The sequence below is a fragment of the Diplotaxodon limnothrissa genome, linkage group LG23 (assembly GCF_057381915.1).
Source record: "Diplotaxodon limnothrissa isolate DT_005_m linkage group LG23, D_limnothrissa_male_GT1.1, whole genome shotgun sequence".
Lineage (NCBI taxonomy): Eukaryota > Metazoa > Chordata > Actinopteri > Cichliformes > Cichlidae > Diplotaxodon > Diplotaxodon limnothrissa.
Window position 1 is genome coordinate 48567564 of NC_140617.1, and position 142082 is coordinate 48709645.

At 44.7% G+C, this 142082-nt stretch overlaps 7 protein-coding genes and 2 long non-coding RNA genes across 11 annotated transcripts; 6 read left to right on the top strand and 3 right to left on the bottom strand.

Annotated features, from left to right (window-relative positions):
• The first annotated feature begins 10372 nt into the window (after positions 1-10372).
• ddrgk1 (DDRGK domain containing 1) lies at positions 10373-14039 on the top strand. The gene is made up of 8 exons (XM_085347597.1): positions 10373-10539; positions 11081-11230; positions 11570-11688; positions 11799-11900; positions 11981-12103; positions 12174-12212; positions 12288-12393; positions 13618-14039. Exons 1-8 carry the CDS (start codon positions 10452-10454, stop codon positions 13776-13778), a joined length of 888 nt encoding a protein of 295 aa, XP_085203723.1. The 5' UTR covers positions 10373-10451; the 3' UTR covers positions 13779-14039.
• A 542-nt stretch (positions 14040-14581) lies between these two features.
• cars2 (cysteinyl-tRNA synthetase 2, mitochondrial) lies at positions 14582-19807 on the bottom strand. Of its 2 annotated transcripts, none has more exons than XM_085347424.1 (15): positions 19480-19807; positions 19354-19404; positions 19146-19263; positions 18998-19069; positions 18725-18830; positions 18547-18639; positions 18326-18455; positions 17386-17519; positions 17170-17237; positions 16997-17063; positions 16748-16886; positions 16404-16527; positions 15726-15821; positions 15389-15604; positions 14582-15313 (listed from the first exon to the last, which is right to left on the bottom strand). In XM_085347424.1, exons 1-15 carry the CDS (start codon positions 19692-19694, stop codon positions 15227-15229), a joined length of 1716 nt encoding a protein of 571 aa, XP_085203550.1. In that variant the 5' UTR covers positions 19695-19807; the 3' UTR covers positions 14582-15226. The 2 variants fall into 2 exon arrangements, with proteins under 2 accessions (XP_085203550.1, XP_085203551.1); XM_085347425.1 differs by having other exon boundaries at positions 14583-15313; positions 18559-18639.
• An 83-nt stretch (positions 19808-19890) lies between these two features.
• atg3 (autophagy related 3) lies at positions 19891-26128 on the top strand. Its single transcript, XM_085347394.1, has 12 exons — positions 19891-20046; positions 20194-20235; positions 20321-20370; positions 22032-22102; positions 22293-22400; positions 22601-22653; positions 22913-22991; positions 23062-23096; positions 23171-23323; positions 23461-23588; positions 24085-24153; positions 24624-26128. Exons 1-12 carry the CDS (start codon positions 19975-19977, stop codon positions 24703-24705), a joined length of 942 nt encoding a protein of 313 aa, XP_085203520.1. The 5' UTR covers positions 19891-19974; the 3' UTR covers positions 24706-26128.
• Positions 26129-27284: 1156 nt separating this feature from the next.
• Positions 27285-33278, top strand: slc19a2 (solute carrier family 19 member 2). Its single transcript, XM_085347710.1, has 6 exons — positions 27285-27444; positions 31214-31780; positions 31878-32124; positions 32235-32424; positions 32830-32971; positions 33061-33278. The coding sequence occupies exons 1-6, from the start codon at positions 27322-27324 to the stop codon at positions 33262-33264; spliced, it is 1473 nt and encodes a 490-aa protein (XP_085203836.1). The 5' UTR covers positions 27285-27321; the 3' UTR covers positions 33265-33278.
• A 13199-nt stretch (positions 33279-46477) lies between these two features.
• Positions 46478-49646, bottom strand: LOC146608996 (ADP-ribosylation factor-like protein 6-interacting protein 6). Its single transcript, XM_085348372.1, has 5 exons — positions 49608-49646; positions 49347-49494; positions 48748-48801; positions 48102-48234; positions 46478-47008 (listed from the first exon to the last, which is right to left on the bottom strand). The coding sequence occupies exons 1-5, from the start codon at positions 49614-49616 to the stop codon at positions 46915-46917; spliced, it is 438 nt and encodes a 145-aa protein (XP_085204498.1). The 5' UTR covers positions 49617-49646; the 3' UTR covers positions 46478-46914.
• A 1613-nt stretch (positions 49647-51259) lies between these two features.
• arhgap1 (Rho GTPase activating protein 1) lies at positions 51260-67045 on the top strand. Of its 2 annotated transcripts, none has more exons than XM_085347745.1 (13): positions 51260-51329; positions 56509-56712; positions 56894-56992; positions 57096-57183; positions 58066-58197; positions 59143-59229; positions 61010-61108; positions 61882-61989; positions 62098-62174; positions 62416-62493; positions 62740-62868; positions 62994-63097; positions 63182-67045. In XM_085347745.1, exons 2-13 carry the CDS (start codon positions 56589-56591, stop codon positions 63347-63349), a joined length of 1293 nt encoding a protein of 430 aa, XP_085203871.1. In that variant the 5' UTR covers positions 51260-51329; positions 56509-56588; the 3' UTR covers positions 63350-67045. The 2 variants fall into 2 exon arrangements, with proteins under 2 accessions (XP_085203871.1, XP_085203872.1); XM_085347746.1 differs by having other exon boundaries at positions 56900-56992.
• A 2076-nt stretch (positions 67046-69121) lies between these two features.
• Positions 69122-70421, top strand: LOC146608998 (uncharacterized). The gene is made up of 4 exons (XR_014905127.1): positions 69122-69219; positions 69541-69619; positions 69937-70053; positions 70190-70421. It is a non-coding gene; the product is annotated as an uncharacterized LOC146608998 (long non-coding RNA).
• A 4037-nt stretch (positions 70422-74458) lies between these two features.
• LOC146608999 (uncharacterized) lies at positions 74459-76196 on the top strand. The gene is made up of 4 exons (XR_014905114.1): positions 74459-74488; positions 74835-74886; positions 75237-75359; positions 75971-76196. It is a non-coding gene; the product is annotated as an uncharacterized LOC146608999 (long non-coding RNA).
• Positions 76197-125852: 49656 nt separating this feature from the next.
• On the bottom strand, positions 125853-127001 carry LOC146609000 (uncharacterized). The gene is made up of 2 exons (XM_085347803.1): positions 126824-127001; positions 125853-126367 (listed from the first exon to the last, which is right to left on the bottom strand). The coding sequence occupies exons 1-2, from the start codon at positions 126999-127001 to the stop codon at positions 125853-125855; spliced, it is 693 nt and encodes a 230-aa protein (XP_085203929.1).
• Positions 127002-142082: the final 15081 nt, after the last annotated feature.

A 142082-nucleotide genomic window follows, 5' to 3' on the forward strand; every position in this document is an offset into this window, starting at 1 on the left:
CAAAATTCGATAGAACAGTAAAGTTAATGATCCAGCGGAGCTCCGCCCATCAGCGGATGCTCTGACGTCCTCCCTGTAAGGTGCAGGACTGAAACGCTGCTGCACTCATTGCTGCACAAGGGTTCAAACACTCTCCTGCTTCAATGTTCATCTCTAAACGATGGATCGATATCAGTATAATTTACTACGTCGGCTTTAAATCCCAGAAGGCTGATTCTGTTCATCAGGACGTTTTCAGTGGGAGAAACGTTTCGTCATCATCAGGTGACGTCTTCAGCCTCAGCTGACTGCAGCTTTCCAACCTCATAAACATGACTGACACCAGCCCACTGAAGGAACACTGGGCTGGGAGGTCTCTTTCTTGATCGTTAATATCCAGTTTGTCATGAGCACTGATCAATGCCTTAAATGCTCTGTAGTGTTCAGGTGCAGTTTGCTCCAGTGCAGACATCTTGGCTGCGTTTGCACTAGAGCAGGCAGCAGCAGCCACTTACATGCTGTCCTGTTCAGGTCCGATAATGATTGTGGGACTTTAATAGGCTGTGCTGCATGAGGACAAGATGCTATTTAGGGATTTAAATAGAAACCAATAAAAGACGTCGCAGAGGCTGCGATGTCATAACGTCTGTTACCTGGCGTGAGGTCAAAAAGCACGAATTTATCATCTCCCATAATGCAACTGGATGCTGTCTTCAGTTAGAGCATCCATCAGCATGTGGAACACGTGCAGTCCACAGCACACTGCTAGGCTGTAAACAAATACGCAACATGAGGCTGGACGACCCGTTAGTTACAGCACGCCAACACAACAATGTGCTGCAGCAGTCGGCAGAATACTGACACACATCAGAGGGTCAGCCGTCTCTGCAAAACCTTGCAGAGTGCGACCGACGGAGATGTTTGCGTTAGTCTACACATGCACCACACATACATAACAGTCTTCATACTGTGTGCAGATTTCTCCATCACACTGCAGCAACCTTCAGCCTCGAGCCTGTGCTCGAGAGGCAGCGTGACACTGAGTGATACGACACAGCAGAAACAGACACAGGACTGTCTGCCTCCAAGTTTGGACCTACCAGCTTGAAATGAGCAAAATGCACAGAGCATATATATCAGAGGTCTGTTGGAGAGGCAGGAGTTTAAAGTTTAGTCTGTGCTTCCACTGAGTGAAGCTCATAAAGAGCCTTTACTGCTCAGCTTTTTATTGATGCTTTTATTTGTCATTTTCACTGCTCGTGCTTCACCTCGCAGTGAGAACTGTGTTTGGCAGGTTGTGTTACTGCTTTCCAGCTGACTGCTCTGGTTAGCGAGTCAGTGACCCCAGCTGTGGCCGCCTGCTCATGCATAAGTCTGTGCCATTGCATTTAAAAGGAAAACTACAGCAGGCGGTTCAGCAGCTCTCTGCAGCGCTAACAGTAAGTGAGACTGCAGGCCTACACAAATGTGTCATCACAGCTGTGTGTTATCTGAGCAACTTGTGTTGCTTCGGTTTGTAACACCTGTCAGTGACAGGACACGCAGCTGCATCCACATCACAGCAGGTGATCCTCCGTTCAGTGCTAAAGCATCACATCAGCGCCTCTGGACTCTTTCCTTTAGCTGCCCACAGCTCTGTTATTCATGGGAGACATGAGAAATGCAAAGTGTGTTTTTGAGTGAATGCAAATAGTCCCATTCAATTCGATTCGCACTACAACCTGCTTTGCCTCTTATCTGTAGCTATTTCTATGTAATTGAATAACTGTACAGTACTCTCTGTATATAGTAGCCACTGTCCTTGATGTAAATATGTAAGAAAGGTTGTGTATGTTTCTGTCCTGTGTCCTGTTTGTTGTATATGTGTCTTTCTGGCTGCTGTTACAACCAAATTTCCCCTTGTGGGACAATTAAAGGATTCTTCTTCTTCTATTATTTGTTTCTGTCTGCTCAGTCAGAAGTGGAAGTCATGAATGTGCATCAAGCCAGTGAGTGTCTGCTTAGCCCAGCTGTGCGAGGCTGCTGGGCTCTGTGTGTGTCCAGAATTCAGAAACACCACAAAGGCTCCGCGTACACTTAATCACAGCGTGTTAATCAGCAAACTTCTTTAGGTTCACTTTTGAACTTTGGACCCGCTCAGTCTCCTTGGTCTTTATGCTAAACTGTGCTAACTTTGCCCTTGAATCCAAAGGTAATGACATCCTTGGTGGATTTCTGACCTTCCCGGCCTGTCTGTAACTCCGCTCATTCCCACTGTGTAAGCACGGGATTAATCTGATTTGGTGCTCTGCAGTGTTTTCTCACAGCTAAATAAAGCGTAGTGTGAGCACGCCCTCTGACTGAGGTGGTGTTTCCTCATAGTAACCCGTGCTGCACAGGAGTCACCTTGGGCCTGCAGGACATTGCATCTCTTCCTGTCTTCCTCTTCCTGTCTCTCTCTGTCCGGCCCCTTCTTACTACTACCTCCTTGTTACATCACGCACACACAGAGCTGCTACACCTGCACCGTCTGCTGACTGGCTCAACTCCTCTTGGCTCAGCACTTTCCATGTAGGTTGCACTGACCTCTGGAGGTTAGACGTACCGTGGAACATCAGCCACGAGCCACTTTTCCCTGCCGGTCTTACCAGAAGTGGAGCTGCAGTAAACCCCGCCCCCTCAGATCACCTGAGCAGTGAAACAGGAAATAAAGACTGCAGCAAGTCAAGTGTCCTTCCATCACCTTCAACTTTAGATCGTCTCAGCTCTGTGACACGACATTCTTTGCAGATCACAGGAGAGCGTCTGATAGGTCGATTCTCTGCCAAACGCAGTGTTGTTTGTGTGCGAGCAGACGCACAACTGAGAGAGAGCACAGAGCACAACGCAGTGGAGTGAAATTCATCATCTGCTGTGGCATTAAGTCTGAGTACAGTGTGTACTATCAGTGTAATCACTGTAGTAAAGACACACACGGGCCATTTTTTACCAGCATCAGCAGTGTTGTTAGTAGCAACAAAACATTTCCGTGTACAGATGGAGCACACACAGTGCTAAGGCAGGTAAGAGACACAATATCACATTGCAGTGGGCGTTCAAGAAAGAGGATGTGCCCTCCAGATGTCACCGGCGATGGAAAAGTAGAGTCGCGCCCGGCCGAGCCTCACATCCTTCTGCGGGAGAAGGGATTAAACGATGAACCTGTCCTCATTTCACTTTGCTATCTGCTCTCCTGTTCTCTGCTCTCTCTGCCCAGAGGAAAAAGTGCTGACAGTGTTTCAGCTGCTGTGTACCCGGCGCTGTTTGCAGGCTTGTTCCTTCAGTCACGCTGGCTGCCAGAGACGCCGTCTCATCAAACGCACCAGGACCATTTGTCTCTCCTGAGACATCGCTTTAATTAAACTGCAAGCACTGTGATTCAGACATCCTCCACGATGCTACAGCTCTCATCATGCAGCTCACACCGGCCAAGTCTTTCTGTTGTCACGTCCACACAGACTGTGTGTTGTGGTCTGAAGCAGAGCTGAGCTGCTAACATCACAGTGACATTGTCAGGGTTGTTTAGCAGAGCTTCCCTGGAGAAGAACCAAAACTGCTCATGTCAAACTGGTTCAGTCTAAAGTGAACATCTGAAGAGTCCATACTCAGCACCCACACCTCTCAGTTTGTGCTGGTTAACCAGGGTTTTGGTCCCATCAGATAGAGCTGAACTCTCACAGGGGAATGTCAAGAATCCAGAGGCTCAGAAACCTCCCATTTACACAACTGTTCATCAGTGCAGTGTATGACTGCTTCTTGATAACAGTGGGTAAAATATTTCTTTATTGAATTGTGACAGCTCTCTGCACCAAATACTAGAGACACAGTCCAGTATCAGCTGTCAGGGAGGGATTCACAGAGACCTATCAGCACTCGAGTCTCCTCCGTCTGCAACCTTCACTCATCATAAAAGCTGAAGGCTTCTTCATTTCAAGGTCTACAACAGAGCCTGTGGACTGATTGTGTAACACAATCAAAGGCCACAATGTTTCCACAATCTCAGTTTCCAGGTGTGACTCGAGCAACCAGTCCAATAGTAGATGATGATGCTTTCAGGTGCACTTTATTACCGACAGTTCATCAGATAAGCAAGGGCTGCTTGTGTGCATGTGTGTGTGCATGTGTGTGTGCATGTGTGCGTGCATGTGTGCCTTCAAAGTGATCTAGTCCGCAGTGTTTCTGCCACCTAGTGGTGATCAGCAGGCTCTGCATGTTACACCTGTACAGCTGCTGCCGAGGTGCTGCAGGCTGGTTTAATCCGACCACAGCGCAGTTTTCAGTACCAGGAGCTTCATATAAATGCTTGTGTAGAACCAAAATGCACTTCCTATGTTTTTGCACCCATGCTTGTATGTAAAACGCTTCCTCACTGTACTCTAAAACATCATGTAGGCATGAATGTGTGTGTGTGTGTGTGTGTGTGTGTGTGTGTGTGTGTGTGTGTGTATTTCAGTCCGGCTGAGAAGTATTGAAGTTTTTGAAGTTTTGCTCTAAGCACTGAAGAATAAACACACAAGTCACCCAGCTTTTTAATTGGCTGTCTTCTAACATGTGACTTTTGCTAACCTTCTGCTGTGACAGATCAACAAATGCAGGAATGGATTCACCATCCACTGACCAATCAAGTCTTCAGAATCAGCCTCGTCTCTGAGCTCTGTGTGTAGACAGGAAGATGAGCATCAGGAAGAAATGCAGGTTCCTAAACACGCTTTTTAGCAGCAAAACATTTTATAGCAGTTTCGTTTTCAAGCATTAATATATAAATTAGAAGAGCTATTTGTGGACAATCAGTGGCAGGTTGATTACACCATGAAACAGTATCCTGTGACACCAGGTGCTGACAGTCAGGTACCTGATCAGCATCATCTGTGAGCATGGACCCTGCTGCAGCAGTCAGTAGTGTGTAGTATGTGTCTGACACATGCTTGGGGCACGTACCACAGGACAACTTCAGTGTGGTGTTCTGTGACACATATAACAGAGGACGTCAGAGACAGGCCATGAGGTGGGCTTCAAGGAGATGATGCCACAAGGAGACCGTCCCCTCACCTCAGCACTGAGTATGTCTGTGAAGGTTCACAGTCATCCAGGTCATCGTAGTCAAAGGAGCTTGCAAAGAAAAGCGTCTGGACTTCTTTAAGTTGCTTGAAGACGTTTCACCTCTCATCAGAGAAGCACTGAGTACACAAGTCACAAGTAAACAGAGACCACACACGTTTAAACAAGAAAGGTTTGTTCATCGAAATTATTTACCATTCACCCCTAAAACACACACAAGTCACATGTTTATTAAAATAATCAAATTACAGCATTTATGTTAGACGACTTTTAATTAACTGCTTTAGCCCACTTACAATGAATATTTAAAAGAATCTTGTTCCTGACCTGTAGCATGTTAACACTGTTGGAAGGAAAAATAACTTCAACTCCAATTTTGAAAACACAACTTTCTTTATTTTTTAATAAAGCTCTGACTGTATGATGAGTCTGTGGTCTGGGAGAGAGTCTGTAACTCTGTCTGCAAATACAGTAAATAATGACCAATGTTGGGTAATTAATTATATAGTTACTTCTTCAAAAAAGTAACTGAGTTTTGCAAACAACAAAGTTTTGCAGCTGTTTACCTAAAAATGCAGCCAAGGTGTTTTTAAATAAACATTTCAAACTATTTACAGAACAATCAGCTGTTCTGCATCAACTCTGATGCCACACAAATTATTTGTTTCACTCCAAAAATAATTTGTGTCCACTATGAGATGAAGGAGAACAACAGCCTGATACCTGCAGGCCTGACAGCAGCAGATGTGTCACTGCTGTAACACCTGTAACACTCAGCAGGCGCCTCATTGTTCTGACACACAACAACACTACTGACTACACTACACACTAACTACACGCTAACTACACACTAACTACACACTAACTACACGCTAACTACACGCTCACTACACGCTCACTACACACTAACCAGGGCCGTGCAGAGAGGTTTAAAGGGGCGGGTGCTCAAAGTTAAAAAGGGGCACATTGAACCAGGTTGAATAACAACAACACACATTCATCAAGAATCTAATATGGGAAGGGCAGGGCTGTGTTGATCTGAGACTGTAGACATTAAAAAGTCCACAGGAGAGGTGGTAGCTGATTAAACAAGTGTCATGAGATAATAACAAAGTGCAAAGATTGGTGACAGCGCTTGGAACCATAAGGCAACGAAAAACTGTGAGAAATAAATTAGGCTCTGCCTGTGAATCACTCTTTGCTTCTCTTCTTCCTTCCTTCCATCATTTCATATATCACTCTCCACTTGCTGTCTATCTGAGAACAAGGCACAACTTGCTATTGCAATAAACTATAATCTAATTATCCACACCTAACAACTCCTGCACTTAATCTAAAATAAAATGATGACAGAAAAATGTTATAGCCCTGCCTTTAGTAGCCTCACACAGCTCCTGCTGTTTCCTCCTCATGTCCTTACCAGGCATGTCTGCACAATGTTATATCATGAGTAATATTTTTTTTAAAAATCCATCTAAATAAAACACACACATGCACACACAGTGACATGTTAGAGAAGGAAGACAGGATAAAGACATGCTGTGGAAGAGAGACAGAGGTTAATAACAGATATGATTCAATGCAGAGAGGTCTGTTAACACATAGTGAGTGAAGTAGAAACTCCCAGAGCATCATGGGAATCCCCTGGCAGCCTACGTCTATTGCAGCATAACTAAGGGAGGATTCAGGGTCACCTGCTCCAGCCCTAACTATATGCTTTAGCATATAGTTGTCATGGGTCTGTAGCTCTGTCACCGTTTCAGGGAACATATTTAGTTTTAAAGGAAGTTTCCGGGCTTTTCCTGCCTTTCTGGAGGGATTATATTTCACTAAAAACGATCTAATATGCATGTCCACATAATTATGCATTATTATAATTATAATATATTAAAAACACACGCTGTATTTTAAAGAACATACATTAAGAAGCAGATTATATTAGATTTATATTTTAAATAAGACAAAAGTTGGATTTTACAGCAGTAAAATGATTGTATCTCTACAGTTTAAACATGTAATAAGCTTTGCCCTGCACAGAGTGGATAGTGAAACAAATGGAATCATCATAAATACATTATTTCATATTTATTACTTCCCCCTCCTCATTGCTTTATTATTGTAGCTCTAGTAATAAATAATAATGTAAGGATTCTGGATCAGCACCGTGATGCCCATAGTATATACAGTATTCTGAAGAAGGTCTAACATGTCACTGTGTGTGCATGTGTGTGTTTTATTTAGATGGATTTTAAAAAAAAATATTACTCATGATATAACATTGTGCAGACATGGCTGGTAAGGACATGAGGAGGAAACAGCAGGAGCTGTGTGAGGCTACTAAAGGCAGGGCTATAACATTTTTCTGTCATCATTTTATTATAGATTAAGTGCAAGAGTTGTTAGGTGTGGATAATTAGATTATAGTTTATTGCAATAGCAAGTTGTGCCTTGTTCTCACATAGCAAGTGGAGAGTGATATATGAAATGATGGAAGGAAGGAAGAAGAGAAGCAAAGAGTGATTCACAGGCAGAGCCTAATTTATTTCTCACAGTTTTTCGTTGCCTTATGGTTCCAAGCGCTGTCACCAATCTTTGCATTTTGTTATTATCTCATGACACTTGTTTAATCTGCTACCACCTCTCCTGTGGACTTTTTAATGTCTACAGTCTCAGATCAGCACAGCCCTGCCCTTCCCATATTAGATTCTTGATGAATGTGTGTTGTTGTTATTCAGCCTGGTTCAATGTGCCCCTTTTTAACTTTGAGCACCCGCCCCTTTAAACCTCTCTGCACGGCCCTGCCAATCACAGCAGATGGCCCCGCCCCTCCCTGAGCCTGGTTCTGCCGGAGGTTTCTTCCTGTTAAAAGGGAGTTTTTCCTTCCCACTGTCGCCAAAGTGCTGCTCATAGGGGCTCATATGATTGTTGGGTTTTTCTCTGTACCAATGAAGCGCCTTGAGGCGACTTTTGTTGTGATTTGGCGCTATATAAATAAAAGTGAATTGAATTGAAAGCCAGGTAGCCAGCAGCTATGACCAGCACTACCTGTGCAGTTAATAAAAGGACAGGTAATGTGTGTCGTGCTGTTGCACACACAGCACGCTCGTTTGTTTCAGTTCGTCAGCTGCAACAAGACAGCTTACCAACGTGTACGTAATAAGCTAACACTCCTGTGTGCTACACACTACAGTGTGCGCTGTACACCTACTTACTGGTTGTGTCGCATCAGTCTGTGTCTCTGAGTTAACTTGTGTTTCTCCTACAGCTCCGGACCGCTAAAAATGCGCGTGCTCTTTGTGAGCTCGTTCTCGGCTCGTAACTAGTGATGTGCGGATCGATCCTGAAAAATCGATTCCTCCGATACCAGTCATTTATGTTTTAGAATCGATTCTCACATTAAAATATCGATATTTTAGTAATTTAGGGTAAATTTGTAGTTTACCATTAACATGAACACAGTGGAAAGTAACCATATCATTCAGATTGTCTACATTCGAAGGAACTACTTCCTCTTCCGCCTTTCATAGTAATGTGCGAAATACGGCTGCATAAATGTCTGCAGCCCCTTGGCATGCGCACTCACAACAATGGCTGAGCGTAATTGGAGTCATGTATTTTACCTCCACAAACAGCTGAGCTGGTTTGCGATACATGTGGCAAAAAAGTGAGGTGTTGTGGCAACACCACTAACCTTGTCAAACACCTTAGAGTCAATCATATCACAGAATACGAAAAGCCTATGTTGAGGCGAACTGAAGAGGAGGAGAGGGACAGGTGCTGCTAGGGCGAGACAGACGTCTCTCATGGAGTCCTTTAGTGCTGCAGGCAAGCAAGGTGTTCAAATAGCCACAACTTCAGTTTTTTTATTTCTATATGATGAACTCTGCATTATTAAGTGATAAGAACAAGTAATCTGTTGTCCTTTAATCATTATGGCACTTAAATTTGAGATACAGTAAATAAAATAAGTTTTTGTACAAAGTATCGGTATCGGATCAGTATCGTTGATACCACCCTGAATTTTACTTGGTATTGGATCGGAAAGGAAATCAGTGGTATCGCACATCACTACTCGTAACCAGCGCGTTCTGCCGTCAAGGGCGATCATTGGTTAAATGTGATCATGTGACTGATGCAAGCCAGATCCTTTTATTTAGCAAAACTGTGATTAATAGTTAAATATTATTGTTGAGGGGCACAGACAGGACTCCGCACACACACATTAAAAAATAAATAAATTTTTTTTTTTTAAAAGTTGCCTCAACAAAAGGGCACTTTGGGCACCCATCAGGAAAGGGGCGGGTGCTCAAGCCCCTCTAGCCCCCCCCCCTCTGCACGTGCCTGACACTAACTACACAAGATTTGTGCTAAACGTCGCAAATCTGTCACATCTCAAACACGCCGTCACTCCTAAAACTTTTAAACTCTAATTTAAAAACTGGTATAAAGTCCACACTTTGTCCGTCAGTTGTTCGTCTGTCCTGCTCACGTCTCCAATGGTTGTACACGTTGTCATTAACGTGGCTTCACTCCACATCAGCCGCTTTGCTAAAACACCGGTGTCGGCACATAAGGACGCTGTCAGAGCCTGTCAGCGACGCTGATCAGCTGCGTATATACGAATGTGAATCGCATCATTGGCTGGACTGTGGGATAAGGTGGCATCGTTCTGATCCCATACGGGAGCAGCCAGTCACTGACTCACACTGCAGAACAGGATTGTTGAAGTTTTAATTTTAATTTCAATTCAGGTGAGATTTGTTTTGTGGGCAACGCAGATTTTCTGTGCGCAGAGACGTGCCAGCAGTGCGCAATTGCGCACGCGCGCAGCTTGGAGCGAACATTGGTGGGCAATCATAATGACCAGTTTATCTCAACCCTGAGGATAAGCGGAGCATGGACGCGTGGATTTAAGCTGCTCTTCATATGTCGCTACCAAAGAGGACAGTGTTGAAAACCTCTTTTCAATACAAGCTTCAGTGCGCTTCATGTATCCATCACTAACTTGTGGGATCGGCTCGGGTGTGCTGTTCATGCCAGAGTGACCAGTACGACCAGTGCCATCCCTTTCGTGTGAACACAGTTCAGATCTGATCTCCGGTGTTCAGGTTGGTGGATACCGGATAAAGAGGACGACAGCAGAGGCTGCAAACAGATTTCCAGAAAACCAAATTAATGAATTGACTTCATTGTTTTCTGTGGTCATCATACAGCAGCTGTACTGAGAACTCCAACACAGCAGGTGGCGCTATGTCCCTTTTCTATCGGTTCACCCAAACACGCGAAGAAGAAGCAGAAGAAGGAAGAAGAAGAAGAAGAAGAAGGAGCGTTAGTACTGAGCTGTCACAGTTGAATAGACGGGATAAAGGAACAGATTCCGTATTTCCCGGGCAGCTATGGATGTAGCGCTGTATGTGATAGCTGCCGCTGTCCTCGTCGTTCTCATACTGTTTGCCGTGAAGGTGCGGAGGCAGACACGGGCAGGTAGGACCGCCTCACTGCGCTCGGCTGCAGCGGTGGGCCGCTGCCTGGATGCCGACATGCCGCAGTCCAGGCTGCTCGTTTCAGACGCTGTTTGGTAGATGAGCAGCTCGCACACGCTGAGCAGCACCTGTAGCTCTGACTGCTCGGATCTGTGCCGTGTTTTGGTGAAGCCCTAAACGTGTCGATCCGGCTCATAGCGCGCTGACAGCCGGTTGTAAATAATGAGTTCATCAGATGTTGGTGTTAAAGCTCGTCGGGCAGTGGGAATGGAAACGTCACGCGTGGTAACGACGTGCTGTCAGCGTGCAGCTGTGCAGAGCTGATGTGGGCCTGAACGTGTCATCAGCCCGTGGCTGAAGCCAGGACATGAGGACACGGCAGACTTACACCAGCTTTGGCCTGAATCTGTTTCTGATGGCGTTTAAACTCACCGAAACAGACACAAAACCCCAGCTTTATGTGGTCACCCCCCCAGTTTAAATATTTACTTAATTGACAAAGTGTGTGCATGGCTCATAGTTTCCTTGTGCTGTGTGCTCAGCCGACGAGGACCAGCGCAGGGATGTTGTGCGTGCAGCGGGGCCCCCTCAGCGAGCAGCAGAGGAGCGAGGAGCCGGCATGCCTCGCAGGAGAAGGAACCTGGCCAGTGTGATGGCAAACAGACGACCTCAGAGAGAAGCTGTGGAACGCGGTAAAGCCCCTGAAACAAACACGTTAGTGTGCTGGAAGAGTCTGCTCGGCTCGTGGTTGAGCTCTCGGAGCGTATGTTTCATGAGGGCCTCTCCGAGCAGAAGCACAGGCTTCCTGTGGGACAAATGTCCCTCATAATGTCCCTGCATGTTCATCACACAAAGATGAATTTCAACATTAAACTTTGGCTTTTCCCACAGTTTTTGCTGAGCATTTATAACGTGTCACATTATTTGATTTCACCCCCCTTTTTTCTGTTTCCACTTCTGCTGATCAAATGCAAAACACACAGTAAAGGTGCTGTTTATACATGAGAATGAGTGTGTCCTGCTGCTTTCAGAGGAGGAGCCTGTGGAGGAAGACGAGGCGGAGCAGCAGAGCTTCCAGCCGACTGCAAAGGTCGGAGCCAAGAAGCAGCGGAAGTTGGAGGAGAAACAAGCCAAGAAAGCCCAGAGGGAGGTGAGACACGCTCCACTGTCCACTCAGGGCTCGTTTCGATCTACTGGTTTTTAATGAACTCTGTTCTACTGCAGTGTCTTCAAAGTCACTTTACAGTTTACTATTTTCAGGCTGAGATGGAAGAAAGGGAGGAAAGGAGGAGGATGCAGGAGCTCAGAGAACAGGAGAGGCAGCAGGCAGAGGAGAAGGAGCGGCTGCTGGAACAGAAACAGGTCTCACCGAGTCTCCTCGGCAGCTTTCCTCGGGTGCTCACGTGATCAGATGCTGATGCTCTGTGCTGCTCTCCACTCAGGAGGAGCAGGAGCGCCGAGCTAAAGAGGAGCAGGAAAAGCGCGAGGAGGAAGAGTACCTGAGACTCAAGGCTTCCTTTATCGTAGAAGAGCAGGGAGAGGAGGAGCAGCTCTCTGAGGACCAGGTCAGACCGGAGACATTATGGTAAACATTCCTGTTTTATTTGGAGTAAACCTCTGCTTGTGTATTCTCAGTCACGCAACCTGCTGCAAGAATTCATCCAGTACATCGAGGTAAGGCCGCCCACTCCGCCGCTGCTCCCCTGCTGACATCAGTCGGCGTCTTTCTAACTGTCTCCTCTGCTGCAGACCTCTAAGGTGGTTCTCCTGGAGGATCTGGCTTCTCATTTTGGGATGAGGACACAAGATGCCATCAGCAGACTGCAGGACCTGCTGGCTGAAGGCTCCCTCACAGGTTAGTGCGTCAAGACCGTTCAAATACACTGAACATGTCAGATCCAATATGCCAGGAGGCCAGAAGATGAATTAATTACATAATTAATGAGGAAAATCAGGCTGACAGTTGCTGTTGTGAAGGATCATTCGTCCTGAGTGAGCCCGACTGCACATCCTCCCACATGTTCATGGACGACTTCAGCTCGTTCCTGGCAGTAAGCACAGAGCTTCTGTGCTCGATGCTGCCACCAGATGTCCACGTAACTGTCTGAGCATTGGTTCTGGTTGCTATTATGAAGTGCTGATGCAGTATCTAGGAGGCAGATCCTACGGTGACCTGTGGGGTGGTTTTAGCTCAGGTGGTAGAGCAGGTCACCTAACCAGAAGGTTGGTGGTTCATTCCCAGTCTGCTGAGTGAACGTGAAGCTACGTTCACTCTGCAGGTCGTAATGCTCGATTCTGAGTTTTTGATCAAATCCGATTTTTTTTGTCTGCTCGTTCACACTACAAATAAAATGCGACAGCAAAGGCGCTCTAGTGTGAACGCTCAAAGCAGCTGCATGCGCAAAAGAAGACGTCACGCACGACGCGCTCTGTTTAGACCCAGAGCAACAGTGTTGTTTGACTGATGGCCTTAATATAAAGACTTCGGACTTCACGTTTCCCAATTTTTGCTTCAAGTTATTTTGTTATTCACATAATAATGTAATTAACCTAATAATGATCCTTATTGCTGTTTTAGAGCAGCGCTGCTTCAAAGGATAGCTGCAGGTTTCTGTCAGATAAAATGTTCACGTTTCTCCAACGTTGTCTTCCCAGCAGTTTCACGGGATGACCAGGAAGCGTTCGATGTCTTCTCCGGCGCTGATAATGGCGTCTGTCTTGTGTCAGTGACGTAAAAGACGGATTTAATGCAACATGACCATCAAACAGCAGTCGCTTTCTGAAACATCAGATATGTGTCGGATTCAGTGCCACATACGAAAGTGACCCAGATCGGATTTGAAAATATCGGATTTGTGCCGTTCACACTGTCACACCATGATGGGATAGATGGTCGCAGAGGGTCAGAAAAGTCTGATTTGATGCGCTTTCGCCTGCAGTGTGAATGTAGCCATAAATGGGAAGTGCTTAGAAAAAAGCCCTTGAATGTGTGAATGTGCAGAGCGCTTTGAGTGCTCAGACTGAGGAGAACGGTGCTGTATAAGAAACGGTGCATTCACTGTTTACTTGTTGTCTGCAGGTGTGATTGATGACAGAGGGAAGTTTATCTCCATCACTCCAGGAGAGCTGGACTCTGTGGCTCAGTTCATCAGGCAGCGAGGCCGAGTGTCCATCACAGAGCTGGCTCAGGCCAGCAACTCTCTGATCAACCTGATGCCTGAGAGTCGCAGTGCTGCCTGACACTCTGTGGACACATCCTTGAGTGGCTGTTGACACACAGCTGGACTCTTCACTGCCATCCTGTGTGGCTCAGTACTCTTAATCACAGCAGACGTCAGGTTACAGTTGACCTCCCAGTATGAGGATTTCAGCCAAACTGGAATAAACAAATCCTGAGTTTTATCAATGACTTGTGTATTTTTGCATTTGCACAACGGCGTTTCTTCTTTACTGGAGTCGTGAAGCAACTCAGTGGCTCAAAGTAACACCCCACACTCATGTCTGTGAAGGTTCTCAGTCATCCAGGTCATCGTAGTCTAAGGAGCTTGCAAAGAAAAGCGTCTGGACTTCTTTAAGTTGCTTGAAGACGTTTCACCTCTCATCCGAGAAGCTTCTTCAGTTCTGAGGTCAAATGGTGGAGAGTCCCAGATTTAAGCCTGGTGGGAGTTTCCCCCACAGAGGGACAAAAGGACCCCCTGATGATCGATCCTCCATCTAATCACATGAGCCGAGGTGTGAAAACAGGTGTGGGTCACAATCAGCCAGGGTTTCAGGTGAGCTCATTGTGAAACCTGGCCCCACCCTGTCATGTGATGTCCTGAGGTCAGATGGCCCAGGATGTGAGTGGGCGTTAAGGCGTCTGGGAAGGAACTCAGAACTGGATTATAGATGGCAGACAGTTGTTGTGTTAAGCCCCGCCCTCTGTTCAAAGATGGTCGCTCACAGTGGACATAGATGCTTCTTTTACTCCTCTTTGACCTTAGAACTGAAGGAGCTTCTCTGATGAGAGGTGAAACGTCTTCAAGCAACTCAAAGAGGTCCAGACGCTTTTCTTTGCAAGCTCCTTAGACCCACACTTGGGTATATTTATGGTGGGCTTTCTACGTGTGCTGCATTCAGTTTGTTCCACACATTTGTGTCAGCTCTGATTGGTAATGGTTAAACTACCCAGAAGCTTCGTGTGCTACTCATGAAGGAAGTTCTCGTTATTCTCAGACCTTGTACTCAGAGATGAATCCATAAAGAGACTGCGCAGTTTAAGGACCAATGCAGTACTTTCAGCAAAACTTTAATGTATCAATGCCAAATACAGTGGTGGTGGGGTATGCTGCCAGACCTCTGCAGCTCCTGGTGCTGTAGGATGGTGAGCATCAGCCTTGTGGGGTGAATAAGGTGAGGTGGGTATCAAACATTGATGATACTGCAGGTACAGCCAACTGTGAGCATTACAGCAGCTCAGACTTAGTCCAGTACTGGATAACCACCGGGTTTTAAAAATAAAGGAGGCCTGTAACATGACTGAGAGGTGGAGCCACAGTGACAGGCAGGTACAGCACGTGGCTCAGGAAACAAACTAAGAGTCCAGCACCCTGAGCTTCTGTTTTATGGCATCGTGCTGTTTTCTTGTTATTCCAAGTCTTTCCGTCGAGTCCACAAAGCTCAAATCATTGTTAGAAATGAAAAAACCTTCAGCTGGACGTCTCCTCGCCTTTGTCCTCCGGTCCTTGTCCTCTCGCGCTCATTTTGATCTCCCACGTGGAGGTGGCTCCTCTATCCTGAAAACACAAGACAATCCCACCAGTGTAGCCCGAAACAGGAAATGCACTGAGCTAACCTTCTGTGCGTCGTACCTTTATCAGCACACCCAGGGGCGCCAGGTCCTCTCTGAGGGCATCGCAGGCTTTAAGCAGAGGGAGTCTGTCAGGGTGCAGTCCAGCTCTGCTCGGGGATCCTGTGGATGAACCGTCCCGCCGAGCGAGCGCGAACTCTCGAACTTTGCTCCTGAACTGAGTCAGCTGTTCCACAACCGGCTGCAGACTGCCTCGGCTGCTCAGCACCTCAGCCTCCTTCAGAGGACAGAGACACACGGGAGACCTCTTCAATCAAGGATTATTATCATGATTCACTGACAGACGCCTCAGTGTCATGCTGCCCGCTGAAGGGACATCACAGTGAAAAAGTGCTGACCTTAGTGTGCAGGTCGATGCCAAACACATCCAAGACATCTCTGACGTAGGTGACCATTGCTCCGAACACGGCGGGGCTGCGGGCCGCCCCAGCAGGCTGAACAGAAACAGGCTCGTGTCTGAATGTGCAATACGCTTAGAACAAGTATCGCTGCTGCTCACTGACCACACTGTTGTCATAGCTCCTGTTCCTGATCTCTAGTGCAGGGGTGGGCCACTCCAGGCCTCCAGGGCCGCTGTCCTGCAGGTTTTAGATCTCACCCTGGATCAACACAGCTGAATCACATGACCAGTTCATTACCAGGCCTCTGGAGAACTTAAAGACATGTTGAGGAGGATTTATCCATTTAAATCAGCTGTGCTGGATCAAGGACACGTCTAAAACCTGCAGGAGCCCAGCCTTCAAGGCCCGGAGCTCCCCACCCCTGACCTAACCCGACGTCTGCTGGCAGAAGTTCAGATTTCACAACAGTGGGACTGTCCAGCTGTTGTGACAGAGGTGGAACTGAAGCTTGTCTATTCTGACCACTCAAAGCTCTTCAGACCAACATGTAACCCAACATACGACAGCATGATCCCAGAGCGCCAATACTGCCAGACCTGGTGGAGACCCAGCTGCTAACTGGGACTTTCCACCAACATCACTGACACACTGACATCAAACCTGTCAGACAGTTACCGTAGAAACAGGCTGAAGCTGGCAGTTTCCGTGATAAACCAGATTCATCAGAGCACTTATGGCTCTCGGTGTATCAAAGTCATCTGCTAGAGTGGACATCACAGTGGATTTAGTCTCAGCCAGCCTGAAAAGTACAAAAACACAGGAAGACAGTTTGTAGACGGAGCAGAACCTCTCAGGCATCAGCTGAATGTAGCAGGCAAGCGTCTCAGAATGCATGACTGCTGCCGGCACTAGCATCTGTCCTGTCCTCACTGCTTCAGCTAATTACAGCTGTGCGAGGAACAGGAGAGACAGAAATATGAGGAGGACACTCGGCCATGGGCGGAGGAGAAAGTGGGCACCTGCTCCAGAGCAAATCCTCCTGCACGTGTGAACACTGCAGCTGACCCTTCATGTAGGCCTGAGCATCGTGGCAGAAGGTGGAGATGGTGTCCAGAGTGCTGCGAGCCTCCAGCACGCTGCTGTCGCTGTAGTCGATAGCTGTGGAGACATTACAGGAAGTGCAGTTTAACATCGCAGCTATGCGACTCGAACTCCAATAACGAATGCATTCATGTATCAGACTGGGAAAACCTAATCGTGTGCCTCACCTGATCTGTATTTGCTCAAAAGACAAAACATCCGGAATTCATTGGCAGAATAAGACCGCAGAAAATCCTGACGAGGACGAAGACGTGATCATTTTCACCCACTCCACACAGCATAGCGCATTCAGGTATTAATGCAATAACACAAATAAGACAAGGAGTCAGCAGGACTGTACCTTGATGCTGATGTAGTTCTTTAAAGATTTAGACATTTTCTCTGGACTGCCCTTCAGGTGTAAGTGCCCTAAAAACAGCAACAACACGCTGAACAGAGCACGACACACAGCTGCTCCCAAACTCAGCTCTGCAACACGAATGACCCCCAAACACTTTCAGACAGCGTCTGCTTTCCAGAGAGCGTGCACGAGGCACGAGCCACGTCTGGCTTTTACCTGAGTGCAGGAAGTAGTTTGCCCATTGTCCACACTGGTGATACGCCTCACTCTGAGCGATCTCATTCTCGTGGTGAGGAAAAGCCAGGTCAATCCCTCCAGAGTGGACATCCAACTGTCCCCCAAACATGGAGCTGAAAGCACACGAACAGGAAACTCATCAGCGCTCAAACTCAGGCTAATTAAATCCTGCATTCAACTGTTCGACTGAAGAAACAAACATCACTGCTGGACTAACATGAAGTCAGTGTTGCTAACAGTTGCTAACACTGGGGTCTATTTTTTCACAGTATAACCTTTCATTTCACTTTTGCAGGTTTGCCTTTTAAAGCAGGCGCAGACTCATCTCAGCTGTTAGTACATCCCCTGAGGACAGCAGATATCCTTACAGTTGTAAGGATTTAAATTTGCTGTGGGTCCTTTATCCTGACATTGTAAGACAAGTGTTAAAACCTTGTTGTGTACCTTATTCTGTCCTTTACACTGTAGGCAGGTGAGCACACAAGTTCAATCTGACTTGTTCCATCTGAGACAGCTGGCCGAGGGAAAGCCAAACCTTCCAGCTAAAGTCTGAACGTGTTGTTCATCTGTTCAGTACTTGCAGACGGGACTGCTGCAGTTCTTTGGTTTGGACCAGGCCTCTCTTTACTGCAGCTGCTCGTCTGCTGGCCGGTACGAAACAGAAGGAGCACACGTCCCTGCTGTTGGCCGCTCTACACTGGCTTCCAATTTAGAATTGTAATCAACCCACAACAAGAAAACGTGTCTACAAACTGAGGAAATGCAGAAACCACAGGTTGTTCAGTCGCCCACTTCACGATGCCACGGAGGAAACAAATCACCGCAGTAAAAGTCGCCTCATTTACTGAGGTCTGTCTGTAACTGGGCAAAGATAAGAATTCCCAAGCGTTAATGGGATTCATGACCAAACAGAACAAACCTAGCAATGGTAGAACATTCAATATGCCAGCCCGGTCTTCCTCTGCCCCACGGGGACTCCCAGTATGGTTCTCGAGGTTTCGACGGTTTCCACAGAGCAAAGTCCCTCGGGTCCCGTTTGTTTGAGGAGCCTGCAGAGCCGTAGAGTTTGCGGTCAGTAAACTCGGGCGTCTCACTAACATCGACATGGAAACAGAAATAATTAAGAAAGGATTAACTCACACCAACACTCACCGGGCTCTCCCTGAGGATCCACAGCTCCCACAAACCTGCCGTACCTGCCACCAATGGACTGAATGTCAAAATACACATCGCCTGCAACCAAAGCAGTGCACAAGTGACACCTCCAGCATTTCAGACGACCAAAAACACCAAACAAAACAAGCTCCTCGATATTTACCTTCTTTCGTGGCATAAGCGTGTCCATTTCTGATGATCTTCTCAATAAAGGCAACGATATGATGCACATTCTCTGTGACCCTTAAATACACTGCAGGAGGAACCACCTCAACACAACAACATGAAGACGTGTTTATACATGAACAGGATGGTTTTACAAACGCTGAAACTCAGAGTGGAGGTAAAATTGTGCAGTGCTTCATGAAATAGATCTATCCTTTTATCCTGTGCATGCTGTAACGCAGGCTGATCTGCTGCAGGTCTAAGCTCACACCTTAAGCGACAGCATGTCCCTCTTGAACTCGTCCTCGTACACTGCGCTGACGGCGGCTGGGGAAACGTTTTCCTGTTGGACCACATGAAACACATGACGTCAGCAGGTGAGAACAGAGCAGCAGCCAGCAGGTGCAGGACGGCCTCACCTCCCAGCTTCTTCTGATGATCTTGTCATCGATGTCAGTGATGACCATGGCATGGATCACGGTGATCCCAAACAGTCTGCTGAGGATCCTCTGCAGGATGTCAAACCTCACGTATGAGCTGTGACGGAACAAACCCACAGAGCTCACACACACACACACACACCGTTTACCTGCACGCCATAGCCTCACCTACTGTTGCCATAGTTACCTTGCATGACCCAGGTGAGCGTGATCGTACACGGTGGGTCCACAGCTGTACCTGAGATGTAACACATAAGTGGGTTATTAGGCCGCCGTGTGCCGGCATGAGCAGCACAGTGGTCAGAGTCCGTACCAGGTCGCGACCCCCTCTCTTGTCAGGATCAGGGGCTCCTTCTGTTTGCTCAGGCTGTTAAAAGTCTTCAAGCCCGTATCAAAGCCGCTAGGCCTCACCCACTCCCTCCCGGACACACTGCAGCTGGGTCCGTGGGACGTGGATCGGACCGTGACCGCCGGTGAAAGTCCGGGGACCGGTGCCCTCCACAGCAGCGAGCTCACCTGTTTCCACATAGCGCGAGCCGCCGTGGTTTGAAGGCGAAGTCTGCGGTGTGACCGCACCGGAGCTCACGCACAGCTCACCGCAGCGGTTCCGACGCTGAAACAAACCGATCTAAACGCGGTTGTTTCGCTCTTCACGCACGTTTAAGCCACTCCTACACTTCTCGCGAGAGTTGTATAGCGGAAGTTTATAGGCGAATCATGTGACTCGGTGTAGCTGGCAGTGTGAACAGCTATGCCAAAATAGTCGGAGCTCTGACAGGAAGGTTCAGATCCCAGAGGATTCTCCGATATGCAGAACGTGATCAACACGGTGAAGGGCACGGCCCTCGGGGTGGCCGAGTTATTCACCCCGGTATTAAAGGTAAGCGCGGCAGCTAGCTGCTGGTAGCTGTAGCCGCTCGGACGTCGGGGCTTCATTTGTGCTCTCGGTGTGAAATGTTTGACACGCAGCTGCTTCACCGGAAGTGAAGCGGAGCACTAACAGCTTTCGCTTTGTTGTTAATGACAGGAATCGAGATTCAAAGAGACGGGAGTCCTCACGCCGGAGGAGGTGAGACCGACACAGCCCCGCATACACTGTTCCTCCGCGGCTCTGCTCAGGGCCTCACCTGTCCGCTCCTCTGTCTGTCTTTCAGTTTGTAGCAGCTGGAGATCACCTGGTTCATCACTGCCCCACATGGAAATGGTGAGAGGCTTAATTCATGTCAAACACGACGAGTCCGTGTCATTAAAAAAGAAACGCACGAAAGACGAAACTAGACGCTTGGTGCCGTGTTTCTGGAAGCGCGTGTCTCCGTGTGCTCCGACGGTCAAAGCTCAGTTTCTCCACTCATTCAGACGCCACATTTATACACGTCGTTCCTGTGACAAACGTTTGACCTGCAGATGGAAAATGTAAAAAAACCTGCACTTTTTTTTACTGTAGTAACACCACAAATGAGCCGTTTATACAAAGAGCTTGAAAAGGGGCCGCTTTCCCATCATCTGTGCTCATGCTTACATGCTTCACATCATCATCACCACAAAGGGTTAAAGGAAATATACTGGGCACCATAACTAACTCAAACTCCAAGTAACTGCTGCAAACCAGCACTGTAGGGGGACAGAATGACCAAACCATCAGCGTACGTTAAAAAAGGAAAGATCATACAAAGAACACGTATGTGCGATATCCTTACATGTGCGGGCTCGATTGTTAGAGCTCCTGGAAACTGTGGTACACGGTCCCATTCAGTCCATCGAGCAGTTGTCCAAGAGCGCAGAGTTGGCAGTCTTTATCAATCTGTCCAAACAAGTTTTCGATGCACAGAGTGGAGCTGAAACTGTGAGATTGCACCACACAGTGCAACGTCACCCCCACCCTCCACTAAGACAATGAAACCCAGGTGCTGCTGTGATGGGGGGCGCTGTCATAACCTTGTTTACAGCTGTGCAGCTTGGCTGCAGTCCTCGTCTTCAGTAGTAATGACAGAGCTTTCTGCCCCTTTGCTTTAGTCACAAAGTGTTGATCATCTGTGGACTTGCTCTGCTGATGAAATGTTGCTCCGCCTCTCTGACTCAGTCTTTATTAGCCACCAGCTGGCAGGTTCAAACCCAGAGCTTCTTGATGGGAGGCAGCAGTGTTACCGCTGCACCAGTGTGTCGCCAACATTGTCCGTCCTGCTGCAGTGTGGTGACGATTAATGTTGCCTGTGCTGACAGCTTTCACAGGAACGTTTGTGTGGAAAATGAGGATGCGGCCTCAGAGCTTGCATGAGTGTTGAATGTGTCCGAGCGATTTCACAGCATAATGGAAGAAGCTGTTGTGATGCAACACGGAGAAACCCAGCTTGTGTCATTATGGCACATCATCACACACTGAAACCTGCTGCCACAGAACAGAGGTCGTTTTTTATGTTTTGCATGTCAAATGCAGGACAAATGTAAAAGCTGGATGTAGTTACTGTGACCTCCCCTGTTGGAGGCTTGATTTGAAGCCATGAAGTTGATATCGGTTAACGGTCAGTGATAATGGCTTGTGATTGACAGCTTGTTAGTTAATGTGAGTTCATGCCACAAATAATCTTCCATTGTGAAATGCAGCATCGCCACGAGCTAGACCCAAACTGAGGACACAAAGCCGTTTCACTCAAGAGCCAAAGCCACAGCTGTCCACATCTAGTGCTCTTTAGACTGAAGGACCTCGTTAGACTTCATGTTTCCAAACCAGAAGCTCAGTCCATGTTCTTCACTGTCAGAAAGATGAGAACAACTGTAATAAACTGTGGTTTGTAACCAGGGTGGAGGTCTCAGGACCTGAGCCGGGCTAAAACGGCAGCAAATGATCTGTTTTTTCTCTCCCGTCAGGGCCACTGGAGAAGAAGCAAAGGTGAAGCCATATCTGCCACAGGACAAACAGTTTCTCCTGACACGCAATGGTGAGAGGCAGACTTCAGGAATTTCAGTCAGCAAGTCTGACTCACTGCTTCAGTGTTTAGTGACACAAGACTGAACCTCAAGTGCCTTAAAGTTCAGGACAGGACTGAAGTTTTTAAAGATGATATTGTGAACAAATAATTTTGTGTGTTTCAAAGTGTCATTGCTGTGTGTGTGTGTGTGCGTGCGCAGTGCCCTGTTACAAGCGCTGTAAGCAGATGGAGTATTCAGATGAGCTGGAGGCCATCATCGAGGAGGACGATGGAGACGGGGGCTGGGTGGACACCTACCACAACACAGGTGTGATGCTGGTGGTACCCGCGCACAGCTAACTGTTCATCGTGGTTCACTGTCACATACTGGAGTGGGCTACATGCTTCACATACGATCACACTGATCAATCTCATTCTGATGATGTGGCCGTGATATCAGACGTGTGCTGAGTATTTCCTGATGACTGTGCAGGTGTCAGTAAAGATCCCCTGAATGTGTCTGTGCAGGTGTGTTAGGAGTCACAGATGCTGTGCAGGAAATCTCACTGGACAACAACAAGGTTTGATTTCTAATTAATATGAATGTAAAATCCTCCACCGCTCTAATAGTTCCATCCCTCGGCTGAAGGACCGAGGGCGTGCGTGACGGAGGGATGTTTCCTCCCAGATTACTGCTCAGATGTGAATGAAACGGTTCGTTTGCTCAGTTTCGCTCCTTGCGATTGGTGGACCATCATAAAAGCCTCGATGCCATCGATTGCGTCTCCGGTGTCTGATTGTGCGGTTACATATCTGTGCTCTTAATCTGAACTCTTCTAGGATAAGAACATGAATGCCCCGTCTGCAGCATGCTGTGATGATGAGGATGATGAAGACGGAGAAGCGGCAGATATGGAAGGTATTGATCGTGTCTTTCTGTGGTTTGGATGTGCTCCCAGATCGGCCCTCACACTCCGCTGTCTTTTCAGAATATGAAGAAAGCGGGCTGTTGGAAACAGACGAGGTACGCTCGCAGCGCTGTCTGACCTCGGCCATCATCCGCCCGACTCCGGCCTGACTCTTGTTTTCTGTCTCTAGGCAACCCTGGACACCAGCAAAATAGCAGAAACTAAAACCAAAGCAGAACCTGGCAGCGAAGACGCCATTCTTCAGACGAGAACATATGACCTGTACATCACATACGATAAATACTACCAGACCCCTCGACTCTGGCTCTTTGGATATGATGAAGTATGAACTTTATTCTTCGTGGTATAGAGATGATAAGCAGTCGATAGACTCCGAGCGTGAACATCTGCAGTCTGCTGCTTCTTGTTGAGAAGGAGCGCAACCAAAACTGAGACCAGCTTTGTTGCTTTGTCTCCCAGGACAGGCAGCCGCTCACTGTAGAGCAGATGTACGAGGACATCAGTCAGGACCACGTGAAGAAGACGGTCACCATCGAGAACCACCCCCACCTTCCTCCACCTGCCATGTGCTCGGTTCACCCCTGCAGGTGAGAGTTTCGTTTGTCGCGTTGAAAGATGCAGACCCACCACACAGCTGCACCTGTGATGGTGTCGAGGCTTATTGTGCTGAATGAATGAATCGGGAAAAGATGGATGACACTGTGGTGGGTTCGGTGATGCTGATTTGCACTGTGACTTCTTCACTGCGCTCTAAGAAGCCAAACGTTGTCACACACTAACTTCCTGTTTTCACTAGAAGCTGCTGCTCCAGCCCAAAACCTGTTTCACACGTTCAACTCACTTCTGTGTTCAGTTCAACTTGATTTCTATACCGACCGCAGATGTTATTGTAAGGCAGAGCCCCTGCAACAGTACTGAGTGATCACATGACCATTAATAGCGAGTCAGCTGGTGCTGGTATCGAGTCGCATTCTTCTGCGTCTCCGCTGAGATAAAGGAACCGTGGTCGTGTTTAAGGATGTCTGTGTCGCAAACCTTTTGACAAGAACCTTTAACCTTTGAACTCGTGACCTTTGCTTTCAGGCATGCTGAAGTGATGAAAAAGATCATTGAGACTGTGGCAGAAGGAGGAGGAGAGCTGGGAGTGCATATGTATCCTTTGATGATGTCACGCGTCACCACAGCGACGCAATGAAAGGAAAGTGGCTCCGTTGAGAAGCTTAACTTTGTGCATGTTGTGTATTTTCGGCTATTTGCAAAAGGAAAGTGTCAGAGCTGTTGGAGGTGTGGGCGCTGCAGCAGCACCCAGCAGGGGAAGCTCCGGTCAGCAGCAGAGCCAAAGAGAGCCTGTGTCGCTCTGCTGGCTCCTAACAGCATCTCTCCAGACCAGCCAAGAAGCTGCCTGAGGAGGTGCCAGGCTTACCAGGATAAGCAGCAGGGATGGATGTTTTCACCTCTGTACACCAGCAGTTCATTGACGTATCAGCACTTCGATGTTTTATAGGAGCCGGCTGCAGCCAGGCAGGAAGAGCAGCACTCGGCGGCTGGCCTGCAGCGAGTGTTCGTGGTCAGGCAGGTGGTCGCTCTACCCCCACCTCTGTTTCCTTAACTGATGCTTTCAGGTATCTTCTGATTTTCCTCAAGTTTGTGCAGGCCGTCATTCCCACGATAGAATACGACTACACGAGACATTTTACCATGTAGGTGCCTCTGCTGCAACACCACGTGCACACGGGAAATACCAGAGATGGTCTCCGCTCTCAATACAACTGGTCTGCTGAATGTTTGTGCTACTCTAAGATGCTTTGTGTGGAAGTGTCAAGGATATGAAACGCTGTCTCTTAAAAGAACGGGCTGACGTATTAGGACACGTGCTTGTTTTCTGCTGAACCCAGAGAAACCCGATCAGCATCAGTTTGATCTGTGTGTATGCAGCACAGAGTAGGATGCTGTCATGCAAACGGCACAGCTACCCTGCTCTGTTGCATAAATTCAGATGCGTTGTGTGTAGTTCTGTCTCTGTGATAAGCTGGCTAAACACATCAGAGGTGAGGTCTAACCCTCGGTAACCAAGGTCCTCATCACCCAAGAGCTCGACTGCACCTGCAATGTCTCTGCGGGACAGTGAAGCTTATTGATGGTTAGTGTGATTAGGAGTGTTTAAACAGAAGCTAAGCAATGTCCTGCTGCAGGGAAGGATTGATGTGTGCTGCTTTAGTTCCCAGTCTGACACTCATTCATGTGTTGGTGTAAGATCAGGTTTGCTCCTCCCACAGCGCTGCGCTGCTTAGCCCCGACCTTAGAGAAACTAAACGAATCCTCCTCTTCATCATGGAGGCGATCCTGCAGTTAGGAACTTAAAACTGTCACATTCAAGCTTGAAATCACTGCTGCTTGGTGCGAGTTTGTGGTAGACGATTCCATCAGTCCAGCACTCACTCTGCTCTCTGGCTGCACCAGCCTGTGGAAACAACTCTGTGTTTAGCAGCTTCGGCTGCATCCACTCGTGCTCATGTCTGCCCACTTGTGTCTCAGCTCAGTGGATGCTGAGACACAGGAAAACTGAAGCAGGAGCCCAACAACTTCTGGATGGCTACAAATAATAAAGCAGCCTTGTCTCGACGGCGGCGTCGAGGGAAGCTCGTGGAGCACGGATGTTTCCCGTCAGCTGTCCTCGCTTCCATCCCAACGCTCTCTGCGGGAATCGAGGCTGAACCTCAGTTTGTTGAGAATGTGCTGATCCCGTTTCTGTGTCGGTCTTCAGTTGTGAGCAGGTTTCTAATTGATGCTTCAGAGGATTTGTTGTCAGATGTAACTCTGTGTCTAATGTATTACTGACCTTTGAAGAGGTTTGCTGTGACCTCTGCAGAGCAGCCTCACTGATGCAGTTTAACTACACGTCCATGTTTCCTGTAACCTGTCATGTTTGGCTCATTACAGTGGCAGCACTCATCCATACAAAGCATCTGCTTCAGTAATCCACAGCTTGCTTCCTCGTGTGTTGGTTGATCAAATATTCTTTGTATCTGTGCCTGTTGGTCCAGTCTTCTAATTTAAGTTGCTTGGTGGTGAGGCTTCACCGTTTCAGAAAGATGTACATTTATCAATAAAGAGTTTCCCAAATATTGCAAGAAAAATGCTGTTTATGGATGTATTTATTGGTGCTGGGGAGGGGCGGTGGTAAGTAAAACATCTCAAACCTAAAAATGTTCCTTCATGATACACGTTATGCTGCAGGTGGCAAGGTTACAGGTGAAGGAAAAGCCAGCACAAAGTGTCCTGGTCGTAGTTCTGAGGCCTAACAGCTGATGGCGTTCCCTCCCTACAGCTTGTACGTTTGCTCTCTGCATGACCTCAACGTGCTTAAGCCACTCCTTTGTTGCCATAGCAGCATCTGACTGATAACGGTCTCCAGCCTCCTGGCTGAGGGAGAAAGATTAGCATCTAAGATTTTCCATCACTGGCCCGTCTGCGCCTCACTGTGGTGAAGTCAGTCAGAATATTACATGAGATCAATAAAACAAGGATTTTAAATAGAGAAATGTCAGACTTCTGGAAAGTCTAATCCTGCATGTGTACTCAGTACTGCCTCAGTGCAGCGTGGCATGGATGCTGTCAGCCTGGGGCACTGCTGAGGTGTTGTTTTGTTCCGTCTCATGTCGCTCATCTTTCTCTTTTCAGTGGAAGTTTTTCTTCCACAAGCTTTCTATTAGTGTTCTTTGTACAGCGCTTTGGGGACACCAATGATGGTTTTCTGCGGAACTGTCATGTCAGCAGTCAGGATTGTGATTCCTACTGAACCAGACTGAGAGACCATTTAAAGGCTCAGCAACTCTTTGCAGGTGTTATGGATTAATTGGCTGATTAAAGAATGACCCTTTAAGCCTACAATATTGAACCTTTTCACCATATTCTAATTTTCTGAGCTCTTGAATTTGGGCTTTTCATAATCTTTAAGCCACAATCATCAAAATGATAACAAATAAAGGCTTGAAATATCTCACTTTGCATGTAACGAGTCTCATATCATATATAAGTTTGGCCTTTTAAGTTGGATTACTGAAATAAATGAAAGTTTGCGCGATATTCTGATTTTCTGAGTTTCACCTGCATCTTTAGCGTTCGTCACACAACTGTGTGAAAAGCCTGTTTCAGGCCGGCAGGGGGCAGTAGCTGTCCATATAAACGCGGCGTTGCGATTCACACTCCAGTCCAGAAGGTGGCGGTAATGTACCTGAAGTTGTTTGGCACCGCCATAAAAAGATAGAAGAAGAAGAAAGAAGTAGAAGAAGGACCGGCGTAGGTCATGCTGCTTCAGACATGTCGGTGTTTTGCCCCACTGTGCTGCTCTGTGTCTACGGCTTCTTCACCAGCCTGCGGCCATGCGAGCCCTTCATCACCGCCTACCTGATGGGACCAGACAAGAACCTGACGGAGACTCAGGTGAGCTAGCTCGCTGTTAGCAACAGCGACTCTGAGGCGCGTCTTAGTTGTGTCGTCACGCTCTGTAGCATCAGCGTGCGTTTACACTCTGTTAATGTTCACGTGAAGTAAGTTGGAGCTAAGCTGTGGACAGGCGGTGCCGGGCACGCGCAGAGGACCCCCAAAACTAGTGATGTGTGATACCACTGATTTTCTTTCCGATCCGATACCAAGTAATATTCAGGGTGGTATCGACGATACTGATCCGATACCGATACTTTGTACAAAAACGTATTTTATTTATTGTATCTCAAATTATAGCATCATAATGATTACAGGACATCAGATTACTTGTTCTTATCACTTAATAATGTAAGGTTCATTATATAGAAATAAAAAAACTGAAGTTGTGCTATTTGAACACCTTGCCTGCCTGCAGCACTAAAGGACTCCGTGAGAGAGGTCTGTCTTGCCCTAGCAGCACCTGTCCTTCTCTTCAGTTCGTCTCAACATAAGCTCGTCATATTCTGTGATATGATTTACTCTGACGTGTTTGACAAGGTTAGTGATGTTGCCACAACCATACATAGCAACCCTCCCGATTTTTCCAGGAGAATACCGAATTTCAGTGCCCTCCCGAAAATCTCCCGGAGCCACCATTCTCCTGAATATCTCCCGATTTTCCAGGACAACAAAATTGAAAAACCATATCGCAGAATTCATAGCGCGGCCAGCCAATTCCAGTTTCCAACAATGGTGGCAGCGATTTAGTTTTAATATCACTCTTATTTCTCTTTCTGGGTCGCAAAAAAACTTTTAACATATTTTCAGGTGAGAATGTAGCTGTGTAAACTTCAAATATCTGAGCCGACCGACACATCGTCTTCAAACCCCCGTGGTCTTTCCCTATTCGGGTTAAACATGAGATATAAGTCACTTTGATAACTTAAAAATGTTATTGTTTGGCTTTTTCAGTGTTTTATTTGTTCGTGAGTAAATCGGTTTGGCTGAGATTGAAGTTATTAGATTAGATTAGATTAAATTAAATTGAAATTTATTAATCCCTCAGGAGGGTTCCTCCGGGGTTTTCATACAGCTGAATAAACGTCAAACAAAAAATGATTAAACAGAAGTGTGAGACGGTCAAGAGATTACATCAGTGCCCGGTTATATGTTAGATAACAAGGAGCAGACAGCAGAGTTTCACTCCACCGAGGGAGCCTGTGACGTACTACCCGGCTTTCTTTAGACCGCGAAGGCCGGGTCCTCAGGTGGAAGCAGCCTCTGAATTTGGACACCCCCGCTGTTTCCGGACCGGCCAATAATAACGGTGACATTTAACGTATTTTATCCGATAAATAAACCCTGTAAAATGTATTTAGCCCCCCCAACAGCCCTTTTCCCTAATATGGCCACAACACCTCACTCTTGGAGCACTTTTTTGCCACATGTATCGCAAACCACGTCTCAGCTGTTTGTGTAGGTAAAATACGTCCGCACATGACGCTCAGCCATTGTTGTGAGTGCGCACGCCCAGTGTTGCCAACTCCTCAGTAAGGAAAATCGCCATTGGTTGTCCTAAAAGTCGCTAAATTACGCCATCGCCTAATTTGCATAATTGGTCATGCTAATGTAACTGTAACCTACGCTGTTGGAGAGAGAAATAACATCGTGGAAGAAACATAAAGTGAGCAAAAAACGTCCGAAATGCATTTAGAATTTATTTAGAACTACAAATTAAATTTCTTTTAGCAATTATTGTTTTTTAATGTCACAATTCCAACCCTGCTCCTTTATCCGGGCTTGGACCGGCAAAAGTGACCCGAAATAGGCGCTCTGGTGGAGTTACTGTGTGTGTGTGTGTGTGTGTGTGTGTGTGTGTATAAGTAGTTTTAAATCTTGTGATCCACAAAACAACATAACAGTAAAAGAAGAACTGACTGCATTACAGTCAGTGCGGGAGCAGCGGCTTCGCTCATGCGCGGTTCATTTGCAGTTTGGACGCACAGGTGTGAACGTCTCCTGCAGCTGGGGGAGGACTATCCTCCGCCCGTGAGCGCTTTAGCACGGGTGAGGTGCCCACGGCCGCACCGCTGCTTGTTGAGAGTAAGAGCAACACGCCCTTTCACGTCAAAAAGTCGTCATAAATAAGTCTCCAATAACACCAGAAAAAGTCGCCAGATTTGTCGCTAGTTGCTTTTTAGAAAAAAAAAGTCGCTAAGGGGTCTGAAAACTCGCTAAATATAGCGACAAAGTCGCTAAGTTGGCAACACTGCGCACGCCAAGGACATTTATACAGCCGTATTTTGCACATGACTATGAAAGGCGGAAGAGGAAGTAGTTCCTTTGAATGTAGACAATCCGAATGTTATAGTTTCTTTCCACTGTGTTCCTGTTAATGATAAACTACAAATTTACTCTAAATTACTAAAATATCGATATTTAATGTGAGAATCGATTCTAGAACATAAATGGCTGGTATCGGAGGAATCGATATTTCAGGATCGATCCGCACATCACTACCCAAAACCTCCTCACTCAGCAACCCGCTTAATCAGGATTCCGTCATTTAGTGTCATTTGGCTGATAAACAGCAAAGATCAGCAAAGCAGAAACTAAAGTTTATGAAAGCAGCAGAGATACAAAGGGCGTCCCGGACCAGCTCACCCCAGTCTGCGGGCGGGGGCTGCTGGCGTGGGGCTCAAGACATGTGATGTAACATGCTTTTAATCAGCTGCTCAGCCTGCCTGTGTGTCTCTGTCTGAAGGATGGAGTCACGTAGCTGCTTCATCCCGCTGTTAGACACACTCTGACTCCCTCATCAAATATCAGGATCACATCAAATGTCCTGGAGAGCAGAACAAAGACCACTGGCTCCTCCTAGATGGTGGAGCTGGGGTCAGCCCAGCAGGAGAGAGCCTGGGCTGGTTGTTGGCAGCAACTGGACCTTTAAATAATAAGAAACGACTTACTTTTAGCATTGTTTTGAAGGTTTTTTGAGACTGATTCTGAAAGTTTACCGTGTCCTGGTGTCATATCAAAGTGAAAATACTTTGTTTTATTGCATGTACGTGTGGTTTATTGTCAAAGGAGCTTGCAAAGAAAAGCGTCTGGACTTTGCAAGCTCCTTTGACTACGATGACTGAGAACCTTCAGACATGCGTGTGGTTTATGTTTCCCATTTTGTTTTTCGTAAGAACTGTTGCATTTGCAGTATGACAGTTATTACAAAATGTGCTGTCGCAGGGATGTTGCATGGTGCCGCAGTGTACAGCGTCAGGCAGGAAAGACTGAAAATGGCGATCTCAGTGTTGGAGCAGTAATCCCAGAGACCCTCGCTGTAGACGGAGTAATCTCCCTGAAAAATGACCAGAATTTCTGGCTAATCCTTAAATGATTACTTGTACAATGCTGAGGCTCTCAGCAGGCCTTCAGAAAGCAAACCTTGAATCTGCTTGGATGTGCCCACTGTTGCGCTGTCCAAAGGCTGGGACGACCGTGTCGTACCCCGAGCCTGGCTTAGCTATTTAAGTAACGCCGATTAATGAGCAGACTTTTTTGTTTTTGCAAGGTAAGTTTACCTCTCTGTAATTCCTCAACTAAAACGTTAACGTTAGGTTTAATGTTCACAAAACGGAGCCACACGTCCGTACGGTGCTGAGCAGGATAGCTGCACAGGAGATCAGCAAGATCACTGACAGGTTTCAAATGCACAGCATCCTTGTCATTTATTGATGCAAAGGAAAGTGAAAGGAGCTCTAATCCATGCGGTGACTGTTTCTGTCTGCAGGTTGTCAATGAAATCTTTCCAGTATGGACGTATTCCTATCTGTTCCTGCTGTTCCCCATCTTCCTGGCCACTGACTTCCTCTGTTATAAGCCGGTGTTGGTGCTCCAGGCCAGCAGCTTAGTGGTCACCTATGTCATGCTGTGGAGGGCACAGGGCATGCTGGCCATGCAGCTGCTGGAGTTTTTCTACGGTCTGTCCACAGCTTCAGAGGTGGCCTACTATTCCTACATCTACAGCGTGGTGGAGCCGGAGCACTACCAGAGAGTGACTGCTTACTGCCGCAGCGTGACTTTGTTCGGATCAGCGGCTGGGTCTTTGACCGGTCAGTTGCTGGTATCCGTGGCCGAAGTTGACAAGGTCTACCTCGTCATCATTACACTGGCGTCAGCCTCTGTGGCTTTTCTGGTGCCCTGCTTTCTCCCCATGCCCAAGAGGAGCTTGTTCTTCCACAGGCGTGCAGGAGCAGAGGAGGCTAGGCCCCGCAGCAGCAGCAGAACCGCCACCAGGATGGAGAAGGCGGAGGATTTGGACAGCAGGGTGCCGCTGAACAGGCCGGATATCTCCAGGGTGAGTGAAGCTGCCGTATCTGGCCACGGCTGTGATGAGAGATTCTGAGTTTGTACGATTGTGTGAAGAGGTCACACGTCTGCATTTGTCTGTGCAGGCATCCAGGTCCTCTGAGGCAGGAAGTGGCAGCGGGGGGCTCGTGGCGGTCCTGCGGATGCTGTTTGATGACTTTGTGCAGTGCTACAGGTGTCGCACCCTGCTGGCCTGGTCGCTGTGGTGGGCTCTGGCCACCTGTGGCTACTTCCAGATCATCAACTATTCTCAGCCGCTGTGGGAGCACATTCTTCCATCCAAGGAAAACATCATCTACAACGGCTATGTAGAGACCCTGTCCACGCTCCTCGGTGAGGCTGCTCTGGTTGCTTCACAGCAGACTGTGTAAAGCTGTGACGTGAGCACACTCTCCCAGCGTGACTGACCTTTGACAGCAGCTCTGTGTTCCTCTCGTCCACAGGGGCTCTGGCGGCGCTGCTGGTGGGCTGCCTGCCTGTGACCTGGGCTCTGTGGGGGGAGTTGGCTCTGTGTGTGCTCTCCCTGCTCATGGCTGTGTGTGTGTTTGTCATGAACACGGAGCACATCTGGCTGTCATACAGCTTCTACATTCTCTTTAGAACCACGTACATGCTGCTCATCACTGTGGCCACGTGAGTACCCAATCACCAGCCACATATGATATCCTGTATCATGATATCCTGTATCGACGTCCAGTGCACGCGCGGCGATGATCCAGAAGTCAAACCAGGCCGAGACGGCAGCACTTCCATGGCTCGTTTCAGGCAGAAGTGCAAACATTAGTGTTATTCCATGAAGCAGTTCTGGCACAGCTTACTGGAAATTTAAAAGCAGAAATTGAATCCATGTGAGGGATTAACAGGACATGGGAAGATTGTTGTTTGGAATAAGGAGCACATTGAGCTGAATGCGTGGGAGCACTGCTGACTGTAGAAGTGCATGTGTGCAAACACGAGGAGACTGTTCTCCATCTGACTTCCTGTTACTGCTCACACGCTGCGACTGCTTGTCTGTTCAAACTCATCTGTCTCTCTCAGGTATCAGGTTGTGGCCAGCCTGAACATGCAGCGGTATGCGCTGGTGTTTGGAGTGAACACCTTTGTGGCTCTGCTGCTGCAGTCTCTGCTCACGCTGGTGGTGGTGGACTCCTCTGTCCTGGGCCTTAAAGTCTTCACTCAGGTGAGGAAGTATAACAAATGTAGAACTTGTGTTGTGCTTATTTAGCTTCCACGATGTAGATGTGATAACTTCTTTGTTTCCTTCCTTAGTTCTTCATCTACGGTGCCTACTTTGCTGTCATTTCTGCGATCTTCCTCTTTGCTGGGCTTTATAAACTGGTCTCCAGGCAGCACTCTGAGCAGAAGGCTCTGCCCGGCAGCCGAGCGCAATCGGAGACGGACTCTCCACCGATCGGTGGCACAGACTCCAGGACATGTGTCGGTGAAGGTTCTCAGTCATCCAGGTCCTCGTAGTCTAAGGAGCTTGCAAAGAAAAGCGTCTGGACTTCTTTAAGTTGCTTGAAGACGTTTCACCTCTCATCCGAGAAGCTTCTTCAGTTCTAAGGTCAAATGGTGGAGAGTCCCAGATATAAACCTAGTGGGAGTTTCCCCCCACAGAGGGACAAAAGGACCCCTGATGATCCTCTAATCGCCTGAGCCGAGGTGTGAAACTGGGCGTGGGTCCCAATCAGCCAGAGTTTCAGGTGTGCTCATTGTGAAACCTGGCCCCACCTTATCATGCGAATTCCTGAGGTCAGATGGCCCAGGATGTGAGTGGGCGTTAAGGCGTCTGGGAAGGATCTCAAAACTGGATTATAGATGGCAGACAGTTGGTGTCGTAAACCCCCGCCTCTGTTCAAAGATGGTCGCTCACAGTGGACATAGATGCTTCTTTCACTCCTCTTTCAAACCATCTGTCCTCTCTGTCCAAAATGTGAACGTTGGCATCCTCAAAGAGTGACCTTTGACCTTTAGATGCAGATGAACTGCTGAGTCTTGTCCTGTGGAGGTGGCTCTTCTGTGTTGTGCCATGCGCTTGTGAAGTGGCTGTTTGGTCTCTCCAATGTAGAGGTCTGAGCATTCCTCGCTGCACTGTACAGCATACACCACATTGTTAAGTCTGTGTTTTGGCGTTTTGTCTTTGTGATGAACCAGTTTCTGTCTGAGTGTGTTGCTGGGTCTGAAGTACACCGGGATGTCGTGCTTGGAGAAAACTCTCCGGTGTTTCTCTGATACACCGGCTACATAGGGGATGACAATGTTGTTGCGTCTGTCCTTCTTATCCTCCCTCGCTGAAGAAGCTTCTCTGATGAGAGGTGAAACGTCTTCAAGCAACTCAAAGAGGTCCAGACGCTTTTCTTTCCAAGCTCCTTAGACTCCAGGACACACCACAGCGATTAGAGCCTCACACGCAGGCGTGTGGATCCACAGGCTGAGCTCAGTAATGTCCACTCGCTTTTTTATGCGCCAGAGTAGACTGTAAGTAGAAGGTAGATGTCAGACTGCCTGCACTCGCCTCGCACAATGACTTATTACTGAAGAGCTCTGACAAGCAGACACACAGCTGATGTTTGTTCCTATAAATGTACAATATGCACACAGGCTGCTCCTTAGACTTGATATAAACTGCTGAACAATCAGTAGCAATGGTACGTTATTAGCCCTCCTCCCTCTGTGCTGCAGAGCAAGTATTAAATGTGTTTGTGTGTCTGAGCTTGATTGGTTGGCACAAATTTCTAACAAATCAAATTTGAGAATTTTGTGTGTGTGTGTGTGTGTGTGTGAGTGTGAGATAAATTGGAGGTTTACTATACTTGTGGGGTCCCCACACGTTTGAGGGCATGTTTCACACTCAATTTAGGAGTTACGACTCAGTTCTTCCTTAAAACTTAGGCGCACCGTCCTGGGATCGGCTGCAGCATCCTGATTCCCACCGGTTCTTCTTCCTCCTGTTAACATGCTCCTCTTCTTCGTCGTTGTTTCTTATGAATGCCATTCTTATATATTGCTGATATTTTCCATCACCCCCATTTTTCTTCATATAAGACCTGCTGTGGTCTCTAATCAAAGTATGCTACAACAAACAGTCGACTCTCACCCGCTTATATTCTACCTTTATTTTTCTATTTTCTCCTTGAAAGTCAGGTCTCCCAACACCACTCTGGAGGGGATTCAGCCTCCAGGGGATCATTTCTATAGTGTCAATTTGACTTTTTCATATCAGTGTACAATTTTAAGACTGTGCAACTAGTAAATTACCAGAAATTGCAACATACGATTAGTATTCATAACCGTATTTGCCAATCCCATGCTGCCTTGCAGTTTCCGTGGCGAAAGCCTGTTTACTTTCTTTCACTTATGCTAACCTTTAACCTTTTTATTTATTTATTTATTTATTTGGGATGACATTCAACATGTCTGTTTAGGGCTCTCTTAGTGTTTATTTTCAGACTTTACAATACCTTAGGCAACCAAACAAGAGACAACTACAAAGAACCACACTCGACCCATATATGATGTCCTCTAAACCAAGGAGAAAAGGATGTCCAGTCCGCATCTCACATTAAGGCCTAACGGAGCATTCAATCTATCCACCCCCTCTCCATCCTTTTCAACTGACCGACCGACCAACCAACCAGGATTCGCCTCCAATCCCATGATTACCGATGCCCCCTCTGTGCTCCTTAGAATGAGGGCCCAGTAAAATACGCGGTCCATCCGGACGGCATACAGGTTCTGTTGCAGAGGCGCTCTCAAGTGGGCCCCAGTCTGCCCCACATACATCAACCCACACTTGTTACACTGAATAGTTTTTTCTTTGTTTTCTGAACAATATGGCAGCTGCCTCCCTGCTATATATTCTATAGAACCTCAATATCTGAGATTTTACTATTCCCTGAAATGTGTGTGGCGGATGATGGCTTAATTTGTGTAGGAGCGCATGTGTATCCGTGGGTTTAAAATGTGCCCTAGTCCACAACCTCTTACAATCCTTTTCATTTTCAAAAAAGACCGTAGTGTCTAGGAAGTTTATTTCCGACTCGCCGTGTTCCTGTTTGAGCTTTATAGACTGATGGCGTGTGTTGTCTACAACTTGTTTAAACATGTCCTCGCCATGCGCCTATGATGTCATCTAAAAACCGAAAATAAAAGGGCGGTTGTAGCGGGCATTTGGTCAGCGCCTCCCACTCACTCATATCGGTGTTAGCATCAGATGGTGCATGTCTTTGGTCCAGGGCTGTTCAGTCTGTAAATGATACGTATCGTCAACGTGAGAGTTGTTATCAGTAAGGCAGATCTCCAGAAGTTGGAGGATTTCAGGACGCACAGCGTTTGGGTAACGCCGAAAGATGTTCGTCACGCCTCTCAAACGCATCCGTGTGTTTACGTTAGTGAACAAGCTTTCGATATCTATTGTATATACGTGTTATCTGCTATGGAGCGAATCATTTGCAGAAAATAGTTCGTGTCCTTTAGCAGATAATCGTGCTGTTTCGCAGCGATGTATTTCTTGTGTAATGAATGGACAGTCTTCCTGTTGTTAAATCCTCCCAATTCTTTCGATCTTTGGGCTGAAGGAAGGACACTACTCGGTGTATAAATGCTCCTTCAACAATGCTTTATTCCATACAATTCAACACTTTTGAGCATAAACCATCCGGATGGGGAGACATGCATGCAGAGGGTCACAGCAAATCTCAAACTGGTGGAGGGTGACTCAAACTCTTCTAGCCTCTGTTGGCCCCCACCTAGTCGTAAAAACCCAAACATTCACATTCTCTCTAACTCCTAGCGAGCCTGACTTATGGCCTTGGCTGCTCCCTATTTTGTCTGCCTTCAACAACGGTGGGGGTGAAGCTCCCGTGGAATGTGCTCTGTCTCCTCTGCTATCAGAACAGCAGGTCCTGACTCTGAAACCAGGATTTCTTATGACTCAGCAGTATAAACGATATCATTCATTCACACTGAAGCAGCAGTCTAATGTAATACAAATCAGTCTAATAACTGTAATAGTTACCACCTTCTTCTAATTCAGGAGAATAATACGAACTAAAACTACATAATTTCACAATCTTTAATTAGGGGTATATCATGGCTCCCCACTCCAGCTCCCAAACCGATGGTAAGACAACGGGCTCGCTACGAAAGTCATCGTCTGCAAAGTAGTCTTGTAATTTAAAGCGTCTATGATACCAGTGTAAAGGGTTAGGCTATACAGCTAGGAAAAGCATTATGTCAATGGGATGTCCCCACGAGGATAGCAAACTGTGTGTGTGTGTGCGCGTGTGTGTGTGTGTGTGTGTGTGTGTGTGTGCTGACGAGCAGACTGAGAGATGGAGAAACTAAGTGTTCAGTCCGAGCAGCTGAGCGATTAGTTCACCCTGAGTGGAGCTTGTATGTGTGATTGAGCAGAGAGTCGTTCAGCAGAGACTGGAGCTAAACATCTGAATCCAGCAGATCAGATGTTTCATTGTCAGTCTGCTTCACATTTAAACTAAACATGTGTTGAAAACTTATTTCATATTTGCATATTTCACTATCATCCATCAGCACTTGGACGGTTTTTTGAGATGAGCATTTATTTTGTGTCAGTATCAGTGTGACTGATTATACCGCGTGCGTGTGCGTGCGTGCGTGCGTGTGTGCGTGCGCCTTCATACAGATAATTGACAAAGATGTTTGAGTACAGAGGAGCTGGCTGACCTGATGGCTGCCTTTTTACCCACTGAATGAAATCATCACACAGACTACAGAGTCCCACCAGCCCAGGCTTTGAAACACATTCCTGCTGCTTTCCTCCAACAGCAGAAAGCTTTGTCTAAATGTGGCCACCAAATTGTGTTGCACCAACCAAAATGAATCGTGAGCAAATCGATACATAAGACATAAATGCCCGGGTGACACCCTGTTCTTCCAAGGCTGTCTGCAGTAGCTGTGAGCGGATGCAGCAAGCAAACGAGCACACTGCCGCCTCCACAGGCAGCTGTGTGCTGTAACTCAAGCTCTCACATTAAATTAATATTCATTCCACTGCTTTGGTGGGGGGGGGGGGGGTATAAATGTGGATGGACATTATAAAGGATTTATGTATTTATTTTTAAAGTATGAAATAATTTGAAACATTGCAGTTACTCTGTCATGCAGACGAGTAGAGAACACGTCTACCTTACAGACGGCTGCAAACCGGAGGAGCCAATCAGTGACTTGAAACATTGGTCTGGATGAACTGTGCCTTTTTCCTGTGACCGTTTCCCATGGAGACGGTCAGTGTTACACAAGCTGGAGATCCTCCAACATCTGACATGAAGTGATCAGTGTGCACTCAACGATTCATGAATGTTTGTCTACATGTGATGTGTGCGTTCGCCTGCCTAAACTGAAGGTGTCCGACTCGACTGCTTCTCCCCCACAAAGACACGGGGGATTCTTATCTGGTCTATGCAATAATAACAACATTTTATTGGTGTTTCTCTGATTCATGTTCAGACTAAAATAAACTTTAACTGTACTGTTATTTCTTTCTTTTCCAGTCTTTTTGTTCAGAATAAGGGCCTACAGCCATACTAGTCACATACACAACAGCAGAAGTCCATGGTTGGTTATGCTGTGAAACCCTCTCTGTGTGTCATACATGTCTAAAGATGTATTTTTTAATACGTCTACCTTGTACATATACAACATTGGAACACGCCTCAGCCTGGGGCCGCTGGGATTGGGTCCCTGAAGTTTGGGATGGATGGCTTTTTGTTGTTTTTGGGATCTTGTTCAGGCTTCACACAGGCTCGTCTTTGCATCACTGGAAGCTGGCCCAATCACCTAACTTAACAACAACAACAGGATAGTTAAGTTGCCAAGTTCCTGTTTAACGAGTGAACTATGTCTAGGCAGGTGGAAAGACGGTGCTCCAGCTCAACAGGACAGACAGGTTATATGACTCGCTCAAACAGAGGAGCTCCTATAACTCCTGTTTTAACCCTTGTATGGTGTTCGGGTCTGTGAGACCCGTTTTCAGTTTTTTTCAAAAGAACAATTAAACAATAATTTTTTCAACCTGAAATTCATTGGCTTTGGCTTATTTTCTGTGAAGAACATAAATCCAAACTAATTTTCAATGACCGCATACTGTACCTCCCCCCACGCATTTACATTACATACAAGGTGTTGGGGTCCACTGGACCCAGGTCTAATAAAAGTGTTGAAAGTGCAGGTCCTGTGTTCCCACACTCTGTCTTCCTCCTTTCTGGTGCTGCTGATAGTGTTTTCTTCCCCTCCTGCTCCGCACAAAGTTGCAACATTGTTGAAAATTCAACTATCAGCACCGTCTGCTCTGACATCTCACACATTTTACCCTCTTTCTTGAGGGATCCAAATTTTATTTTCTCATACCCTGTCCCACCTGCAAATTAGGGGCATAATACTATAAATAAGACTTTGCCATCCAATTGATTTTGGAAGAGAGAGGAGCTTCAGATGATGATGTTGACAAAGAGGTTTCAGAACATTTCACATTTCTGAAAATTCAGAGTCTGACAGTGACTTTGAAGAAGAGGATGAAGTTGAGCACCATTTAGTAACAAAACGAAGACGAGCACCCCATCTGCAGCCAGCTCCAGGACCAGAACAAGCCCACCAGACAGCAAGTGAAGAAATATGGATGTCAATAACTGGTGAAATTGAATGGTCTTCTTGCACAAGAAATGAGCCACCCTACAGAGCTGTTACTGTGATAAGCCAGGGCCAACACGGCTGACAGGTACTCATGTGCAGGACATCAAGTCTTCATTTGAGCTTTTCATCCCAGATTCCATCCAGAAAATTATTCTGGATTGCAGTAATCTAGAAGGACGGTGTGTTTTTGGAGAGAGGTGGAAGGAGATGGACCAAATTCATCTAAGAACCCCAAAGGCCTACTTTGGGGTTCTTATCCTTGCAGGAGTTTTCAGGTCCAAAGGGGAATCCACCGAATCCCTGTGGGATTCAGAAACCGGCAAGAACCTTTCCGTGCATCAGTGTCTCTGGAAAACTTCCACAAAATTTCCAGGATTATCCGTTTTGATAGCCGAGACGACAGACCAGCTCGACGGCAGAGAGACAAGCTAGCTGCCATCAGGACAGTGTGGGATAAGTGTGTGCACCACCTCCCCCTGTTTTACATCCCTGAGCCTAATATCACCATTGATGAGCAGCTGATCCCATTTAGTTGTGAAACATATTGCTTCACGTGTAAATGTGTTGTGTCTTTCCACTCACTCCACTTGATTATAACTTATTCATTTTTTTATAACATTTTATAAAAAATAAAAAAAAACAAGAAGCACATTAATTCATAAATGTGATCTAACAAAGGTAAAGGGAAAAAATTAACCATGTTTGCTGTTCATATGGTTTGTAACTGGGATGAAGTAAATATCTGTTGAGTAATTTAACATAATGTTGTTTGATAGTGTTAATTTGGAAAGCCAAAACTCTAGCGGGTCCACCAGACCCATGAACACTGGCTGAGTAACAAAAATATGAACACCACACAAGGGTTAAAGTCGCTACACTGGCTACCAATCAGATCTAGGTAACATTTTAACATTGAGGATATACATGTATATACATACACACACATATATATATATATACATATATATACATATATATATATATATATATATATATGTATATATATATATATACATACATACATATATATGTATATATATATATATATATATATACATACATACATATATATATATGTATATATGAGATCATTAACAAGACTGGCTACGGATACCGACTACGGAACGGAGCAGTTGTCAGCCGCCTCCTGTACATGGATGACATCAAGCTGTATGCCAAGAGTGAACGAGACATCGATTCACTGATCCACACTACCAGGCTATACAGCAATGACATTGGAATGTCGTTCGGACTGGAGAAGTGTAGTCGGATGGTATCAAAGAGAGGGAAGGTAGTCAGAACTGAGGGGATTGAACTACCAGAAGGCAACATTGCAGACATAGAGGACAGTTACAAGTACCTGGGGATCCTGCAGGCAAATGGGAACCATGAAGAGGCCGCTAGAAAGGCTGCAACCACCAAGTACCTGCAGAGGGTCAGGCAAGTCCTGAGGAGTCAGCTGAATGGTAAGAACAAGATCCGGGCCATCAACACGTACGCCCTGCCCGTGATCAGGTACCCTGCTGGGGTAATAGGCTGGCCAAAGGAGGAGATAGAAGCCACTGACATAAAGACAAGAAAGCTCCTTACCATGCATGGAGGGTTTCACCCCAAGTCCAGCACCCTGAGGCTGTACGCTAAGCGGAAGGAAGGGGGCCGGGGACTGGTGAGTGTCAGCACCACAGTCCAGGATGAGACAACGAACATCCAAGAATACATTGGGAAGATGGCCCCAACTGACCGAGTGCTCAGTGAATACCTCAGGCAGCAGAAACCCAAGAAAGAGGAGGGAGACGAGGAACCATCATGGAAGGACAGGCCCCTGCACGGTATGTACCACCGGCAGATAGAGGAGGTGGCTGATATCCAGAAATCCTACCAGTGGCTGGACAAAGCTGGACTGAAAGACAGCACAGAGGCACTAATCATGGCAGCACAAGAACAAGCTCTGAGCACAAGATCCATAGAGGCTGGGGTCTATCACACCAGGCAAGACCCCAGGTGCAGGCTGTGTAAAGATGCCCCAGAGACAATCCAGCACATAACAGCAGGGTGCAAGATGCTAGCAGGCAAGGCATACATGGAACGCCATAACCAAGTGGCCGGCATAGTGTACAGGAACATCTGTGCCGAGTATAACCTAGAAGTCCCGAGGTCAAAATGGGAGATGCCCCCAAGGGTGGTGGAGAATGACCGAGCTAAGATCCTGTGGGACTTCCAGATACAGACGGACAAAATGGTGGTGGCTAACCAACCGGACATAGTGGTGGTAGACAAACAGAAGAAGACGGCCGTAGTGATCGATGTAGCGGTTCCGAATGACAGCAATATCAGGAAGAAGGAACACGAGAAGCTGGAGAAATACCAAGGGCTCAGAGAAGAGCTCGACAGGATGTGGAGGGTGAAGGTAACGGTGGTCCCCGTGGTAATCGGAGCACTAGGTGCGGTGACTCCCAAGCTAGGCGAGTGGCTCCAGCAGATCCCGGGAACAACATCGGAGATCTCTGTCCAGAAGAGCGCAGTCCTGGGAACAGCTAAGATACTGCGCAGGACCCTCAAGCTCCCAGGCCTCTGGTAGAGGACCCGAGCTTGAAGGATAAACCGCCCGCAGGGGCGTGCTGGGTGTTTTTTTGTATGTATGTATATATATATATATATATATATATATATATATATATATATATATATATATATATATATATATATATATATACGTATATATATATATATATATATATATATATATATATATATATATATATATATATATATATGTATGTATATATACGTGTGTATATATATGTTATTAAATCTCAGTTCTTTGTATTCCCTACGGCAAAGAAAGACACGGCTCAACGTGGTCTAACTTAAAATCTTTCATGTTACATATTGTGGGATTATTATATTATAATTAAATTATATCTTATGCTATGTTAGACCCCTAATTAAAGCTTGTGAATTATTATGTAGTTTTAGTTTGTATTATTCTCCTGAATTAGAAGAAGGTGGTAACTATTACATTTGTTAAATTGATTTGTATTAGATCAGACTGCTGATTCATTGTGAATGAATGATATTGTTTTATGATGCATTATACTGCTGAGTCATAAGAAATACTGTTTTCAGAGAGTCAGGACCTTGCTTGTCTGATTAGAAGAGAACAGAACAGACTGCACAGGAAGCCAAGGTCATGACTCAGGCTCACTGAGAGAGAGAAAGAATGTGGATGTTTGGGTTTTTACGATAGCCTCTGTTGGCCCCCACCAGCGGTTGAGTCTCAAGATGGTGCAGGGTTGAGTCAGCCTGCACCATCTTGAGATTTGCTGTGACCCTCTGCATGCATGTCTCCCCATCCGGATGGTTTATGCTCAAAAGTGTTGAATTGTATGGAATAAAGCACTGTTGAAGGAGCATTTATACACCGAGTAGTGTCCTTCCTTCAGCCCAAAGATCGAAAGAATTGGGAGGATTTAACAATATTCCGGAATATGGAGACCCGAACACGAGCTCAGGTCTGACGCGTTATTCATATAGACGTCACACACACTTTAAGTTTCGATCAAACACTCTGCTTAGTTTCCCTTTCTGCCTGCAGTTACCATGCTCTGCAAAAACATGCAGTTTCCTGGCCCTCTCTTATACATAATACAATGTAATCAGCAAAATAAGCATTAATATATATATTTAAATCCCAACAATGTATGCGCCCTTCTCTTAGCCTGAGGTCATCAAATCTAAACCTAGTGGTCTGCCATCACTGCTGGTGGCATCAGCGTCCTTTAAAGTTTTAAACTCAAGTACAGACTTCTCGTCTTCACATACCAGGATCATCCTCTGCCACATCCAAGGTTTTATCTGTTTAGACATCATAAGACGAATCATCTGGTTATTACCAGGTTCTAATATGAAGTAAATACAACCTCAGGTGAACAGCATGACCTCTCAGACTCTGCTATTGTTTAGTTCACAGTAACTCGTCCAAAATGCAGAAGCAGTGTGTCAAAATGTAACCCCTCCCCACCCCCACTATGCAACAGTGTGTAGAACCACCTTTGGCAACAGTAACTTATCAGCTTCAACTCACAGAAATTCAGACTCACTTTTCTGTACAAAGTTGAATGTCACCAAACGTGGTGCACACAGTTTTTGTTAAATAATTACACAATGTGAGGATTGTGCCTTCAAGCAGCTTCTTTTGTATGTATTGTTGTACTTTATAATATAAAGCACCCTGAGGCGACTGTTGTGATTTGGCGCTGTGCAAATCAAATTGAATCTTGATGAGATGCAGTGGGAATAGGAAGAAAAGCGTGAAAGGTGCATGAAAACGTTTCACAAGAACACCAGCTGTGGCACGAGTCTGTAATGCAGCGGATGTTTGGACTTGTAAAGAGCAGCTGAGAACGTCTGTTTTCAGCCACCTTTCCTGCATTATTTCCACACTGTCTTGCAGCACATTTAGGACCTTCTAGCTGATATCCCAGCATTACTGAACTTTTAGTGGATTTCCAGTGACACAAGCAGCAGACTCACTGAGAGAACGACACCTGTGCTTTCTGGTTTCTGTGATTAATAATCTGGGAGACTAAGACTGAGGTTTGTGCTGGAAAGGAGATGGACATCCTAAAAAGATTAGGCCCTGCAGTGTTCCCACTGTTATTCTGGTTTTAAACACATAAAAACTGATTTTTGTTCTATATGAATAATTTTCAAAATAAAAGTCTTTTTACTGGCAGGAAGCATATGGCAGAGGTGAGGACTAGACTTGTGATTGAAAACATGACTGGGTGGAACTGGGGATGTTTTTCACATAGTGTCCACTTCACTGTTCCTGCTTATTGCACAAGTGTTAAAGAAAGCTTCTGTTTCTTTACTGTACAGAAAAACGTGCTGAATTGAATTTGGTTCAGCAAGGCCACGCACAGCCAACAGGAACCTGATATCTGAGTCTCCTTTGGCACAAACCAATCAGCAGGTGTCGCAATTTTATAAGGAATGTTCTGTGGTCAGCCGTCAATTCAGATTGATGGGTACTCTTAATATCAATATAAATCCCATACAGTTTATTCTGGTTCATGACTGACCTCTAACAACGTAGCAGTGACAGAGAGGATAAGGCCGGGTGGCGTTTTTCAGATCCAGAGGGAAACGGCTCGCAGGAGACATTTGTTCTGCAATATTTCAAAGTATTTCCTTGAAACGATAATTAATAAGACTCCCATTAATAGTTCATCACAGTTCTTTTCCTATTTGGCCTGTTTTTTTTTTTCAAAAACCGTATTCCTCATCTAACATTTCTTTGAGAAATTCCAAGACAATATCAGGAATTCAAAGCCTGCCTGAGGGAACTCGGGTAAAAGATGACAAATGACCAGGCAATGATGAATTAGAAGGAGAGTGTGGATGTAGAGAGACTTGTCATTTTACAGCTCTGCTTCTGCCTGCTGTGTTTCAGGGATTACACGATAATGGGGAACAAGGATCAATTATATCTGGATCACTGGAGGCCAATTCATTTATTAAACAATGATGCAAAAAGTTTTTTCTCTCATCTTTGCAAAGACAATAAAAACTGGTGCGTGTTCCAAAACAACAACAACACACTGCATCAGAAGCACCGTGTGGAGGCGTGATAGCCTCACAATGAAGCAGTGCACGTTGTAGAGCTGCTCTTCATACTGTTGGCCACCAGATGTCTCCAGATGTCTTTAAGGTTTTAAATATGACTTTAGTGACTGGAAAGTGAAAGCGCCAAAAGTATTCACTCACCCGTCCAAATCAGCGAGTTCAGGTGTCACTTCTATGGCCACAGGTGTGCAAACTCAAGCACCTGTGCAGCCTGCTTCTGCAAACATTTGTGGAAGAGAGCGTTGCTCTCGGGAGCTCCGTGAATTCCAGCGTTTTACGGCGATGGGATGCACCTTCTGCAATAAGGTGAGTTTTGACATTCCCTCGTTACTAAAGACTCCACAGAGAGCTGTGAGTGGAAGCGAACAACAAAGTGGGAGCGATGGGGAAGGACAGCAACTCAGCCACCAAGCGGTAAGCAACGTAAAACACAGATGCTGAAGTACCTAGTGGCCAACTTTCAGTACAGACCTCCAAACTTCATGTGGCCTTCAGATGAAACTGGTGCTTCATCCCAGCCTTACATCACCAAGCCCAATGCAAAGCATCAGATGTAGCGGTGTAAAGCACGCCGCCACTAGACTCCAGAGCAGTGAAGGCGTGTTCTCCCTCTGGGAATCTGATGGATGAATCATCTGTTGTGACTACATCAACCTCACACACTCACTCAGGCTCTTTCAAACATCTGAGTTTCTGCGCCCCAGTGGCCGGCCTCAGCACCAGTGCATCGGACTGCTTCTGCCCTCGACATCCCATCTGACGCTTGGAGAGCCCACAGGAAGCTGGGCCCATGTTGTTTGTTCAGGCTGCACCAGGTCATCAGGCACCCTCCCTAGACTCAGTGCTGGAGCTCTGAGTGACAAATCTGTCACAGGGGCCATCTAAATGGCTCTTTGGATCAGGTGGTGGTCAGATGATCAGATCATCGTCCCATACCATGAAAATGTAAATAATATGAAAGCATTCATAAGCTCCCTTTATTAACACACTTCAGCTAGAACATAAAAACCACATATAAAGTTCTATAGGTCCCTGTCATGAAGCGGCTCTGACCCACTGGAGGGAAAACGTGAAAACTTACACTTTCTTCACAAGCTGATCATTATTAACATGTCCCAAAACCTTTAATCTAGCAAAGCATTTACAAGTGGAAAGGCCACTGAGTTTAATCTGATAAAATGAGAGTTTGGCATTTAAACCACAAATCTTATTACATATTAAAACTGCAGAATGCACGTTGCTATAAATTGTTAATGCAATTAAAACTCTTTAAAGCTTTTTAAAGACATTGAAGAATTGTTCTGTCTTTTTAACAACTTTCAAAGCTTTGTTCAGCCTTCAGGTGAAGCGAGCCGACCCGGAGAAATAAAGACGAAAACAATTCATCAGCACTAAGAAGTTTAATTCTTTTGTTTTTTCAAATTTGACCAAAGCTGCCATGTTAGACCTGAGCATGTAACATTCCTGTTTGGGTGGTTAATCAACTGTTCACAGTCTCATCTGAAGACATGCAGTGTGTCAGAGTTTGAACTGCTTACAGCCCCACATACAGAGCTTTAATCCAAGGCTGCAGCCTGGAAGCTGCTGTGTCCATCCACCTGCAGGTAAACACAGGCTGTGTGTGAAAGCTGCAGCTTCATCACCAGTGTTACAGAAGGTGTCTTCAGTTAGTGCACAGCTGTGTGATCACGCTTTAGCAGCAATAACAGCACATTAAAACTACTGTGGTTATTTCCCTGGGCTTGGATGAGTGTGTGTGTGTGTGTGTGTGTGTGTGTGTGTGTGTGTGTGTGTGTGTGTGTGTGTGTGTGTGTGTGTGTGTGTGTGTCAGCAGAGACTCCAGATGATGGTGAGCATGGCCATGATGCCATTAAGAACAGCAACTCCATATCCCACGTGGAAGCCACGGTCAGAAGCGTCTCTAGAAGAAGAGAGATATTATTGATTAGTGTTATTTTAATATCAAGAAATTAAATGTACAGTACTGTAAAACTGTCTTACAGTACTGTACATTTAACTCATTCACTGCCATTGACGTCTATAGACGTCAATTACGTTTCCAATGGGAGGGGCTAGAATACAACCTCGGGCAACTTGTCAGTGAACATCAGACTGCTTGAAATGTATTTTTCACAAAAAGCTCGTTTTCTCCCTTTTTGTGGTCAAAACAGGCATTTTTGGTGGAACCCACCTCTCTTCTACAGCTGATTACTAAAGAATGGAAAATGGTAGAAACAAGCTTTTTTTTTTGGATGGAAGAAGAGAGTCTGTTCTTCATTTTGGTAGGTTCAGCGTTTATATGATCATAACACACAGTTTTCTGTGGCTCTTCAAAAATGAGTAAAAATGCTCAAAAACCCTGGCAGTGAATGAGTTAAGTATAATATAGAGTATAAAAGTATTTCCCTTTTTTTCACATTTGTTAGACTTAAATGTTTCTTAAATAACCAATCGAATAAATACAAATGCAGGTTTTAAATCATTATTTCATTCATTAAGGGGACGAAAGAACACAAAGGCTCGCTGCTTCGGGAACAGCGGATGTCTGTAACTCAGGAGGTTGGTGGTTTGATTCCTCACTGTTTAGATCTACGTGTGAAATATCTCGGGCGAAATACTGAACCCCAGGTTCCTCTCTAATGCATCTGTTGGAGTGTGAAGTCTCCAAAAACAGCAGCAAGTCCACCTCTGAATGGCTCAATAACTAAATGAAGGTTTGGCAGTGACCCAGTCAAAGTCCAGACTGAAACCAGATTGAGACTGTTTGGCCTTAAACAGGCTGTTCATGCTGGAACAAGGGCCAGTTACTTTAGAAGAGTTCAGGGACCAGGTAGATTAGGATAGATTGTCTTAATAAATGAAAACTACACTTGGTATTCACTCAGGTTTTCTTTGTGTAATATTCAAATTTGTTTGATGTGAAGAACAGAAGAGAAAAAACGTGTAAGAAATCAGCATTATAAGGGAGAATTCCTGATTCTTCTGCTCATACAAAGCGTATCCCAGCGTGTTACCTGACGTGGGCCACTGTCCGCAGTGTCGGGAAATCCATACCAGGCTGGAACGAGTCAAGGTAGGTGAGCATCCACGAGAAGACGCAGCAGATGCATCCTACTAATACTGACAGGACCAGGAGACTCCAGAAGCCTGATTACACACAGTGCAGGATCAGGGTTTACAGTTTCTACAGCCTGGATCTCTTCCCTTGTTTTACACAATAAGGGAGAAACCACTGTTGGAGCAACAGCATCGTCCTTGTCACACTGAGTTTGACTGCTTCCACTCCGTACTGATAAAACATGTTTTTGTTTTGGTGTTACAATAAAAACAATATATACAGAAACACAGAACTTTTGGACAGCAGGTGACCCACAGTCTAAATAAACATGTCTATGGCAAAGTTGTTGTTATGTGCATCTCTTTTGTTACTTTAGTAAAGATTAGCTGCTAAGATTTTGCAGAATAATAAGTAATGAAAGCTGCAGCCCTCAGATATTTACACCAGTTACTTTGTACAGTACTTTTCAGAAATGTTGAAACATGGTATTAGAGCTTTCTCTAAGTATATGTGCTGCACATGGAACCAAAGACAGTGTAAACCGAGCATGATGGTGAACACAAGTATCTGGACGGAGCAGTAAATACAGAGCTTATACTTACCGAGCATCTTCTCCTCAGTGCCATCCTCTCCTGTCACCCTCTCTGCCCGCAGCTCTGAAACAATCACAACTTATGCTGACCAACACTTGTTAAAAAGCCAGATCCCATCTGGTCCTGTGCCAGACGAGCACTTTAACAGAGCTCGGAAATAAAAACAAGTTATACACACACATATATATATATATATATATATATATATATATATATATATATATATATATATATATATATATATATATATTTATATTATAATGATATAATAAATATTTGACATGTCAGCAGTTTTCTAAGTAAATATATTTCTTAACATGTTATAAGGTGTTACTGACATGAGATTCTCACCAGCTGTCGGCAACAACCCATCCAGTGCACACATGCAAAGAAATCATCCACAGATGTGCATTTATTCATTATTATGTGCAATAATGAAACATCATTGAACAAATGTATTTAATACTTAAAGCATTTGCTGGTGATGACTGTATTATAAACATGCCTTTGGACTGACCGATCATCCTACAGTAAAAACAGTTTTTTCCTTTTCTGATCCCACTGATCTGATCCTGATTTGCGCGTGCGGTACAGGGCCGCGCGCTTACCTTTGAGTATGGGGTAGATGAGGGCGCAGAGAAACCCGACCGCGGCCACTGCTCCGGCCGAGCCCAGCACCGACAGCGCGACCACGGGCCATGGTTTGGGGCCGTTCCGCCTCGCGCTCCTGGCGGGCTCCTGTCCGAACATGTAACGCTGCTCACGCAAACGAACAAATGAAAACGTCTGCAAATCAAACCTTTTCACAGCCGCGCTCAGCAGAACGAAGCGTTCTTATACACACAGGGACAGTTTGTGAATATACAGACCGATGACATGCTCACAGTGACGACCCGACTGCTTTTAACTTGTACCAGGAACTGCTGATTACATGTTTGAACTTTTCGCTTCCGCACACAAAACTGTCCCCGCGGGGGTTCCGTTGGTGTAGTTTAAACTGCCACAGTTAAATATGTGGAAACAAGCTTAGCTAGGCCACTTACAGTCATTTAAATATTTTTTTATATATGTTTCTTTTAAATTCAGTTATGGTAAAGTATCAGGGAGAAAGAGCAGTTTACCGTGTTTCACTCTTCACAAAGATTTTGAGTGAGCCTCTCCTAAGACAGCTGGGATAGGCCCCAGCCCACCGGCGAACCTGAACTGGATAAGCGGAAGAGAATGGATGGAAATTTGTATGATTGATTGGCTGATATTAATCTGCACCAGTGACTGTAGAAAGCTCCGACAGTCATTGATCTGCACTGATTGTATGTTGATACGTGTTGGCCTGTTTTATCTGCTGAATTGCTCCAACAATCAACATTTTAATATTTTTATTCTAAACCGAATGCTTTCTCTTTTATTTAATAGAGTTTCCTCAAACAAATGTCCCAAAGATTATAAAGCTCCTCATACATCATAAGCAGTATATTTTGAAGTAGCCGCACAGTTGTATCCGTGAGTCCACAGCAACACCGTTAATCATTTTCATAATGGTCTGAAAGGTACTCTATTATAATATTAATAACAGTAATGATTGGATGCTCTTGTTTCAAGTTGCTTTCAAAAATAAAAAAGAACTGTTGAATTAGTTGTCTTTAAATAAGTACTTAATTAAAACAGTAATATTTTTTAAATTAATTTAAAAAAAATCATAAAAAGGTGTACTCTAACCCTCTTCTGTCTCCTCCCACAATTATGTTTTCTCACGCGCTCTGAATAAATGATTTAATTGGCTGAGCGGCATCGCAGGGATTAGTTACAGTTCACGCCATTGGTCGGTGTGGAAAATAGAATATCAGAATCAGAATCAGAATACTTTATTGATCCCTGGGGGAAATTATTTTTTGTTACAGTGCTCCATTTTAAACCAACATTAAGACAAGACAGACAATACGCTAACTAAGAATAGTACAATATATACATATATATACATACATACATACATGAGTCACTCATAAATAAATATTTGGAAAAGAAACATGTGTAGCTGTAGCAGCAAACAGTGTGTTAAGTGGATGCGTTGTACAGGGAGATGGCCACAGGCAGGAATGATTTCCTGTGTCGTTCAGTGGTGCTTTTCGGTAATCTCAGTCTCTCACTGAACGAGCTCCTGTGACTGACCAACATGTCATGTCTCCTCCCACAATTATGTTTTCTCACGCGCTCTGAATAAATGATTTAATTGGCTGAGCGGCATCGCAGGGATTAGTTACAGTTCACGCCATTGGTCGGTGTGGAAAATAGAATATTATCATTAGAATAATAGATATAGATAGACACAATAGAATCAGCTTGTCATACTTTAGTAAAAGGCCTGAGTCCGCCTGTGGAGACTCAGGCCTTTTACTAAAACACCACGGGGACGCTTTCTTTTTTTAGCACTTTTATTTTGACAGGTATAGTAAACAAACACTGAATTGATAGCTTTATTTTGAAAACAACAAACCGGAAGAGGTGCTGACGCAGGGTTGTTGCTGACAACGGTCTACGTTGACTTCAGACGCCACAAAGTGAATCGGTTGTAAGAGAGCGGCTGGATTATTACGGTAAAACAAATTTCATGATGCTGTGTTTGGTAGAAACTGAACATGTTAGAAGCACGCGGGGCTCACGCGCTGTGATGCTCGTGCGTTGTTAGTCGGGTGTTGTGGGGCTAATTTGTTGTGATGAGGTCATTTGTTAACACTGCGGTGTTCTGGTTTAGCCCAGCTAAGCGTCGTTTCAGTTACTGAAGCCTCACAGCGTATGAAACGCCATAAAATGTGCATCCGTGTGCCGAATATGGTGAATGCAGCCGAGCCAGCTTGCTAGGCGGTTTGCTAATGCGTTTCGCTGTGTGATAATGACCAGCGAGTGTGGCTGCGTTAGCCCGTTCAGCTTTTCTGAATCCGCAGCTACTGACACTGAAATGTTTCTCCCGCTGAGCCGTTTGGTAAAAGTAAAAGAGGTCAGCTGCTCACTTGTTGCTTTTATCGCTGGACTGCCAGCAGTGAAGGTGTCTGCTCAGCCCGCCAAACTCCGTTCGGGTTTAATGCTCTTCTCTCCTTCCCCCAAAATCATTCGTAGCATTTCCCCAAAGATGACGTCTCACTTCAAAAATGTGCATATATCACACATTATCATGTTATGGTAGTGCATCAGTGTGTTCATAGCTTGCAGTGATGTCCCTTCCACTTACACACTACACTGTATTTTGTAGTTTATCGGTTATGATTGGATTTTACTGGAAAACTTTACATTAGACATTGAAAAAATGAGACAGCCTCTGGGTGTAGTTTCATACTGACGCAGAGGTTACAGAATCAGGCTGATGGTGTCTGTGAGCTACACCCTCTGCATAAACTGCCCTGGTGGCAGGCGGAGGTTCTGAATGGCAAACAAAATGCGAAACTATTCTGTTTAAAATAGAGGTGATCAAAAAATGACGCGTTCTGCTGTCTTGTGACAGGATAAGCCAACAGTCCTTTTATGGTTGTGCCTTTCTTTCCTCCGGTTGAGCTAATTATTAGGATTGGATCATCTCTGGGCTTTAGAAAGGATTTTAGAAATATTAAAAGTAACCTCAGTACAACCCGGGACACCAGTCACTGACTGCGTGCTTCATATCTGAAAAGCATCGAGGTGATTTTCCTTAAAACTCTGGAGTGCACTGCTCCTATGCTGGACCTGATCACACTGATTGGTCTGCTACTTGTGTGCAGTCACATTAACAGACAGACACATACAGTTTTACAACGTTCAGCCACCGAATGTTTTTAAGTATAGTTGTGGCCTCAGTTATGTTATTATTACTAGCTGCAAAGTTCAGCCTCATGCCTTTGTCGCAGCAACTCTACGCCTGTGATATTTACCAAACCTGGATGTAAAAGTGACCCTTGCCTGAATTACCCAGTGTCATCATTTTGACTTCAAGCAGCCAGCAGTGTTAGGTGATCATGCCTGAAAAGGCCTCTAGAGTATAAACATCTTAAAATACATTTTATAAATAAATGTAACCCACCAAGAAGACTGGGGCGAAAGCTGCGTTGACATGAAAGCTGTAGCAGTGATTTCAAACATCAGTGAGTTGCATGCAGGAGATGAAATGAGCTGTTCCTTACACATATGTCATGTCAGAAACAGTGGTTGCTTTTTTGTGGGATTTTTGGTTCCCATTGTTCAGGTTCTTCTTCTTTTTGTGGCGTCCCTCAGGTAAAAAAACGTAAAATGAACTTCCCCAGCTAGAGGTGATTGGAGTTTAAGCTCAGTGTCAGTCTCTGGTCGGCATTAGAAACTGTGGAGTGTGTGTGTGTGTGTGTGTGTGTGTGTGTGTGAGTGAGTGTGAGAGAGAGAGAAATGGAGAGAGGGAATGTTGCTGCTGCTTGCATGTACATGCCAGTATTATCTTTTTTTTTCTTTTGCATATTTGATGGTGCATGCTGCTGTTAGGGATGAACCCTTTGGTAGTATTTAGACTACTGAAGCTGAAATGCCATAAAAGCATAAAATAAGTAGAGCAGTGTTTCACATGCAGAAATGCTCAGTAATAATACTGTGTCACTCCATGGCTTTTTTCTGCACTAGAGCTTTGCTAGGAATCATTTCCTGAGCCCCTGGAGCAGGCTTTGACTAAACTGCCCTCCTCAGCTGCTCTGCAGTGCTGAGAGAGAAGAGGAATAGAGGGGGCAGGGTGCTGTGCTTGCTGGATGCTTCTGTTAGATGCTCATATGTACACAAAGTGGCTTTTTCTGTGTGTGTGTATATATATGTGTGTGTGTGTGTGTGCGCGCGCATGCACACATGTGGGTAGTGCAGCACGATCCACAAACAATGCCTCATGCATACATGGTGTTGTGGCTGGATGCACTGCATGGGCAAAGATACACAAGATTCAGCATTGTCATCATTTGTAACATGTGTAACAGAGATCCAAGGTTACAGAGTCACCGTACGTTCTATAGCTAGTAGTTCTTGCTAATGACCTACTAATTCTTTCTCAGTTGTGGTGCAGCAGTGGCATATTAAAACGTTTCAGGGCACCAGCCCTCTAGGACTTGAGTTTGACACCCATGCCCTATCAGATCCAATCCTGAACTAACCTTGTCGACACTAAGGATGCAACTATCTGGTTAAAAAAACCAAGCAAACACAAAGAAAGCTACTTTAAACTGAGCAGAGAGGTGGAAATCAGCTTTCAAGGCTAACCCTTATACCCTGCTCACAAACCGTAGTCCTTGCAGTCCTCCCGGTTGTCTCCCAGTGAAACTCTGCATGCTTTGCGTTCTGGTTCCTCTTCTCCTGACCTCTGACTATTTACACTTGGGCGTCTCCTCCACCATCAGAGTGATGATCCTGAAACTTTAGCATTACATCTTTTCAGTGCTTCTCAGCTTAAAAAGCCAAATAGGCTCAATAAATTAGGCAAATAGCAACAGATCATCCAGTGCAGACAATAGGACTGAATGCCACGAAAGTAAACATTTTGAATCCAGAGCTGTCAGACCTGAAGTGCCTGGAGCGAGCTTACCTGTTTCAGTATGAATGTAACGTGTGAAACTTTGTCATAGAAATAAACTCACAGTCAGGTTTTGTGCCCCTGACCCACTGCTGTGACCTCCATTGGTCTGTTCAGTTTAGGAACTGAATGAAGAGAAAGGAAATGAGGAACCTGTTACTGTTCACATCATCATAAATGTTAACCAACATCCTCCCCGACAGCTGCATAGTTACTGACTGACATGCAGATAGTGTGCAAACAGTTGCTTTTCACTCAGTTTGTCTGTGTGTGTGTTTGGCTGCAGCAATTGGCCGACTGTGTCTGCTGGTTAGTAGCGATATTTATTTAAAGCTACATGCTGTCAGCTAGCATAACATCACAGCTGTGTGTGTACGTGTGTGGGCATGAGAGTAAGAGTGGAGTAAATAGGTGGGGGATGGTAGATAAAAAGGAAGCATGTAGAAAATATGGGCAGTTAATAAGAGAGGAGAGGAGTGATGCAGTCATTAAACTGAGGAAGTGGCTCATGCTGTGTTTGAACCTTATTGTTGGAGCTCCATTTGAAAGTCATCAGACTGATGAATCCTTTCTTCAGATATATCAGATATAAAGCTTTTTTTCTGTTTGCTGAAGCTAAAAAAACAAAAAGCAGGACCAAACTGTGGTGGCACTCTGAGACTAATCAGTCTCTCTGCTGCTGCACGTCTCAGGCCACTGTTCAGCGTTTCTGGTTTGTCACCAGTGAAACTGCCTGCTGGGTTAACCCTAGCCACACTAAGAAACTCTCTCAGAAGAGAATCTCAGCTTCTAGAGTTTTACTTCCTGGTGAAATGAAGGTTAGAAAAAGAAATCAAACAGATTTTTAAAAATCTCAAAAAATGTGTCCCTGATACTGTTCTTGTACACAGATCCATAGCTCCAGAAACAGAAAGCATGCAGGAACTGATGGTAAGTCACCACCTGGAGCATGGCCAAAGCTCCTGAGGGGGAAAAGGTGTCTTCATTTTTCTTGAACTAAAACTACTCAGAGTAACAAAAATCCACGGAGGGTTGGCACACCAGTGACAATAAAATCCCACAGGCTCTTTGTATCACGTACCTGTGGTGAGTGGTCTATTTTTCTCATTAACATCTCCTTCAGCTGTGGGCGCTGTCACTGGGAGAGGTTTGTGCATCAGTCAATATGCCAGCGGATGTTTTATTTATATGAATAAAACATCTGGAGCCCACCTCAGTTACCATGGCGAGAGAATCGGGGTACACCCTGGACAGCTCGCCAGCTAAACTCAGTGCACCTCCTGGAAGTAAAAAAGTACCAAAGCTTTACACAAAATGAAATCATATCAGCGCTGCTTTCGTCTTTACACTCTGCCACAGCTACCTGTAACTTCATCTTTGCAGACAAACAAGTTGTTTTTTCACCTTGTATTTATTTATCAAGATGCAAAATCTAAAGTACTTCATTCATTGGTTACGTGAGGTGAAACTCACATAGTTGTGAGATCTCCTGATATAATGCAGGTGTTGGTGAGTTTAGTGTCTTCCTGCACAGGATGCTGTACATTCTTGTCCATCGTCAGCTCAGACGAGTTGATCAAGTTGATGTTGGGCGATTCATGTCAGCACACATTATGTCGTTTTTCTTGTCTTTCATGCATTCGTCATGCTGCAGTTTGTGGTATGTTTCTATAGGGCTGAAGAAGTTAGTTGTTACTCTGCAGTGCAGATCTATAGTAGTCTTTGCTTGTGGTTTGTCCTTGGTTAACGTCACTTGGCTGAAGCAGATCTAATAAGCCAAAGGAAACTGTACGACCACCTCAGCATCGCTAAGATGTTCTGTGTAACTGTGTACACTCTTTATTTCTGGAGGTGTGATCGGAATAATTAGAGGCTGTGAGAAAGGGATCGCGCAGCATTAGCCTGAAGATTACTGCTGTTGTCTGATGTTATTTAGATGGTGCTGATGCAGCATGTCACCCACTGCAGCAGCATCAATCACTAATGGATTTCATTCTTTCATCTTTTAAACTCAGTCGAGTTGGGTAACAGTGAGTGTGATAAAGGGACAGCGTATTCTGTGGAAGTTCAAATGTCTCGTGTTTCTTAGAAACTTCACGGATGTGACTTCATGTTGCTTCAGTTGTGCAGAAATGTTTGATTTGATCTGGGTCTGATATAATGTCACAGCATCAGGTTCAAACACAGTTTGGCTGAGATGTGCTGACCTGAAGCGTTTTTGTCTCTTGCAGCTTGTGCGTGTATGTTTGAGTGAGCTGAAGAAAGACATCGCTGTGCCGTCTGTGTGTATGTGAGAGCGCACGTGTGTGCGATGTCTTCAGAACTGCTGGTAGATGTGGGCGACGACTCTGCAACGGCGCAGCTAGGACAGCTGAAGCTGACTACCATAGAGGACCAGCAGTGGCCCGCTGACGAGTCTTACCTCAGCAAGTCAGGTGAGAGGGATGTCTGTCCACACCTGCTGATGATGCCATGTTTCAAACGAAGGATTGTAAGAGCTCTGAGCGGCTGGGGTTAATCTTAAAATGTTACATACAAACACATTTACATATGAAGGACTTCATGGTGATGTAATGCTGTGATTGTTGTCTTGTATTAACTGTGTGTGTGTTTCAGAGACAGATGTTTCCCAGCAGTTTGACGCCAGCTCTCCACACCTGCCCTGGGACCACCCTTTCTATGACATTGCCAGACATCAGATCATCGAAGTGGCCGGTCGGTTCTTCAGTCACAGCTGACCTTTCAGTCTGGAAATATATGTTTTTGAAAAGTAAAATCTTGTAGTGGAAGTAACGCGAGTCCATGTCTGCGTCCGTAGGTGATGACAACTTTGGCAGGAAGGTGATCGTGTTTAATGCCTGCAGGATGCCGCCGCAGCACCAGCTGGACCATCATAAGCTGCTGATGTAAGTAGTGACCGCAAACCTTTAGGCTTTGCCAGCGTTTTTGTCATGTGACACGATGTAAGGAGAAGTGGTGGTCTTTGGTCATCACGCTGTATCTAAAGACAGGAAGTGTAGCTGCCTCCACCTGTGTGTGAATGTGAGAGTGAATGAATAGTGGCATTGTACAGCGCTTTGAGGTTCTTGAAAAGCGCTGTATAAATGCGATCCACTAATGTTAAGAACAAGAACAAGATTTGCATCAGTGACACTGAGAGAAGATTAGTCCCAAAGACCGACAGCTGCTGCTGAAGGATCCGCAGAGCAAGCATTCGAGCCGTGGCTGAGCAGTCAGGTGTCAGTGGTGCTGGAAGTGTTGGTCGGTGGTCACCATTGTTCTACCTGTAGCTTCCACTGTGGGGCCTCTGAGGTGTACGAGTGTCTGACCTGGTCTGCCCCGCCCACTCTCGCCTTCCTGCTGACAGACTGGTTGCTTTTACAAAGAGCAGACTGTGATGGAGGTGATTGTGGTCTTGAAAAAATACGTTTTAAAGGTTATTTTAAAGACTGCCTGATGTTTCCACAGTCGGGGAGTAATCATGTTATGAAATGGTGTATTCACCACTGCCCCAGATAATCATGATTGGAATGAATGGAGAAGGCATGGCTGTGTCTATCTTTGCTGTGTTTGGGTGTAACGAGTGATGCGGTGAACGTAAGGCTGCAGTTTTTAGAAAATGTTCTGAAGGCTCCTTCCTGTAGGGACAGCGTGAAGAGATTCACTCTTTCATCTGGTATGGAAATAGTTGATGCGAAGCCCTCAGGTGCAGTAGTTACTAACCAACAAAGTTATTTGAGCAGGTAAAGATATTTCTGCGTTTACAAAGACTTGCTCTTGTTTTTCAGGTATCTCAAAGGAACCCTGGATCAGTATGTGGAGAGTGACTACACTCTGATCTACTTTCACCACGGGCTGACCAGTGAAAACAAACCTTCCCTCAGCTGGGTGCGGGATGCATACAGGGAGTTTGACAGAAAGTAATCTCCAACACATCACTGCACATCTCACTTATCATATTATACCTGTTTACAGCTGGTCCTACTGCTGCTCTTTGCATTTATTAACCGGATCAATGGCTTCTGCAGACTAACCTCTGCCTGTACCGGATGCATCAAAATTCCACACCAGGGTAAACTTATCCCAAAGCCTTCAGGCTGGCACCGTCCACTTCCAACACTGGATGTTTTAAACATCATGACTTTGCATAAAAACCTTTATTTTCTTTTTAAATGTTACTAAGGTTAGACTTGTGCCAGCGTTCTCCTCTTTGAACAGAACAAATGAAGAAAAACAGGGAGTCATTTTTTGTAAGAAAGTAATTTCTCTGTACTTCCTGTGAGCACCATAGTCCACAGAGGAAGTACAGACAGGACGAGTCGAGGAGAAAGGAGCCGTGCTGCACACGTGAGAAGCTCTGACTGTTTGTTTTCCCCTCACTTCTGTATTTAAGCAGAGGTGCACAGTGTGCATCCACTGATATGGTACTGGTTTTTCTCTTGAATGCAGTGGAAACAAATACTGTGTGCAGTGTTTCATAAACTGCACAGTCACAGTAACATGTGCGGATGGCTTCAGCCATGTTCCCACTATTCAAAATAGCGAAGGAGCTGAGCCCTGCTTTTGTCTTTAATCACTTTCACCCAGTTAATTTGCACTTTGCACAGCAGCGGGCGAGCACACCCACACAGCCATTCAGTTTGGCTGATAAAGATAAAAGCAGGTCTCCAGTTACATGTCCTCGCATTATTTTCACCAGCTCATCGCTGACAGCGCAGGATTCAGCCCCTCAGCAGTGCTGGTTGCCTGTGTAACCTGTGGACAGCAGATTCCACAGATGCTGTCACGTTTCTGTGTATGCTCTTGTAATCGTTGTATCAAACGTGTGTTAGCACACCTTGTGAGAACATGTGATGTGTTTGCAGGTACAAGAAGAACATCAAGGCCCTGTACATCGTCCATCCCACCATGTTCATCAAGACTCTGCTGATCCTCTTCAAACCAATTATAAGGTTAGTTTCTGGTTTCAGGGATTTTTAAAGGACCATTATGCGCAGCCCCCGTGCACATACACACAGTTTTGTGCTGATTTTGTTACAAAGCGAGGCGACTGTTGGGATTTGGTGCTGTATAAATAAAACTGAATAAGGGGGTGGGTGGGGCCTGCATCACTCTGTGATCCACTTCCTGTTGATATAGGGAGAAATCTGACGACTGATCGTTGCAGCTGTGGCGTCCTGTTACAGTACGGCCCACTCTTTGACGGATGCACGGTTATAACACGTGGTTACGGCTCGATTTTATGCAGCTGTGGCTGTCAGACTTCAAACGCCTGACTTCAAAGGTTCAGAGAGGGTGACCCAGTACTTGAACTTATTATCCTTGCTATGATGGAAAAGCCGTCTGTACTTGGAGCAACCAGTTTTAAAGTGCAACTTGATGTCAGTCAGATTTTTAATCCCTCATTGATTTTATGACATTTTCTAGGATTTTTTTATATGCTTGATGTCGGGTCAGGTGCTGCTAATATAATCTGCCTAACGGGCAGCCATGGGTACCACACGGCATTATGTACTCCAGCATTACTCCTGTGGATTGTGGGTAAACACAGACTCCACTAATGCTAAATGCTGATGAGCATGTTCCCTCAGTAAGCACAGTACAGTACAGTACAGTAGTGTCACATCAGTGTGCTTATGTGAGCTGATATCATTACACGAGTCCTTCCTGCGGTTTTCAAGAGACGTGTTCATTTAAAAAGGAAGCACATGATTAATGACTGTGAATTTTGGGCCATTGTAACTAACATTGACAGAGCTTGAGCAGCATCTAGTGGCAGCAGTAGAAAACTGCAGCCATAAATGTGTCTGAAGTTCCTGCTTCAGGTTTGGTTCTTACTGGATACCAGTTTTATTTAAATGGCAACAAATCCCAACAACAGTCGAGGTGCTTTATACTGTACACATCATCTTGTAGCTATGCCAACAGAGAGTGTCACAGTGCTGCAGCTGGAAGCAAGAACCACTCGCTTAACTTTGTAAGCTTTGTTCTCTCCATCCAACAGGAACATTTTTATGTAAGTCGCTGATGAAACAGTGTGACACTGAGCCTACCGCTAACCTTTAGACCGCCTCTGTTCAAGAAACAGAAAAAATAGCCGGTCATTTTGGGGGAATTATGATTACATAATTCCCCGTAGACGGACTCGTCGGTGAGTCGCTTGTTGCTGTTTTCCTTGGCGTATGAAGCGTTCCAGGAAGTGCACAAACGTCTTTAAATACTCTGACCAAACCAGAGGTTTTCTGTTGTATTAATCACATATTTAATCATTTCACATTAGTAATAGTAATGTCACTGTCTCACTGCATGTTCACTGCAGAGTATGCTCTACACACACAGTGAGGCCATTGTAACGGGAGACGCTAAGCAGATAGTGGGACTCCTTCCCCTTATCAGGGATGTAAATATTCAGGTGACGGGAGGAGCCCCTGTGAGAGGGGCCAGCATGTGAGAGTTGTGGCTTGTTCTTTGTTTGTATAAGAGTTCAGGGAGGTGTCCGTCCTCAGAACACTGTTGTTTGATCTGAACGTTTTCTCCACATTGCAACGTGTTAACTAAACCACTTCAAAACGAGCTCGCTGGGTTGTTGTTAAAATGTCCATAACAAGGTGCGCACATCATGTGCTACTTGCTACTTTCACTTTGTTACATTTCTGTTTTCATGGTTATAAAAAGTCTGAACCATCATCATTGCTGCTCACAGATCAACCACTCGAGTTTTCTCTCTCTCAGCTTTAAGTTTGGCAGGAAGATCAACTATGTGAGCTATCTGAGTGAGCTGGAGGATGTGGTCAAGTGTGATCAGCTGGTCATTCCTTCCCGCGTCAGAGAGTAAGTGTTCCTGCCAAACTTCAGATGTGTGCCTTTCATTCAGTCTTCTCATTGCGTGATGCCAGCAGCACGTTTCACTGAGGGTTAAATGCCGCCTCCGTCTTATTATCCGTGTGCATGAGAAGTGAGTGTTGAAAGTGTTTGACCTCCTTGAGAGTGGCGTGTTGGAGCAAACACAGGAAGTGGGATGGTATTATCTTACTGAAAGTGGCTTCATCACAATCCAAATAACCGTGCAGTGCACCCTGATGTAGCCACACTGGCACAGCTGCTGGTTTCCCAGCTGTGTGCCGACTCCTTGTGCTCCACGCTAAACGAGCTGGAGGTGAGAGAGTGCAATTTGTGAGTCGTGTGCTGGTTTACAGCCCGCTCTCTTGGGTTTTTCTTACCAGCAGAGTTTTTACATTCAAACATTTTCCCTCTCCATCTTGGCTTTCTGAATCTAAAGTCAGCATGCATTTGTTTTTTTTCAGGAAACAATGACAAATCTCAGTTTCCACATATTATTGTCACTTTAAGCATCATCATTGCATCCTGTTCCATGTGCGTCTTCTTTGGAAATGCCCTCTGCACTGAGTACTGTCAATCTTTTCATTTGATTTGGGAATGCTTCCTGTGGTTGTTCTGCTCATGCACAATGCATCTTAAAAGGTGCCACTGATGGAGTTTATTCACTGCTGTGCTGCTTCCATTCTGTGGTTTAGGCAAACATTCAGGCACAAATAGTGAAGCCCTGTGTTACTTTTTAAAATCTCCCGTTGTCTCTGTGCCAGGTATGACAACAAATTAAGAGCATCTCTGAAACCCACCACACAGCCCCCCATGTCTCCTCCTCACAGCCCTCCTCTCCCCAGCCAGGTGTTTGGTGTGCCACTAACGCTGTAAGTGCTGATTCTGTAGTTGGAGAGAGACACGGCCCTGTGAGAGAAGCTTCCAGATAAAGGAAAAAACCTTTGAATCTGCTTGTTGTTTTAATGTGTGCGTGTCAGGCTCAGACAGAGGGATCCAGATGGCGATCCAGTTCCTGTGGTGATGAGAGACACCGTTGGCTTCCTGTCAGAGCAAGGTAACAAACAGAACACCTGAGCGAACTCCTCCCTGAGCTGTGCCTGCATGGAGCACACACGGCTGCCTCACCTGTGCTTTTACTGGCTCACATCACTGTAATTAAAGCCTGCTGCACACACACAGGTGACTTTATACCTGTGCTGTGCTCTGATGCAGACTCAGGCTGTGCCTCGTTATGTCTGAAAGAAACACTTTTCTTTCTTTTTCACTGTGTGTGTGTGCGTCTGTGTGTGCGTCAGGCTTGGAGATTGAGGGCATCTTCAGACGATCTGCCAACGTGACTCTGGTGAAGGAGGTCCAGCTCAGGTACAACTCAGGTATGAGCTCTGACCGCCCTGTGATGCTGAAATTCCCTGCTGTAGACTCATGATGGAGGAGTCCCCTCCACCTGCTGTGTGACGTCAGTTATGATCCTCTGTGTTATGGATGGTTCTGTAAACACCAGTTAGGCTGCAGGTGTTTATGTGCAGAGGGCCTGGTTTCTTCCACGTTAGAGCAGGGTTGGGACGCTCGTCTCTTCTCTCGGGTTTTCTTCTGTTCTCATTGAACTCGTGTGTTTGCAGGTGCGACAGTGAACCTCAGAGAGATGGAAGATGTGCACCTGGCTGCTGTCATCCTGAAAACATTCCTGAGGGAACTCCCCGAGCCTCTGCTCACCTATCAGCTCTACAATGACATTGTCAACTTTGCCTGTAAGTACGGTTAGAGGAGTCTCAGCTTGTACCTGTGTGACTGTGTGAAGCCCACACCCCCACCTGCCCTACACCAGATGAACAGTCTGCCTCAGCAGTTCACCTGATGACTGTGTTTGTTCCAGCTGTGTCCAGTGAGAGTCAGGTGACAGTAATGAAGACGCTGGTAGAGTCACTGCCGGAGGAAAACTACGCATCGCTGCGATACCTCATCACATTTCTGGCACAGGTACAGCTGATGGTCTGCACATCCCGCTGATCACAAAATATCATCTCTGTCTGTTACAACAGCATCCTGTGTGTGTGTGTTTAGGTATCGGCCAACAGTGAGGTGAATAAGATGACCAACAGTAACCTGGCTGTGGTCTTTGGTCCCAATCTGCTCTGGGGGCGGGACAACGCCATGTCGCTCAGCGCCATTGGACCAATCAATAACTTCACGAGAACCCTGCTGGACCAGCAGCATCTGGTGTTTGCCTAATGTCCAGCCCTCTGCTCTGAGCTCTTTCTGCCAATGTGAAACGCCGCCGAGACCCTCCTTCCCTGCAGCATTTAGCCTTTAGCTTACCTTAGGAGCATCATCAAAGTACTCAGACAGGCCTGACTGTCTCTTACATGCCGCGCACATTTAAAAAGATTCAGTGGACCAAGTTATTTGTGTGTCTCCGGTCGTTCTGAGCATCCTGTTATTATGTCTGGCAACTTCTGGCATTTCTATTTGACTCCAAGCATGAAAACAAGTGGAAACAGCACACGTGTTAGAGCTCAGGCAAATAAAAATAATGTGAGCAAAAAATAACAGAAAACACTACAAAATGCAACCGATGGTAAACAAGAAAGATCCAGATCCCCAGTTTTGTTACAGCGTTAAATTAGAGGCTGTTCACGTATCACAGCATGAAACGCTGCGGCCCTGATACCACCTGCGTGAGTGGTGCTCCACTGTGAGCCGTGATAACTCTCGACATCACTTTGCATCATGAAATCCCACAAACACGTCACGAGTACAGATACAGACGTGCACGTTTCCCTTCCTTTAAGTCAGTGTAGTGCTTCCAGCAGTCTCCACGAGCACAACAAGAATCTGAACGATGACGTGAAGTCGTTTCATGCGGGTCTCAGGCCGGCACACTATAAAGAGCTGCAACACTGGGGGAGGGGGACATAAAAGCTCTCATAAATCTGAAATCACTACATGTGTGTGAATGCAGGGCTAGTCATTTGCTGCCATGTGCTTCTCTACCACCCCGAACTGCTCCGTCCATGCCTCCGTCACTCCTACCTGCACGTGTTCATATCTATATTCAGCCCTGTATCGCTGCCCTGCTTCAACAGCGGCTGGTTTGCATCTTTTATCTCTGTCAGTAGCAGCTGGTCGTGTTGTTTTCTATGTAGTGCCAAAAAGGCGTTTCACCTGTGTTACCAAATGTTCTTTAGATTCTGATTCTGCGCTAAAGAGAGGGCTGATGAGGAGAGTGGAGGCGTGACTCGGGTTTACGTCAGAATGGTGAACTCGGTACCGAACTTTGTGGACAATCTATGAAATGCTGTACTTGGAGTGGCAGAAACCAGCCACAGCTGTGCACGTGGAGTCTTTTTCTTCCTTTATATGAATTTTACTAATAGCAGTGTCATTTGGACCTGTAGCTGGTGTCCCGGGTAAACGGCACACTACAAAAGTGTGCTGAGTGACGGCTTCACACTCGGCACTCTGCGGGTTTGGTGACAAAGTGTAGATGTGACTGCGCTCCCTGGAGTGACGCCGTTGTTGTTTAAATTACAGGGAGACGGTCGGTACGTCGGGCATGTGGTGGACTCCCACAGGCCAGCGTCTCTGCTGCCCTCTGTGTGACTGATTGTGCGAGCAGACGTGATGTGTGCTCATACAATCAGTAATAATATAAGTTGTAATGGATTCATGTTTTCATTTGTAGCAGCATCACTTCAGTGTACATAATGAATGATTTTGGGTGTCTGATTTCCTGTGATTGTCCCAAATTTAATTAAGTAGAAGTACCTGATACTGAGTCTTACTCTGTGTACCGTTTCAGGCTTTGAACTACAGGAGTCTGTCCAAGTTATGTGCTGGTTTTTGGCTCGGTGTTTGTGGCGCAGTGCCGTGGTGTGCTGCACATAATCCACACTGAGCAGTGCAGTTAACAGACCCCACACGCCTCAGAGGGCACCGGGGCTCCAGGCCAGCTGTTCGTCCATTTGTTTGTTGAGTATTAATGTAGGATATAGACGCATTAGATCAGAGCTGTCTAGGATGAAACACACCCTTTGGCCAATCACAAGCCAGTATTCCTTTTAGCTCTTGTGTTTTCTTTTAGTCACCACAGGTCTTTAGGAGCAGGCGTATGAGGAGCATGCAGCAGGAGTGTAACCCGTCAGAATCGGCTTGTACTCTCTTCTCTGTAGTGAGAGAGGAAAGTGTGAACCCTTTGAAATGATTTAGTTCTTCCTAAACCCAAAGATGAATCAGTCCCTTATAGAGTGCAGCCAACACGAGCGGTGGTTGCTCGGTGTGATTGTTTGAGCAGCTCACAGCCTCCTGTTAGGTGAGCAGCAGCCCCCGTCCTCGGCTTTTTGAGTGCAGGCACTGGATGCACACAGGTGACTGTGGGCTCTCGCAGAGGTTCCCGGGTGCAACTGTATGGCCTCCCAAAAGCTGCATTGTGTTCTCATTTATCTCACGGTTCAGCAGTGATGCACAGACGCTGTGGGGAGTTGGTTGGGATGTCTTTGCTGTTGAGGGTTTCACAGCCTCCAGCACAGCTACAACTTTCCTTAATGAGGGTTTTAATTTCTGTGGCTAAATGAGAACTGTGTGGCCGTAACCGAGGCCTTAAGCTTCCTGCTGCATTTATCATTGCTCATGTTCTTTCCTGTAATAATCACCTGTGATTCCTGAGAAGAACATTATTTCTGCAAGTCTCAGTTTCTGTCCTCAGTCTGTTTCCAGAGTCTTCGTGTAAAGGACAGCCTCACAGTGATTACAGCAGTCAGCACCTGCAGTAGTTACCTTTGACACGTTGTCTCTTTCCTTTAGTCAGCCAGTTTCTAAAGACTCAAAACAAGCTGTTCAACTAGATGTCTTTCATTGCAACAAACTATCAGTGGGTAAATATTGGTGTTGTGGTGTTCCTGTAACGATGTGACTGAAAAGCACCAAAACAGTCAGAATTTCAGTTTGACTGAAGCTGAGAGCAAAAACGACAACAAAAAGTGTTTACCTGTTTTAATGCCACAGTGACGTGGGTGTGTGTTTGTGTGTACCAGTGCAGATGGGTTTCACTGCAGACGAGGGCTGCGTGCGTGAATGTTGTCAGGTGGTGGCATCTCCGTTTTTTAATGGTGTGACGTAGTGAGACAGACCTTCCTGTTTGATTGTGAGTCATCTTTGATCTGTGAAACACAAAAAGAGCGAGCCAAGCAGTTTCTCTGAATCACAAAAGCTAGTGGAGATGCACTTTTTAAATAGTCTGTGTGTGTTTGTGCGTGCTCGTGCCTTATTTGTTTCCCCCGCGTGGTCATGTGATTAGCCATCTAAGTGCCAGTGTGATCATTCTGCCATAGATTAAATAAGACGGGGTGCGTTCAACAAAGCTCTGGTGTTTGCTGGTGTTCAGAGCAGCCTGTGACGCGTGCGGCGTGGCCCCCACCCAAACGCTGACTTTGTTGAGAGCAGCTCAGCTGTAATGGGCGACGGCAGACTTGAGGATTTGTCTTCGTTACAAAATCGAGCTCGAGTCTGAGCTTCGAGTGTAAACCCACTCGTCTGATCTTCTTCTCACAAAACTCGGTTTAGTTTCGTTTTCAGGTTTTAAGACGGCGTAGCTGAAAGTCACCAGGTGAGCGAGACGGGTAAAAACGCTTCCTTTTCTAACCCCACTGTAAAGCTGTCAGCTGTGTCCCGTGTTCCTTTCCCGAAACGCTGATTCTTCTCAACTCTGCTGATCCGTTACAGCCTCTCTAATCTATGGGTCTTTGTACTGTAACTGTTGTCATGGTGACAGTGAACTTCTCTAAGGGAGAAATTCATTGGTTCCCAGGCTGATTTATTTTTACTTAGTGACCTTATTTTCTTAACTCCTTTTTTTCATCCTCTTTTGATATGTTGTGGATCTCAGTCTTATACATGTGTGATATAAATGGTGATATCCTGTAATGTTAATGTGTGCAAACAATAAAGAAATGATGAATGAAAGCTGGGGCTCTGCTCTTTGATCATTTTCATACTCAGCCAAGCTCAGTATAATACTCGAACTACAGTCTGCATTAGTATTTATTCATACAGATGATACATATTAATGTATCATAAATGCATTAATGAGACTGCCTGTTTGAGGCAGCGCTCCATATCGATGTGCCTTCAACTGTAAGCGGCAGGTTTCCCCAGTCTTATAAACTGCACATTTGCATAAGGCTGGAAACCTGCAGTCAGCTGAGACTGAGGACGTCACCTGGATGAGTGACGATATGAACAGAATCAACCTTTGCAGATTTACTATAAATGCACATTTAGACACTTTGTCTTGCACTAAGATTTGCACGTGTTCATTTTAAAGGCTTCGGTTCATTGGTTCCTGTATCTTACCCTAATTAAAAATCTAATCTAATTCGACTAAATCCACTGAGCTAGAGCAATGAAAAAAATGCCGTTTTGGAACATAGAAGACATTTACACTTGGACCAACACAAGAAAGAAAACCTGCTCGGCCTCTGTGCTGTCAGACTGATCGGGTTAAAGCTGTTGATATTATTATAACTACATGCAACATTAATATTAATGTCATTGCAACAGTCAGGTCATCAGAGCTCAAATACAGGCATGCAGCCTGGTGCCAGATGTTTTTTACAGACGTCATCTAGTGTACGGATTTAGATTTTGGTACATGGTCATTTGGAGCTTTTTACGTCCAATCAGATGTCCCCATCTGATGATTTGAGCTCTCTGCTGAAGACTGAATTTAAAGACACTTCTGACTCACTAAAGCCAACCAGTCCATGTGTCACGGACACGCAGGACACTCCCACAGAAACTGTGAGCGTTCCTCAGCAGAGTTCCTGACCTGCTGCCCCCTGCTGTGACCCTGTGAGTCATGCTTGGTTTATTCCAGCGGCTTTACTCACTAACATGACTCGTTTACTGGATTTCTCAGTGGCACCACACTCAAACTGTTTCTGTTTTAATAGCAAATTTTAAAGATGATTTCATGCCACTGATTATACTTTTCAACATTTTGGGTAATGTGGGACAATTATGAACAAATTATAAATTACATACATATACAGATGTACACATACGAGTCCTGCTAACAGATGCTGGAGCGTCTGAAGCTGGGAATCACTCAGGGTGTGAAGATCGATACTTCACCTCACAAGACGATTTGTGGAAACCATCTTTGTTTGGCTGTATTTTCCTAACTATACTCAAATAAAACTCAGAGTACCAGTAACCAGTGATGGTGTAAGAGGGACTGGTGTGTCTGATTTACTGTGTTGCATGTTAGATAAATAAGGACATTGTGTCCTACGCAGCTGTGTTATTTCTGCTGCTGAACAGCTTCAGTAATGGACACAACAGTGGATGTTCATGTGCAAACACCAGACAATTAAATGTAAGTGTAGAAGGCTGAGACATAGACGTATACTAACTAGGCTGCTTTAGGAACACATGTTAGGCAGGAATGACATTTGAGGACAGCTACAGTCCGGCAGGGATGAAAGGATAACAACAGTCAAATTACAGGTGAGCAGAAATGAACCTGTAGATTGACATTCTGTGTTCTGGGAAATAACAATTCAAGAATTAATAATAATAAATACATAAATAATAAAGATAAATCAACACGGTGTATTTTCACATGTTGCAAATTACAAACCACTTTAATGTAGAAGCCACTGTTTGGGTCGCTGTGCTGTACAAGCAAGGAAACACACAGACGTAACATGTGCTGCTTGCTACAGCGTCAGCTTGAACATTATTTATTTCCAGGGCAGCTGGCAGTGAAATCGTAGGTGACAGAAGAAGATGACAGAATTTAGAAGAATTCAGACAGTCCTGCTGCACTGTTCACCACATCTGGCTGCTGGTGAAGTAAAGTACAGTTTACATGGTGAATGGACTGATTCTTATACAGCGCTTTTCACTTGGAGTGAAATTGTGTGTTTGCGTTGTTTCTTTGCAGAGTGGTAGCTCATTAACATGATGTTGTAATCTTCTGTAGTCGGCTTTCATTAAAATGGAATATCCAGTGTTTGTGTAACGTCTCAGCAGACTATAAATTCCTGAGTGAAGCGCTCAGTCTAGTGAAGCTGTACCTTTGCTAAAGGAAACATCATCAGGTAATTCTTCACTTTCTAAATCGAAATGTCCTTTTTAACTGTTCTTTGGTGCAAGTGTGTGATCACAGAGACATGTGGGCTGTTCGTGGTGAGGGTTTGGCAGCATCAGCAGCAGGAGGACTGGGAAAGGACTGGGAAAGGACGACACAGACAGAGACGCCTGGACATGGGAACAAAAATAAGACACAATAAGAAATGAAGGATTTCTGTGTTTGAAGAAAGGGAAAAAGCTGATGTTTTCTCAGAGCCTTGTTTTTGATTCACACTCAGCAGCATTTGGTCATATGAGTGAGTATATTGTAATCCAAGTAATCTTTGCAGAGACCAACTCTCCTGCAAGAGAAGAAAATGAAAGCCTTTGCACTTGCTGTCATCCTCCTCATGATCTTCATCAGCAGTGGTAAGTTAGATTTACAGATTGCTTTTGTTCTGTTCAGTTCAAAGTCGGAGGAGTTGTATATTTACTTTACTGTATAAAGCACATCGAGGCAACTGTTGCGCTATAAAAAAAGAAAAGAAATTTTAACTTAACTAAAACTGCAAAATGTGACTGAAAACGAGCCAGTGCCACCAATCTTCTGTTAGGGGCAGTAACACTGAAGAGCTGGACTTCAACATGTTTCTCTTCTGTTTTTAATTCAGTAGATTTGCCATCAGTGTTCACTAATATTAAACAGTCATATTCATGTGTATATCTCTGTCTTTGTCTTCTGTCAGAGGCTCTGCGGTGTAACCGCTGCGTTCCAATAACAGCTGGTGGCAGCTGCACCAACACAGTGGAGACCTGCCAGAGACCTGATGAGGTCTGTGCCTATGTCATCAGCACATTTCCCAGTAAGTATGGTTACACACACACACACACACACACACACACACACACACACTATTGTTATTTCATGTTATTTTTGATGATGGTGTTTCTTTGAATTCAAATCTGTACAGTCTGAGTTTTCACTTTGCTCTTTTGCAGGATACTCGTACTTCAAAAGATGCATGAGGAGAGCTGATGCCTTTGCTTTGAAGTCCATTTCCAGCTATAACGTCTTCACATGTACTGATGATCGGTGCAACTGATGAGGGAAACTTCTGCATGAAGATGTCACAATGATATCAGAAGACATGGAGTCACTTTTAACCACTGTTTTATTTTCTTTTGACTGTCTGGCCTTTCATTTCAATAAAGAGGATTGAAAGGATAACAAAAGGATAATTGTGTGTGTAAGGACTGTTTTTTATTTTTGCCTGTCCTGTTTGGTTCTTTCGCCGTCAGAATTATTATCTGAAGGCCAAAAAAGATGCTCAACAGATTCACTTTACCAACTGGATCATTCCAGCCTTGCCATTCGGTCCATTTGACTGACCTTTGTTATTTTATTTTACTTTCACTTGTTACAGACGGGACAGACATGGCTGGGGATAGGAAAGGGAAAAAGAAAGAGAGGGAGGGAAAGAAAAACAGGGGGAAAGGGGACAGTGAGGAAGGGCACGAAAAAAAAAATCACCTGGATCACCTGCTGAGAGAGAACAAAAACCCCAAACAAACAAAAGGAGAGCAACACAATAAACACGACACCACAGCAATAACCTGGGTAACTGTAACTAACAGTAAATGCTAAATATTGAAAGTTATTGTGCAGCACGCAGGACCAACAGCGCACAATGTTGTTGGAGGTAGCAGCCGAGAAAGCTGTAGTTTGTGTCTGTGAGCACCTGTGTGGATCTTGTATTCAAAAGGTTTCTCCATGTAACGATCTGCTAGTGCAGGGGTCAGCGACCTTTAAGACCCAGAGAGCCATTTGGACCCAGTTTCCACGTAAAGAAAGAAAACACTGGGAGCCGCGAATACTTTTTGACATCTAGAATGAAGATAACACTGTATATATTGTTTTGTACCTTTATGCTTTGTGTGAACAACTAAGGTGTGTTGCTTATGAAATCCATGAAGTGCTACAGAGAAAATTACATGTTATTTATGTAATGAACACATTTTGAACTCTTAAAGAAATATAACCAAAGGAAAGACACCCAGCTGAACTAAAATGATCCAGCAAACAAAAACTGTTGTGAGCCCTCCTTATATCTCCTTTGTGCTTTTGGAGCCTTGACCTGACTTTTAAAAAATAATTGGAAAAAAGCTCGATGCTGCTGAAAGATGAAAAATAGATATTTACAAAATTCTGCCCAAATATGTATTTTACCTGGTTAATGTGTGTGGCGGGGCGTGGTCTGTAGGGGAGGCGGACGCACCTGAGCGGCACCCGCAATCACGCCTCGCCGCCTTAACGTCTGTGCTGTTGTGTTGGTGTGTGTCGGGCTGTGAGCTGCAAAGCTACAGCCGGCTGTGTGCGTACAGCAGCCGTGTGTGAAAAGTGGTCAATAAAGAGAAGCTGAAAAGCGTGTTCATGCAAACATCGTCGGGTCTGCCGTGATATGTTTACAACGGGACTTCTGCTCCTGAACCTCTGCGCACAGCGTCTGCAGGTCGGGGCTGTACGAAGTCACTTTCATCTTTACAGGACTGTAAGCTGTCGTCTGTGAGGCGCGAGCGTGTTTGTTTTAACATAGTTCACGGTGGAGCTGCTGACATAATGTGGATCCAAAGATCCATAATTGGCCTACCTGGGGCTGAAAGTCTCGATAAATGCACGGCGTTTCGGCGGGTACACCGGCTTCCACGAGTGTGACACTTATTTTGAGCGATGAACAAATAATATAATATATTTTCATTTTTATATTTCAATATCACAATAATCTTCCAGTTTAGAACTGCAAGTTAAAAAAGAACATAAATAAAATACACTTCAGCTAATAGCTTCTAATTTATTTTCCCAAACCACGCAGAGCCGCAGTATAAGAACCAAAGAGCCGCAGGTTGCCGACCCCTGTGCTAGGGGGTGTGGGGAGCCATGGCCCCGCCCCCCAGGGCATGAAGCAGGCATGGAGGAGATCCAGGCCCCAGAAATCCATAGGCCCCCCAGAGCACAAGAGCCCAAGGAGGATCATCAGAGGGGCAACCGTGTCACCCACCTGGAAAGAGCAGAGGAAAACCCCCGTACGTGTCAGGAGTATCAGAACAGCTGAGACACATTTTCTCTAAACACCGGGTCTCTGTGGCTTTTAAACCCCAAAACACGCTGCGCCAAAAACTGGTCCAGCCCAAGGATCGGGTCCCCGACACAAACAGAGTAACATAGTGTACACTGTTAAGTGCAGGAGGAGTGCCAGGATTTATACATCGAGGAAACCAAACAAGCTCTGGCTGAGAGGATGGACCAACACAGCAGAGCCACCTCGTCAGGCCTGGACTCTGCAGTCTATCTACACCTACAGTCCAGTGGACACTCTTTCAATGATGCTGATGTAACATCCTGGACAGGGAGGCACGCTGGTTTGAGGGCGGAGTCAAGTCTGTCCTCTGAACTTTCTAACATGGCAATAATGTGATGAAAAAGTTGGGTAGAGTCCTTTCTTGCGTCAGTGCTGAAAAGTCTGTTATTTTGCAATCAGTCATAAACAAACTGGAGTGTCAGGGCTGCACCTGCCTTCAAAAGCAGCACAACAACAGCCACATGTGACTGTTTTATTTTGCTTTTAATGCAAAAAGCAAAGATGTGGGACAATAAACTTGTTAGTTTAAAGTTATTTTATTCCTATTTTCCTTGCAATAAAAGACAGAACAGCAGCAAACCAAGTTCTGTCTGATGGTTTGTTAGGAGGACCACAGTCTGACGTGTACTCGTGGACTGTCATAACGAGGTGATGGGGAGGATAAAATGAAGAGCGCCGTTTGTGTCGACAGGTAACAAACAAACAGAACTATTGAGTACGATAAATCGTTGCCACGGGTGTTTGCAGCACATTTTTAGGCCTATAATGATGTGACTAAAAATAAGAAATAAAATCATTGACATCAATGGCAGCACTGGACTTTATTCAGTTAAAGCGTCTCAAACTGTCGACAGTAGCTAGCCTGTTTAACACTTTACCTGTAAGACATGGCTGAGTTTAACTCCACCGGCTGGCCGGAGTGTTTCTGTGTGGAGTTTGCATATTGTCCCTGTGTGCAGGTTGTCTCAGGTACTCTATCTGCATGTTTCTGGACTGTGGAAGGAAGCCAGTGGGGTTAGGTAACTGGCCTTTCTAAATGGCCCATATGTGTGAATGAGTCTCTCTGTGTTAGCCCTGCATCAGCTTGACAGTCTGTCCAGGGTGTACCCCTATGGCAGGGGTGTCCAGCTCCAGGCCTCGAGGGCCGGTGTGCTGCAGGTTTTAGATCTCACCCTGGGTCAGCACACCTGAATCGAATGATTACTTCATTCCCAGGCCTCTGGAGAACTTTATGACATGTTGAGGAGGTCATTTAGCCATTTGAATCAGCTGTGTTGGATCAAGGACACATCTAAACCTCCAGGACACCGGCCCTTGACGTTCCCCACCCCTGCCCTATGGTATCTGGGATAGTGCAAAATGCTAACTCTTGCCTCATTATTCTTCTCATTTCAGGATATTGACACCTGAAGGTCTGTACAACACGCCTGCAGGAAAGCTTTACATGTTAAACATGAGAAAAGCACAATGCATCAAGCATGACGACACATAGGTGACTTTAGTGGGATGTCCTGTAAAATGCTGAAGTGACCTAAATGGTGACTGCACGTAAATTTTTGAGCTTCAACATAATCAGGAACTTACTACTGGACATTATGTTGAAGCTCAAAAATTTACGTGCAGTCACCAAGTTCCTGATTTACACTTTACACTTCCAGTGTCTTACCCAGCTACACTATAGCATGTGCTGCTAGAGCGATCTATCCGTCATCCATCCCTCTGTGTACTCTTAAATCATTGCACACTCTTCAGCCTCTGCTGTTGCAACATGAACTCTCCACCAAAAGACAGAATTACTGCTGCAACTGTTGAAAGAAAGGGAAGCAGCATCTAAAAACAGGAAGATAATTAAAAGAACATTTAACAGATGAAAGCTGTTCTTTGTTTTTCCTCTTTTTAAGACTCAGTTTAACTCAGCAATGAAATCAGGTCTGCACTTCTGAGAAAAAGCTTCTGGTGCGTGATCCATCAGTGGGATGTAGTTTCCTTGTAAATTTCTTTCTTGCAACACAACTAGAAAGTGTGTTTTGTTGAACCCTGTACTGACCCACCGTTACACAACAGACAGGCTCTTCTGCTTTGTGCTATGGTTGTTAAAGACAGCGCACACTTCCTTCCAACATACGGGACACACATTTGGAGCTGAGGGTCTGAGCACGAGGTAACAACTCACACGTAGATTAGTTCTTACCTGCAAACTGTGAAGCAGACTCTGTTTTGTTTATACGATAGTTCACTTGCACATTTCAAGCATCTGACATGCTGATATGAAGATGACTTTAAAGAGCTGCAAAGAACTCTGACACTTACAGGCTTAAATAATGTTGATGCTTTAAAGAGAACAGAGACAGTGAGTATTTGTGTTGGTGTGTCTCTGACAACAAAAGCTGTTTCAAAACGACTGATCAACAAACAGATTTTCTTTTTCATCTGAAAAGTCATATCACTGATGAAGAGTCGTTTCCTCGGGCACAGGAGGTTATAAATACTTTTCTGTTTTCTTGCAGATCATGAGAGCTGCGGTGGGTGCCATTCTTCTGTTGCTGACTCTGTGTCAGGGTATGTTTCTTTATTCTTGGCATACATGCAACTTATGCATTTTATTAATTCCACTTAAAGACTGAAGCACAACAGTAATCAGGTTATTTATTACAAAACAGAGAAATAATCATTTAAAGAAATACAAACAAGTACCAACTTTTTATTGTGACTTTGAAGCTTTAACGGGAGTAAAAAATGTCTCTTTTCCATTTTCACCTTTTTAGTTAACATTTTATTTTTATTATTGAAGAGTCCACATTAGTTATTTAAATCCTGTATAATGTGTTAGATATACTGTAAAAATGTTTTGTATCTCAAGCCAGAATGATCTCTTACATTATTTTCACGTGTGTGTGTGTCGTTTCCAGGAGAGGCGCTGCGATGCAACTTTTGTTTCTCAGACGACAGTGTCCTCTGCACTCCTACAAGCATCCAGACCTGCTCGGGACGGGCTAATGCCTGTGGTGCCGTGATATTCCAAGGCGCTCTGAGTAAGTACTCTGTGGAAGGTGTAGTGTGTCACATTATACAAGAGATTACTCCCATCAGAACAGAAGTTATCACCACAGGATAAGAGTTACTTGAAACAACCCACAGCAGTAACCGAGCCACAGATCCTCCGAGAGGTTCGACAGGTCATCCGTCTATACCTGTATTTGAGACTTTTAAACACTGCATAAAGATAAGGAATGATAACACACACAAAAATTACATATGCTGCATGTGCATCTGATTGTTTTTATTATTTTATTCATTGTCTTACGTGAATATATAAACACATGTCAAACATATGGCCTGGGGACCAGAATCGGTCTCCAAAAGACTCCAATCCGGTCCACTGGACAGTTTTGTAAATTTTGATGGAGGGCACTGATTTTGGACTTTTTACTGTATTTTCGTAGCTTTTACTGTTTAAATTCACACTACACCAAAGTAAGCATCATTTCATCAATAACAGTTAAAATATAGATAAAGGTGCTGTAAGTGGCCCACAGTGTAAATGGAGTTTGACATCCCTGATCTAAACTAATGTATCATTATATGCCTGCTCAGTAAGTATGTTCACACGCTCACTTTAAGCGTCTGTGTTTCATTATTGTAGGGTCTTCGTTCCGTCAGTGCATGAACATGGCGGTGTGTCAGGGCTACGTCACAACACCTGGTGTGATCGCCCGATGCTGCAGCACCGACCTTTGCAACTGATCCTCTTCCTTTAAGTCCACAACCACATGATCGCTGATTCCTGAATCAAGACTGGAGGTTGTTAGCTTCACATCCTTCTTACACTGCTTCCAATCAAGTGCACTTCTGTTTGCTTTCTCTGTGATGGTATTTGGTGTCTTCTGTGAGGTCCAAAATAAACCAGTGAGCTTTGACTCTGAATGACACTAGATGGCAGTGGTACACTATAAACACTGCGAGCAGCCACTCATCAGTCTGGAAATCTGATACAGGGACAACCACATTTAATAAAGAGGAAAAACCAAAAAGCCCACACTCGCTCTTTCTTGTTACATAAACTGAATCACATAGAATGACATATTTGAAGCCTGTATCTCTATACACTTGTAACAGCCACTATGGTGTGGTGTCCCTTTAAGACACCCAAGTCGAGGGTTGATGGTGTCATCAGTGTGTGCCACTGGTCTCTCTGCTCTCTCTCTCTGTGATGGTGTGGACATGTGCTTGCACGCTAGTACATGAGGAGGGACGGATTTTATGTTTTACCTCTCCAGACACCTTTGTTTGCAACGTTATGGGTTGTACGAACACTGTGCGCTATGTTTGTTAAGCTGCAGCCGTTCAACCGGGCTTATATGGTTGATGAAGAGAAGGTATATTAAAGAACACACTGTGGAATCCCCAACGCCAGCGTGAGTGTGTATTCTTTTGGCTACCCTGCTAGGTGTTTTGCCGCCTCCTCTCAACCACTAAACGCAACCCGACGTTACAAAATGGCGCCCGAACATCTTCTCTTGGACCTCAGTATGCAGTATCTTCGAGCAGTTGATGATTGGTACATAAAAAGGTACGACGCGGCAAAGTGGCTGTCCGCCATGTTTCGCGGGAACGGACCAGGCTGGCCTGGACGAGGACGTCGGGAGGATCAAAGGGTCGCGGCGGTGCATTTCCATGGCAGCGGCTGGAGCTGCCCCAGCGTGGTTTGTGGACTGTGGCGCCGTTCTCTGTTTGGCCTCTTCGTCGTGGCTCCATTGGATGCGCGTGGACCTGCGTTTCCTGGGCGTGGGTTCGATGCAGCTTTGCCATAGTTCCTGAATTTGAATTTTTTTTCTTATGTATTTCGTATTGGTTACTGTTGTAACATGACTGTTGTTTGGGTTTTCTACAGTACTTTCTGGTACTGTTTTCACATATTATGCTGTCTGTTGCAAGTTTGTGAAGTAGAAGAAACGCAATGAAAGAAAAAGGGAATTTCATTCTGCAATTGTCCTGGCTATCCTAAGTTTATTTTCTTTCTTTAACATTTATTTAAATGGACATTCACCATGTGGGACACTGTCATGTATGCCAGTTTGTCAATATTGCACTGTACATTTCCCTGTTTTGGTTTTAACTTCTTATCCTGCTGACCATGTATGGAGGCTGGTTAAGTCTGGACTGTACCAATGCTGTACAGGTGTGTAACAATTCCTCCACGACCTGCTTACTACCTAAAGTAGCTATGTGTGGTGAAAGGGGGTAGCGGGAGGAGGGTCACCTGGGTCCGGCTGAGGGCAGCCTTTGTTTAACCCGGGGGGAATATGTAACAGCCACTATGGTGTGGTGTCCCTTTAAGACACCCAAGTCGAGGGTTGATGGTGTCATCAGTGTGTGCCACTGGTCTCTCTGCTCTCTCTCTCTGTGATGGTGTGGACATGTGCTTGCACGCTAGTACATGAGGAGGGACGGATTTTATGTTTTACCTCTCCAGACACCTTTGTTTGCAACGTTATGGGTTGTACGAACACTGTGCGCTATGTTTGTTAAGCTGCAGCCGTTCAACCGGGCTTATATGGTTGATGAAGAGAAGGTATATTAAAGAACACACTGTGGAATCCCCAACGCCAGCGTGAGTGTGTATTCTTTTGGCTACCCTGCTAGGTGTTTTGCCGCCTCCTCTCAACCACTAAACGCAACCCGACGTTACACACTGATCTCAATTAGTACCTATTGAACAGGAAATAATCCAGCCATTCCCAATCACAGTGCAGTGGATTCTCCTGTGGGAATAGTTCCTCCCTTCTGAGACTGTAAAATAAATCTGTATGAGCTTTGTGCAGTTGGACTTTTGTCCTTTTTTTAACTCGCTCAGCCTGTGTCAGGTGGCTATGAGTCCAGTCATCAACTCTGGAAAAACCCCTCAGATCTTGACACAGATAATGTGTCAGGGCTCTGTGTGCGGGCAGGCGGGGATGAGGATCCAAATGCAGGACTCTGAGACAGAATTGTAACTGGAAACCTCAGCTTTATTGCGGCACGAAACAAAAACAGAAACCAAACCGTGAACACACAAACTGGACCACACAGGCCATTCTGAGGGTTCGACACGACACTGACACAAAGAAACACTGAGCTTAAATACACTGAGCAAGCAATGAGACCTAACGAGACAGCAAAGCCAGAAACACTGACATCAGACATGAACCTTCAAAGTAAAACAGGAAACACTTAAATAAGACACGGATTAGAGAGAGAGAGAAAGACTAGACACTGAACTAAAGCTGCAATAATAACAAAATACAACCAGAACATTAATCATAATACAGAAATATACCAGAATAACTGAAACAGATTTATCATAATAATCAACAAAGCACCAGAGAACAGAAAACAATCCATCATTCAAAAATAAACCAAAACATAAGAAACTCAAAATGAACCGTGACACAATGATTTATCACACTGAGGTAATTCTGTGTCCCTGCTGTTTGCAACAGGGATTTGCAGCTGTGTGACCGAAGACATTCAAATTATTCCTAAAATGAAGAAACGTTTTTCTTTAGGCCAGAAAGACAACTTATAAGCACTGTGAGTGCATGTAATGGTGATATCTTTGCATGAATACTGTAAAATTCAGTATGCCTGTTGTTTGATCTTCTTTTTAGATGATAGTCTGTGGTCCCAGGACGCCTGTATACCTGCATCTCTACCAACTTGCATTGCAGTTTCTGTGCGCTCCAGCCTCTTCTGTTCCATGTGAGGATTTTCTCTAAGGCAGGAGAAATGACCTCCTAGAAAAGAAACAGACTCGGCCATCGCACAGAGGAACACATTCCCTTCTTAAATAAAAACCAAACAGGGTAACCTTTAATGCATCATGTTTTTACTTTACAAGTTCATTAGCATTTTCCCTTTCCAGTTCCCAATCAATTCTACCCCCACGTCATTATCCCATAATTTTGTCACCTGCTAAAAATACATGTTCAAAGCAACACAAGGGTGGCCCAATATCAGACAGAATTATCAACTCCACTCTGTAGAGTGGGCAGTAATCACGAAGCACTTTAATTTGTAGATTCAAGCTGTTCTTTATATTTGTCACCAACAGATGTCACTATTTTAACATATTAATCCCAAGGAGTCGTCTGGCACAACTCACTCTCCTGCTCCAGAACAATAACAGACTCCTGCTCCCCTTCCCGCACACACTCAAGGACTTTTCCTGCAGCACAACCAGAACATGTCTCGAATTTAATGCATATATATATATATATTAGCAGCTGGATAGCGTAGTGGTTAGACTACACGCCTTTGGAACAGAGGATCGCAAGTTCGATTCCTGCCTGGGGCGTCTGTATCCAGTAAGGGTCCTAAGGCTAGACCCCCTATGCTAAGCAAGCCTACCGCAGACATGAGCGAGACAGATAAATATGAAGGCATGCCGGCTCGGACGTCGCCCGGATCAACAAGGTCCGCGTCAGGTGTTGAGGAACCAGGGCACCCTGACGAAAAGTGGGCTACTGGAACAAGAAGGCATCGGTGGGCAAGGGACGAAAACAGGGCGTTGTTGGAATGCTACTACGCAAGTAACCCCGGCGGAAGGGGCTACATGAATAGGCTGAGGGACCTATGGATTCTTCGATACCCAACATCCACAATGACGGCGAAACAACTAGTAGCTCAGTGTTCCAACATTCGAAAGAAGGGACTGCTCTCACAGCTAGAGATTGACGAGGTACAACACAAATGCTACGGCAAGGAGGAGTCAGGACGCCAGGGGGGAGATATCATCACCCCCACCCGAGATTGGGTACATAGCCCCAAGTGCGATAGGAGAAGGATCGTTGAGTGCGAGAGGAACTGACCTGAAAAATAGGATCATGGCCAAGCTTGAAACCTGGATCCCCCGTAGCCGGTTACCAAGATTACGTGAAGTACCCTCAGAAGGTCTGCTAGATGATGTTAATGCAGCACTACGGGCAATACCTACAACCGACACTAACAAGCTCATCTACAATACGGCAGCAGTGATCAGTGAGATGCTTGGCTACAAGTTGAACAGCGCCAAGGGGCAGTACCCTCCATGGAGAAGGAGGCTAGAGGGCAAGATCAAAGTAGCACGGAGGGAGGTTAGCCAACTAACAGAGTTGCAGAAAGGTGTGACAAATAAGGTGCCTAAGAAATACAGCAAGCTGTCCATACCTGAGGCCTTGGAAACTGCCAAGCAAAGACTCACAGCCTTGGCCAGCCGCTTGAGGAGGTACACCAGAGAGATAGAAGGCAGGAGAATAAACCAGCTGTTCTCCACAGAACCAGCAAAGGTGTACTCTCAGTGGCAAGGGAACAATAAGAGAACAGCACCACCAAGGCTGGAGACGGAGCAATACTGGAAGAGCATATGGGAGAAGGATGCAACCCATAACGGCAATGCTCAGTGGCTAGTGGATCTGAGGGCAGACCACAGCGACCTCCCTGAACAGGGTCCAGTAACCATCACAGTGGCAGATATCCAAGAAAGGGTCTCCAGTATGAAGAGTTGGACAGCACCAGGGCCCGACATGGTTCACGCCTACTGGCTGAAGAAGCTGACTGCACTCCACGAGCGTCTGGCAGCACAAATGAACCAGCTGCTAGTTAACGAGAGACACCCGGAATGGCTAACTGAAGGCCGGACGGTCCTGATCCCCAAGGACCCCAAGAAGGGACCGGTCCCCTCCAACTACCGACCAATAACCTGCCTCAGTACTACATGGAAGCTCCTGTCAGGCATCATATCGGCTAAGATGAACAGGCACATGGGTCAATACATGAGCGGGACACAGAAAGGAATTGGCAAGAATACCAGAGGCGCAAAACACCAGCTACTGGTAGACAGAACAATCAGCCGAGACTGCAAGACCAGACTGACCAACCTGTGCACTGCCTGGATTGATTACAAGAAGGCCTATGACTCAATGCCCCACAGCTGGATACTGGAATGCCTAGAATTGTACAAGATCAATGGGACCCTAAGAGCCTTCATCAGGAACTCAATGGGGATGTGGCGTACAACACTAGAGGCCAACTCCAAGCCCATAGCACAAGTTACCATCAAGTGCGGGATCTACCAAGGAGATGCTCTGTCCCCACTGCTGTTCTGCATAGGCCTGAACCCCCTCAGTGAGATCATTAACAAGACTGGCTACGGATACCGACTACGGAACGGAGCAGTTGTCAGCCACCTCCTGTACATGGATGACATCAAGCTGTATGCCAAGAGTGAACGAGACATCGATTCACTGATCCACACTACCAGGCTATACAGCAATGACATTGGAATGTCGTTCGGACTGGAGAAGTGTAGTCGGATGGTAACAAAGAGAGGGAAGGTAGTCAGAACTGAGGGGATTGAACTACCAGAAGGCAACATTGCAGACATAGAGGACAGTTACAAGTACCTGGGGATCCCGCAGGCAAATGGGAACCATGAAGAGGCCGCTAGAAAGGCTGCAACCACCAAGTACCTGCAGAGGGTCAGGCAAGTCCTGAGGAGTCAGCTGAATGGTAAGAACAAGATCCGGGCCATCAACACATACGCCCTGCCCGTGATCAGGTACCCTGCTGGGGTAATAGGCTGGCCAAAGGAGGAGATAGAAGCCACTGACATAAAGACAAGAAAGCTCCTGACCATGCATGGAGGGTTTCACCCCAAGTCCAGCACCCTGAGGCTGTACGCTAAGCGGAAGGAAGGGGGCCGGGGACTGGTGAGTGTCAGCACCACAGTCCAGGATGAGACAAGGAACATCCAAGAATACATTGGGAAGATGGCCCCAACTGACCGAGTGCTCAGTGAATACCTCAGGCAGCAGAAACCCAAGAAAGAGGAGGGAGACGAGGAACCATCATGGAAGGACAGGCCCCTGCACGGTATGTACCACCGGCAGATAGAGGAGGTGGCTGATATCCAGAAATCCTACCAGTGGCTGGACAAAGCTGGACTGAAAGACAGCACAGAGGCACTAATCATGGCAGCACAAGAACAAGCTCTGAGTACAAGATCCATAGAGGCTGGGGTCTATCACACCAGGCAAGACCCCAGGTGCAGGCTGTGTAAAGATGCCCCAGAGACAATCCAGCACATAACAGCAGGGTGCAAGATGCTAGCAGGCAAGGCATACATGGAACGCCATAACCAAGTGGCCGGCATAGTGTACAGGAACATCTGTGCCGAGTATAACCTAGAAGTCCCGAGGTCAAAATGGGAGATGCCCCCAAGGGTGGTGGAGAATGACCGAGCTAAGATCCTGTGGGACTTCCAGATACAGACGGACAAAATGGTGGTGGCTAACCAACCGGACATAGTGGTGGTAGACAAACAGAAGAAGACGGCCGTAGTGATCGATGTAGCGGTTCCGAATGACAGCAATATCAGGAAGAAGGAACACGAGAAGCTGGAGAAATACCAAGGGCTCAGAGAAGAGCTCGAGAGGATGTGGAGGGTGAAGGTAACGGTGGTCCCCGTGGTAATCGGAGCACTAGGTGCGGTGACTCCCAAGCTAGGCGAGTGGCTCCAGCAGATCCCGGGAATAACATCGGAGATCTCTGTCCAGAAGAGCGCAGTCCTGGGAACAGCTAAGATACTGCGCAGGACCCTCAAGCTCCCAGGCCTCTGGTAGAGGACCCGAGCTTGAAGGATAAACCGCCCGCAGGGGCGTGCTGGGTGTTTATATATATATATATATATATATATATATATACACATACCTCCCCGGCTTGGACAGTCTTGGTCGTTGTGTCCTTGGGTAAGACACTTCACCCGTTGCCTACTGGTGGTGGTCAGAGGTTCCCGGTGGCGCCAGTGTCCGGCAGCCTCACCTCTGTCAGTGCGCCCCAGGGCAGCTGTGGCTTCAATGTAGCTGCCATCACCAGTGCGCTATACAAATACAAGCCATTTACCATTTAAGTTGTTACTGAATAGCTGGAAGAACGTTTGGAAAGAGGAGCTTTGCTTCATCTGTTGCAGTTGGATTTAGAGTAAACCATTTAACCAAAACTGGCTGCAGTATCTTTGGACTTGCACAAAGCATTTGACACATTCACTGCTTATTAAAAAGCTTCTACACCATCAGTTAATCATAAGTGTCTTAAACTGGATAAAATTGTATTTAGCCATTCACACTAAATATTCAGTCAATCAATACTTTAGTTAGATAGCCCTTTTAAAAGACCAGAGGTACTCCAAAGTGCTTCTGAAAAGTAAAATATGAAATAATAGAATGACATACAAACGCAATAAAAGTACAAAGTGTACATCCGATAAATCACTAACTAATCATTGCGCAAATATCAGCTGGAAGACTGTTCCAGATGTTCGGTGCAGCAATGACAAAAGCACGATCACGTCTGGTTTTCAGCCGGGACCGAGGTTGCACCAAGAGCATTTGACTCGATGACTGAAGTGCTCAACTAGGAGTATACAGGCTGAGTGGCTTTTGAATGTAAACAATAAAATCTTAAAATCAATCTGATATTTGATTGGCAGCCAGGATCGGGGTAATAGAATCAAACCTTGTAGTACCAGTTAAAAGGTGTGCCGCTGCATTTTGGGCAAGTTGTAGTTTATGAAGAAGGGCAGATTGGAGGCCCAGGTAAAAGGAGTTGCAGTAGTCTAATCTTGAGGTAACAAATGCATGTATAAGTTTTTCAAGATCCGTTCGCGGTATGTAATGCTTAGCTTTAGAGATTTGTCGTAGTTGGTAAAAGCTAGACTATACTACAGAGGACACTTGTTTATCAAGTTTGAAGGAACTGTCCAAAAGGACACCCAAGTTACGTACTGTATCAGAGAGGGAGGTAGCAAAGGGCCCAAATATATCGGTTAATTGTCCCCGAGGGATGTGGCTATGAAAGATAATAATTTCTGTTTTCTTTTCATTTAACAAAAGGGAGTTACTGGATAGCCAGCCTTTAACCTTCCTCATACAATCAAGAAAGCAGCATAGTGAAGATGGGGTATCGTCCGTCAGACGAAAATAGATTTGAATATCATCAGCATAAAGATGAAAAGAAATTTTATTTTTGTCAAATATAGAGCCCAAGGGTAACATGTACAATGAGAACAACATAGGGCCAAGAACAGAGCCCTGGGGCACACCACAATGAAAAGGGGTAACAGAGGAAGAGTAGCTCCCCATCGTAACAGAAAGGGAACTTTTGATACGATTTAAACCATTCAAGGGCGTTCCCTTTAATGCCTACTAAATATTCCAGTCTTGTTAGCAGAATGCTGTGGTCCACTACATCAAAGGCAGAAGACAAATCCAGTAAAACCAAGACCACAGGGCGCCCTGAATCCACAATTAAAAGAAGGTCATTAAAATCTCTCAGCAGAGCAGTTTCTGTACTATGACATGATGATGTGGTTTAGACCCAGACTGAAATCTGTCGCTAATGTGATTAGCATCTAGATAGGCCTCTAATTGCTGAAGAACGACTTGTTTGCCATAAAAGGTCATTTAGAGATCGGCCTATAATTTGCAAAGTCTTTGTGGTCAAGGCCACTTTTCTTAATGACAGGTTCCACAACCGCATGTTTAAAAGCAGTCCGAACGTGACACGATAGCAATGATGAGTTTATTAGAGATAGAATGCAAGGCCCGATTACATCAACGCCATCCTTAATAATACGAGATGGAAGAATGTCATGTAAAGAGTTTGAGCTTCTCAACTGATCTATTATTTCCTTTAGTGTTAAGAGTAGATAGGTTCAAACTGGTAAAAGGCCGAAGATCATCTTAAAGTTGGAACTTGGCTAACCGCCGGTAAATGCAGGGCCTTTAATGATGCAATTTTATCTGTGAAATAATTCAAAAATCGCTCACAGAGAGCTGTGGAGGCCTCCCTCAGCACATCTGACCGAGGGTTGACCACTGAATTAAAGATTTTAAATAAAACTCGAGGATTGTGACCATTGGCCACAATGATGTCCGATAAGAAGGCCGCTTTAGCCATCTGAACAGATTTTTGATATGCTGTGCGACTTCGACATAGAATGTCAAAGGAAACATGGAGCCTATCTTTTTTCCATCCCCTCTCTGCTCGACGACAGGCACGTCGCCATCGTCGTCGACGATCCCACACTCTGCTTCAAGAAGTGCATGTGATGGGCAATACACTTAAATATACCTTGTGAAAAATTCATGATTCACTTATGAGAGAGACCACAAGTGTATACTTGAATGCTATTATATTTTCTCATATACTGCAACTTATTACACCTCATGTTGGTCTCAACACTGAAATCTATCAAATCTCTTTACAAACAAGCTTTAAGAGATCATTTTAAGCTCTGCTTCCTCTCGATCTGCATTTTCACTTAAAGCTACCAGTTAATGGAATACACTTCCCGAGTACTTGAAATCTAGGAAACACTTTTGTTCTTTGTTGTTTTTGAAAAACCAGATTTGCCAACACGAATTATTTCAGCATCTCATTTTTGTTTGTTCTGGGGTCTCTTTTAAGATGTAAAGCTTTGACACATTATTTAATCATATTTATGTATGTCCTATTGTCTTCTTCTTATTGAATGTGCATGTGGATTAGTATAAAGTGGTGCAATAAGCCTCAAGGGTGGGCCGTGACCACCTCCAAGGAAAGTGGGTTGCAGTGTTACATACTTAGTAGCTTCTTGCCTCCTGTCATCCTATCTATTATTGTACGATCGACTGTGCAATATAAAGCGCTTTGAGGCGACTGCTGTTGTGATTTGGCGCTATATAAATAAAATGGAATTGAATCGCCCTAAAATCTCATCCCCAACCCCATTAATCAACTGAAAACGCAGACATTTTTCATTCATTAGAAAGCCTGACTCTTAGCCTTGTACACTGGAAACTGGAAAACTCAAAAAACAGTTTAATTTGCTGATATCTCAATTGTCCGCTTGACTCTAACGTGCTAGTTTTAATTTGCTCTCACAAACTTTTTAATTTCATGCTAAATTAATAAAATAATTATAGTGGATGATTTAAACATTTTGTAGATGCTTAAATCAACAACTTCTGCACTGCATTTCATTCATTATTTACCTCAACTCACTCCTCTCAAAATGTAAATGATCCAACCCATCGCTTGACACATGGCATAGAAATGGAAAATTTAAGCCTATTTCCCTGAAAACACTAGTTTGTTCAATTTTTTCTTAATAGCATAATTTACAAAAATGAATTAAACAGCATTGAGGAACAAATTTCATTAAAGTAGACGTCTTTCTGAAGGTGCTGTACAACAGTTTAAGGAAGTTACTGATTCACTGTTCTTGCACTTCATTAGCACGTGCCAACACAGTGCAGAGCAGTTAGCTGAACTCTTCTCCCACACACATTGTTGAGGCCAGCCTCCCTTGTGTGTACTTGACTGTGCCCTTTTGTCAGATGAGATGCAGCACGATCAGAGATGGACAGTAACACGTTAGTGTAATCTGACTACTACTTTCCAGATTACTGATACTTTCCCATAAGCATGCTGCATTACTGCGTTACTAAAACGTGATTTTGTTTTATTTATTTTTTACTGTGTTTTACTTGCTTTTATTTGAAAGAGTGAGTGTAAACAGAAAAAAATGTTTTATTTTATATGCTGGTTAGAAAATAGATTTAAATGTTAAACAGATTTCTTTAAGTCAAAGACTGTTGCATATAATTTAATTTTTGCCTGATGCAATAAAGTTAAAAGATTAAAAGTAATAAAACAATTTTTAATAAGAGACGTTTTCATTTGATTCAATTTTATATGATAGATAATGCAGAATTGGGCTGAAAGCTCTATTCCTTTATAACGTATTGAGGTTGTGCATCATGTTTTTAAAAAGTACTGTTTTATTATATAGCCAATGTTGGTAGCTTAACTTGCTGCCTTCTACTGGTCTGATGATCCCCCTGCGCTGAAGATCCTGAAGCTCCCTCTTTAACGGGTTCATCATTGTAGTAGGCACACGTCGTTTTGGTAACTACACTAGTTTCACAGTTTCATCCGAGCCTGAACTCTCCCTCCAAACAGCCATTTCCTGTGAAGACTTCGGCATATTCTGCTTTTATCTGATCCACGTTCCACTCCTTGGCTGTTGGGTGCTCTGAAGTAACGATGCTGTCCAGTTTCAAGACTCAGTGCTGAGTGAGATGGAGGGGGAGACTTGTTTTCCTGTTCCTGTTCCTGTTCCTGATGCCGGCTCTTTTACCTCGAGGCCGTCGCTTAGGGTCGCATCCTTTGTTCTCTCGTAGGATCTCTCGTAGGCCAGGTTGGGTCCGGAGTTAAACATGGTGAAATGTTCGTGTATTGTAGACCAATAGAAACCAAAGTGTCTCTACTGTAGCGGATTTGTGTGTTTTGCATGATGCCCATGTAAGATTATCGCAGATATAAGTGACGAAAAACTGCAAAAAGTGGAGAAGTTGGGGCAGAGCATCCAGCACGGCAGCCGACCTCACCGGCGCCATTTTAAGACATCTCTGGGAGGTTCAATCCGTCCGTGCAGCTTACTCCACTGCCACCATGTTATATTCTGGTCCCATTCAGACTACAGAATATCTATTTCCCACCCAACGGGGTAGTAAGATTTATTAACATGTCATGTGACTCAGATTGAGTCTCCTGCCATGCACAACATACAGCCTAACGTTTCGGCCCACACAGTCATTCCTTGTGTCACACTAAAACACTCGTGTAGTAACACAGCACTGTGGAACACAACTCATACTGTAAACAATAATTCACATTATTACAGTAAGTAATAAAGTAACTAATTACTTTTCAAACCAAATAATCAGTAAAGTAATGGGATTACTTTCTTGAAGAAGTAATCAGTAATTAGTAACTAATTACTATTTTCAAGTAACTTGACCAATACTGAACACGATCTCTTTGGCTGTATAGCTGTTTGGACAAAGATGGGTGTAAGAGGTGTAAGAAACAAAAAATGCCACCCCACAGTACAACACAATGATATTAAGCTGTGTAAATGTTTTTTTTAATGTTCTGGAACTGCGACTCTCATCAAGGTGGAAGGAGTCATGAAGAAAAAAGGATTTTAAAAGAAAATATCTAGTAATCAGAAATAAATCTAGGTCTGGGTCATTGCTCTGTCTTCAAGCACAACAACAACCAGATCAAACCAAACCAACGTGAAGCTTTCTGTCAAGGAGAGGTAGGAAGAAAGCGAACCCAAGTGCAGTGCTCTTCAGGGCAAACTACAGTGGTTTTATTTACAGTGAAACAATACAAGCAATAATACTAATACTATAATACTTCTGCACCGTATATATATATATATTAGGGGTGCAACGATACACAAAATTCACGGTTCGGTTCGGTTCGATACTTTGGTGTCACGGTTCGATATTTTTTCGATACAAAAAAATGTTCGTGCCTTTTTAATTTGTCATTTATTAAAATTATAAATATATATTTTAACTCAAAAGTACAGTTTTTAAATTTAACCCTAACCCTTGTGCGTGTTTTTTATTTTGACAGCGAATGCGCACCTGCGGACCACTTATGTGCAGCCCTGGTTATTTAGCTCGTCATATTGCAGCCACAGAAATTCTTTTGTCCATGAAACCATAAAGCTGCACTTTCTTTTTGCCTTATAGTCTGATTTGTCATAACTTCTCCGTTTTGTGGTAAGCTTTTCTTTGGCTGTCACTTCTTCACCCTGACCTGTCTTGTTTGGCTCAGCAGAACTGAAATGCTTTTACACACTCACTCACATAAGCTGAGCGATTCTCTGCGCGATCAACCTCTCACATGTTTAAGCTGCGGGAGATTTCACTTGTCATGTTTGCATAGTAAGCTAACGATTAATAAGACGATGTCAGAGGAATTGGTGCACAAATTATCATCACTCACAGATCAGTGCTGTCGCTCTCTATACACAGTTCGCAGGATTGCAAAGTGAAAGCAAAAAAACAAGCGCAAATTCAAACGCGATTTCAATATGTCACATATTGACAGTGGCTCATCGATGCCAATGACATAATTACCCAGCTACATTTCTGAAAGAATGCAAAAGCATTGACATATATTTTTCCTTCCTACAATAGCCCGACGGGCAGGGAAGAGATAGATTTTGGTAGCCCGACTGAAAAAATCACTAGCCCCAGGACGTCGGGCTAGCGATATTGCGAGCCCTGTATCTGATTGAGGAATCACTCATCTTTGGAAAAGAGAGTTTATTACAGAGAAATGTCTCTTTCCAAAATAAAAGCTATACTATCCGCTTCTTCTGGGCTATATTCTCAGCAGCATAAGGAGAATCATGTGCTAACAGCTGTCTAAATGACTCGGCTAAAGTTAGTAGCATGCTTGTTGTTTTTGTCTTTGCACTAGGATGATGTCGGCGTAAATGTGCAGTCATATTCGTTGTGTTCCCACTAGTGCTTTCAGGTTAATCTCGTTGAAATGACCTTAACGCCACAACACGGAAAATCTCCGTTAACGAGCTACCGCCGATCCCTCCGTGCATGGGGCTAGACGGCCAACATGTTAACGAGCTAACTGCGCTAACACACTAGTTCACACCAATGTAATTGAGCATTGCATGGCACATCCAACATACTGTTTTACTTTAGTCCATGACTCGCTTACCTTCAGGGTCATACGTCACATGAAAACCAAAATAATTCCAAACGCCAGATCTGAATGAGGTTCAATTTGCCTGTTACAAGGAGAGCTTAACTTCTGTCTCGCTAGCTTGCCCTGCGCTCTTCCTTCTGACTATGCTGTCTGTGTTGAGCGCTCAGTGGATCTGCGCTGGACAGTGCAGCCTAGGCGGAGTAGTCGAACACAGATTCACTGAGCGCTCAACACAGACAGCATCGTCAGAAGGAAAATTTATAAAATAAATTACAAATGTTGTATTGTTCGATACATATGCGTACCGAACCGAAAGCACTGTATCGAACGGTTCAATATCGATACGAATATCGTTGCACCCCTAATATATATATGTATATATATATATTTATATATATATATGTGACACCGGTGCGGAAAGGCTGAGTTTTATCTTTCTCTTATCTTCTTTCCACAGGTGATTTGTGTTTTTTAAAGGAAGGAAACCTTCCTCAAAACGGGCAGAGCAATGGAGCCGCCGAGGGAAAAGCACACGAAACAAAACTGTAGAATTAAAAATATAATTTATTATGTTTAAATAGTTAAAAATATAAAATGAATTAAAACAACCTTGGCCAAGGGAAGACACAATAAAAATCAATAACACACAACATTAAAAGTCCAGTGGAATCCACCACGGCCTAAAAGTCACAGAAAACTAAGAGGTCCAGCGTAGTATTAAAAGAGGGAAACCCAGCGGAGTCCTCGCCTTCCTCCCCGCATTCCACGTCCTGGTGCACTGAAGGAAGGGAGGGAGCGGCAGTCACTATTCCTTTGGCAGTTTACTTTATAAAAAGGATAAGTCAAAGACTTACCCGGGTGGGCAGAGCTCTCAACTCCGCCCGCCGCTTCCTCAAACTGCAATCGGCACCGCGGTCTCACTGCTTCTGTTCTCCCGCAGTGCACGAGCTGGCTCTTGTCGTTATTGCCACCAGACTGCCGCTACGCGTCCCTAGTCGCTGGTCATCTGCCTTTTTTTCCTCTGATCGTTTCCCCTTTCCAGTCGCTGGTAATCTCTCTTCCCAGTCGCTGGTCGTCTGCTCCATCTGATCATCTCTACTCTCTGATCGTCTCTCGCTCTCCCCTCTGATCGTCTGTGTCTTTCCCCTGTCTGTCTCGCATTCTCCGTGTTACATTTTCGTTGAACACCGGCTCCAAACCTCTTATGTGTCCTTGAGCACTCTGTAAATTACCTTTTTTCTCTCAGGTGTGTCCAATTAGTAAAAACGGGGGAAAAGGCAGAGTCTCTCCAGGACAATTTGCCGGCAACTAAAACATGCAAACTAAATAAAACACTGCACAAAAATATAACCAATGCATGCAATATAAAAAATAAATATGTACACTTCACATTAAAATACAGCACAGCAAAACAACGTCCGTCCTTCCCTGGATGACATATATATATATATATATGTACACAGTGTTACTTACTTTTGGTGGGGATTTCATGTTTCATGTGAAGCGAAAATTTTCAACAAGCACATGAAATTCCCACCAAAAGTAAGTAACACTGTATATATGTATATATACATATATAAAAAAAAAGAACACCCAGCACGCCCCTGCGGGCGGTTTATCCTTCAAGCTCGGGTCCTCTACCAGAGGCCTGGGAGTTTGATGGTCCTGCGCAGTATCTTAGCTGTTCCCAGGACTGCGCTCTTCTGGACAGAGATCTCCGATGTTGTTCCCGGGATCTGCTGGAGCCACTCGCCTAGCTTGGGAGTCACCGCACCTAGTGCTCCGATTACCACGGGGACCACCGTTACCTTCACCCTCCACATCCTCTCCAGCTCTTCTCTGAGCCCTTGGTATTTCTCCAGCTTCTCGTGTTCCTTCTTCCTGATATTGCTGTCATTCGGAACCGCTACATCGATCACTACGGCCGTCTTCTTCGGTTTGTCTACCACCACTATGTCCGGTTGGTTAGCCACCACCATTTTGTCCGTCTGTATCTGGAAGTCCCACAGGATCTTAGCTCGGTCATTCTCCACCACCCTTGGGGGCATCTCCCATTTTGACCTCGGGACTTCCAGGTTATACTCGGCACAGATGTTCCTGTACACTATGCCGGCCACTTGGTTATGGCGTTCCATGTATGCCTTGCCTGCTAGCATCTTGCACCCTGCTGTTATGTGCTGGATTGTCTCTGGGGCATCTTTACACAGCCTGCACCTGGGGTCTTGCCTGGTGTGATAGACCCCAGCCTCTATGGATCTTGTACTCAGAGCTTGTTCTTGTGCTGCCATGATTAGTGCCTCTGTGCTGTCTTTCAGTCCAGCTTTGTCCAGCCACTGGTAGGATTTCTGGATATCAGCCACCTCCTCTATCTGCCGGTGGTACATACCGTGCAGGGGCCTGTCCTTCCATGATGGTTCCTCGTCTCCCTCTTTCTTCGGTTTCTGCTGCCTGAGGTATTCACTGAGCACTCGGTCAGTTGGGGCCATCTTCCCAATGTATTCTTGGATGTTCCTTGTCTCATCCTGGACTGTGGTGCTGACACTCACCAGTCCCCGGCCCCCTTCCTTCCGCTTAGTGTACAGCCTCAGGGTGCTGGACTTGGGGTGAAACTCTCCATGCATGGTAAGGAGCTTTCTTGTCTTGATGTCAGTGGCTTCTATCTCCTCCTTTGGCCAGCCTATTACCCCAGCAGGGTACCTGATCACGGGCAGGGCACAGGTGTTGATGGCCAGGATCTTGTTCTTACCGTTCAGCTGACTCCTCAGGACTTGCCTGACCCTCTGCAGGTACTTGGTGGTTGCAGCTTTTCTAGCGGCCTCTTCATGGTTCCCATTTGCCTGCAGGATCCCCAGGTACTTGTAACTGTCCTCTATGTCTGCAATGTTGCCTTCTGGTAGTTCAATCCCCTCTGTTCTGACTACCTTCCCTCTCTTTGTTACCATCCGACTACACTTCTCCAGTCCGAACGACATTCCAATGTCATTGCTGTATAGCCTGGTAGTGTGGATCAGTGAATCGATGTCTCGTTCACTCTTGGCATACAGCTTGATGTCGTCCATGTACAGGAGGTGGCTGACAACTGCTCCGTTCCGTAGTCGGTATCCGTAGCCAGTCTTGTTAATGATCTCACTGAGGGGGTTCAGGCCTATGCAGAACAGCAGTGGGGACAGAGCATCTCCTTGATAGATCCCGCACTTGATGGTGACTTGTGCTATGGGCTTGGAGTTGGCCTCTAGTGTTGTACGCCACATCCCCATTGAGTTCCTGATGAAGGCTCTTAGGGTCCCATTGATCTTGTACAGTTCTAGGCATTCCAGTATCCAGCTGTGGGGCATTGAGTCATAGGCCTTCTTGTAATCAATCCAGGCAGTGCACAGGTTGGTCAGTCTGGTCTTGCAGTCTTGGCTGACTGCTCGGTCTACCAGTAGCTGGTGTTTTGTGCCTCTGGTATTCTTGCCAATCCCTTTCTGTGCCCCACTCATGTATTGACCCATTTGCCTGTTCATCTTAGCCGATATGATGCCTGACAGGAGCTTCCATGTAGTACTGAGGCAGGTTATTGGTCGGTAGTTGGAGGGGACCGGTCCCTTCTTGGGGTCCTTGGGGATCAGGACCGTCCGGCCTTCGGTTAGCCATTCCGGGTGTCTCTCGTTAACTAGCAGCTGGTTCATTTGTGCTGCCAGACGCTCGTGGAGTGCAGTCAGCTTCTTCAGCCAGTAGGCGTGAACCATGTCGGGCCCTGGTGCTGTCCAACTCTTCATACTGGAGACCCTTTCTTGGATATCTGCCACTGTGATGGTTACTGGACCCTGTTCAGGGAGGTCGCTGTGGTCTGCCCTCAGATCCTCTAGCCACTGAGCATTGCCGTTATGGGTTGCGTCCTTCTCCCATATGCTCTTCCAGTATTGCTCCGTCTCCAGCCTTGGTGGTGCTGTTCTCTTATTGTTCCCTTGCCACTGAGAGTACACCTTTGCTGGTTCTGTGGAGAACAGCTGGTTTATTCTCCTGCCTTCTATCTCTCTGGTGTACCTCCTCAAGCGGCTGGCCAAGGCTGTGAGTCTTTGCTTGGCAGTTTCCAAGGCCTCAGGTATGGACAGCTTGCTGTATTTCTTATGCACCTTCTTTGTCGCACCTTTCTGCAACTCTGTTAGTTGGCTAACCTCCCTCCGTGCTACTTTGATCTTGCCCTCTAGCCTCCTTCTCCATGGAGGGTACTGCCCCTTGGCGCTGTTCAACTTGTAGCCAAGCATCTCACTGATCACTGCTGCCGTATTGTAGATCAGCTTGTTAGTGTCGGTAATCGTGGTTGTAGGTATTGCCCGTAGTGCTGCATTAACATCATCTAGCAGACCTTCTGAGGGTACTTCACGTAATATATATATATATATTAGGGGTGCAACGATACACAAAATTCACGGTTCGGTTCGATACTTTGGTGTCACGGTTCGATATTTTTTCAATACAAAAAAAATGTTCATGCCTTTTTTAATTTGTCATTTATTAAAATTATAAATATATATTTTAACTCAAAAGTACAGTTTTTTAATTTAATGTTGCAAAAACAAAAAAGTAATAAAATAATAAATCTATCTGCTGGAGGAATCACTCATCTTTGGAAAAGAGAGTTTATTACAGAGAAATGGCTCTTTCAAAATAAAAGCTCTACTATACGCTTCTTCTGGGCTATATTCTCAGCAGCATATTAAACATATCAGGTCCCCATAAGGAGAATCCTGTGCTAACGGCTGTCTAAATGACTCGGCTAAAGTTAGTAGCATGCTTGCTTGTTTTTGTCTGCTTCCACTTGTCTTTGCACTAGGATGATGTCGGTGTAAATGTGCAGTCATATTCGTTGTGTTCCCACTAGTGCTGTCAGCGTTAATCTGAAATGACGTTAACACCACAACATGGCAAATCTCCGTTAACGAGCTACCGCCGATCGCCCCGTGCGTGGGGCTGGACAGCGTCAACACGTTAACGAGCTAACTGCACTAACACACTAGTTCCCACCCATGTAATTGAGCATTGCATGGCACATCCGACACACTGTTTTACTTTAGTCCATGACTCGCTTACCTTCAGGGTCATACGTCACATGAAGACCAAAATAGTTCCAAACGCCAGATCTGAATGAGAGTGGGGGAGGTTCAATTTGCCATGTTGGAAGGAGAGCTTAACTTCTGTCTGGCTAGCTTGCCCTGCGCTCAGTGAATCTGCGTTCGACTACTCCGCCTAGGCTGCACTGTCGAGCGCAGATCCACTGAGCGCTCAACACAGACAGCATCGTCAGAAGGAAAGTTGATAACATAAATTAAAAAATTTGTATTGTTCGATACATATGCGTACTGAACCGAAAGCACTGTATCGAACAGTTCAATATCGATACGAGTATCGTTGCACCCCTAATATATATATATGTATATATATATATATATATATATATATATATATATATATATATATATATATATATATATACAGTGTTACTTACTTTTGGTGGGGATTTCATGTGAAACAACAATTTTCAACAAGCCTCAGTCACATGATATCCCCACCAAAACCTATTCCACAATACATCGTCTCCTTTGGCTGATTGTGCAATGGTTATAAAAGACAGCACCCACTGTAAAGCCAACACCTCCTTCCAAGATACAGGACACAGATTGGGAGCTGACGATCTAAGCACAAGGTAACAACTCACAAGTAAATTAAATCTGCAAACTTTGTAAATAGGGATGGGTATCGTTTAGGTTTTATCTGATACCGGTGCCAAATCGGTACTTTTGAAACGGTGCCGGTGCTCAAACGGTGCTCAAACCGGTGCTTAAAGAATGGAGAACACAAAATTGGTCCAAAAACCTCTCATGTTCAGCTGGTTTTTGTGAAAAGATAACAATGTTAGTCTTTTCTGCAGCTATGGGGCATATATGGCATCACTCTTGGCTGGAAGCAGTGCTTAATCAATGGGAAAAACACAAACTTTGTCCAAAAACCTCTCATGTTTAGCTGTTTTCCTCTTTTTCTTTTAAAAAAAACGCTATGCGTCACCAGGTGTTTCATCGGATTTGAGGTGTTACCTCCTTTGACAGTATCACAGTATCAGCTTAAAGCACTTGTTGCTGCTGAGTTTGCATATTTTGCTGTGAAGTACAGCCAGACTTTTGACCGCTTCGCCTTGGACATTTTTAATCTGTAGCTCTGCTCTAAAAGAACGTACGTACCTGGCCCCGCCTACTATCCTCGGAAACGTAAAATGATTGGCTAGAAGTGTATCACAGCTCAGGAAAAAAAAGCACCGAAATAAAGCACCGAAATGTGCACTGCTTTTCGGTCTGGTTACTACCGTTTATGTCATGATGGCACCGGACACCGGTACCCATCCCTATTTGTAAAGTAGATTCCATTTTGTTCATAACTAGGGAGGTTTGCTCATATCTGACATGCTGATATGGAAAGGTCTTCAAAGTGCTGCAAACAACACTGACACATAAAGGCTTAAATAATGCGGATGCTTTAAAGTGAACAAAGGGATTTTGCAGAGTGCAGTTAGTGGCATATTTGGTTTGTGTTTGTATGTCACTGACAAACGATCAGTCATTTCAAAATGACTGCTCATTGGGCAACAAATTAATCAAAATAAAAACAGCCGTTTTTAGTGGGACATATATATCTATATCTATATATATATAAATATATATATATAGATATATATAGTACTGAATTTGAAATCATTACTTATCCTTATAATTGTTTATAAATAAAAACTTAATTAACTTCGCTGGACTGGACAGTGTGCAAAAAGTTACCTTGAGAAACTGCTAATTACTCTTGATACATCCTCAATCATCCAGTTTAGGAAATCCCAGGAAGCTGATTCTGTTCAGTTTTGGAAGCTAACGATTGGATTGCCACGAGCTCCGCCCCTGATTGCCTCCTTATTTACAAAGCACCAAACCCCTACAAGCTCTTCCTGTGGGTAGTGGGGCAATCAATCCTGTCGAGTACTTTTCTTGGGCACAGGAGCTTACACCGCGTTCCAAATGATTATGATATTTTTCTCTGTTTTTCCTACATAGTCGATTTAAATGACAGTCGGCATAATTTTCGAGTCGTCAGCCATTAGAGTATAATTCAAATGTTACTGAACTAAACTCCCGATGAAAACAGTTTTTCAAAAATACAAAACTTGAAACGCACGCTTCCAAATTATTACGCACACACAGTTTCAAAAGATTTTACAGGTTGTAGAGAATTGAAAATGGTGATTTGTTGAATTTGCAGCATTAGTGGATCAATTTCACTGAAATCAGAAACATCCTAACAGGTCAAGTTACACATTAACACAGGACCCCTTATTTGATAGCAGTTCTTTTTTTTTTTTTTTTTTTTTTTTGCCTGTCCCGTTTGGCTCTTTTGCATCAGAATTGTTGTCTAAAGGCAAAGAAAGATGCCCAACGGATTTACTTTACCAAACTGACCATCCCAGCCTTGCCGTAATGGTCCATTTGATTCACCTTTTATTGTTTATTTTATTTTCACTTACTGAATACGGGACAGACTTGACTGGGGGAAAGAAGGGGAGAAAGAAAGAGGGAAAGAGAAACAGCTGAGAAGAGGGACGGGGGAGAAGGGCAAAAGACAAAAACCAACAGAACGGGCAGAGAAAAAAAAAATGCATATATCGATCACCTGGATCACCTGCTGAGAAAGAAAAAAGAAAGCAAGCAGAAGAGAACAAGAGTAATAGAATAAACAACATCACAATGATATATGGGAATATGACAGTAAATACTAAATGTTAAACATTATTGTGCAGCACATAAGATCAACAGAACACAGTGTGCTTTGAGGTAGGAGCCAAAAAGGGTGTAGTTTGTGGGTGTGATCACCCGTGTGTACACCTGTGAGCATGGACGCGCTTGTTTTTTGTTTTTTAAAAGGTTCCTTCATGTAATAATCTGCTAGAGGGTGTGGGGGGGCCACAGCCCCGTCCTCCAGGGCATGAAGCAGGTATGGAGGAGATCAAAACTCCAGACATCCAGAGGCCCCCAGAACACAAGAGACCAAGGAAGACCAACAGAGGGGCAGCTGCGCCACTGTCCCAGAAAGAGCTGAGGAGAGTCCCAGATGATTGATAGCAGTTCTACAATTCTTGGAAGTTTTTGGAAAGTTTCTGCTTGAATGTGTTTGCAGGATGTCAGAATAGCCTCCCGGAGCTGCTGTTTGGATGTGAACGGCCTCCCACCCTCATATTTGTTTGCTTGAGGATGTTCCAAAGGTTCCCAATAGGATTGAAGTCAGGGAGGAATGGGGACCACACCATGAGTTTCTCTCCCTTTATGCCGACAGCAGCCAATGATGCAGAGGTGTTCCTTGTAGCATGAGGTGGTGCATTGTGTTGCATGAAGATGGTTGTGTTGCAGAAGGCACAGTTCTTCTCTTTCTACCATGGAAGAAAGTGGTCAGTCAGAAACTCCACATCCTCTGCAGAGGTCATTTTCACTCCTTCAGGGACCCTAAAGGGGCCGACCAGCTCTCTCCCTGTGATTCCAGCTCAAACATGACTCCACCTCCTCGCTGACGATGCAGCCTTGTTGGGACACGGTGGCCGTCCACCTCTGCATCCATCTGGACCATCCAGGGCTGCGCTGCACTCATCAGTGACCAAGACCGTTTGAAAACGAGTCTTCTTGTAGTTCTGGGCCCACTGCAGCGTTTCTGCTTGTGAGCATTGGTTGGAGGTGGTTTATGCACAGCTGCAGGTCTCTGGAGGATCCTACAGCTTGATGTTCGCAGGGCTCCAGAGGCACCAGCAGCTTCAAACGTGTTTGCTGCTTTGTGATGGCCTTTTAGCAGCTGCTCTCTTAATCTGATGCATTTGTCTGAAACCTTCATCATTGTGCCTTTACCTGCACGGACCCATGTGTGCTCTGACTCACAAATCTCTTAACATGATGGTGATCACGCTGAAATATTTGTGAAATATCTCGTTACGTGTCCAAGGCATTCAACTATTTCACACTTTTCAGCAGCAGAGATCCTTTTTCATTCCTCTGTTTCTTGAAAATGGAGGCCTGCTTAATAATGTGGAACATCCTCCTTTAGTAGTTTTTCCTTTAATTGGGCTCAGCTGGCAAACTAACGATCACAGGGGTCCGAGGTTGATTTCAGTGAAACACAGAGTCCTGAGACACACTCCCATCCATGGTTTTTATCGAAGAACAGCTTATTTAATCTTTATGACACTTAAACACAATTTGCATAATAACTTGAAACACGGTGTAAACATACTTTTGTTTTCTTTAACTTCCAGACCAAAACATGAGAGCTGCACTGGGTGTCATTCTTTTCTTCCTGACTTTGTATCAGGGTATGTTTCTTTATTCTTTTTCATACCATTTGTTTATCAATTCAAGAATTCAAGAAGAATGACAAAAAAGACGTCAATAAGTGCTCAGAATGATCTCTTATATCTGCATTATTTTAATATGTGTGTGTGTGTGTGGTTTCCAGGAGAGGCACTGAGGTGTAACTTTTGTTTCTCATGGCAGAGTGACCTCTGTACTCCTACAAGCATCCAGACCTGTCCGGCAGGACAAAATGCCTGTGCTGATGTTATATTTCAAAGCGTCAGTAAGTACCCTATGGTAGCATCACAATATTTTTGCCAGCTTGAAGAAGTTTCCTTTCCAATAGCGATGCCACGGATTTCCTTTCCATAGCTGTAAACTTCAGGCTGGTATCAGCGATACTGATCCGATATCGAGACTTTGTACAAAAACGAAATGTGTTTGAAATTTAAATACAAAGTAGTGTATTTCAAACTATACATACATAATAAATACAAGACATCAGACTTCTTGTTCTTATTGTTTAATTATGAAAAATGATCATACAAGAAATAAAAAAAGTCAATTAAAAAAAGATCCCTCCCAGAATAGAAGATTGTCACCATAATACTGATCACTCGGAGCAACTTAAAGTGACTGGGAACAACCTTTACTGTAAGGTGACAAACTAGACGTAGACTTAGATGTTTAATCTAGTCAAAGTCCAATTTATTTATATAGCACATTTAAAACAACAACCGTTGACCAAGGTGCTGTACAATCAAGATAATTTAAAGAAAAAAAAACATAGGGATATGATAAGAGCTTAGAAAAAGAATCAGAAAATTAGAAGATTTGAGTGAGAAATAAGATAAATAAAAGCAATAAACTCATTCTGATTTAAAAGCCAAGGAATAAAAGTAGGGTTTCAAACGGGTTTTAAAAGTGTCCAATGTTGGGGAGCTGAGACTAGAAACAGGGAAGCTGTGGAAGCCCGGCTGGGAGGCTGTAGGCTCAGATAGTTTATCTCCAGGCTGCCTAAAGACCAGACGGGGCAGGATCAGACTTGGGTGAAGGCGATGCGGGGACCCCCGGCTTGGGCGCACACACTGGCGCTGGGGAAGCCGGTCCAGGCTCTGTCCCAGATGCTGAAGGCAATATGGAAGCCGGTGGCAGCTGTGCGGAGTCCACAGGTGGCAGCGTGAGAGCCTGCAGATTGGGAGGATGCTCAACGACTGGGGCTGAGCAGGGCTCATAGCTGACTCACGGCTGCCAGCTTTGGAAGACAAACATCAGTCAGAGGTGTTACACCCCAGCCCAGGGGAAACCGGCGTGCAACACAAGGACAATAAAAAGAGGAAAATGCCCCCACACTCCCTGCTCTCAAGGAAGACCAACCAAAACAGCTACCATCTATTTACAACAAACTACTTACAACACAGCAAAAGCTTCCAGAATACAGATCCACACGCAGCCACATGCACAGTTCGTTGGGAACAGGAAGTAGGCGGAGCGTGCCGGTTGAGAAGGGTCCTCATTTATAGCCGGCCTCTGCCAGTCCTCCACCAATGGTCAGCCTCCACCTGGGACTCACATAGCAGCAATAACACAGGACACAAACTATGGTGTGTCTGGTGTGACAAAGAAACACAAATATCCATAACACTGAATCATAACAGAGGAATAACCAAGTATAACCAAGCATCCCTGAATCATCGAGCTCAGAAATGCTGACAGTGTTAGAGAAAACCAGCTTGGTTTATCTGTGTTTAAGTTCAAAGTCCTCAGATAGTCGACTCAGACGCAAAGCAAACTGCACTTAGCAGTGCCGAGGATTCAGAAGCAGAAAACACACACTTATCAATACTGGCCGGCTGGGAAAAGCAATAAGAGGCTGGCATCTGTCATTATCGACCAGCTCAGGAGCAGTATGTTGTTTATAGTTGTCTCAGAAACACACAGTGCTTCGTTAATTGCACAGAAATCTGCTCCTTTATTTTCAGCTGGTTCTGGAACGCACTTTGTCCATGTCGACAGTCTCAGGAACAAAAACCTCAGTCTTACTTTTTGCTGGCTTTGAGGTTGAAAACACTTTTTCACTTCTTTGATTGTGCCATCTTAGCCACACTGAGGTCAGACCTCAAACTGTAAAAGCTTGGAACAAATGTCTCAGAAACAAACAAGAAACTTCTGCTTTGGTCAACACTGAAAGCACAAAATACAGACTCAGCTCCTGCTCGCTGAACATCACATGATTCATTAAAAAAGACAAACCTACAGACTCAGGAACAAACAACTCAGTCAAATTTAAAGCCCCTGTTTTAATTTTCTCTGGCTCGGAGAAAGCACAAGAGAAAAGGTTCTTCTAATTCACCCGGAGGAGCGTTTGGCTGCTCTGAGGTCAAACCCAGGTGGAGCTGTAGGCTCTGACGGTGTTGGGAGTGCCGGTTCCTCCTTGATGAGGGAACCAAAGGAAACTGAGGGTGCAGCGGGGGCAGGTTCCTCTTTCTGCCAGCAAAGAGACAGGTGAGGTGTGGACTGGCCATGGTGGCAAAGACGAGCAGATCTGCAGCAACGTGGGAACACATGAGACAAGGAAAGCAAAACTGAACATCATACGCATGAGGCTGGTGTATCAAAATAAAACATTGAGACCTAGACTGAGATATGTGAACTAGACACAGGGAAACCAGACAGACAGGAATATGAGCAGGGAATCAAAGCATACTACAACAAGAGGCGGTGATGACAAGATACAGACCAGAAACTAAATGTAACACAACAAAAACCAGGAACTTGAAATAACAAATGATCTAATGACTCAGATGCATTAGGAAATTAGAATATGAAAACCTGCTAAATGCAAAACACAAAACCATAATGAACTCAAATCTGCAGCACAGACCCAGGATCACCCAGCTGTATGTGTATTTGAGGGTTTTAAATACTACTAAAGGTAAGGAATGATACCAAAAAAAGAAATGTGTTGAGACAGATTGAATGAATCTCTAAAACGGGGCGATCGTGGCTCAAGAGTTGGGAGTTTGCCTTGTAATTGGAAGGTTGCCGGTTCGAGCCCCGGTTGGACAGTCTCGGTCGTTGTGTCCTTGGGCAAGACACTTCACCCGTTGCCTACTGGTGGTGGTCAGAGGGCCCGGTGGCGCCAGTGTCCGGCAGCCTGTCAGTGCGCCCCAGGGTGGCTGTGGCTACAATGTAGCTGCCATCACCAGTGTGTGAACGTGTGTGTGAATGGGTGGATGACTGGATATGTAAAGCGCTTTGGGGTCCTTAGGGACGAGTAAAGCGCTATATAAATACAGGCCATTTAAATCATGTGTGAAGTTATGCCTGCTCAGTAAGTATGTTCACACGCTCACTTTAAGCGTACACTCTGTTTCATTATTCTAGGCGCTTCGTTCCGTCAGTGCATGAACATGGCGTTGTGTCAGAGCTACATCACAACACCTGGTGCGATCGCCCAATGCTGCAGCACCGACCTTTGCAACTGATCCTCTTCCTTTAATCTCAGGACCACATGATCGCTGATTCCTGAATCAAGACTGGAGGTTGTTAGCTTCATATCCTTCTTACACTGATTCCAATCAAGTGCACTTCTGTTTGCTTTCTCTGTGATGGTATGTGTGTGTAGCTCTGTACACGTGTCATTTAATTCAGACCTGACACAAAAACAAACCAGTGAGCTTTGACTCCGTCACTAGATGGCAGTGGCACACTATACAACACAACGAGCAGCTGCTGCATATATGTGTGTTTTCATATGTGTGTAAGAGCTTTATTAAAAGACAAACAGTGAAGCTGAGTGACATTTTGATATCTGAGTTTGACGTCTTTTTTCTTCACATGATGAATTTAAATGACAAGCATTGGGGTTTATCACTTATTAAAGCCAGGTCGTTTCACCTGAGGTTTAATAATGGATCATACTGAGCTGAACATATGCAAATGCGACACATTTTTCAGTCACAGGCAAAGATCAGCTGAGGGAGAGATAAATGTGCTCTCCTCCGTGTGGGTTGCATGCCTATGAGCTGATGGCTTGGCTTGTCACTTGTAAGAGTAATGTAGCATCAAAAGGCTATTGTATTAGTCAGTCTGTAAATCTGATACAGTGCCAACCAAATGTAATATAGAGGAAAAAACCTCACTGCTAAAAGCAGCTCTGCTAGATGTGAGACGGGCGTTCTGTGCAATATTGGAAATATTACAGTCTCAGCAAAGCATAAACGTCGACTGAATCACATGAATGACAAATATCTGAAGCCTGTCTCTCTCTATACAATGATCTCAGTTAATTCAATTAATAATTCAGCAAATCCCAATCATAGTGCAGTGGATCGTCCTTTGGGAATAGTTCCTCCCTTGAGACTCTGAGTACATCTGTGTATCTGTTTTTAACTCGTTCAGCCTGTGTCGGGTGGCTAAGGGTCCATCAACTCTGTAAACCCTTCAGATCTGGACATAGACACTGATTTATCACACTGAGGACAGTGAAGCAGCTGTCAGCTATATTCAGTGTTGGGTAAGTTACTTTAAAATAGTAACTTAGTTACATTACTAGTTACTTCTCTCAAAAGTAACTCAGTTACTTCAAGTTACTCGTTACTTTCAAAGTAACTAGTTACTAGGGAAAGTAACTTTGGTTTTACTCAGAATTCTCTTGTTAATGTGTTGCTCCCATAACTTTGCCAGTCTTCTAGCTTGCTTACTTGCCACAGTGCACTGTGCCACCGACCAATAGAAAGGAAAAGATAATGTGCACATTTCCACGAGAGAAATCCCACGCCTGGACCGTCATTGACCGCTGCCATGATTCTAGCCTACGTCACAGTGTCATGTGCACCTTTTACATCCAACACAAAAACTGCAGTCGTGGTGCTTTGATTGTACTCAGAACTCGGAAATTCTGCCTTCTGAATAGGAAGATGTAGGTAACACCAGACTGCAGATGAGCTGCATACAGGGCTGGACTGGGACAAAAATCAGCTCCGGCATTTTGACTAGAGACCGGCCGCCATTATAGGAAAAATCATAAAGCCTTTGAATGAAAACAAACACTGTTGTGACAGTGATGTTCACTGTTCTGATGGTATATATGCATCAATCTATCAATCGTTTGTTGTAAGATTCAGATAATTATTTTTTAAAAGCTAGACATTTTAAATGAGAATAAGAAAGAAAAGTATTTCTCTGTGCCCCCCTCTCCCTGTTAATGCCCTACATGCCCCCTGGCAACACTTTGCTAGACCCGCCCCTGCACAGTTACCAGCTGTCAGCTACCTAAAAAAGGATCCTGGTGTTATTTGTCTCTCAGAAACAGTTCATAACTTCAACTCATCCATGTCACCTAAAAGGTAAACCTGTTTCTCCATCACAGCTCTGATGATCCAGTAAGAACATCTCCTGGTTTCATCTTCATGTTTCCCTCTCACCAGATAACCAAACCATATCATGACCAGCAGCTTTACAGCTGTGGCTCCAGCAAACATCAGCTGATACTAGAAATTAATATTAAATAAATTCTAACAACAGCTGATCAAGCTTAAACGTGCTGCTGTTGTTTAGCGCGACATCCGCTGGTTTCTTCTTTCGGCGCAAAGTGAGCGATAAACAAACAAGAGAGCCGATCAGCTGATCACTGATCAGTTTCATGATTGAAGTAGAAACGGGAGAGGCAGGGGAGAGGATGAGAGAAGAAGAGGCAGCTGTGCAGCGTAAACACAGAGTAACTCCAGCTTTGTGTCTTTTCCATTGTAGCTGAATTACGGGACAAACTGTTCCTTTTCACCTCAATAAGAAACGCGTAATATTTTCTCTGAATACCAGACGGGACGGTTGGCAACTCTAATAACTTATGAACAAAATAAAGTTCAACATCATTAACATCATAGCACCACCCAGCTGTGTAGAAACTCCGTCATGCTAGCTAGCACGCAGTACGGAAAAAGTCAGCATAACGAAAATAAACTCCACCTAAGCTTGGTTTATATCTGACCCAGAGAGACTGCAGGTCATAACTTCTTACCTGAAGTTCAGTTCACACTCGGACCGGCGGCTGCTTCGGGTCTCTCCTCCTCCTGCCTCCCTTTTCGTTCATCCACCTGCTGGCCTCTCATTACATCTGAGAGACGGTAAAACGTCTTAACGTCCAGCCTTTTATCTTTACAATGATACAGAGTGCTAGAACAGAGCTTCTCTGTATGTGCTTTTGCTAATAGTGAATATATATTTTTAATTAGAGATATAAATGAAGCTGCAGGTATGATTAACATGTTAAATGAGAAATGCAGTTTGAGTAATGAAAATGTTTTAATATGTAGATATTGTGTACATACACATGTTACAGCTTCGACAATAGTTAATTATGCTTAATTTCTTAATACTGATCAACGTATAATCAAGTTTAATCAATATGATGAATGAGAGAGGTTTGGATTTCCAATCAGCTCAGCACACTTGATAAGTGCACCTTTGGATCCCGGTGTGCTCGTCCTCTTTCTGCTCACAAAGATCAGAACAAGGTCACTAGATACCGTATTTTTCGCACTATAAGGCAAATTACTGTCGATGTTGGTGATGTGTTCTGGCCACATATTCTTTTCAGTGATCTTATTCTTGCAGTAGGTGCAGAAAATGACCAGCCTTTCTTCGTAATCCTTTGGCAGTTGCTGCGAGAGTGTAGTTCTTGTTACGCCCAAGAAGGACCTCCTCGAAAGTGACTGATCTTCATGTCACATGCTACCGCTGTTGCCTTGAGTCAAATACAGACTGTAGAGACGCTTCTACCTGGTGTTCTCTGTTCAATAACCCACTGTTCAATGTTGTCCTCTAACTGTGGCCATCTCGCTTTGGTCCCTCCGAAACTGTTTGATCTTCTTTGCTTGGTGCAGGTCATCTTCTTGCTTCCTCCACTTCTGTACCACTGATTCATCAATGCTGAATTCTCTCGCAGCTGCTCTATTCCCATGTTCGACTGTGTGACTGATAGAGTTTGAAATCTGCTTTGTAAGCATCTCTTAACAGGTGCTGGTCCTGACTACAGTAGCCGTAATGCTCCGACAATCCATCATGCGGTGCAGCTTCATAGCTACCAAAGTGCTACTAAAACATTTTTGACAGATTTCTGGGCGCCGTGTTCCACATAAAATCAGTTCGAGGGCAGTGAGCACAACTAGAATTCATACATAAGGCGCAACTGGTGATGGCGCGATATGGCAGCCTCGCTTCTGTCAGTCTGCCCCAGGGCAGCTGTGGCTACACCTGTAGCTGCCTCCACCAGTGTGTGAATGTGAGAGTGACTGAATAGTGGCATTGTAAAGCGCTTTGAGGGTCTCGAAAAGCGCTATATAAATGCAATCCATTATTATTATTATTACTTTATTATTATTAAAGTAAAGGATTTTAAGTGTGCCTTATACTCCGAAAAACATGGTGAGTATAATTCAGATGATTTGACTCCGTTTTTATTCATATTTGATCCTGTTTTTACCTTGCTACCGCTAAATTACTTTTTAAAAATCTCCTGCATTAAAAAGTATATTGTGGACATTCCCTTTTTTAACTTACTGTGAAACAGCAAAGGTAAAAACCTGAGTATTATCTACATTAGTATGAATAGCTCTTCCACTCCAGCCCTTTGAAGTAACAGACCCTTGGGGCTGATGACTGCCAGGCCTGTGAGGTTACTCAGGGACCTGTGGTGTCCAAAAACACAACGTGGGCTTTAAAGATAACTGGGAAACTTTCTGGGGGAAAAAATGGTCTTTAGGAGAGACAGCATCCATCCCACTGTGGATGGAGCAGCTGTTATTTCTAGAAATGAACTCAGACCAGCAAAAAACAAACATCAAAAAACAATTTAATCAAAATATATAAATACATAACAATATAACCTGACTCACTGCACCAAAGAGTGAAACTGTTAAATTAAATGTTGATTATGTGATGTTATGTTATGTCTCTCCGTTCTAACTCCATGTTACTAAACCATTTACTAAGTGATCAATATATTGATTTACTGGCCCAGGAAGGAGAGTTGCAGCATTCTCTCTGAACATTTAGCAATATTCCCTGAAACCTTTTTCTCTCTGATCCATCCATTTCTTCTTCTTATCCGGGGCCGGGTCGCAGGGGCAGCAGCCTATGCAGAGAAGCCCAGACCTCCCTCCCCCCAGCCACCTCCTCTAGTTTATCTGGGGGAACACCGAGGCGTTCCTGGACCAGCGAGACACCACCCTTGTCCGGCTGAGGACCATGGCCTCAGACTTGGAGGTGCTGATTCTCCTTCTGCAAACCGCTCCAGTGCGAGCTGGAAGCAATCACCCAATGAAGGCAAAAGAACCACAGTTGAAGCCTTCTGCCACTTGGCTACGTCTAGAAATTCTGTTCATAAAAATTATGTACAAAATCAATGACAACATCCACCGGACACAAGTCCAACTTATTGCTAGCAATGCGAACCAGGCTCCTCCAACGGTTGTATAAGGACTAAATGGTTTTTAATCACAGGACACATAACTCATACTCCGGATCAGATGACCTCTCCTGCAACCTGAACACCACCACCATCATGAAGAAAGCCCAACAACGTCTTCACTTTCTTAGGAAACTGAAGAAGGCCAGTCTCCCTCCTCCCACATCGTTTTACCAGGGAACCACTGACAGCGTCCTCTGCTGCTACATCACACTCTGGCACGGGAACTGCACCCTCGCTGAAAAGACGTCTCTGCAGCAGATAGTGAGGACACCCATCTCCCAACTCTATACACGTATGTAATAGTGTGGTAAGTCCCGTGACATATTGTGCTGCAATAACCCGAGCCACTGGAAAGAACAGTGACTGTCGCTGCCCGTCTCTTTTTCAGTACTCCGGAGCGGAGAGACTGACAGGGCGGCCGGGGACGCCACTGGGCTTTCCTTGCCCGCTCCGATTTTCCTGGACTTTATCGCCGTGGCTGACGCCACTGGACTTTTAGTGTGTTTATGTTTTATTGTTTTTTATTGTGTGTTCTCCTCGGCCAGGGCTGTTTAATAAAACACAGCAACTCATGCGAGATAAAAACGTGTCCATTTCCACCCCGTGACACATGCACCTTTACAAACACCAACATTACTCACCAAAAGACTCAAAGCAACACAATCTTCCACAAATGCACTACAAACTGGACCTGGGAACAATAGGCTTGTTTGCACACCTCAGTCACATCTGTATTATATTATATTTGCACATTTTGCACCTTGCACATGTCCGTGCACATATCCACTCCCCCCGTGGACACTGGCATGTTTTGGCTGCCGCTGCTCTCTCTCTATACTTTCCATACTTATTGCTTAGTATAGCTACACAAGTTTGTTTTATTCCCTGAACCTACATTGTCGTCCTAGGTAAAGTGCTTCTCTGCCTTACCTGTTTGACTGGCGTGTTTTTGGACATATTTACTGTCAGCTGTTAGCATCAGCTGGATTCTGGACATTGTAACATCATGACTGCTAAGGTCCTGTTCTTCCAGACTCTTCCCGCTGGGTTTGTTCTGCAGTCCGGCCTGTCTCCTCCACTCTGGGGTACACGGTACCAGAACGATTCTATCGACGCTTCCAGCACCTCCCGACCCTTCTGCTGGCTTTACTGCTGCACCCGATCCAGATGGAATTACAGGATCAACAGCTGGAACCCGATACCATCCCTGTGGTCATCTCATCGCTTCTCCGCTAAGAAGACTGGTTGATGGACTGCTGACCGCAGTGTGCTTGCTAGCCCTGCCAGGTCGGCTTGCAAAGCTAGCGGCGACTATCCCATCTCCGTCGGATTGCTTAATGTCCGATCCCTCTCCAGCAAGGGACCTCTTGTCTATGATCTTCTTAATGATCATAAACTTGACTTCATATATCTGTTGGAGACCTGGCAGCGTCCAAAGGATTTCGCAGATCTCAACCTGACCACTCCGCCTGCTTGCCTCCCCGGGGGAAAGGGTAACATCTCCTGGGTCTAGGTGCCGTTTCCCCCTCTGGGGGCGAGGGTACCTGGACCCGGGGTATAGAGTATGTTTGGGGAGTGTGATTGTGTGTACAGTGTCCATGTATGTCTATCCCTACGTTGGGTGAGTGCTGAGTATTTGTATATGTGTGCATGAGGGTGGGAATGCATGTTTGTGTCTGTGTGTGCCTGTTTGTCTGTGTCTATATGTCAGGTCGGGTCTTACACTCCACCTCTCTGGGAACTCCCAGGTGCGTTGGTGGTTCTTGGTGTCTGGGGCTGGGCGCTCAGGTATGTACCAGCTCACTCCCGGTGACTACTTGGCGGGGCCTGGTGCCTGTTGCTCGGTCAGGCCTCTTCCGGGGCAAAGGGGGCCCTCGGGCCTCCTGCGGCTCGGTTCACTCTGGCACAGCTGGCTGCCGGCAGAGCCGGCGGGCACGCCACTGCAGCCCCCTCTGGCTGCTGCTCCGTGGCTACTGGGTGACCCCTCGTCTGGGGCTCTCCTCAGCTCTTCCCAGGAGGGTGGCACGGATGCCCCTCCGGTGGTCCTCCTTGGGCTCTCGCACTCTGGGGCTTCTGGATGTCTGGAGCCTGGATCTCCTCCATGCCTGCTTCATGCCCTGGGGGACGGGGCTATGGCTCTCTACATCCTCTAGCAGACCATTACATGTGGAAACCATTTGAATACAAGCGCGCTGATCCACACAGGTGTTCACTGTTCACCTCTATTGGTGCTATTTCCAAGCACATTGTGCGCTGTCTGTCCTGCTTGCTGCACAACAACATTCAATATCTAGTATTTACTGCTGTTTACACTCAGCTAGATTAACGTGATGGTGTTGTGTTTAGTATGTTGCTCTGTTGTTTTTGCTTGTTTTCTCTTCTTTCTCTTTTTAAGTGCCCTTTCTCACTGTCCCTCTTCCCTTCTGTTTTTCTTTTCCTTCATATTTCTCTCTCCCTTTCCTATCCCTCAGTCATGTCTGTCCCGTCTGTAACAACTGAAAATAAAATAAAATAAACAATAACAACAGAGGTCGATCAAATGGACCAATAGGGCAAGGCCGTGATGCTCCATTTGGCAAAGTAAATCCATTGGGTCTCCTTGTTGGTCTTCAGACAACAATTCTGACGGCTAAAGAACCAAATGGGACAGGAAAAAAATAAAAATACAGCTGCTCGTACTGCGTCCAGAACTAGATCCACTGAACATTATATGTTTAAGCCAATGTTTAAGAACAGGTGTTATATACCTGTTCTTAAACATTGGCTTCCAGTTCACTCTGTGTCAGATCCTGCTTCTCACTTTCAAAGCGCTTCATAACCTCGCTCCTCCATATTTATCCGATCTTCTCCACACATACTCACCCCCTCGTACACTTCGCTCTTCTTCAGCTTCCCTTCTGTCTGTTCCACCTGCTCACCTGACCACGGGACTCAGAGTCGTTCTGCCCCGAGACTTTGGATGCACTTCCACCAGATCTCCACAAAATCTAGCGAGCTATTCTTTATTTGTAATTTCAAGTTTTACATCTCTTGGAGATATGTTTTTTATATTCTTTTAAATGCACCACGGGGGGCTTGGAGTGAAACGACATTTCGGTACACTGTATACTGTGTATATTGTTGTATTGACAATAAAGACTTTGAATCTTGAATCTCCCAAGGGACACAACACTTTCTCCAAGTCCACAGAACACATGTTGACTGGTTAGGTGAACTCCCATGCACCCTCAAACATCCTCAAGAGGATAAAGTTGGTCCTCCTGCTGTGTGCCCAGCCTGGAGGTTGCGGTCTGTGACCGGCTCTCGGTGCAGACGGCTCCCTGTTATAGTGTTTCCTCACTTGGCTCATGTGAACCCAGCCCAATTTTTACTCTTTAAGTGTGCGTGTATGTGTGTGTGTGTGTGTGCGTGTATGTGTGTGTGTGTGTGTGCGTGTATGTGTGTGTGTGTGTGTGTGTGTGTGTGTGTGTGTGTGTGTGGAGGGGGGGGGGGGATATGTGTATGTGTGTATTCACATCATTTATGTTAATGAGAGTGCGGGGAGTGTGTTGGAGGGTGGGGTGGGCTGCTTTTAACTATGTAAAGCACTTTCTGCTACATTTTTTGTATGAAAAGTGCTTTATAAATAAAGATTGATTGATTGATTGATCGTTGAGACTGAGGAGTGTGATTCCCCTATAGTTGGAGCACACCCTCTGGCTCTCCCTTCTTAAAGCTAAGAACCACCACTGCTTTGCCAATTCAGAGGTACAGCCCCAGATGTTCATGTAGCATTGTAGAAGCATCTCAGCCAAGACAGCCCTATACCATCCAGAGCCTTCAGGAACTCATCCACCCTAGGGGCCCTGTTGTCCCCCTTGTCCTGAAACACTGCTTCTTCTATGGAAGACGTGTAAGTGGGATTAATGAGGTCCCCAATGTCCTTCAGAGACTAGGTCTCTGCTAGGCATTCCCAGGGTACCCTCACTTGTTAAGATCTGCGGGTGCAGATCGTGTATGGCGAGGTGTGGACCCACATGCAGACAACACAGGGAAGCAGAAGCTTGGAAACAAAAGACGAGGTAATACAGTCTGAACACGAGGATACAAAAAACAAAATGCAACAACAACCTAAACTGGGAAAATACTAAGAAACCTGAAAATACTAGGCCCCTTTCTCAATTCTCAAGTACGCGACTCCTTACACGCATTCTGGGCAAGTCTGGACTTGCCGAGTCCGGACTCGTGATTTGTACAGTTGGAACATCAGCGTACTTGATGATGTCACAGGTCCGGAGTTTTTACTGCAATCCCCTCTTAACTGTGATTTATATGTTATGAAGCTTAACTTTAATCTCAGCCAAACCGTTTTACTCAGGAACAAAGAAACATTGAAACAAACCAAACACGATTTAGAAGTTATCTAAGTGACTTATACATCAATCTCTCTATTAATAAAAACAGTGTACATGTAGGTCTTAATAGAAACAAACAGGTGAGATGTTAGAACACTTTTATTTTTATTTTAGTGGACACCAGAGGCGGAGCCAGACATTGTGTACACCCGGGGCTTAGCCCTAAAGGGTAATACGCGCGCGCGCGGGGGGGTTGGAAATGACAAAAAAACCTGCTGTGAAGTTGAAGATTTATTAGGCTGTGTTGTAAGCTTTAAAAAAGAAAAGAAAAATTAATATGTGAAAAAAAATATCACATATGCAGCTTAAAAACAGTTTTTTACTTAAACAGCAAGGCAGAACGAAGTTAGGGCTGTTTCAAGATACGGGGACTAAACCCCATTTCAACCACACCCAGAACTGATCCGGAATGAAAACAGCAGAATAACAGTTCAAAATCAGGACTACTTTAGGACTTAACCAACAAAGAACCAAAATCAAAACTAGATGACAGTAGCACTGAAAATCATCACAGATCTGCACTACACTGACAACACCTCTTTATTGTGGTAACATGAGATTGTATCTTCGAGGCTTGAGTTTTGCAAACCTATCAATGACATTTTCGGGGTCAACATTATCCAAGTACTTTTCAATAGATAATATGGCCAAATCATTCAGCCTCTCTTGTCCCATGGTTCTCCTTAGCCACATGTGGAGACGACGCAAGGCACTAAAAGAGCGCTCACAGCTGCAGCTACTGACAGGAATGGTTAGTGCAATTCTAAAGATGACCTTCAGAGTTGGGAACATGTCCTCGTCAAGCAAGTGGAAGGCAGTTGTGATGTCGCAAATGTTCTCTTTTTCCATTTTTCTTTTCATGAAGTTTTTTGCCACAACAAGTTCTTCAGGCTTTATCGTCACATGGTAGTGTGCCGCAATGGGTTTTAAGGCATCTTTGGAAAGGAATGTTGGGGAGGATGGATTGCATGCCTGAATGCCCTCCATTATTTTCTGTCCTGCCCCAGAAAATCTGTCTGCTAGCTCCTGCAACATTCGGTCCAAACAAGGAAAGAATATCTCGTACCTAAACTCTGCTGAGCTTCTGAGATTTGGTGTTGCAGCACAGCTGGACTCAAGTACAAATCCTTCAAGTCTTTTCTGTTTGTGTCGTGCCCCCTGAGGAATCTGGATGTTGTAGCTTCCACAAATGTCCATGGTCTTCTCAAATATTTCCTCAGCAGCAGCCTCTGTGCGCAGTTTACTTAGTGTATCAACTACCGACATCTTGTACTCCACAGCTTTGCCCATGTCTAGCCTTTCTCCCTGCAGGTAGCGGTGCAGGCCTTCAGTGATGCCAAGCAGCAGAGAACATGATTAACATGTACACAGTCTTGGGTTTTGACAGCTTGGACAAGCTCCCTTTAGCAATAGGAGTGTTTTTGGCTTCAAGAGTTGCTAAAACTGCAGAAATGTTGTTGAGAAGGGCTTTGATGGAATTTACTTGGCAGGGCCATCTTGTGTTAGAGAGCTGAACAAGCTCAGATGCAAACAGTCCAAGGTCCTTTTGCAGTTCCTTAAACTTTGTGTGGTTTACCAGGGAGGTGTTAAAAAACGAGTAGACATTTTCCAAAAGTCCAAAGAAGTCAGAAGCAGCTGGAATAGCCTTGCATGTATGGCAAAGGACAAGGTTGAGCAGTGCACATATACTGCTTCACGGTGTCTCTGTCTGAAACGGGACTGCACACCACCCACAGCACCACTCATGACAGATGCCCCATCATAGGATTGAGCAACACAAAGTAAGTCACTGAGCGTGTGATACTGCAACAGCTCCTCAATAGTGTCTGTAATGCACTGTGCATCAAACCTTTCTAGTTTCCGTAGACCAAGAAAACATTCTTTGACATGGCCTTTACATGACACAAAACGTACACACACTGCAAGCTGCTCCGTGTGCCCATCTCTAGCCTCATCAGCCATAACAGAGTACATCTCAGCTTCCTTCATCTCTTTAACTATATTTCCAGTTATTTCATGTGAAATGCTGGTTATCATCTCATTGTGTGAAAAATGAGACAGATAGGTAGCATGTGAGACAGGACTGTAAGCCTGTAGGGACAGGCTTAGGGCGTCGGGGGGTTCCCTGGAGGCATATTCCTTGGGGGGCTCAACCCGGGGTAGCGGTCATGTCCGGTTGGGGGCTCTTTTGGCTCTCGGGTGACTGTTTCCTCGTGGCTGCGTGCAGCGGGGCTAGGGGAGGGTCTTTGCTGACGGACGTGGGTTACTGACCTGGTAGCCTGTCTGCCCCTGGGTGGGTCCGGGATGGGCGTGAGGTTCTGGGGGCGCTCCGTCTCTGGGCTGGGGCCCTGGCCGGGCCTCGGGGCCTTGGGTCCTGGTTTGTGTGTTGCTGGGGTTGTGGGCAGGTGGGTGCATGGGGGCCCATCCCTGGCGCAGGGTGCCGCCGGTGCGTCGAGCCACCTGGGGGGGCTCTTCAACTGGTGGGGGAGATTGTCACACCTAGCAGGAGCTTTCCTCTCCCCAGGAACTCTCTGCAGGAGGGGGAGATACAGGAGAGGTGGAGGAAGATCTCAGCCTGGGCGTCTATTGTCTCATGTAGTCTGGAAGATGAGTGGATGGTGGGGTGGGTGCAGTTTTCTCTGTGGTGGGGTTGGGTGGACTGTCCTGGGCTCTGTGGGGCCGGGGGGCGCTGCTGCACTGGGCCCCGGTCTGGATGGGTCTGGGCCCCCTTTCCCTGGCGGGTCGCGGAGTATGGGAGTGCCTACTGGGGTCAGCGGGGGAGCTGGCCCCAGGGAGGGGTCACTTGCCCCTCCCTTCCTTCCCTCCCCATCTCCAGCTGCCTCCCTCTTCCCGCTCCACCACAACCACCCACACATGCAGGGCCTTGGAGTAGGGGTATGTCACCAGGGTGCAGAGGAGGCTACCCCCCCCCCCCCCCCCCCTGTCCCCTTCTGGCTGCCTCTGCCTCAATTTTATCCCACAACTTAGACATTCACATTACTCACACTCTCATTACACATACATATAGGATCTTGGGGGTGGGCACGCTACACGGAGTCCAAATTACCATCAGGGTGTACACCCCACCCCTGGCGTCGTTTCCCACCTCTCAATGTTAAATACACGTAGACATTGAGGGCTAGCAGGAGGGACCATGCGCTTACCTGCTGCTCTCTGGCAGGTAGCTCCAAGCCCTCCTGGGTTTTAAATGCACCTTAGAACACACATGCATCAACACTACAATGAGCGGGTGGAGGGAGGTTTGGAGTCTTCTCTCACCCCCATTCTCTGCGACCTGCTGGAGCAGGGGGGCTAGGACTAGGAGGAGGAGTTGGCCGTCCGACTGCGGTCTGGAGTGTGGGGCCTCCCTGCTGCTGCGGAGTCGGGGCGGTCTGCCTCCCCCCACCGCAGGGAAAAGGGAAACACCACCTGGGTCTGGGTGCAGTTTCCCCCTCCAGGGGCAAGGGTACCTAGACCCGGTTCGTAGAGTACGCTTGGGGAGTGTGATCGTGTGTACAGCGTCTCTTTATGTCTGTCTCCACGTTGGTTGAGTGTGGAGTAAGTGCATATGAGAGCATGAGGGTGGGAATGGATGTTTGTATATGTGTGTGCCTGTATTTCTGTGTCTATATGTCAGGTTGGGTATCAGACGCCTCTCGGCCTGGGGCTCGGTCACTCAGGCGCAGCTGGCTGCCGGCGGAGCTCACGGGCGCGTCACTGCAACCCCCCCTGGCTTCTGCTCCGCGGCTGCTGAGTGAGCCCTCATCTGGGACTCTCCTCAGCTCTTTCTGGAACAGTGGCGCGGCTGCCCCTCTGTTGGTCTTCCTTGGTCTCTTGTGTTCTGGGGGCCTCTGGATGTCTGGAGTTTTGATCTCCTCCATACCTGCTTCATACCCTGGAGGACAGGGCTATGGCTCCCCACACTCCCTAGCAGATCATTACATGGAGAAACCTTTGGAATGCAAGCATGCTGATCCACACAGGTGTGCACACAGGTGTACACATGGGTATTCACAGAGGCGGACTACAGCTTTCTTGGCTGCTGCCTCAAAGCACATTGTGCGCTGTCTATCTTGCGTGCTGCACAATATCGTTTATTATTTAGTATCTACTGATATCTACTGCTAGCTAGTTTATTGTGATGGTGCTGTTTTTTTTATTATGTTGCTCTTTGTTGTTTGCTTTCTCTTCTGTTTTTTTTCTCCATACAGGTGACCCAGGTGTTTTGTTTTTTTGTTTGTTTGTTTTTTTTCTTTCTCCCCCCCCTTCTCACCGTCTCTTCTCCCCTCTGGTTTTCTTTCTCTCCCTCTCTTTCTTTCATTCTTTCTCCCTGTCCTATCCGCCAGTCATGTCTGTCCCGTTTGTAGCAACTGAAAATAAAATAAATTCATAATTATAATAAAGGTCAATCAAATGGACCAATATGGCAAGGCCATGATGATCCACTTGGTAAAATAAATCCGCTTGGCATCTTTCTTGGCCTTAAGACAACAATTCTGATGGCTAAAGATCCAAACGGGACACAAAAAAATAATAAATAAATTAAAAAAAATTAAAAAAAAGGACTGTAATTTTTCAAAAATAGATCAAATGTTTTCAGCAGCTTCAAGCACTCCAGGAAGTTGCCTTGATTATGACTGGTGGATTCCTGCCCACCGTGGCCACAGAATGGTATTCCTTGTTTTCCAAGGAAACTTGTTACAGCTAAGATCCTGTGGAGATACTGTCGTCTCTCTGAAATCTCTGCTGCGCTTGCTGATCTAAGTTGCTCAACAGCGTCACCTTGGTTTTTTGTGGTCTTAAAGCTGTGCCGGCAGATCATAGAAGACGAATGGCTGGAACTCTTTTCGTGCTCCCTAAAGGCATTTAAAGCCCTCTTCCAATTGCAGAACCCTGAATGACTGAGGCCATCTTTTTTTAAAGTATTCTGCTTCCCAAAAATGCGACATGAAAAACAGAAAGCCAAGTTCCTCACAACAGAATACTCCAGCCATGTAAACTGTTCAAACCAACTCTTATTGAACGCCCTCTGCTGGCCTCCAAACTGTCTCAGCGGATATTGTGGGAGGACATTGTCTTGGATCACGTTCTAGAGTTCCTAAATCATCTCCTGCTGCTCCTTCCAGTAAACCTCCTTCAGCTGTCCTTAACGATCCACCTGCTGCTTCCTGCTGTGATGCTGTTGTGTTTTGGTTTTCTCTTGCTTTCCTGATTTCCCCTGACCTCTCTGAATGATCAGAAAGAGAATCATTACTAATTAATGATCCCTCTGTATTTGTCTTTGTGAGTCACAAGTTTGTGCCATATTATTATTTTTTTTTTCCTCATATTTTTATTGAGAGACAAGTGTACAGTGGTTTACAATGACAATTCAATCTGTTCCCCTCACATATTTTTTAGTTTTTCTTACATAAACAGATACGAAACACACACACACACAGGCACACCCACACACACGCTTAAATAAACAAACAAAACAAAACCTAATAAGAAACCCAAAACAAACACAAACAACAAACCCCAAAACACACACAAAAAAAAAAAAAAAAAAAAAAAAGGGGGGGGGGGGGGGGAAGAGATGTGATATTAATCAGCTGGTAGAGCGTGTAATGACTTGCAATAGTCTACGAAGGGTCCCCAGATACGATAAAATTCTCTGTATTTGCCCTTCGCCACAAGGCCTATCTTTTGCAATTTAAGAAATGACATCACATCTCTAAACCAAAAAGAAACTGAAGGTGGCTTTGAAGATTTCCAAAGGAGTAAGATGCAACGTCTAGCCAAAAGTGATGTAAAGGCTAAAATTTTGAAGTGTGTAGGGTCGGTTAGACCAGTGTTGACTGGAAGCCCAAAAACAGCTAGAAAAGGGTCCATGCAGATCTGGGTCCCAAGAGCCTTGGAAAGAATAACTGAATACTGACTCCAGAAGCCATGGAGTCTTGGGCACAGAAAGAACATATGGCCTAGGTCACATGGGGTGGCATGACATCTCTCACACTGATCCATCACTTGTGGGTAAATCTCAGACAGACGAGACTTCGAATAGTAAACCCTGTACAACACCTTGAACTGGATAAGTTGTAACCTGGCACAGGACGTACTATAACGGACATTGGATACTGCCTTCTCCCATTGCTGATCCGAAAAAATTACTCCTAACTCCCGCTCCCAAGCCCCCCTAATTTTAGCAACTGAATGGATATTTAAATCCATAAGTTGTTTATATATTAAAGATATAATTGACTTCTTATTGGGTTTAAGGGATAAGAATTCCTCCCACGGTTGGACATTTGGAAGAAGAGGGTAGGAGGGGAAGAGAGCAGAAGTGCAATGCCGCGCCTGAAAATAACGGAATAGATTGGTAGCCGGAAGATTTGTTTCTGAACACAAGTCTAAAAAAGTTAAGAAAGTACCATCTTTATAGAGATCCTTAAACGTATTAATACCATGATGCTTCCACTGTACATAGGTACCATCAATGAGGCCAAGAGTAAACAGATGGTTCTGCGTGATGGGCATGTGTACTGACGCAGAGATGTACTTAAAATGACTCCTGAATTGTGACCAGACCCTTAGACTAGACTGTACCACGGGATTTTGGGTGAAATGAGAAGGCTTAAGTGGTAGTGGAGAGAACAATAAAGCTTCTAAGGATGAGGAAGTGCACGACAGGCGTTCCAGTTTGCACCACAGCAGTTCTTGAGATTCAAGCCAATGGGTCAATTTGTGAACATGAGAGGACCAATAGTAAAATAAAAAGTTAGGCAAGGCAAGACCACCATCAAATGTCAGTCTCTGTAATAATGATTTCCTCACCCTGGGGTGTTTCCCTCCCCACAAAAACGATGTAACTAGCTGGTCTAACTTTTTGAAAAAAGCTTTAGGTAAAAATATAGGAATACTCTGAAACAGAAATAACAATCGAGGCAAAATGTTCATCTTTACAGCATTGATCCGACCAATTAGGGACAAAGGTAGCGATTTCCATCTCTGAAAATCCGATTGAATTTGAGTCATTAAAGGGGAGAAATTGGAAGAGTATAGAGAAGACAAAGTACGAGTCACGTTAACTCCCAAATACTTAAAGCCGGCAGGGCTAAGTCTAAAAGGAATGTCAGATTGCTTAAGTGTAAGACTTAAAGAATTTATGGGGAAACATTCACTTTTAAGAAGATTTATTTTGTAACCTGACAGAGAGCCGAACTTGTTTAATAGAGACACAATCGATGGTATGCTAGATAAGGGATCAGAAACATATAGAAGCAGGTCATCTGCATATAAAGACAATTTTATGTCAAGGCCTGACCGGGAAATACCACGAAAATGAGGAAGAGCCTTCAAAGCTATAGATAGGGGTTCAATTACAATAGCAAAAAGTAGGGGGGACAGGGGGCAACCCTGTCTCGTGCCGCGTGACAATGAGAAGTAGCCAGAGGAAACACCATTTGTATAGACACTGGCTTGGGGTGCCCTGTACAACAGTCGAATCCATGAAATGAATCTGTCCTTGAAACCAAATCTTTGCAAGACCGCAAAGAGAAAGCTCCACTCCACACGATCGAAAGCTTTCTCAGCATCAAGTGAGATAACTACTTCTGAATTAGTGGTCGAGTGTTGGGAGAGAATGACATTCAAAAGCGTGCGGACATTAAAGAACAGCTGGCGGCCTTTAATAAAGCCATTCTGTTCATCTGAAATAATAGTAGGAAGAACCTTTTCAAGGCGAATTGCTAAAATTTTAGCCAAGACTTTAACATCAACATTCAGCAGTGAAATAGGCCTATACGAGGTGCAAGACGTAGGATCCTTACCCTTCTTTAAGAGAACAGTAATTAGTGCTTGAGACAATGTAGGGGGCAATAGACCACGTACAAAAGATTCATTATACATTTTATTCTACTGTATATAGTATTTTATTTTATTCTATTCTGTACAGTTGTGTACTGTATTTATTCTTATTGTATTCTAATTTTTGCCTCATAACTTTTGCACTGTCCACTTCCTGCTGTGACAAAACAAATTTCCCACGTGTGGGACTAATAAAGGTTATCTTATCTTATCTTAAATGTTTTTAAAAATTCAACTGAAAACCCATCAGGTCCTGGTGCCTTACTATTGTGCATGGTCTTGATTGCATGCACAATGTCATCCAACCTAAAAGGGGCATCTAATTGTTCAGCTATAACAGGATCGACAGTGGGCATTATAAGACCGTTAAAAAAGGAATCCATCTCAGAGGCGTCAGCAGCAGATTCAGATTCATATAGGGAGGAATAATACGTCTTAAACACCTCGTTGACTTCCTTTGAATCAGAGACCAAGTTGCCTGCCGCATCTTTAATTTGAGAAATTAATCGAGAAGAGGCCTGACGTTTTAACTGATGGGCCAAAAGCCTTCTGGGCTTATCACCATGTTCATAATAAGTCGCACGCGCACGAAGTAAAAGACGTTCAGCATCTGCCGTAGAAAGTAAATCAAATTCAGTCTGCAAGTCAAGTCGTCTTTTATGCAAATCAGGAGTGGGACTGTCAACAACCTGTCTATCTATGTCACAAATTTGCGTAGTCAAAGTTTGAAGTTTGGCTTTGTGGCTTTTAGTGGAATGGGCAGAGAAAGAAATTATTTGCCCACGCACATATGCCTTAAGAGATTCCCAAAGTAATGACCTCGTAACAGTATCGCTGTCGTTAAACACCATAAATTCATCAATTGCGGATTTGATAAAGGTAACAAACCCCTCATCCGAAAGCAACAAAGAGTTAAATCTCCAGGGTGAGGAAAAAGAGGACCGGGCTATGAGCTTGATGTCAACGCTAAGTGGTGCGTGATCGGAAATGACAATAGGATGATATGTAGATGACAGTACTTTTGGAATAAGGGAACCGTCCACAAAAAAATAATCAATCCGCGAAAAGGACTGATGTACCTGAGAAAAGAAAGAGTACGCTCTGGTAGTAGGGTTAGAAAACCTCCAGGGATCTACAAAACCATTCTGAGACATAAACTCTGAAATAGACTTGGACATAGAGGATTGGGTCAGGGTCCGAGGATTCGAACGATCTAAGGCAGGATCAATAACACAGTTTAAGTCACCACCCAATATCAAAAGATGAGTATCAAGGGAAGGGAGACTACTCAAAAGTGCATCTGTAAAACCTGGATTATCAAAATTTGGCGCATACACATTGACTAAGAGGACGGGTACATTGTACATGGTGCCTACAACAACCAAATATCTCCCGTTTTTGTCAGCTTTAATCTCAGAGGCTGTAAACTGTACCCTTCTGTTTATTAAGATCGCCACCCCCCTGGCTTTTGAATTAAACATTGAATGGAAAGTATGACCCACCCATGGGCACCTGAGCCTAAGACGATCCCGATTTCGCAAATGGGTCTCTTGCAAAAACATTACATCACTCTTTAAACGTTTAAGATGCGAGAATATTTTAGATCGTTTAATTGGGCTATTCATACCTTTGACATTCCAAGTTAAAAATCTAATCCCACAATTGCCTAAGGACTGACCTGAAGTACTGGTCATTGCAGAAAGATAAAAGAGAAAATACTTATTTCTTCACCCCCAAAGAAAGAACAAGTGGAAAAACACACTCACACAAACACACAACGCAAACCCACAACAACAGAAGTACAGCTTCAGAATAAAAATAATAATAACACGTCAAACACACCCTCCCGCCTCCCCCCTGCACAGCAAAAGCCCCCATCTCCAAACGATGGAGACGGCAGTGCACGCTCCCACCCGGAGCAATCTAAACAAAAACGCTCCCGACTACGAAACGAACCGTGTCAAACCAAAGCTCCAACAGAGTCATTTCTCAATAGATTAAAAGGCACAAATAAAATAAAAATAACCCAATTATATTTTACTATTAGACAGGTAAAACAAAACAAGTGTTTGGCAGAGTAACAAACTTAGCTTACCACAATGAGGTTTGGATTTGGATCATGCGCTATTTCAAACAAACAAACATTGTCCCGCTATATTTTTTATCGCGTGGTTATTGTCTTAATATATTCCTTGGCCTCATCTGGCGAGACGAAGTCGCGCTGCATTCCGTGATAAGTGATCCGCAGTCTTGCCGGATAGAGGATCCCAAATCGGACTCCCTGGATGCCGTGAAGCTGGCGACGGACCTCATTGAAAGCCGCACGGGCCCGCGCTGTCTTAGCGGTGTGGTCGGGGAACACAGAAATGGTCATATTATTTATCTGCACCCTCTGCAGCTCCCTGGCCTTCTGGAGAATCCTAGCACAGTCCGCGTAATAGTGCAGCTTCACAACCATAGCACGGGGGCGTTCACCGGTGTTAGGTTTGGGGGCCAAAGTTCGGTGGGCTCTGTCTACAAGCGGCTCCTTCCCAAGCTGAAATGCCTCCATCAACAGCACGGACACATCTGTAGCGGACAGGACGTTCTCCTCTGGCACACCAACAATGCGTATATTATTGCGGCGAGACCTGGACTCCAAATCCTCGCATTTATTCTCCAATTTGGCCAACTCCTTTGACATCGCATTGTTAAGGTTCAAAAATATTGGGGATGGACACCAGAGGAAAAACCCACAATAACAACACTGGTCCGGTCGGGTTGAGTCAAACGATGATTTAATGATCACACACACGTGGGAGATGGACACTGTATGCAGACAGTCTCAGATCTCATCTCAAAAAACACATCACCATAGTTTTATGAAATCAGGGTATTAGAACGCCCCCTCATGCGTAGTGACAGGTGTAATACAATCAATGTTGACAATTTTATTTAACACAAAGAATAACATTGTCTCCTTCCCGAGGGCAGACGATGACTGCCCCCGTCTCCTGGAACCGTCTGTACCCTGCTAAGACACAACATGGCAGCTACAAGGACTCTTTCATTTGTTAAGACCATCAGTGTGTATTGCTCTAAATCAAGTATATAATATTAAATGAATATTGCTGGATCAGCTACTTCTACTTAAAACATATTAAAACATGACTAAGCACAAAATCACCAAGAATAACATCTTATAAGTGCTGTGTAAGCGCGTGCGGCCTTCCAAGCTCAAAGCCTTTGCCCTCCATAGATCAGCCAGACTCGCGCTGGCTGTAGCTTTTAACCTTTAATTACCTTGAGCACAACTCTAGAATGAGCAACAAACTGCAATGTGTATGGAATGATCATGGTTACATCTGCAATGGAAAATCATGTTATTATTCTGGTACCTGCAAGGAAAGATCAAACTAAAGTTATCACCATCACTGTAATGCAAAGAATAATGTAAGGTCAAAAACTTCAATTTATGCTTAATGCAAAGCTGGTTATATACTTCTAATGAACTAATAATGCCATATTAAAATATTAAATGATAATGAGAAAAACATCCCCTCCTTATTCTACAATTCCCTCTGTTGACCTCTGGAGAATCCAGAGGTCACAAACAGTTGTGTCCCTCCTTGGCCTACACATTCAGTTCCACATGCATCATTGGCATCATGGACATTGGAGTAATGACTCCAGGGTCCACTGCCCTCACAGACATACTTTTGAACATTCTTCTGGCACAAGGGATGAGACAACAACAAATAACCATAATACCCACCACAACAGACAAAGAAAACATGACCGAAGCGATAACCCCCTTCCACCGTCCGAACACTGAGGTCAGCCAGCCTTCTAACGGATTACCAACACCGGAGTGATCATGCATAGTTTCAGAAAGGCTCTTTAGGCCCTCCAGAGCCTTGGTTACCGACCCATCTGGAGCAGTATTGTTTGGAATAAAGGTGCAACACTGGTCGGCAAACATAGAACACACGCCCCCTTTTTCCGCTAACAACATGTCAAGGGCCATTCTATTCTGCACTCCCATTAACGAGGTCGGACCCACCTGCTCCGCCAACCCCTCCATGCCGTCTCTGGTCAGGTTAGAGAGCCTCAGTACATTGTAATGAACATAATTAATCCTATCTACATTCTTGTTTGGGGTCACTGGAAAGAAAGCAGAAATTATTGGAATATTTTCAAACCCGGCTGCTATTTGGTCAACAAGTTTAAATTCATTTGGAACCCCCCTGGGCACTCCAATGGAGTCGATCCAGGTGGGGGAATTCATTCTAGGGTCATAAACATTTATGTCATGTATTCCTCTCTTCCTCAAAATGTGTCTTTTGCGCCTGGCTGCCAAAGTGCGCGTATTGTGTGAGGGAATTGATTTTACCTTATTTCCGATTAGCATAAGTGGCGCTCCTAGTCTCACCATCGCGCATGTCCCCACGCTCCCGAGAGGAACTCTGACCAATAGAGTCCTGTGCCTGCAATAGTAATACAGCCCGCTCCTAGCCCAAGTCCCAATTAGGGTGGCTGCATCACTCACATTGTTGGTGGTCCTCCCAATCTGGGTGACCGAACACCAACTGGGGTCAATTTCCCCCAACCGATATTTAACTTTATCTGTGGTAAACTTAAAGCACGTATAATTATCTTTCCGGGGCATAAACGGCCCTACTTGCGTGAGCTTGCCAATAGGGGGAAATAGACTGGACAACACAGTGCAGTTCCCCGTATTCACAGCTCCTCTAGTTATTTGCAACATACAATTATAGCCCCACTGATCCTCTGGATGCAGAGGTGCAGGCTCTATAAATAAACGCGGCCTTGCCGAAGCGCAGGCTACACAATTAGCCACTTTTTGTTCTCTAGCATTTTGGGCTATCCAGTCCAGCCAGATGTTACTGTCACTGAACCCGGTAGCGCGTTCAATCAAATCCTGAGGTTTCAGGGTGGTGTAGTCCACCGACACTACTCGCCTCTCCCTTGGTTCGTGCTCCTCTGGTGTAGCTTCCGACGACCCGCTCCCCTCCTGCCCTGTAAAAGATGCAACAGAGCTGGTGGGGCTGGCAATCACACGAGTTGTCATTTCTTCTCTACCTGACGGTACACGATTAGTTTTTTCTAGGAAATTAACTTTAATTAACCCTTTTGGATCAACCCCCGCTGTTTCCACCCCCAGAACCAAATACATAGATTGTTTGCGATGCCAATTCCCCAATGATAAAGTTAACGTGTTTCCAGAGGGGCTAAAATCCCTCTGTAGTTTAAGCCCGTTTTCTGATCCTGATTCTAACGGTTCCCAATTTTGCCCAGTGTAACCCCTTACCTGGTCCCAATTACGGCACCAGCTGTCATAAGGACGATTTCCCCTCTCGCAGTGCGTACTCACTGAATAATCCCAACAGACCCACACATTGTATCCCACCCAAGCACTGCCGACGTCCCTGCAATTAACAACATCACACAGATCAAACGTAAAGGAAGTTGTGGCGCCAATAACATAATCTAATTCTAAACCACCATATGTGCTGAGACACTCATCCTTTTTACCAGAGACCTCGCGCTTCACTCTTGCCCGCAGTTTTAAATCACTATAGATCACGCGTGATGTACTTGGTGTATCAAACAACGCCGGACTGGCATGGCCTCCGTGCTCAGACTGGTTTCCCGGGTCGGTCTGCAACAAACAAATCAAAAAACAAATAGCCATGATTAGCAACATAGTTAACATCAAACTCATAATAATTTTGAACATTGTGATGGCTTTTGAAACTCTTCTTTCATCACCAGTGTCTAATTGTTGTGATGGCATAGTGGTATGTGAATGTTATGGTGTAGTAAAAAGTTCAAAGCCCTTTATCAGAGCCTCTCTCTTGTTTTAGGTGTTCAGTGTGGTACCGCTCCTTTTCGTTGGCGCGGCGATCTCCTCCTTGACTGCTCTTCTTTCTTCGACCTTCCGGGTAGACCACCGGTCAGCCCGTTGCACAGGTGTGAGGGTTTATTCTGCCGCTCAATTTCACCTGTGTTGGGTGGAGATTGATCCTTCCCCACCAAGCCCTCGTGCGCGGCCGCGCACTGCGTCCAGTGATACCAGGTGTCGCCTTTCCCCTTCAGTTGGACCGCTGTCGCCGTCCGAGCCGATACCTCATATGGACCAGTCCAGCGGGGCTCCTTCCACTTTCGTTTGATGACTCTCAGCCACACTGTTTTCGCGTCGGGGACCTCTCCTTCTCCTGTGGGCCCTTTACAAGCCGCCTGTTTCGTGAAACTGGACACTAGCGCCTTTAGCTCGTTCCAGTAGTCTGCGTGGGACCGGTTCCCCTTTTTGTCCCGTTCAACCGAGCCCACCGTCCAAGGTGCCGGAAACTGTCTCCCGGTTTGCAGCTCGTATGGTGTAAAACCTGTGGATTGATTAACAGAACATCTTATGGTCATCAACGCAACCGGCAGGGCTGCGACCCAATTTAGCCCTGTTTGCGCGCAGATTTTTGCCAATTTGTTTTTCAAATTTAGGTTCATTCTTTCTACTTTCCCCTGAGACTGAGGATGATAGACCGTTCCAAATTTATGCTGGACGCCCAACATTTTTTCTACTTTTTCCAAATCTTGATTTTTAAAATGGGTTCCATTATCTGATCTAATTCTTTTCGGGAACCCATGACGGGGAATGTAATGATTGATTAAACACTTAACGACAGTCTTAGCATCCTCCTTTTTTGTAGCCCAGGCCTCTGGCCAGCCGGTCAGAGCGTCAACACACACCAACAAATATCTTACACCGCCAGGCCCAGAATCAATCATATCAGTGAAATCAATAACAATCTCCTCTCCCGGCCTCTCAGGGGGCCGAAACTTACCCACTTCCGGTTTTACTGCTGGCTTAGGATTGTGTGCCCCACAGATTAAGCACATCCTGGCCTTCTCCCTTATCATTCCTCGCAGCTCAGGATGCCACCAATGACACAAATTTCTTTCCATCTGGGCTCTCCCCACGTGGGCAAGTCCGTGGGCTTCATCCACCTTCTGTTCTGCCATTTTGGCTGTCAGCACGGGGCGCCCGTCTGGCCCCCTCCACAAATGTCCATCCTGCCAGGCTCCTTTGTTTTTCCACACCCCCTTTTCCTCTGGGGATGCCTCCTCCTGGGCCTGTTTGACTTCCTCAATCAAGTCAACAGATATCTCCTCTTCTGGAGTTACCTGTATCATTTGTCTCCGTCCTTTGTAGCCTGCGGCCTCCTTTGCGGCTTCGTCTGCTCTCTGGTTTCCTTTTTCCACCATGCTGGTTCCTTGGGAGTGAGCTTTGCATTTTATAATGCTCACCTCCTTTTTGTGACGTTATACGGCTCCTCCTTCTGGATCACTCCGCAATGTCTGCCTGTTAGCTTTCAGAATTACTTTCGCTCCTCCAAGGGTCACTGTCTCCTTGTGATCTGCTTGGTAAGACACACAGCCAACGCAGTGTGTCAAAACTTAACCAAGCCTCTTTCAATATTCACTTTTAATGACCACTTTTTACTCTGTAATATAAATGTTATAAACTCATACACACTGCACATTCACTTTGGGGCACAAAACAATAACACAGCTCGAATGCATTCACACAGCCTTAAATTTTTCACAGAAAATTGCTCCAAAGCAATATCATGTTTGCTCACAAACTGACAAATTCACCGTGTTATTTACCGAGCGAGGGAGCAATGGACCAATTAAATCCAAACTCCTCAATAATTAGCTGTATCGCTCGCTCTACTTCAATGTCAAACCATAATACTGTGATTAGCTTTATTCAAATCAAACCAATGTTTCAAAGCCTTTCAAACACACACCCACACACACAATTTCAACCACGCACTTTCAAGCACACATTTGTCTCCTTTAAATCTACTAATCGCTTGGAGACCTAATTGGGAAATAATTACATTATTTCCCAAGCAAGCATATCAAAATCAAAACCGTCTACTACCGACTCTACCATAGCCTGAGCAAAGTGGGCGGCCTCTGTGGGCTCCCAATTTGGATCATTTTCATTCTCAGTTATCTCCTTTAAGCCTCGAAATAGAAATAGGCAACGTTGTATATAGGCATTTAGCTCATACAGCTCAATCTCGGACCACACTGTCATCTCATAAGGTGAAACACCTTCCTCAGTCACTATGTGACATTTACAGGTCACCTCCAGCCGACCCTCTTCCTCTGCGATTTGTATGTTACAGGTTGCAAAATAGAGCACAGGCATGTTTGCTTGTATTCTATTTAAACACGATTTAACAGTATTAAATGGGACTGTTTAGTGCATGGGACACAATATAATCATTTATTGTTGAAGGGACAAATGTCAAAGGGGTTCTAACAGGTCCACTTTATTGCGTGCTCATAAATTATTGTTATCTGGGTCACTCACCCAATGTGCTTTATTATTTGAAATTATTAATTATGTCACGCTTATTAGTGGCTCATATTTATTTACGGCCTATGTTTGAACTTGACAACAAAGGCAGAGCATCATTTCATCCTTTCAGGGTAAAACACTCCACTTTCTCTGTGTCATGGCAGCTCAGAAAACTTCATGAACTTTACTTATTTAAAGGTATGGCTTAAGATCAGTTGTGTTATCAGTGTAAAATATTTAAGATTTAATTAAATTGTTTTCGATTGACTTACAGCAGCTCACTCTGATCTAGGAACGCTCTCTTATCCTCCTCAAAAACTGAAGTTACTCAGTCTTAAATGCTTTTTACATTACATAAATCAACAAACAAGTGAGTTCATAAAGCACATATTCACAACAATAAATCAAAAGCCATTTATATTGTTATAACATCAAAACCAGCAGCTTATTTACAGGCTTTCAGCAATAAAAAGCCTTCTGCTTCTAAGGCTCACACACACTCTGGGCAGGAAGTGAAAAGCTCCGTTCTCCTCCCAGCCACCCGCTCATTTGCATGTTCACACCGTCTAAAAATAGCTCGCAGCGCTGCAGCTGCGCTCTCATCACACACAGGGTCACACAAAGCTCAGATAGAATTCTATTATTTTATATTACAAAAGACGTCTTATATTTACAATCACTGCAAGGCCAGACAGATTTAGCACCTAACAAATTTCGACAAATTTAAAATAACGGGTCTCACCGAAGAAAGTCTCACTTTTTTGTAATCAATCAAACAGTATCTGTTACTTCTGGAACAGTTTCTGGTCTAATTTCTAAAGTCCCTAACTCAATTTAACAGTATCCAAAAAAGCACATGACACCATTTAAAACGGTGAGGAGATTCTAACTCCTAGCTTGATTCCGGGATGCCCTGTACCCCACAGTTAAACCAAACTGAACTATCCCTGTTCGCCGACAGGTCAAAGCCGCGCGTCCACGGCCAGGAGGGAGCGTAACCTCCGGGCTATGCGCTTCTTAGCAACTTCTGGTGCCGTCCTATAATAATTTTCACCTACACAATTTCGACAAATTTTACCATAACGGGTCCAACCGAAGAAAGATAACTTTTTTACGACCAATTAAACAGTATCTGTTACTTCTGGAACAGTTTCTGGTCTAATTTTCTAAAATATACCTAGCCAATTCCCTACCAAACTACCTGAGCCTTTAACTCAATATCCAGGGACTCAAACCCAACATTATTACGTTCATATTTCTTCAACTTCATTAAATACTCTTAAGCAACTTTAACTGCATAACACACGGTGATTCTCATCAAAATCAAAACAGACACTCACCAGCAACGTCAGTGAGTAAACTTTTAATTTAATGCAGCCCAATTTGGCACAATTTGGGAATCAACTCAACAGGCAGTGCCTTACCTTTAGAAGCACCCGCGGAGCTCACTCACATCAGATCCCTGGTCCGTGCCTGTCCGCTCGACCACCTCAGACCGTCCACACCTCGCACGTCCACCCCAATACCACAGGACGAGCCCCCAAAATGTTATGGTTCAAAAATATTGGGGATGGACACCAGAGGAAAAACCCACAATAACAACACTGGTCCGGTCGGGTTGAGTCAAACGATGATTTAATGATCACACACACGTGGGAGATGGACACTGTATGCAGACAGTCTCAGATCTCATCTCAAAAAACACATCACCATAGTTTTATGAAATCAGGGTATTAGAACGCCCCCTCATGCATAGTGACAGGTGTAATACAATCAATGTTGACAATTTTATTTAACACAAAGAATAACATTGTCTCCTTCCCGAGGGCAGACGCTGACTGCCCCCGTCTCCTGGAACCGTCTGTACCCTGCTAAGACACAACATGGCAGCTACAAGGACTCTTTCATTTGTTAAGACCATCAGTGTGTATTGCTCTAAATCAAGTATATAATATTAAATGAATATTGCTGGATCAGCTACTTCTACTTAAAACATATTAAAACATGACTAAGCACAAAATCACCAAGAATAACATCTTATAAGTGCTGTGTAAGCGCGTGCGGCCTTCCAAGCTCAAAGCCTTTGCCCTCCATAGATCAGCCAGACTCGCGCTGGCTGTAGCTTTTAACCTTTAATTACCTTGAGCACAACTCTAGAATAAGCAACAAACTGCAATGTGTATGGAATGATCATGGTTACATCTGCAATGGAAAATCATGTTATTATTCTGGTACCTGTAAGAAAAGATCAAACTAAAGTTATCACCATCACTGTAATGCAAAGAATAATGTAAGGTCAAAAACTTCAATTTATGCTTAATGCAAAGCTGGTTATATACTTCTAATGAACTAATAATGCCATATTAAAATATTAAATGATAATGAGAAAAACATCCCCTCCTTATTCTACAGCATCCACTTTGGCTTGGAGGTGGACAATATCATCCGTGCATGTGGAGAGAGACTGTTCCATCTCCGTAACTGTGCTCCTGAGGCCAGCGAATTCCTGCCGCATGGTAGTTATATCTGAGGAAAGGTCCGTTTTTAGTTGCTGTATGTCGGACCTGATAGACGTGAGATTCTCCGCAAACGCTGTCGTCAGTTCCTTTTTAAACAGTGCTGAAATTTCTTCACGAAGTTCAGAGAGGAGTTCAGCCTTCGTGAATTTTTCCGTATCGACGAGCGGCGTGTCGGGTGACCCAGGCAGTGGCGAAGTTTTACCACGAGGCGGGGATGCAGTGTTAGCAGCAGGCCGCAAATTCGGCTGAGAGGTGCTTGCGCTCTTATTAACCTTACGCGACATTGTAAACACAAAAAGCAAAAACAGTCTTGTCTCGGAACTAAACAAAAAGAAAAAACCTGTCAAAATGTGCCTGGAAATGCTAGATAATAACTAGACTCTGCAGGAGCTACGCTCGGTGCGACCTACGCCATAGTCACCTAAACCGGAAGTCCGCCATATTATTTTTAATTCTACCAAAGTACTCTATTTAGATTCACAAAAGTTTATATAACTAATTAGCCTTGTTGTGCAAATAAGTTTGCATAACTTAATAAATATAGAATTTGAAAAATAACAAACCTAAAAAGATACACTAGGTACGAGATACATGTTCTGATGTTTTGGCAAACAACCATTTGACTAACATGTCTGTCTCACCTGGTTCTTGTTCCATTTCTCTTCTGTCCTCATTCTCCTCTCCATCTCCCTCTCTCACCCTCTCTCTCCCTCTTTGTGCTGAGAATCAAACCAAACACCAACATCATCAAATATACAGTTGAAACCAGATATTTACATGCTCTTCAGATAAAAACACAAACACTTATTTAAGGTAAAACCTCAAATTAGACTAAATGTTTAATTTATATTTGTTAACTTTAAGAGTAAAGAGAGAAACTGTCTGTATTTCTTAATTGTAAATGGCACCAAATTGTATTCAAACTTGAGCCACACTTATGGAGCTCCACAGTTCTGTTCCTGGTGTTTTGGTTGACATCTCTTGATGTTCCCATGTCACAGAAACAGACTCAGTGTTTTGCCTTATATGCATCCACAGCTGTGCCACCAGTTTACTCACATGGACTCTACGAACCTATCAGAAGCTTCTTCAGCTCAGAATGGAATCGTCTGGAGTTTCTTATTATTTAACAATAAACTTAGTGTACATGTACTCCTACATTTGATGAAAGTGATAATAAATAGACCGATCTCTCTCTCTTTATTCTGACATTTAACTAATTCAAAAGATATTTCAATATTTGTCTAAAATAAAAGTTTACTCTAAATTGATGTTGTACAGTAAAAATGTTTTATGTTTTCTCCCTAAAGTGTAAATATCTGGTTACAAATGTGAATATCCTGCTGTGTACTGAAACCCCTCTTGTTTTGCATAGAAATATACTGAACAACATACAAAGCATAATATAGAAAATAACATTTACCTGAGTTTTTCTTTGAAAGAAGCCTCTAATGTCCATTCTTATGTTTCAGTACATAACTGAAACCGATTTAGTCGGGGAGGGTAAGAACTGAGAATATGAAATAAACACACGTAAGCTAAGACTCTAAAAAAATAGCATTTGTTCGGCTTTTCATTTCGCCATTTGTTGAGTCACTTGAAGAGCAAGTAAGGTAATATTGGTCAAGTGATCAGTTTGATATCTTTCGTGATGCACCGTCATATTTACATTATTTGTACGGTACGAATGATTTGCTTTGGTACCTGGTCAAACTTAAGCTCTCCTTAGTGTGGCTAGCTCCGTCTCTCCAACCTCCAACAGCGCACTCACAGGCAGCAGCTGCCCCGCCCCCTCGCTCAGTCGCTTAGTGCCTGAGCTCGGATCATACCAATATCAGGGGGGATTCACGCACAGTCGTAAATTCCCACAGTGTGCACTATGTGCTTCGAATATTGTGTGTACTTTTTGTTTTATACAGTTGTCAGCCAGACATCTAACTATGAAAAAATTACACTCCAAAAGACCCCGGGCTTCTGACAAAACAACCCGGGCTTAAGCCCAGTAAGCCACCCCCACGCTCCGCCCCTGGTGGACACTCAAAAATGACAGACAGCTGCTGGGGTTTGGAAGAGAACTGAAAAAAAATATTTAAAAGAATCTGATCATTTTTGAAGCAGCCTTCAGAATCTCCATGTACTAAGATGCTGTTTTTGTTCCCGGTGAAAATGTTTCCTGAATTAAAATATTTTTAATGTTAGATTTAATCCAGAGTCAGCTAATCTCAGCCAAACCGATTTACTCAGAACAAATAAACACTGAAACTAACCAAACATTAACATTTCGAAGTTATCTAAGTGGCTTATACATCATGTTTAACCTGAGTAGTGAAAGACCGTGGGGGGTTTGAAAACGATGTGCGGGAGTCTGCTGTTCTCGCCGGGCTCCTTGACCTCCCGGTCTGCTATCGAGCTGGTGAACACAATCCGGTTGTTCAGTCTGACGTCACTAGCTGTGTCTGGGTCTAAACTCCGCTGCAGGTCCATATATCAAACGATCACTATGGCATTACTGAGAGTTGAAAAACTGTCTAAAGTCTTTCATCTTTAATAAAATGATCAGCGTTCTGCTCTACCAGGTGTAACAATTGAGTTTAACATCCAGGCATCCATGAAAACGGAATTTATGACATTTAACAGAGTTAGAAGTTAGCAGGGAGTTAGCTCGCTAGCTTCTATTTAAATACAATATAGCATGTCCTGACTGCGGGGTTTTGGAAACAAATTAAAACGTACAGCTCTGTTATCACTTCCAGCATAAATGAAGACAGAAAACTAAACAGCAGTGACGTTTGTAGGGTTACTGAAGTTTAGCTAGCTGGTATATAATGATGTGCTACGTGACAGCTAGCGACACAGCTATGTTAGCATAATATAAACAAACAAACTTTTTTTTCCACTCGATAAAAGTTAACGTGAGTGTTCTCGGTGGTCAGGAACAAATGTAATCGCATGGCAGGATGCTGTAAAAGGACCAAACTTCAGCCAGGAGAACAACTGAGATAATCCACCCACAATACGAGGTTAGTCATTCATATACTGCTGCATGGGCTGGGCTGTAGTTACATCCTAAGGTTTTAAAAACTGAGCTTAAATAAATGATTAGCGGTAATAAAAGACGAGGGAGGTCAACAGTGATCACTGACTGTTTTAGGAGCTTTTTGAGATCAAATAGAAGAAAATACATAACATTAAACATGTTAACAACACAAAAGCCATATTAAACGCAGACTACTTTAGACCCGGAAGTAGGATTCGTCGCGTCATCACTGAACAACCGGATACACATGAGACAAGGGACTGTCAAAATAAAACAGGAAGTGGCTGAAACCCAGACAAGGACATCTACGCTTGACAACTGAACAGAGGAAAGACAGTGTATGACAGACTGAGGAGACAAAGGATGAACCACAGGGAGGAGAACATGGGTACCAGTAAGGGAGACACAGACATGACTAAGGCATGGAGCGAGAGGGTGAGGAACACAGAGAAACATAGAGGAACATGGAGGGAGAGAGAAAGAGGAAGACACGGAAGGAAAGAGACATAAGTGCACAAGTGCAAGTGCAACCTAAAGGACAAGAAACAAAGGGAACTCAGGAACATGGAAAGAATAAACTCAAGATTAACTAGTGGAAAATGTCATCGGCAACATACAAAACAAACTCAGAACCATGACAGTCACTATACGTTGGATCAGTCAGGTCAGTCCAAAAAAGAGTCAGACTTGTGTTGAACTAAGTATTCCTTTAAACTCAACTAGTAATAGAATTTTTACCATTAGAGAAAAAAATAATTCATAATATCCCACAGATATGTCTTTATAAACAGCCACTTTCTTCCTGTTAAAAGGGAGGTTTTCCTTCCCAATGTCGCCAAGCTCTTGAGGGGTCGTATGATTGTTGGGTTTCTCTCTGCATGTATTATTGTAGGGTCTAAAGAAACGGTTTACATAAAAAAGAAATGGCAGCGAACCCCTACAACTTCAAAATACCATGACTACATAGCAACACAAACTAGGTCTCACATATTTCCCACCTTTGGCTTCCAGTAACCAAAGCAAAACAGCGATAGCAGGCAGGCACACACTTCCAAGCGCCAAAAGAAAGAGCAAAGCATTTGTTGCTGGAGCTCTATATGCTGTTCCACAGACGATCTTGATGCTGCTCAGCTGTAGCAATCAGGTGTGGTAATCTGGAACGGGAGAGAGAGCAGCTCTCTTTTAGGACGAGGCCAAAAGGTTAGTGGACAAAGCAAGGCTTAAAACTTTTCTTTTTGATAAAGATTATAGGGATCGCAGTGGTGACCCTGAACCCTCCCTTAGTTGCACTTTAACCCTGTGTAAAAAGCATCTGCAGCAACAAACATATTATATTCCAGAAACACGCTTTCTGATCTGATGAGCTGTTCATAACACAACGTCAGCACAATCTATCTGATGTCCGCCATTACCTGACCAAAACTGGACGTTTTTTTTCCTATAGGGCAATTACAAAGATATATAGCTTATTTAGATGCACATGCTGTTTTTTGGGTTTTTTTGCAAATATGCATTATAATATTTACTTTTGTTTTTCCTGCAGTATATAAAAATTGGTGTATCTCAAAAATAAAACTATGAAGACACTCAAAATAAATTTATGTGGTTGGAAATTATTTTGTGCAACTTTTTTACCTCTGAAATTTCTCTAACTAGAAATATGTGTAAAAAAAACAAAGATGATTTTCAATTTTTTTGCAATTTATTGCACTTTTTTTGCAATTTATGTAGTTACTATGGACTTAATGCATGCATATTATTAAAATTGGGGATATAACGATTGTATTGATGTATAGAAACTTGAAATACTCCCAAATTGGCACTACAGCATCTAAAAATATAAAGAAAAGCTGTGGTGGACTTGGTTCTATGGTAGGTCTTAAAGGGTTAATTGACCCTGTGCACGAGAAAATGCTAACTTCCTGGTTTGAGACCGGATGTGGGGTTGTACATTTCCGGTATCTTTACTTTGTGGTCAATCGCTACTGCGAAGATATCCTCCAAAATCATGTCCAAAACTCGAAAACGGAAAGAAAGGGTATGTTGTGACTTACCTTCAAAATTACAGCGGTCCCTCGCTATAACGCGGTTCACCTTTCACCTCGCTGTTTCGCAGATTTTTTAGTGCAAGCATGCTTATTTCTTTACATCACATTGTGTCCTGCGTCCTGATTGCTGCAGACGATCTCCTCGGTCTCTCCTGTACAGTACAGAATCGCTGCATCGATGCTAGCAGTGTAACTGAAGTGCAGTGCTGTATGTCCACGATGTCCACCAAACGCTTTGCACCGTCAAAAAATAAAATTGGCTCCTTGATTTCACCTCTCGCTGGTTATTTTTAGAACATAACACCCGCGATAAACGAGGGACCGCTGTTTACAGATACTGAGAAACATTTGAATCCCTTTTCTCTTTTGCTCTGAGGCGCAGGGGAAAAATATCGACAAGTCGATGAACATCATTTATAGATATATTGGGTAAATGCCCGAGACATCTATAGAAATGTAAATCGCCGCTTGATTCAATCATTTGCTTAACTTGTTTTGGACCGTAAACCAGGCGTGACTAGGACACTGGAAACAAAGCTCCCCACAGGAGTTTCCGCACCGGAAGTAGCATATGCTAACGTGCACATAGTCTATTGGCCTAGGCTGCCAGGGGGCTTCCCATGATGCACTGAGCATCTTCCTCGCTCACTTGTTCTCTCTGTGTTTATACACCACTCTGCATCTAATCATTAGTTATTATTAATCTCTGGATCTCTTCCACAGTGTGTCTTTTGGCCTGTCTCCCTCCCCTCACCCACACCCATCATGGCAGATGTGTGCGTGATTCTGCTGGAGGTTTCATTCTGTTTTTCCTGCCCACTGTTACCAAGTGCTTATGATTGAGGTTCTTTCTGTATTGTTGTAGGGTGCCTTTTACAATATACAGCTCCAGTAGGTGACTGTTGTTGTGATTTGATACTGCAGCATATAAATAACATTGAAATGAATCTAAGTTTGTATGCAGGCCCTAGTCTATCTGCCTCTGAGGTAGAACTGGAGGAAGTGCAGAATAATAAGCCATCTGGGCTGCAGACGCCTCAGGGTTAATAAGGACCAGCAGGATGGATTGTGTGCTGTTTTACCTTGTTTTTACCGTCTACTCGTGGCTTCGGTCGGAGCCTTCTGCTTTCTCTCTCACGCCCTCTCATCCATATATCTTGTGCACATGGATTCTTGGAGGAACTGATACTGTTTGCATTCAGATACCTGGTTGGCATCAACTAATCACTGACCTTCACTTCCTTTCACTCCAGTAGCAGCTGATATGTTCAGGATTCTCTCAATTTGCTATTTCTTGCGAACTCTACAACTCTAACAATTTGTTTCCCACTTGGTCTGATGTCTGATTGTAATGTGGTAGCCACTCTTCATCTCCAAGCAGCTTTGAAGCCCCCCCATTGTAGACAAACACTATCAGACTTAAGAAATAACGTACTGGTCATGTGTTTATTCAACAAGAAGGAGTAATAACGTTATAGAGCAGGCTTGAAAAAGTGACCATTGAACACTCTTTACTAACAGTTGTTTCCTGTTACAAATCATAAGATGGGGAGAAATTCTGGTAATCCCATAAGGTTTTCTTGAACATGAAATAAAAAGTCACATTTTGCAAAGGTATTTTGCTGCTTCCCCAATACTGGCCTCAAGCATTGTTCAACCATGTGTTCACTGAAGCTACCATTTCAGGTCGGCTTGGGTTCTGTTGACAGTGTCTATGAGAAAAAAACAACACATTTCAAATGCAGCTTACATGGACCACACAGGGATCTTCTGTGGACAAGCCAGCTCTTATCAGAAATCCCAAATAACGACCAGAAAAGGCAAAACTGCCGTGTGTGGGCACACCCACTTGGGACATCCATGGGATTAATGTGGGTTTGCCCAGCCCACACAGCCCCACATCTCACCTACACCTGCCCACTGTGGACTCACTTGCTGGAAAAACCACAAAGTGATACAGTCAGAGAAGTTGTTTGGAGGAAAAACAAAAAATGAGTGATTATAAATTATTAGTGTCATCTCAGTTGTTTTTTCAGTGTTTAATCTAAATCCATTTAGATAAGTTCAATGAATTGGTTGCTTTGTTTACAGCACTGTGACAGCACTGAGCAGCTCCTTCAGTGGGAGACTGCGGCACCCACGGTGTGGGACGGAGAGATTTCGCAGGTCTTTCCTCCCCACTGCTGTCAGACTCCACAATAAAGACTTTAACTGATCAAGCACACACATCCATACATATGCAATAATACTAAGTGCAATAATCCTTTCTGTCATCGTTGTATTTTTACTCAGTTGTATATAGCATTTGTATTTGTATTCTATTTTTATCTTATTGTATATTTATTTTATTTTATTCTACTGTATATAGTATTTTATTTTATTCTATTCTGTACAGTTGTGTACTGTATTTATTCTTATTGTATCCAAATTTTTGCCTCATAACTTTTGCACTGTCCACTTCCTGCTGTGACAAAACAAATTTCCCACGTGTGGGACTAATAAAGGTTATCTTATCTTATCTTATCTTAAACATCCTGTCACTATGTTCCAAAATGTCAGCCATTAAAAATGAGGTTCTTTAGTTGACAGTAAATCTTCACCATCACCAACACTCATATCATATCGTACCAGAGGGTATCTGCTTTTTTTTCAAGGTTTTCCCAAATGCAGAAACGAATAAATAAATAGAATAAAAAAATACCATACTGTAAGTCTGTTTTAGATTTACAACAGTGTGTGTGTCTTCCTCTCTGTATGTGTCCTGGTGGAATCTCATTTTCCAGTGTGGGGTCCTTCAGGCTCCTTGCAGCTGTGAGGAGAGCTCCACACTGCTTCAGGCACTTGTTACTGAAGGGAAACCCCACTCAATGGGGGTACACCTCATAAAGGAGGTCTACAAGTTTCCTGAGTGTGTAATGGGCAGGGAATGTTGTTCTCTCTAGCAACAGTCATGATGGAAGTTTATATACTGAACAATTACAAGAGTACGTTGCGATGGTTCCACATGAGGAAACAGCTTTGGGTTATTGGAATGTAAGCTTTCCAAACTTCTTCAGCTTAAGTACTTTTTTGCTTTGCTTTGTTGTTCAGCTGCAGTTTTTCCCCCCAAAATGTGAGTGGTGGAGGAAGTGTGCAATCTTTTTAGTTAAGCAAAAATAACATCATTTGTCCAAACTGATGAGGTTCAAGCTGTTAGTGTGAAGAGTGAGTGGTAAGCTGTTCCAAAGCCTTGGAAGGCACAGTGCTTGTATGAATGGGTGCTGGTGAATGAGGCACGTTGTATAAAGCGCTTTGAGTGCTCAGACAGGGTAGAAAACCACCATTTAAGAACCAGTCCATTTACCAACAACACCATGGCCAATTTAGAGTCACCTATTACCCCAATATGTCTTTGGAGGCACACACACAGAACATGCAAACTCCAGACTGAAAGGCCCCAGTCGGTCAGCAGGTTCAAACCCACAATCCCCTTAATGTGAAGCAGTGAGGAGTCTGTTCATTAACCTGTGGAGGAATTTGCTGATCTGAGTCTGGAGTCTTGATCATTATTTGTCCCTGGAGGGGCTTTTGGTAGAGTACGAGTGAACACCTATTGTCATAGAGATTAATGTGCTGCAGTGGTTTGAGTCATATCAGTCAGAATCAACAGTTTCCAGTTTGTTCATGTAAATAGTGAATTATATTCACACACTAAAGGTAATTATGGAGTTCCACAGAGGTCTGTGCCAGGACCAATATCATTTTTTATATTACACGTGCTGGTAGTATTATTAGAAAACATATCATACATTTTCATTGCTATGCAAAGGATACCCAGCTTTATGTATCCATGCCTCCAGATGACACACACCAATTAGTTAAACTGCAGGGATGTATTAGACAGACATAAGGGCCTAGGCCACAGGTGTCAAACTCTGGCCCGCGGGCCAAATTTGGCCCGCAGCCTAATTACATTTGGCCCGCGAAGCCATACAAAATTACTATTAGAGCTGGAGATCAGAGGCTGCAATCAAACTCCAAAAATGCGTAGCTGTGCCTGTCAGAAGATACATTCACTGAGCAGAAGATGGGGATTGGGACTAATGGGACCAACATTAACACAGCTCCACTTACTATTCCCACGTGGTTATAGATTAAGAATCAGGGACCTCCATAGAAAAGATAGTTGGATGCAAGATCAAGAACCATCAAGGGATGTTAGTTGTGTTTAATGAGAGGCAGGATGCAAGAGAGTTACTGCAATTTGTTCAGAGGTGAGCTGAAGTGAAAACTCGTTCAACATCACAAAAGTGGACATCCAGTGAGTTATGACATGTTTGAGTCCTACTAGCAACACATATGCACGTATGCTTATATTTAGTTGTTACTGTTATGTAGTAATACAGCCAGGGATTGAATCAGGCAGGACTCAGAGAGCAGACTCAGGCCTGAGTTTGCAGTAGGGTTCATCAGAGAAGGAGAAACGGTTATCAAGCAGGGAACTGGGAGTAAAGGAGAGCCTCAATGAGAATTGGATCACAGGAGCTCTGCCACAGAAGAGAGCAGCACTTAGCGAGATCCAACAGGTAAGTGTTGTAGTGGTGAGTTGTGTAAGTGTCTGACTCTGTCTTACTTGTTATGGTGAGCGAGGAGAGCAAGAAGGAGGAACTGAGTAGGCAGGAGAGTTGCAGACCATCAGCAGGTGGAGAGCAGGCAGACACGTTGTGAATAGGCAGGTGGGAGCTGTTGCTGTTATTCTAGCAGGTGGAAAGCATCAATCATAGCACGACAGCTCATGTAGCATTTGCTGGTATACTGTAGAATGCAGTTTGTTATATTCCCAAAGAAGAATGAGTCGCGGAGCAGCAGCAGCACAGATTGTTCACAAAGAAACAAACAGAAACAAATCAATTTGGAAGTTATTTAAAGACAAACCTCCTCGTTCACCCACCGGCCCAATTCAACATTAACCTCTGATTGGAATCCCCAGTTTCACGGTGCTTCGAATGATCGCAGGTAAGGACGTGCTAAAACGCATCCAAAACCTCTCGTTATTGTCTGGGAATGTTTGCAATGTTTCACAATGAAATTGTAATAATTTGATGAAGACTCAGTATTGCATTACTTCTAAATCTCCCATGAATGATGAACTTTGTGAGTAAAGGTCAAAGCACGTAGTTCTTTTTGTTCTCCAAGACTCCACCAGCATTAAGGCCAAAATAATGGCTTTCGTGTGGGGAAATAGAACTGATAAAGCTCTGTCCATATGCACTGGATCACAGGCTCTATCAAAAGTCTGCTTTCATGCTGTTGTTCTTCCCAGTCGAAGTGTAGAGGACATTTTGGGAAAAGAGGGAAAAAAGCCCCAGAACACTGGCAGACACAACACACACATAGTGAGTCTACGCTGTCATAGTATGTTGTTTTTATTTGTGAGTAAGCCAAACCCCTCACCGGGGGGCTCAGAGGGATTTTCTCCATCCTGTAGTGGGTGGGCCACCACAGCAGCAGCAGCTCACCACTTCTTTGGAGACACTCACTTCATTAACAGCCTATTTTAGGACTATCCCTGGCAGATGCAAAACAAATCGGAAAACAATTCAGAGGATTGCTTGTAGGCTTCATGTCATTTTCTCCAGTGAGTACACTGAGGAGCCACTGTTAGTTAAAACACTCGGAGCATTTCATCGCCTTGTGTTTGAATGTATATGTAGAGGCGTAATGAACCTGCTCTGCCTCTCGTTTTGAACCTCTGAGAGGTAAAAAATCTCAGCTGTAAAGGCTCATTAGGTCAAAGACAGTACTATAAAACCTGAGAGGGAGCGGGGAGGCATGAGTGACTGTTTGGAAATCTAGTGCAGCGGAGAAAAAAGCGCCTATTAACACTGCAGGATGCTCTAGCAGTGCAAGGGGGGCCCTTACGCCAGGCATGAGGGAACTGACAATCCAAGGAGGATCTCTTCAGAATTTCCAAAACGTAATTTTTCTCCTTTCCTTGGGCAAGGAAACCAGCAGTGAACCGCTTACTTATGAGAGATATGCTTGTGGTTACTTTAATAGAGGAGTCTATAAAAATGGTGTTTGCAGCTACCACTAAACATACCAGCTAGAATTCCCTGACAAATACATTCCCTGCTATGCCCT

Excerpts from the sequence above, each read along its gene's own strand:
- ddrgk1 (XM_085347597.1), top strand. The coding sequence starts at position 10,452 with ATGGATGTAGCGCTGTATGTGATAGCTGCCGCTGTCCTCGTCGTTCTC. Across the intron at positions 11,689-11,798 it reads CCAAGAAAGCCCAGAGGGAG|GCTGAGATGGAAGAAAGGGA; the intron begins GTGAGACACGCT and ends TACTATTTTCAG. Across the intron at positions 11,901-11,980 it reads GGCTGCTGGAACAGAAACAG|GAGGAGCAGGAGCGCCGAGC; the intron begins GTCTCACCGAGT and ends CTCTCCACTCAG.
- cars2 (XM_085347424.1), bottom strand. The coding sequence starts at position 19,694 with ATGTGGAAACAGGTGAGCTCGCTGCTGTGGAGGGCACCGGTCCCCGGA. Across the intron at positions 18,640-18,724 it reads CGCTTATGCCACGAAAGAAG|GCGATGTGTATTTTGACATT; the intron begins GTAAATATCGAG and ends CTTTGGTTGCAG. Across the intron at positions 15,314-15,388 it reads CCCTGGGTGTGCTGATAAAG|GATAGAGGAGCCACCTCCAC; the intron begins GTACGACGCACA and ends TTGTGTTTTCAG.
- atg3 (XM_085347394.1), top strand. The coding sequence starts at position 19,975 with ATGCAGAACGTGATCAACACGGTGAAGGGCACGGCCCTCGGGGTGGCC. Across the intron at positions 23,097-23,170 it reads GGCTGTTGGAAACAGACGAG|GCAACCCTGGACACCAGCAA; the intron begins GTACGCTCGCAG and ends TTCTGTCTCTAG. Across the intron at positions 24,154-24,623 it reads GGAGAGCTGGGAGTGCATAT|GTATCTTCTGATTTTCCTCA; the intron begins GTATCCTTTGAT and ends TGATGCTTTCAG.
- slc19a2 (XM_085347710.1), top strand. The coding sequence starts at position 27,322 with ATGTCGGTGTTTTGCCCCACTGTGCTGCTCTGTGTCTACGGCTTCTTC. Across the intron at positions 32,125-32,234 it reads GACCCTGTCCACGCTCCTCG|GGGCTCTGGCGGCGCTGCTG; the intron begins GTGAGGCTGCTC and ends TCTCGTCCACAG. Across the intron at positions 32,972-33,060 it reads GCCTTAAAGTCTTCACTCAG|TTCTTCATCTACGGTGCCTA; the intron begins GTGAGGAAGTAT and ends TTCCTTCCTTAG.
- LOC146608996 (XM_085348372.1), bottom strand. Across the intron at positions 48,802-49,346 it reads CATCTACCCCATACTCAAAG|AGCTGCGGGCAGAGAGGGTG; the intron begins GTAAGCGCGCGG and ends TGATTGTTTCAG. Across the intron at positions 47,009-48,101 it reads CGGACAGTGGCCCACGTCAG|AGACGCTTCTGACCGTGGCT; the intron begins GTAACACGCTGG and ends CTCTTCTTCTAG.
- arhgap1 (XM_085347745.1), top strand. The coding sequence starts at position 56,589 with ATGTCTTCAGAACTGCTGGTAGATGTGGGCGACGACTCTGCAACGGCG. Across the intron at positions 56,713-56,893 it reads GTCTTACCTCAGCAAGTCAG|AGACAGATGTTTCCCAGCAG; the intron begins GTGAGAGGGATG and ends TGTGTGTTTCAG. Across the intron at positions 57,184-58,065 it reads GACCATCATAAGCTGCTGAT|GTATCTCAAAGGAACCCTGG; the intron begins GTAAGTAGTGAC and ends CTTGTTTTTCAG.
- LOC146609000 (XM_085347803.1), bottom strand. The coding sequence starts at position 127,001 with ATGGCAGAACAGAAGGTGGATGAAGCCCACGGACTTGCCCACGTGGGG. Across the intron at positions 126,368-126,823 it reads AGCAGTAAAACCGGAAGTGG|GTTTTACACCATACGAGCTG; the intron begins GTAAGTTTCGGC and ends ATCAATCCACAG.